General features: G+C 38.2%; 2 protein-coding genes across 16 annotated transcripts in view; both read right to left on the bottom strand.

Moving 5' to 3' along the window:
* NEK10 (NIMA related kinase 10) overlaps positions 1-24,848 on the bottom strand; it is a 133,211-nt gene extending 108,363 nt beyond the window's left edge. For both annotated transcript variants that reach the window (XM_084902987.1, XM_084902986.1), the window contains exons 1-5: positions 24,309-24,848; positions 9,611-9,721; positions 9,277-9,337; positions 4,267-4,397; positions 2,529-2,627 (exon numbers count right to left, since the gene is read on the bottom strand). In XM_084902987.1, the coding sequence (XP_084759113.1) occupies positions 2,529-2,627; positions 4,267-4,397; positions 9,277-9,337; positions 9,611-9,684 (365 nt within the window). In that variant the 5' untranslated portion in view covers positions 9,685-9,721; positions 24,309-24,848. The remainder of the gene's footprint in view (positions 1-2,528; positions 2,628-4,266; positions 4,398-9,276; positions 9,338-9,610; positions 9,722-24,308) is intronic.
* A 5,340-nt stretch (positions 24,849-30,188) lies between these two features.
* Positions 30,189-113,763, bottom strand: SLC4A7 (solute carrier family 4 member 7). 14 transcript variants are annotated; one of them, XM_084902444.1, is made up of 26 exons: positions 113,442-113,763; positions 81,566-81,647; positions 77,795-77,941; positions 74,631-74,769; positions 74,238-74,398; positions 73,324-73,473; positions 70,727-71,095; positions 64,286-64,401; positions 62,209-62,366; positions 59,930-60,017; positions 57,838-57,984; positions 54,386-54,492; positions 51,813-51,987; positions 48,178-48,311; positions 46,752-46,997; positions 46,252-46,357; positions 45,419-45,580; positions 44,966-45,079; positions 42,329-42,490; positions 41,908-42,159; positions 39,296-39,364; positions 37,818-37,991; positions 36,267-36,398; positions 35,411-35,508; positions 32,877-32,984; positions 30,189-30,408 (listed from the first exon to the last, which is right to left on the bottom strand). In XM_084902444.1, the coding sequence occupies exons 1-26, from the start codon at positions 113,487-113,489 to the stop codon at positions 30,327-30,329; spliced, it is 3,726 nt and encodes a 1,241-aa protein (XP_084758570.1). In that variant the 5' UTR covers positions 113,490-113,763; the 3' UTR covers positions 30,189-30,326. The 14 variants fall into 14 exon arrangements, with proteins under 14 accessions (XP_084758570.1, XP_084758568.1, XP_084758569.1 ...); XM_084902442.1 differs by having other exon boundaries at positions 73,285-73,473; XM_084902443.1 differs by having other exon boundaries at positions 113,430-113,623.
* Between the last annotated feature and the right edge of the window lie 30,416 nt (positions 113,764-144,179).

Consider the following 144,179-nt stretch of genomic DNA (forward strand, 5'->3'; position numbering starts at 1 on the left):
GTCAATCTTAGGAAAATAACCCAGAAGTGAGGTATCCAGAAGTGGGGGGTAAGGGTTGACTGAAGTTGCGGAGGATGGAATAGAGGAGGAACAACATCAATCGGGCATAAATAAGGGGAGGAGTTGGAGGAGCTCACACTCCACGGATGAGATTAAGTTCCCAATCAGCCATATTCTCAGGATAAAAGTGAATGGCATAACATCCTGAATGTGCCAATCATGTCTCCAACCAGAAATGGACCAAAGTCCAGACCCTGCAGCCTTTGGTGGTCTTCAAATACACATTTATATTTACCATATGTTCCCTTATAGGTGGTGGAAAATAACTATTTTGCTGGCCAAAGTAGACTCTGAGTCCCTAGAAAAAAAGGGACCACACATCTTATTCATCTTTGTATGTTCACCCCCTTTTCCTTCTCCACCATTTTCTCTATTTCTCTTCCTTGCACACAGTAGATGCTCAACAATTTGTTTACTGAATTGAACCCAAGCCTTCCAGTCAACATTAAGTCTGATGTTCACAAAGAAAGGGCATGGGAAGCCATACCAGAAAAGAATTACAACCCTGTGATTTAATTCTTCTGTAAGTCTAAAGTTAGAGAGAAAAGGACAAAAGGGTAGTCTTCCCAGCTTAGCAAGGTTATATGGTCCGAGAAACAATAGACCTTTAGACCTTTTACCCAACCCTGCTTTTAGAATAGAACGGAACATACCAATCTGTCAGCAGCCAAAGGGTGATGTAAAAGGATGTTCTTGATGTTTAACATTCCCAAATTCCTTCTCATACTATGAAAGCAAAGAGATCTATAATCATCCTTTCCTGGTTTGAAGATTTCCAGGGACTGCTCATATTGCAAACCAGTAACACTATCCAATAGAAGATGCCTCATTAATCACTAAGAAGTTGGAAAGGTCCTGACAAGAGATCTCTTGACTTCAGAATTGTTAAGATCTTTTTCAACTGCCCAGTCATTTTCCACAACAATATCTGCATCTAGTGCCTTCAGTGTAGGGACACAGAGAGGTCTCTACAGCTTTAATGCAGGAAATCTGTTTCCTTTCCCAAAGTGCCAACCTGACAAATAGCCTCCTAAACATACCTTGAAGAATTCATGATAGTTGCCTTCAAAACAAATTAAATAACTTCAATTTTTCTAATACCATTTCAGGTATAATTATTCTGCTATTAATCATTGTTCTACTCTGTTCAAGCTCAAGAAGAAATAACCCAGGACAACTTCAGATCCTTTGTAATGTTCATTAATCTTTCAATGATCTTTGCATATATTGTCAAGAACTGAGCACTGACCATCATCAAGATTCTAGGCTTCTGTGTTATCTGAGTCAGTCTAATAATCCTCTGTTTAAATCAAGTACAAAAGTATGACAGATGCTGTCCCAATCCTCAATTGCTTTATGCTAAATCAACATTCTTAGCAGTCACTGCCCAGTATTTAAATACTCAATACTAAGTAACCCCATCCAACAGATCCAAGAATTAGGCCACCACTTAGGCATGCATTTAGTAGCTGATTCACCATGGAGGACCCATTGGGATGATGTTTTACTTAAAGTCAGCTATTACACTGCACCAAGTCAGAGTTTTCTTTCAGTCAAGGCATTAAATTATTACTCTCTCTTCCATTTTCCAGAATAAGAGCAGTTTGTTTGTTTGTTTTTCTCATCTCACTGGGACAGAATCAGATAACTCAATCAAATCTCAAGTGGGGGGGAAGATGTATTTTTCATAGGTGTCTTTTCAGCCAGTGCTGCAGTGTGGGGGAGGGAGAGGTGCGGGTGGAAGGGGGAGAGGGTCTGGGCCTCCTGAGCAGAGTAGAAGACCAGGTCCTACCACAACCAAGTGTTGGGAGCCTCCTTCCAGCAGCCCAGAATGGGAACTTGGGATAAAACTCAATCCTGACTGCAATCCAGCAGCAGCAGTTCACCAAAACCCCATGAGACTCGAGAGAGAGGACCTAGAGAACTGGCTAACTGTTCCTTCTCTACAGTCCCACATTGCACCTGAGTGAAGACAAAGGGGATCAAAGGAAAGAGCATTTGATTTGGGCCTGGGATGACAGGTCGTCATCGGGCTGTGAGTAGATTTCACACATTCACCCTTTCGCCAAGGTCCAGGCTGGGCAGCCCACGTAATCAGTCCCTGTATGGACTACGGAAGTGCACAGTGAGGATGTTGTCCTGTGTTACCTGATGTCTCCCTCATAAGGACCCAGACCATAATATCTGCCTGAGTATCCAAACTCAAACTAAGGAAAACCGTGTAGCTTGCCTTTCTCACTTTACCGTATTTATCATTAAATTCAGCAAACTTCAGTACCTAACCAGAGTAGTCTCAATGAGATCATGTGCAATGCCTGTTTATTCATCTCCTTCTAAATGGCCTTTGCTCTGTCTTATCCTTTGTGTATGTTATATTCAATCTTGTAAACGACTCTAAACCATATGCTAGAGATATGTAAAATAAGCCATTCTTGGCTAAATGTCTATTTTTCCTGGGACAATCTTACCTGCATATGAGCCTATTTTTCACCAATGCTGTAAAGATCTCCTGAAACAGTTGATGCTGGGGATGTTTGCTGAAATTCCTCTCATTCTTGTAGTTTATACTGACATGAAACAAACAGAAAAGTATTTCATAACAAAAAATTATTTAGGATGCCACAAAGTTACCAAAGAATGATCACCTGTATTCATGCAAACATTCAAGGATTCTTGGATTTTAATATATTGCCAAAGGCAAGTATCAGTTTTTAAAAATAGGAAATAGAAATGCAGTTATAAAGTTAATATTAAAATCACAGGCAAGCATATATATTTCATTTTACCACATTAACTTATGGCCTATAAACACTTAACAGCTAAAATTGGTCAGAGGAATGAGATGAGAATGTGGAAAGAATGACTGGGGCGTATTATTTAGACAGCTGAGCAGTACTTAGAGAATTCCTCCCTTCACTTTTCTACCCACAGTGATCTCGATGGCTACTATAGCTATTAACCCCAGGGGTTGTCACACATATTTCCTTGTAGATAGTGAGAGTTTCTGGTTGCTGATTATGTGTGTGTGTGTGTGTGTGTGTGTGTGTGTGTGTGTTTAACAAAGTCCAGCTACAGCTTCTTTTTTCTGGTATTACAGCCATCAGAAATAAAAAAAAAAAAATATCCCACACATTACACTTTAGAACTAGGAGAAGATAAGCGAAAACTGTACAAAAGGGTCACATTGCTACAGAAGCTATAGTATATTTTTGTGCAATGTTAAAGTAGACCAGCTTTAAGATCTAGGCCTAATAAGCTGTGATCACATAAACATACCACCTCAAAGGCAATCTCTGGACCCTTAGATGGCCAACTCTACTGTCTGCCTTCGCAGATAACAGTGGACAATGTGTCCCTCCCCTGCCGAGTACCAGTGTCCATGTACTAAGTCACCGAGGGTTATAATGGTGTTTAGTACATGGACACTGATAGACTGAATATGTAACCATTTTTAAAGAATTTAGCGTCCCTCACTAAAACTATATTTTAAACATATGAACTTGTAACATCATGTGACTTTGTGAACTATTAAATTCATTGTCATAAAATGGCAGGGAAACAAAATCTAGGCTAAATAAATAAATGATCCTTCTATAATATTCATGTTGACATTTCATGTCACTCACTATTTACGTGGCACTTAGTGCCAAATGACTTTCGTGCACCCTAAGACTGACAGAACCAGCTCCTGGGAGGGGAGTGGCCATGGGAACATACAGCTTCTAGAAACTCTGCATGGCGACAGGAGAGACAAACCAGGGCTGACACGGTCAGGGTTAAAGGTGAGGTGCAAGCCCTTCATCTGAAAACCTCTGTTGGTTGGACAACCATAGTCTTCAGCCACCACCTCTGTCCATGGCCATGGGTTATTTTATTTCTCCTCATCGCTGGCGAGGTGTATCACACCACACTGAAGACAAAGCTTGGAATCGGCCTCAAAGGGTCAACACTTGCCAATTGTCACGAAGCAAATGCCAATTGCGTGTCACCAAAGTGTCCCAAAGCTCCCAGTTTCACCAGCAGCTAGTAAGCCTGTGATTCACGCCCTATTTCTGGGAATTGTTTAGACACTGACGAAAATGATTAAGAATCCTCATGGTAAATTTTGAAATGGGTTTTAAATGCAGCTAACTTGATAAACTCACATAAAGCTTTGGGCTAATTAGAATAGGTTGCTAAAGGCAAGGGACATCCTGGATTTCTTACCTAAAATTTTCAAGTTCAACAGCTTCGGTGGACTCGTGCCACTGACCTCGAGCTCTGTGTCCACCCTCCTTGATGGCGGGCTCAGACTTCGTCATGCTATTTTGGGCACTATCGAAGGTAATGGCTGGAAGCTACAGAAATAGAAGCACAAAGTATGTGAGGATAACAATTCAGCCCAGGATAACGAAAGGAACCAAAAGGGGGAGGGACGGGGGAAGGGAACGTGTCTTTCTTCAAACCAATAGTCAACATGGTAGCCATGCCCAATGGAGGCCTTTTCCGAGATTGAAGGCCATTGACTTAAACACCATTTACTCTTTCTATCTCAGACTGCTTCCTTTCCCTTCATAGCTCATCACACCTCCTGTCATATCTTAGTTATTTATGCATTTTCAGTCTCCTTTGATTCAAGTGTCAGCTGGAAGTCAGCAGGAACCGGCCTGTTGCAGTCCAATGCTGGATCCCCCCACCTCGAATAGTGCTGGGTCACTGGTCTGCACAAGGGCATTAGGATATTTTGGAGTTTCTCAGGTGATTCAAATGTGCAACCAGGATGGGGAGTTTCAGGATCTAGCTAGAATACTCTTGTATAGAGAGTGGAGCCCCAAGCTGAAAGTGATCATTTGTTCATTCCATCCATCCATCCATCCAACATTTACCAATCATACAACATTACTTGGCAGGTGCAATGGATATAAAGGAAAAGAAGATTCTATCACTTTTAATTAAGTCTTAACATCATGAAATTATCTATAATAATACTAAAAGGGTAATATGCTAATTAGACCAGATGTCTTCTAGAAGTCACTCCGGACTTTCTTCCTGATAAGCTGGGCCAAAGGAAAGCCAGCCCAGGTCCTGGGTGCCTGCTGATGGCCAGAGGAGGGAAGCCCGGTCCCGGGCATCTATCAAAACCTTTTATTTTAAAGGCATTTAATTGACCTGTCACTAATTAATTTATTTATTCTATTGTTTATTGAAAACCAATTTCTCAGCTCCCTATGGCTCTAAATGTGTGTGTGTATGGGTATGTGCAGGGGGGTGGGGGAGAGGGGGTACTGAAATTCCAACTCTAGGCAGATTATTTCAAGATTTGTGAAAAATGGCCTAGCCTAAGTAGCTCAGTGGTTAAGTGTCGACTTATGAACCAGGAGGTTACAGTTCAATTGCCAGTCAGGCCAAATGCCCAGGTTGGGGCTTGATCCCTAGTGTGGGGCGTACAGAAGGCAAATGATCAATGATTTTCTCTCATCATTAATGCTTCTATCTCTCTCTCCTTCTCCCTTCATCTCTAAAACCAACAGAAATTAGAAATTAAAAAAAAAAAAGATTTATGAAAACCTCTGGTGAAATCTCCAACCAATTTTGTAATTTCCCTTTGTTGCAACAAATCTGGAGCAACTATTTTCCTGGAATTATTTGGCGTCACTGGGTTACGATCATTCTAGCCCTGCTTATGAGGAAGGCAGGTGTACATCTGCCTCAGTGTGTGTCTGCCCCCACTTCTGTCACACTGGGGGACCCTCCTACGGAGCAGCAGACACTAATGTGGTGACTAGCAAACAGGACCGACAGCGAAGGCAGACACTGGAACACAGGAAGCAACGAGGTTAAGTGTCGGGCCTCATTAGACTCAGATGAAGGATACTCAGTTCTTGAAATTCTCTGCCCAAACCCACAAAGTATATTTCCTCTTCAGCTGGTTAGCTGGCCATCTTGGCCCATTTACAAATAACAGGCCAGGACTTGCTAGAACCTAAATTCAGGTGAGTGGGCCTTAACCCCAAGTTTCTGTTTTCAAACTGACTGCTACTCTAAGTCTCAGAACCAATATGTGGCCCACTTACATTTTTCCCCCCACTTTTTTTTAAATTAATTTCTTTATTGATTAAGGTATCACATGTTTGTCCTCAACCCCCCATTCTAATCCCCCACCCACTCCCCTTATGCTCCCACCCCCCCTATTGTCCTTGACCACTGGTTAGGCTCATATGTATGCACATAAGTCCTTTGATTGATCTCTCCCTTTTATCCCCACCCTCCCTCTGAGGTCCAACAGTCTGACCCATGGCTCCTTATCTCTGGGTCTGTTCTTGTTCATCAGTTTATGTTGTTCACCATTTCCCCTAGATGAGTGAGATCATGTCCTACTGGAAATACACTTAAAAGAATCAAAAATGAGACAAGCAATAATCGTTATGCTGAAAGGCATATGCATCAGTCTGTAGTGAGCTTCTTTCTGGGCCACCAGTTCTTTTGAGACCCAATTTCAATGTCAAACAGTTCCTTATGTGTACATGTCAGCAATGATATTTCAGTTCTGGATTGTGGGCAAATGGTGGTAATGCAGGTCTAACCCACTTACACATTGTGATGGGCATTTCTGCCTCTGACTCTACTTCTCTATGACCTTGTTTTCCTTCCTTCTTGGCCCTGGTTTAATTAATGATACCCTGTCATACTTGATGGATCTTTATAAGCCTCCTTACTGGAACAAGTAAGATATAAATAAATTCTTGATTGATTCCCTCCAATTTCTTTCTTCTCCTATAAATGCCTCTACACTATTTTATGGACAGGAGAATAGGGTGTTCAGAATAAGATTGATTATTTTAGAATTTAAAATGAATGAAAGTTTTATACACAGAAATAGGAATGGATTTCGTGAACCTCGGGGATCTTCACATAGCTAAGTGGTTATTTTTCATAGAATCATCTGCTTTCTGAGTAATTGAAACATTACAAACACATTTTTGTACATGTGAACTATTTCACAAAAAGATAAAGCCATATGAACTTGTCAAACAACAGATTGCAAATTCTAAAACTGGTTTTAAGAGGGGAGGGAAACTATTCAATTCCCTTTCATTGACAGCCAGGTGTTGAAAGGGGACACAATAGATCTAGTGCAGCATGAGCTTCAAAGGTGGCAAACTACTGCCAAAACCACCACTGGTGATTGTTTTACCCTGGCGAGAGGGTTGTCATACATACCCATGTGGTAACCTGATTCTTAAGACACAGTTCAATTTGGCAAAACCTGACCAAGAATTCACAGAATAGAGGATACAGCGGAGCAGAGGCATAAGTCAAAGTTGTTGTCATTGGGAAATCTATCATCTTGCCAGGAAATTAGACACGTAGACAAGAGTTTCCAAAACAATGGAGAAAATAATGCTCCAAGCATGAAAGATGGTTCACTAAGAGGAGAGAGGTGTAATTACTTCTAGAATGGAAGATGCAGGGAAAGCTTTTTGTGGAGGTGGCATCACTAGAGTTGAGTCTTGGAAATAGGTAAGAAATTCAGGAGAAAGGAATAGAAAGAAAAGGTAGAAGTCTGACAATATGGTAACATCCTGCAGTGAGAGAGAACGGGAACTACAACCAAAACTGCATGCTGAGTCATCCTGCTCACTTTACTCAGGAAGAATGGGCTGGGTTTGGGGCCATGATTCACACAGGTTGTGAGCGGTGAGCCACAAGGATACTAAGCTGTGTCAAGACAGACATAGGGTAACAATGACTGCTGAAATGGGTGGGTGAAAAGGAAGGAGTTACTGCGAGGGGAGCATTAGCAACAGAAGAAAGTGATAGGAGAAAAAATGTTTTTAGGGCACGTTTACTCCAAATCAGAGCTTACTCAACTACTTTTTTAATGGTACATGATTTAATTTCTTACGTCATTTAAAAGATACCTCAGTGGTTCGAGGCACACATTGCAGAGGTGGCATGTCTGAGTGCAGATCTGACTTCTACCATTAGCTGTCTGTGTGATCTTGGGAAAGTCAACTAACCTCTCCGTGCTTCTGGCTCTTTACCTGTGAAAGTGGGAGCTTTGGTTGTTAAGCAGGGTAAGGCAGGAAAAGTATCAGGTGCATAGTAAGTGTTCCCTAAAATGAACTATCATTATTTGGCCTTTATTTGCCATCAAGTCATTAGAAAGTCATTCTATGCTATAAATAATAGATAGAAATGCTGTAGTTCTCTGCAAAGTTCAGTTGATATAGCAAAGACCATAAATGTTGGGTTAATACCACATGAGCTCTTAAACAAGTGAAAGGAGAATAGCATAGCAGGCTTTGAAGCCATGCCACCACAGTCAAGTCCCATCCTGCTATTTACTAGTTAACAGTGCTAAGTGTCTTCTATTATTATTATTTTTTAAAATATATTTTATTGATTTTGTACAGAGAGGAAGAGAGAGAGATAGAGAGTTAGAAACATCAATGAGAGAGAGTCATCGATCAGCCCCCTCTTGCACACCCCCTACTGGGGATATGCCCACAACCAAGGTACATGCCCTTGACCGGAATCGAACCCAGGACCCTTCAGTCCCCAAGCCGACGCTCTATCCATTGAGCCAAACCGGTTTCGGCATTATTATTATTATTATTATTATTATTATTATTAGCATTGCTGGGTTGTTTCCCAAACCTCCAGGGATGGTGTTTAATCTCATGACTCTCCAAAGTCTTACAGAAGCAAAACAAACCAGAAATATGTCCAGATAAATTCCTTTTTCTGTCTAATAAAAATATAAAAATACTATTATAAAAATAGCCCAATTCACTCCTCTCCCCTCTTTTCAGTAAGAGACAATTGGCAGCAATCCTCAAGAGTGTTGCCGTAGCAGGTGGGCAGCAGGAAGGAGGTGAAGAGGAGAAGAAGAGAAATGTGGCGAAGAGTGCTTTGAAAAAATCACTTGCCCCATAGCTCTAAAGACTTGAACATTGGGCATTCAATAGAAGACATGCTGTTTCCAGACCAGAGAACTTTGGTAATGAGGACACATGGCAACAAGCATAGAATAGGGCAGGTCCGAGGTCTCAGAGGAGAAGAATGAAAAGACAGACTATCGATGCCAAGTCTTGGCAGGTATGAGAGACACAACCGGGTGAAGAAAGACAAAATATGCAAAAGAAAAAAAAAAGAGAAGTAGGCATATCATTCATAAAGCTGTTGAATGATCCCTTTGGGAACACGTGATTTCCTTTTTATTGGAAACCCTACCTGTTGTTTGCTTGACTGGACGTTCAAAAGGCACCGAAGTCTTTTAAGATCTGAATAGTCCCTAGGAGAGAGAATAACACAATGTCAGCCAGCAGAAGACTCCAGGTGAACTCACATGTCACCCACTGATGGCACTGCCACCTGGAGGCCTGCTTTTATGGACGGAAACGGGCACACTAAACACTTTCTTTAGAACTTTGCAAATCGTCACACATTACAGTCAACACCGCAACCCACAGTAGCAGTGGTCCAGGGTCCACGCTATTTCTCAGAAACCTATTAAATCCGGGTGCTGGCCACTGCCTGCGTTAATAATTAGCAAAGACTCCGTTACCTGGTGGTGGTGATTCCTTGCTGCTTTTTGTCGCTTGATTTTTCTGTCTTCACCTTTCTGTCTTGATCAGGCATTGTAAGATGTCAACGCCCCAGAATTAACATTGCATTCCTTTCAAAGTAAACCAGAGGGAAAAACTTTAGTTGGGTTGGATGCTCCAAAATATTCTCAGTTAATACAGCCCAAGTCACTTATAACATTTATTTAAATATGCAAAAAAACAAATGTTAATATGAATACCATTTACTATTGTCATCCGAAGGCCTCTGGGTACATTTAGAGAATGAAGGGTTTATAGCATTGGTCGGCAAACTCATTAGTCAACAGAGCTAAATATCAACAGTACAGCAATTGAAATTTCTTTTAATTGAGAGCCAAATTTTTTAAACTTAAACTTCTTCTAATGCCACTTCTTCAAAATAGACTCACCCAGGCCATGGTATTTTGTGGAAGAGCCACATTCAAGGGGCCAAAGAGCCGCAGTTTGCCGACCACAGGCTTATAGTACTCCAGAGCCCATATTTTCTAAGTTATCCTTGATTTCAAACATTCTGACCGATTGCTCCAATAAGAATTGTTCTGCATATCAGGAAAAATGTCATTTGGAATTTCTAAAATATGTATATCTTTAAGCAAATGCCTACATCCCAACTGATGATGCTATTATGCCTTCTTACTTGTCTTTCTTGACATTCTTGATACGTATCCTTGACGATAGCTGCTAGTTAGGGGTTTCTCCCTCATCACAGATCATGTCCATAAGAGTCCCAGAGAAAGCCTCATCCACTTGCAAATAAGCATTACAAAGTCTAGAGTAACAGAATGTCCTTGGATTTCCAGAATTCCTAACGTGTTTGAGTGCCACCTGAATCCCCACGTGGATCAAATCCAGTCATACGCTCTCCTGCAGCAGTTGGACAGGCCCTGGACTCACTCAACCGTCTTGTTAAAAACAACTCAACAGGCCCAACATGGAGTCACTTATGCTAAGCCCCACGTTACTGAACCAAGACTTAATTACATCTCAACTCTCCCGGAAGTGGGAACTTAAGCCAGCATCAGTTAGGTAATCTACCGGACAAACTCCTACCATCCCCTTTCGGTAAAGCAGTCTTACAATAGCCGACCTCCTTTCTGCCTAGCACAACTTCCTCATTCCTGCTCCGCTCTGCCTATGAAAGTCTTTCTATTCGCACAGAAACTTAGAGCTCCTGTCTGTCTGATAGATTGGATGCTGCTGCCCAATTTATAAACTGCTGAATAAAGCCAATAAAAAGTTTTAAAATTTACTCAGTTGAATTTTGTTCTTTTAACAAGTGGGAGAGTGTACCTCAAAATACAACCCAAAAGGTATTTCAGTCTTCTGAATAAATATTTGTGGTCATTGTCAACTTTCCAGGGTCAATTTTAGTACTATTTCCCACCCCCACTCAAAATATGAGTTCACAAATGGGCAGAACAATTTATTTGTTTGTTTTTTTTACCCTTAACAAACTTCTCATTCAATTGTTTTGGTTTCCAGAATAGAAACAAAAAGGAAGTTGGAGATACCCAGACTTTCAACTCTATAGCAAATATAAAATTAAGTATACTATCAGTTTAATTTGACTGGATGCACATGTTTCCACTGTGACTCAGTGCCATAGCTTGGCTTCACGGTGTGGTTTTTTAGGCATGAAAACGCATGCATTACTGTCTTATAACTGCATTCCTCGATGTATTATGAAATCAGTGGTCAGCATCCAAGAGTTTCAGAAGTATTTAGAGGCAAAAAGAATTGCCAGTGGATGTTCCACCACAACAGAACCTAGTAAAATTTAATTTTGTGAGATGTACAGACCATTAAGGAATTAAAAATTATTTTCCCAATATAGTTGTCATATTTGTGACAAAGAGTTGAGCTGAAATTAACTGGAGGCCAAGTCTCTCATCACAGATGCACACCAAGAAAAACGCATCACTGATATTTATGATTGTGCCTAGGACATAACATTATGGACTCATCCAATATTTATTTACTATGTCTAATCTCAGACAGAAAACTGTTAAAGGTAAAAGAGGCTATCACAATTTTGTGATTCTACTACAAGCAAAGAAAAACCTCCTTGGGAAGTTTGAAATATGGTTTGTATGATATTCAGCTAGACATTTGAATTAGCATCGGCTATACTCAGAAAGAAAGGAAGGCAGGGAGGAAGGAAAGAGGGTGGAAGAGAGGAAGAATGGATGATCTGTAAATTATTCCTTAAGCCTGGCCAGTGTTGCTCAATGGTTGAGCATCAACCTATGAACCAGGAGGTCATGGTTTGATTCCCAGAGCATATACCGGGTTGCAGGCTCGATCCCCAATGGGGGGCGTGCAGGAGGCAGCCGGTCAGTGATTCTCTCTCATCACTGATGTTTCTATATCTCTCCTCCTCTCCCTTCCTCAATGAAATCAAAAAAATATTTGTAAGTCATTCCTTAAAACCAGAAAATCCAAGTCCTTTTTATAGACAAATATTAAAATACCCCAAAAAGTTCTAAAATAAATGGAAATCCAGTCAAAATAAATAAAATCTAATTTTACTTTTCCCTCAATGACAGAGGGAAAATTCCACATAGACAATCGACCCTTTGGCTTCCCATTCCTGCCAGACCGTAGCTGCAGACTGTTTTACAAGTAGGGAGAGAGAGCTACAGAGATTAGCACGTGAAAATGGGTGGAAAAGCTCATAGCTTCTTCTGCCAGAGATCACATCCGCGGCAGCAAATCCTGCTAAACACCTATCTGACTCCCCTGCTTAATCTCTGTAATGTCATTGACCCGGTGTGTGAACAGGAAATAATCAGCTAATAGTTTGATCAGTTTAAGATTTGCATTTACCCTCTGAGCTGGAAGAGTGAAAATAACTCCTTGGAAATGTCTCACTTAATTGAACAGTAAACAAATCCATCAGAATCAGTAGAAACAGACAATTGACTTTATGATAAAAAAAAACAAAAACAAAATCCTTTCCACTTGATGGCTGTTAATATATAAACTGTTCCAAAAAAAAAATAATAATAATAACTTAGAGGATTTGGGAAAGCTTTAAAATATGTCCTCTGATTTTATTCTATTTTTTAAATGAGGACACTATCCCAGTGGTTATAATCTCAGAATGGGGCCGGGGACCAGGAGGCAGGCTTGGTGGCGGGGAGAGCAGTTCAGAGCTCCAGTCAAGCTGCCCAGAGGAGACAGCTTAGTGAAAAGTGTTACCAAGACAGGTCCAGCCAGGGTGCTCACTGCAGCAAGAGCTCTCCAGAGGGTAGCTTCAGCCTGGCTCCCAGGAGAACTCCGCAGGATACAGGCTCTGCCTCAGAGCTGTCTAAGGCCGAGGGAAGGGAGCCGGGCTTTTGTGCTCCTGTAGCCTTCAGTCACTGCTTAGGGGCCACCAAGAGAGGCCATCTCTCCCGGGCACTCCTGCCTGGGGACTGAGGACCCCTGATAGCTTGGGGGGTGTGGGGGGAAGGAGGGTGTCCTCCAAAACAGAGATACGGGAACTAGCTATTAGAAGCAAAAAGACATTGAAGCCAATGCCCAGGACAAACAGACAGGCATAGGGGATGGGAGAGGCTGTGTGTGGAATGCCCATGTGGTCCACTGAGATCACCGCCTCCAGTGGAAGAGCTGTGGGTGATAAGGGAACAAGAATCTTTTCTGTGACCACGGGCTGAGCCTGAGCCTCCTGCACTAATGAGTCCCATGTCCCTGCTCCTTGGCTTGGCCTCTCCAGATGCCAGCATGACCTTGTGGCCTAGCAGTCAGCTTGGTCTCCGGCCCTCTTCTCATCTCTATCTCCCCGCTTCTCCCTAAGGGATCTCTTGCAGCCCCATGGCTTTCTAATTCCAAATGTATACGGTCAGCCCGAACCCCATCTTGGGCTCCTCGATGCGCAGTCCTCACCTGGATGTCTAATGAGCATCCCAAATGTAACACACCCCAAACAAAACCCTTGAACCCCACCCCCGGACCATAGGGCCCTCATCCAGTCACTGGCACCGCCCAGCTAGTCTAGACAATGTTCTCCATCCCTCTCCTTCACTGCCCACATTGCAGCCACCACCAAGACCAGGCAGTCAGCTTTCCCTCATCTCCACTCCCACTGCTACTGCCCTGTACTCTGAGCCACTGCAGCTCTTGCCTGGACCACTGTCACCCCTCCTTACTAGTCTCTCTGTTCCCACCCTCGCTCCTCTATATCTGCAGGAGCCCATGGGGTTGGTTTAAAATGGGAATCAGCCTGGCTGGTGTGGCTCAGTGGTTGAGTGTTGACCCATGAACCAAGAGGTCCCCAATTGGATTCACAATTAGGGCACATGCCCAGGTTTCAGCTCCATCCTCAGTGGGAGGCATGCAGGAGGTCTCTCCCATTGATGTTTCTATCTCTTTATCCTTCTCCCCTCCTCTATCTCTAAAATCAATAAAATTATTTTTTAATACGAAATGAATAAAATGCAAAGCAGATCCTGCCACTCTGTAGTTTACGACTTGTGGCCGTCGCTGCTGCACTTGGCTTCGAACCATGACTTTCACCTCGGAGTTCTTCTAGCCTCTCCTTCCCTCTCGCTTACTCCACGGCAGCCCTGCTGGCTTCCCCCCAGCCTCATTCCTGCCTGAAAGCCTGGGCCCTTGCCACTCGCTGCTCCCCTCTCATGTCCTCCGGCAGGCTCCCGCGTGTCATTCAGCTCTCAGCTCAGATGTCCCCTCCTCGGTGAGGGGTACCCTGGCCAATCTCTACAACATATTCACCCCCACACACCCACTGGGACCACCTCTGGAGCTCATCAACATCAGAAACCCTCCTGTCCATCTATTGGTTTCCTTGCACAAGATCATAAGCCCCACGAGACAGAGGTTGTGTCTGTTTTATGCACAAATACATCCCCAGCACACAGAACAGCACTTAGAACAGGGCATGGCACAGTATAAAGACTCAAAAACTACTTGTCAGAATCTGTTAAAAAAAAAAAAAAAAGGGGGGGGGTGTTAAGGTATTTTTTTTTTTTGCCAGTTTGTGAGTTATTTGCTTTTTAATAATTATTTAATTTTAGAATCAGGGCCCCCCCAATCTGGTGCTCCTTCTCAAGGAAGACTGAGCTCCCCACACTGTAAAATGATGCATGAAATATTGCAATTGCCTGGTCACCCCATAAGGCCAGAGACGGGCCCTCCCTTAGTCACCAGACACCTGAGAAGCTCACAGTAAGCAGGGTGGGGCAAAAGAAGGTTTACAGTTGTGAGTACTTGAAACAGAGTTTATATTTGTATTATTATTTCTTAATTGTTGTGTTATTTTCCCTATAAACTTACTTTTCCCCACCCTGTATTAATTAAAAATTAATGAGTGGATAAAAAAATATTTTTTTAAAACCTGTGTCATTATTTTAGTTCAAAAATCTCTCCTGCCTGGTGTGGCTCCGTTGGTTGAAGTATCATCCTGGGCATATACAAGAGGCAACTGAACAATGTTTCTCTCTTATGTTGATGTTTTTCTCTCTCTCTAAAAATTCAAGAAAAGCCTATCCTTAGGTGAGTATTAAAAAAAAAAAAATCTCTCCTCAGAGGGAAGGCAGGAGAGGGTAGGTGGGTAGGAAGAGATCAACCAAAGAACTTGCATGCAAATATGCATAACCCATGGACACACAATAGTGTGGTGAAGGTCTGGGGGTAGAGGGTGGGGATGGACCAGATGAGGTCAATGAGGGGGGAAAATAGTTGTAGCAATGTGAACATCTCTAAACACTCTCCTCATGGACCAGTAACATACTGGTCATGGAGACCACCTAAATAGCAATGGCCTAGAATAGTGGTCTGAAAACTCATTAGTCAACAGAGCCAAATATCAACAGGACAACGATTGAGATTTCCTTTGAGAGCCAAATTTTTTAAACTTAAACTTCTTCTAACGCCACTTCTTCAAAATAGACTCGCCCAGGCTGTGGTATTTTATGGAAGAGCCACACTCAAGGGGCCAAAGAGCTGCATGTGGCTCTCGAACCTCAGTTTGCCGACCACAGGCCTAGACCACTGAAGTCTTTCTTTTCATATAGGAATACTGTCTTCATAGCAAACCTAGATGGTTCTCCTAGAACCACTACCCAAGTATGACACAGCCTGAGTAGTGTCAATTCCAGGACAACCATGAGAGGGCGAGAGTGAGCATGGGAGGGGAGAGGTGTGGTCAAGTAGGGCTGAGCATGTGCTCCCCACTTGCATGAACCCAAGCAAGTCCTGCTTCTCTGCGGATCTGTGTAGTTTCATTTGAGAAAATCATTCTTCTGCTAAAAATACGAACAGAAAACCACTCATTTTCTATCGTTTATTTTATAGATGAGATGAAACCAAAGAGATTACAATACTTGCTACACAAACACTGTGCTCACATGGACTTTTGTCTGATTCTAAATGGAAAAGCTGAAATGGGGCGTGTGTGTGTGTGTGTGTGTGTGTGTTTTCTGGAAAAAAAATGGGAGTACATTTTTATATGTAAATTTATATGTAAAATTTGTATATAAAATCCAAATGTATATTACTTTTAAATTTAATTTAATTTTATTGTTTAAAGTATTATAAATAGTAGCACATATGTCTCCTTTTTTTTTCCCATTGACCTTCCCCCGGCCATCCCTACCCCCAGCACATCCCTCACCACCACCCTCCACCCCTCAGTGTCTTGCATCCTTGGTTAAAAATGCATATTACTTTAACAACAGGAACTTTTGGTATCTTTCCTTGGTACCTCAGTCCTGGGACCCAAATCCTATCTCCTGTGGGAGAAAAAATTTCTTTCCATATACCACAGGACAGCCACATGGGTTTGGTGTTTATAACCCCAGTAAAGCAGAAATCATCACAATTTTGGTGAATTTTTTAATCCATTAAAAAAAAAAGAGAGAGAGAGACTCTCAAATGTATTTTCTATCTTCTATTGTCACCTGGAATTTGGGTTAATTCTAAAAGAGTCCCCAGAGACACACAGCTTATTTGCTTTCAATCACTTGGTGATTGCAGGATAAACACATCTGACAGAGAAAGATATCCAAGCCATGGTTAAATCACCTAACTGACTGTAATTCATCTAAATTGTACAATTTAAACCCACTACACTAAATGTCGTGATATTTGTGATACGGTTTTCAGACTTTCTACCTGGAAGTTGTTGGTTTTTTTTATCCCACAGTTGACTTGGCTGCTCCAAATATCCTCAAATGCCTCATCTTTACAAAGTCACTGGATTCATGATGGAAATACTTCAAATCCCACAATGCCTTCTTTTCCTTCTAATCACTTAGGCTGCACCTTATTTTATTTACTATATTTGCTAATGGTTGAAAAAGACAACACTTAGAAAGTAGTTATAGTAACAGAGTTTGGTATAACTAACAGTAATTGCCACTTTGGCCACGTCGGGTTTATTATTTTGAAAAAGAACTAAAATAAACTGCTATGGAACCTACCACAAAAGGAAGTGAAACTTCCTTGTACCAGCACCAGGGAGTCCTATTCCCGTCAATGAGTTATGGTTAACCTCCCACCAGATGACAAGCTGCAGTTCTGTCTGTGTTCAAGCAAACAGAAAAGAAATTTAGAGAACCTTCAGACCTGTGACTAGCTGGCATTGCAAAAGGAAAAATAATTTCTCCACTTCCTTTACTGCGGACATATTTTTCTTAAAATTCCTTTCATAGTGGTTCTTTGCAAAAAAAAAAAAAAAAAAAAAAAAAAAAAAAAAAGAAGAAAAAAAAAAAGAAAAGTGATAAAAATAAGATATAGCTCACATAAAGCAACCAGAAATAATATATATATATATATATATATATATATATATATATATATATATATATATATATTAAATGCATTGGTTAAACATTATTTCCTAAATTTTGATAATCGTACCATAGTGATGCAAGAAACTAACATTAGGGAAAGCTGAGTGAAAGGAATATGGAAAGTCACTGTACTACTTTTATAGTTTTCATGTATGTGTGAAATTATTTTTTAAAAAACACTTAAAAATGTGTTGGCCACTTGTGCAGCTTATTTAAGTAAAGTGCTCTGAGAATAGAGGAAGGGTTCTTTTTTCTTTTCTTTTCTTTTTTTTTACAAAGAATAATTACACTTAACCTCATAGATATAGGTACGTGGTCTTTTTCAAATTAGTTATATCCTGCACAGAAAGTGTCACATTAAAATGGATAACTTAATGGCAAATAAATACATACACACACACACACACACACACACACACACACACACACAGACTTCCTTTTATTTTTATTTTTGTTAATCCTCACTTGAGGATATGTTTTTATTAATTTTTAGAGAGAGAGGAAGGGCAAGGGAAAGTGAGAGAAACTTCAGTCGGTTGCTTCCTGTACACACCCTAACCAGGATCAAACACACAACCTTTTGGTGTACAGGACAATGCTCCAACCAACCTAGCCACTTGTCTGGGGCCACGTACACATTTTAAAAGTAAAGTGATAAAAAAAATAAATAAATAAAAATTAAGGCCAAAACCAGTTTAGCTCAGTGGATGGAGCCTCAGCCTGCGGACTGAAAGTTCCCTTGGTTGCAGGCACATCCCCAGGGGAGGAGTGCAGGAGGCAGCTGATCGATGTTCCTCTCTTATCAGTGTTTCTAACTCTCTATCCCTCTCTTCCTCTCTGTAAAAAATCAATAAAATACATTTTTTTTAATTAAGGAACTTCTATAAGAAACTTGACTTATTCATACTTACTATATCTCAAAGAGGGAGTCTGTTTCTCTAAACTGTAGGCTGGATTTTATCCTTTACATCTCATTGTTATTGTTCTTCAGTGAACTGTGTGTGGAGCCAGCAGAACAGAGCTAAGGAAGAACCTTACAGCACATCTAGTATCGGGGTCTAACACCTTCCATGCCCAGGAACAGAATGTAAATGAATGACAGGTGTAGAGTAGATGACAGAGAGTGGCAGGGAATCGGTCAAACCTGAGAAGACATACCTTTCCTACAGGGACTCAAAATCACATTAAAAATGAAGCTAAACAAATTGAAACACTTGCACGGGACATACAAAGCAGATCTACAGGTCACCAGTTGCAGGTCTTGATTCAACGTCCTTCATTTAACATACAATATAAACAAACTGAGACCCAAAGAGGTCAAATGTACCTGGGAGTAGAAGGAGAACAAAGCCCAGTTCACCTGCAAGGCCTAAATCTTAATGGCAAACTCTGGGGAAGAGATGGGAAAGAGGGGATTTGTTGACTTCGGCCTTCAGCCAAGGGCAAAGAGTGATATAATAAGAATTTATGCTTGCATAACCCCACCTCCCAGACCCTGGAGTGCTTACAAACATCCATTCATTCTTCCCGGCTCACTCCTGTGAAACGGGTAGGTGGTGTTCGGTAATATCACCATCAGAGCGGAAAACAAAGACCCAGTTGCTACAGAGCCTCCATCAGCAGACGTGCCTCGCCAGCCAAGGGCGAGTATCACCATGGCCTTGCTCCCGAGTCAACAGACTTGACACCTTCCTTGAGCAAATAGTTTTTACTATAAACAATTTTCTATTTTTCATTTAAATAAGCACTTGGAGGCTAAAAGAATCAAACATTCTGATGGCACAGTATTCTGATTGTCTCCCACTCATTCCCACAAATATTTACTGACCAGGGGCTATATGTTAGACACTCCTTTAAAAGTTTGCCTTCATTTCCCTCTGGCTAAGAGCTACCCAAGTTGGTCTGAGAATGCTGCTCCAACATCAAATAGAATATGCAGCAAAAAAAATACCATTACAATTTTCTTATGTTCAAGTTTTATTCCCATACAAACTCATATGTTTTTGTGAGAAAGGGAAATACTTGAAGATGTCAATGTGATTTCTATAAATCCCCATCAACAAGTCACTGCATAATGTTATTTGTGTTACGTTTGTGTTCAAGTTTGTGTGGCTGCTAACCCAAGTCTATTCGTGACAGAGTTTACCATGTGTCTGTGTTAGGACAAATGAACCCAAGGCTCATATATTAAGTAGTGATATTAAAAAGAAAAAAATAGATCCATTGCCCGACCAGTGTTGCTCAGTGGTTGAGCATCAAGCTACAAACCAGGAGATCATGGTTCAATTCCCGGTTAGGGTATATGCCTTGATTGTGGGCTCCTTCCCAAGTAAGGGGCATGCAGGAGGCAGCTGATCGATGTTTCTCTTTCATCATTGATGTTTCAATCTCTCCCCCTCCCTTCCTTTCTGAAATCAATAAAAATATATTAACATAAATAAATAAATGAGAGAAAAGGTGATATGAAGGAAGAATTTCTATTAGTCAATTAATGAAAATAACTAAAGCAGCATACCAAATTTCCCTTTTCTCATGAGTCCCAAATACAGTAAATTTACATTCAACTCCCTGTTTTTTCCTAAGAGAGAACTGTGAAAATGATATTTATTTGTTCTTTTAAGAAATAATTATTGATCTCCTCATATATGCCAGGTATTGAGGATGCTACACTGAATAAGACATGATCCCAAATGCCTTCCCCAAAAAGTTAACTATCATGGGAATAAGTCATGATAATAAGTGAGTCATGAATTAGTAATAAGTGAGTATGGACTCAGCCATAGACCTTCTAAGGGAACACTGGGTAAACACACTGATGTTCGTAACAATTGGCAGAACTGCAAGAAACTAGAAGTACTTTCTGAGCCATAAAATAAAACAATATTTCCCCTAATACCATTCCATTCTAAGTGCACTTTATTATTTACTCTGCTCAGTGCAGAAGAGACTTCTGAGCACTGCAAAAAAATCCACCCACAATTCAGTGTGTGGGAAATGGTAAATATGCAGTTAATACGAAAAATGTGTCTTTTTATTTTTACAGTTCAGCCAAAAACAAAGGATTCTATTAAAACACTACAACTGTCAGAGAGCAGAGGAAATGAATATCCATAGGAGATTACAAGCTGAATGAATTCATGGGAAAGAAAGATCACTGTGGGCTGAAGAGCTATGGAAAGGCTCATGAACCCTGGTGACCTGAAGGAGGTCCATAAGAATAGGTAGGGTGGGTGAAGAATACTCCAGGGGAGTGAAACCAAGGTTTGGAGGCTAGATCCTGGGAGTGGTTTAGGGATATGGTGAGTAGATGAATTGAACTGGAGCTGAGAAATCTGGAAAGAAGTGAATAGCGGGTACATGAATGAGTCTACAAGAAATTTGGTGTGCTGCTTTAGTTGTTTTCATTAACTAGCTAATAGAAATTCTTCTTTCATATCACCTTTTCTCTCATTTATTTATTTATGTTAATATATGTTTATTGATTTCAGAGAGGAAGGGAGGGGGAGAGACAGATAGAAACATTAATTATGAGAGAGAAGCATCGATCATTCATGTTTCATCACTACAAGACTACAGCCAACTTATGGGACAAAACAGTCAAACACAGCACAGCTCTTTGGCATGAACCTCAGAAAAATGACATCGCCTACCTCCTCACCCCCTTGCTCATTTGATCCCTAAATCCTGACTCTTGTCTTACTCAGCATGGCTCCGATCTGTTCACGTCTCTCCATGCTCACTACCAATGCCCTAGTCTACATCACCACCTGAACTACAGTAATCACTTAAATGGTCCCTCCACTTCCAACTTCTCCTTCCTCCCCAAAAGATCCACTCTCCACACAGCAACAAAAGCACCCCTTGTGTGATACAAATTTGACCAATTAAGCCTCCGTGAGCTTCCATGTCTCTTAGGATAGAAACAAAAATGATCAAGGCCTATGAGGTGTGTGATGAAATGATGCCTCTGACCCCCTAGCCACTCCACTCATCCCAGGCCCTGAATCCTTGTCCCAGATCTGCTTCTCCTTGATGCCTCAGGACTCTACTACTGGATACAAGGGTCAGATTGGTACAGAAAGGCCTGGAAGGCTCATCCATCATGTCTCAACTCAAGTATCCATTCTTTAAAGGAAATTTTCGCTGACCTCCTTGATACAGTCATAGCCCCACCCAGCACTGCCTTGCAGCTCTTAATAAAGGGAAGATTCAGGCAATAATTGAATAAATATGCATGTCTGTCTCCTTAGCCTAATGTAAACTAGAAATGACAGTAAGCTTGCTCATCCTCAGCATCTAGGACAGCACTACTAGTTAGAACAAACAAGAAATTCCATAAATGATTGCTGAATGAATTACTGAATGAACAAATCCCATGAAATATGATTTAGAAGCTCCAAGTATAACTGGAGTATCATTGTGTAGACAGGGGGTACATGAATGAGTCTACAAGACTCACTCATTTGAAAAAATGAGTCTACAAGACTCATTTTTTCATTATTGCGTAAACAATAATGAAAAAAACTATCACGAAATAAGTTTGCCCCAGTTGACCAGTATCGAGTTATTACAGAATGTTGGTTAGACAAAAATCTCTCTATACCTTATTTACAAAATTCATGTTACATATGGACTAGCTCAAGTATACATGAAAGGGACAATAACATTTCCTAAAGGAAAGAAGGATGTGCATATTTACATCAAGTGCAACATATACCTGAACTGTAAATGAATGCCGGGGTCTCCACTGATGAGAGGTTAGGTTTGGGAATGTGAATTCTTCCGGTGACACCGGGGGGATGAGGCCAAAAGCAGTGGAGACCTGGTTTCCACCTGCCCGCCGAGTGACCTCGGAAAGTCCCTGGATCTCCTTGATTATTTCCTCATTTACCAAAAATAGAATTAACAACATCTCCTTTATAAGGTGGTGCTTAGAACTAAATCAAGGGAAGCCCCTTTATTTATTTATTTATTTATTTATTTACTTATTTATTTATTTATTTTAAACATATTTTATTGATTTTTTGCAGAGAGGATCAGAGAGAATCATCGATCAGCTGCCTCTTGCACACCCCTTACTGGGGATGTGCCCGAAACCAAGGTACATGCCCTTGACCGGAATCAAACTTGGGACCTTTCAGTCCACAGGCCAACGCTCTATCCACTGAGATAAACCAGTTTCGGCAAAGGGAAGCCCCTTTAAAATGGGGGATGGCTATGGAAATGTAAGTTACTATTATGATAGCTGGTGTAAATATTATCATTGGCGATATTACTATTCAACTTGAAGAGCTTATCATGCTTATTTTAAATCATCTGACTATATTCACTGACTGAGATACATTGGTGACAAATACTACCTTGTTTCCCCGAAAATAAGACATCCTCTGAAAATAAGACCTAGCGCATGGAAAGATAAGAACATCCCCTGAAAATAAGACCTAGCGCAACTTTGGGAGAAAAAAATTAATATAAGACATTGTCTTATTTTCGGGGAAACAGGGTAGTATATATAAAATGGAAAAAAAAGTTTTATTTTCAATGTCAGTCTTCATTTTAATTTTTTAAAGCTAATATTATTTAGGATTCACTTTTAGAAGCACTTTGACATATTCATTTAATCCTCAAGGCAATCCCATGAGGTAGATAATGCTGTATCTCCCACTTAACAGATGAAGAAACCCAGGCAGTGAAAAGTTAAGTAGCTCTTGGTGTTGTACATTCTATGAGTTTGGACAAAGGTATAATGGATTCATCATTATAATATCACTAGAGGTCTGATGCATGAAATTCGTGCAAGAGTAGGCCTTTGCAGCCACAGGCTGCGGCCTGGGTCCCTCCCTCACAGCTTCCTCGAGCCCATAGCTGCAGCCACTCCTCTGCAGGCAGTGTGAGCTACAGGTGAAATTACGATGCACAGGAGAGCATGTGGCATGTTCTGGGAACAATATGGAGCTGCCAATAGAAGACCTAACTGGATTTGAATTTTTGCAGGCAGGGAAATGCCCGTATATGTTCCTTTAGAAGGATCAGTCTGACAGGGATGACAATGGATTTGATAGGGCCAGACTGGAATCAGGGGAGTTGGATGGGTGTTGAATTTAACCAAGGAATTGGTGGAAAATGCAATAGAGGGAGAATGGAGATGGTGCTGTGGGAATTGACTGGGCAGCCAGTAAGAAGGTACAGCCCTGGCAATTGCTGGAAATGCAGAAGAGGTGGTTAATGTCCAAGATGTTGCCCAGAAGGTGGTTTTGGTAACTGAATAGGTGATGCCAAGACAGGGAACCCAATGGTGAGGCAGTGAGGTGGGAGTGGGGGAAGGCGGGCGGGGGGAATGGGGTTTAGGGGAGCACATGTGTGGAGTACACTGGGAGCTGGATTCGGGGGCCTGCACTCAGTGAGGCTGGAAGCTTTCCGGTCCTCAGCAGACATCTGGGCCTGAGGCAGGAAGGTGCACAGGCTCATCCACGTGGAGCAGAAGCGCAGAGGGCCAGTCCCAGCAGCATCCCATCAGGGGAGCGCATAAAAAGCACGCGCCACAAGGGTTTTGTGCCCGAGTCTCCAGAGACGTGGGGGAAGACTGGAAGAGACACGCTCGGGCTCAGTGTAACCAGAATATAATTATTGCATGGAACAAACACCGTCGATGGCACTTCCCCGCCATCCACCCGCCCATCACCAACCCATCGGCTATGAGAACGGCTCCCAGGGACGCCCCTACCCACTGGCAGCCCCTGCCTCAGGCCGACTCCCGGGGCTTCGGGATGCTCCGCAGGGACCAGTGGGCACCTCCCTGGAGACCCTGCTCAAACCGCGCGCGGGCCCGGGGAGGGGGACTCACCGCGCTGGAGGGAGGTCCCTCCTTCAGGCCAGTCCCTAACGGGTCCTTCTCATCCTCTCTGCGGCGGCCCCCGCTGCTCCGGACAGGAGGGCTCGTCCGCCCTCCCCCAGCCCACTCCGGCCCCTGCAACTACGGGGCACCTATGCCAGCTGCACCGTTGAGATTTTTTTCAATCAAATACTCCTCTAGGCCAACTGGCGCCGGCTGGGCCAATGCCAACACCCCTTCTTCTGCCTCGCCCAGGCGCCGCAGCCAATCAGGAGCAGCAGTGCTGTCGCGCGCCCAGCGGCGGAGCCACAGGTGACGCTGCCTCGGCGTTGCCGTAGCAACCAAAGAACGCGCAGGATCCAGCCCCCGGTCTGCAAGCTGGGGCAGAGAGAGCTGGTGGTGCTGCAGCCTCTTGACTCCGCTCTAGAGCTGCTCACCTGGGTACATAGGGCTTCCTCAACACGGTGGATTTTTCTAGACTTGGTGGTCCCAGCCTTTAGCATTTGAAATGCAATGGGTGTGAAGAGCTTCATCTGCCGAGACCGGTTTGGCTCAGTGGATAGAGCTTCAGCCTGCGGACTGAAAGGTCCCGGGTTCGATTCTGGTCAAGGCCAGGTGCCTTGGTTGCGGGCACATCCCCAGTAGGGGTGGTGCAGGAGGCAGCTGATAGAGGATTCTCTCTCATCAATGTTTCTAACTCTCCCTCTCTCTTCCTCTTTGTAAAAAATCAATTTTTATATATATATATATATATATATATATATATATAAAGCTTCATCTTAGGGTGTTTTAAGAATTGCTGTGGCTGGTGCTGGGGAGCTTGTGGAGAAAAGGGAACCCTCTGCACTGCTGGTGGGAACGCATACTGGTGCGGCCATTATGGAAAACAGTATGGAGTTTTCTCAAACATTTTAAATATGGAACTGCCATTTGACCCAGTGATCCCACTTCTAGGAATATATCCTAAGAAGCCCAAAACACCAATCAGAAAGAATATATGCACTCCTATGTTCATAGCAACACAATTTACAATAGCTAAGTTCTGGAAACAGCCCAAGGGCCCATCAGTAGATGAATGGATAAAAAGGCTGTGGTACATTTACACCATGGAATACTATATGGCAGTAAAAAAGGATCTCTTACCTTTGGAGAGAGCATGGAGTGACCTGGAGAGTATTATGCTAAGTGAAATAAGCCAGTCAGAGAAAGACAAGTATCACATGATCTCACTCACATGTGAAAGCTAATGAACAAGATAGATCCAGAGACATAGAAGCATGGAACAGGCTATGGAATCTCAAGAGGGAAGGCAGTGTGTGTGAGTGGGTGGGAAGAGATCAACCAAGGAACTTGTATGCATATAGGCATAACCCATGGACAATAGTGTGGTGAAGGCCTGGGGTGGGGGAATGAGGGCGGGCTTTTCTATGTTGGGCAACTTGGGAAATTTTTTATGTCTTCATTTTACAACTCAACTGGCATGAAAATTAACTACCAGATGTTGATGTGAAGTGCAAACGAAATGAGGGTTTTGAATTCTGCCTGGCACACAATGAGCACCCAATAGTAACATGGTCATTACATATCATGTAATGTGATGTGTGCTCATCACATTGCAAATTCTACCCTAAACAGATGTCTTAAAATAGGAAAAATAATAAATCAGCCTATCTTACAGGGTTTTAATTTCTCAATTGTCAAAAAAAGTAATTATGAATACACACTACTTTGTTTCATCTTTTATCAGTGTTCTCTTTTCTCTCTTATTAAAGCATGTATCAGGAGGTAAGAAATAGAAATCACTTCCATTTCTTTATCTCCTAACCCTCCTCATGAGCATGATATGCAACTCTCCTAAATATCAAAGTACAAAATAAAGACTATCCAAACAACTAATTCAGTAGACTTTTATTGCTCTTTCAACTTCAATAACATCTCCAAAAAATAGTTTTCTTCTAACAATTATAAAACAAATTTAAAAGGCAGGGTCATTCACATTAGACTTGGAAGAGACTTGTACTTCATATAAATGAAAAATATCAGTTCTACGCTTTAAATGTTTAATTTACTTTGGATTTTATTACAAAAAAAATCATTGTAATTATAAAAGTCATAAAAATTAGAACTGTACTGTGAAATTATACCAAGCTATCAAATATTACATAAATGAACAATAAAATTCAATTTCTACTTATTTAAATATAGTAAACATTGGAAGATAACCCCCTCTACAGAAAAAATCAAAACAAAACAAACTTTCAATATTAAAGCAACAAAAGAAAAGCCAAAACGCAAAAATCAATCAATGCACAAAAATCTGATTTAAAAAACTGGGATTTAACAATTATTCTAAGTCAACTATAGAAGTCAATATGTGCTGATAAATTAAATTTTTAAAGTGATCTTTAGATGATTCCATTTCCAAATATATGTTTTCCTATTGATACTTATATTATTTTTTGAAAAGTTAAAAAAAAATCAACTTTACATTAAATTGTCAAATTTTTAATTCTGAGCACTATTTTAAATTTTGAATGTCCTTAAAGTCTTTAAGTTTACTTTCTAAAAAATAAATAATTGTCGGACTAAACCAAAAGACATTTCACATATTTGTACTGCATATGACAACAACAATGCGATCTATATAAATAAATTTAAAACATTAAATTAAACATTGTTTTAATTAAAATGTTGTATCAATGGCTGACATATCTGAAATCTGAGCACTTTAAAACAGGACTCGTATGTAAAATTCTTGAGCACATTCACAGAACTGATGTACATGATATAATCCCAACAAGACAGCAAGCTCTGGTGTCGTACCTCAGTTTCAGAAACCATTTTCTCTTTGTACAGAATTTTGAACCTGTCTTTGTAAAAGGAAAAAGAAAGCTATTATATACATACAATAAATTTTGAGTACGTGAAGAAAAAAGAAATGTTTTTGGATGAAAAAAATGAATCTTGAGTGGTAAAGAAATCTGCTTTATAAATACACACATTAGGACATTAAAAAAATTCTGTCCTACATGTTTTACAGAAGACTTGGCAAATGTGAACATTGATACGCCACAGCTTTGTTAAACAACTTGAGAGATTTAAGATTTGATAAATCACACACACACACACACACACACACACACGCGCGCGCACACACACACGCACACAAACACCCATTAGAAAGACTGTGTGCTTCACTCGGCATACCTAATATTATTAGAGAATATACAGAATCATCCTTTTATCATAAGGAAGTTAGTTCACTGTTTTTTCAAAAGCTGCTATTTTAGAACGAAGTAGCATTCAAAAAAAGTAAATTTCAGATGGTCAGCATCAGGATTCATTATAGTCTTTGTAAGCAGTGTCTATAAATAAATAAAATAGGGTGGAGAGAAGAATATCCTGAGGTGGCTCTGGAGCCAGGGTATTCAGTAGCACTAAGCTCCATCCTGGAAACCAAGGCATCTAAGAAAGTGCAGAGCTGTGTCTGTGAACTTATTTCGTAAATGGAATATGTACAGGTTGAATTATTTTGCACCTTGAGGTAAATCAGTACATAGCAATTACTAACTGCTCATTTCCACCTATTTAAGGCAACATTTAAGAATTCAATATATGTAGAAATTATATTTTTCACTCTCTGGCAATGAATGCTATCCACGATTGCTATTTTTTCAAAAATATTGGAATAATATAACCATATAAAACAAGCAGTTAATTTCTTAAACTTGAGTTACCTTTGCTTTTCAATGGAGTAGTCATATCAAATCATTTTATAAGTCAAGTAGTCAAAAGAAAGCAGAAACCATTATCAAATTTGAAACGTACTAAAAACGTTTTGAATGCAAAGTATTTTGCAAGTCATGGTTTTTCTGGCACTGGACAATCACTATACATAATTCAATAAAATCACAGAAACACTATGATCCCAGGTAGTTTTCAGTTTAAATTTTAAAATCACAACCTATAAAACAATGCACATTTGTTAACGCTATGATGTCCAGACTTAAGGAAATTATGTGAGGAAATCCTCCTATTCATGTACATCAGGGGAGTTTACAAAATATAGCAGCAAATTTAGGGGGTCTTTGGAAATGATTATGCTGCTATGAACAAAAAGGAATCACTTCAATGGAAGCGCAAGAACAATAACAAGCACCGTGGGTAATAAATACTCTATCATCAACTGTCAATAGAGTAGAACTCGTTTTTAGGCAGTACAAAATGATGCCAACTATGTTTAAGAGTGGCTACATTTGCAACCTCCCATCTGAGGCATAAGTTACATCTGTTATTTTAACTAGAATCTGATAATACAGTCTCAGCGGGTAAATTACATTAGTTATTAAGTATTTTAGAATAGATTTAAAAGCATTCCAAATTGCTAAAGTATCAGCTTTGGGCATTTCTCATGATCCTTTATAAGATCATTCTTCTTACTTTTGTACTTAATTACTAATGATTCAAGGGAGCATTATAATTTCAGTAATATTTTTGTCCTACTATTCATGTCACTATTTTAAATATTTCTGGGGCTTCTCTATATTCATTTAGCTGTCATTAAACTATCCTCTTGCCAAATTAGTTTCACAACCCCATTCATCCAGTCCTACAGGCTTAACAAGAACATTTATTTATTTCATGTGGAGCTAAGAGTAGGAAAAAGATGACTAAAAAGATTTGCTAGAAGTTAAAAGACAGCTCAGAAGATCAAAAACTAAGTAACAAATACTAACACAAAACAGAAAGAATGCCATCAATCTGAGCTATACATAAAATTTCCAAATTCCTTTTAAAATACAAATATGGCAGTGCTTTATATAAAGATGTAAAATCTATCAACTGCTTTCAGATAATAAACTGTAAATGCAATGAGCACCAACTATTTACATTAACAATTTTCTCTATATTTGTTACCTTTTCAAATGTTTGTTTATAATACATAGGCATCATATCAATTAAAATAAATAAAATATTTAAAAATGAAATCACATATAACAATCTATTAAATATCTATACAATAGAAAGAACAATGTAAACAGAAAATGAAAGGTAAATCCTACTAGAATAAAGTAATACTGATCATAAACCCATTTAAGAGAATTCTGACTCCTGATTATTTCATCGTACTACTTATAACAGAAAAATAATCAAAACCTTGAACCTGATACAAACTAAAACCACACCTAAGTAAAAGATAGCAAAGGCAGAGAATAGAGTGAACATTTTGGGCTCTAATAAAGTATTAGAAATCAGGGGGGGAGGGGGGGGGGGAATTTCTACAATGCTAACAAAATTTAACTACTGCAACTAGCATTCTAAAATTCATAAATGTATGACTGGGATGGGGATTAAATTATAAAATCATTTGCAATTTTACTCATCTGAATGAAACCTAGATGTGGAGGTCTTAAAGGTTTAAAATAAAAGGGTCAAAACTATAGCTCATATCTAGAAAGTTTCCATTGTTCTACCTCTATAGCGAAAAAATTCCACCGCTTATGAAACATGATGGGCATCTACATAAAGGAAACATACACGAAGAGAAGCAATGACATGTTAACATTCTGTTCCACAGCATTGGCATAACCATCCTCTATTCTTCCCATAAAGCACTAACACAAGTGAAATAATGTGTGTAACTCAAGTTAAAATTAGAAATATATGGACAAAGTACGTATCACTTAAGATTGGTATGAATCGTCACTGATAAACAAATTTAAATAAATGTACATTGAATGCATGTCCCCACATCTTTCTATTGCAAAACAGAACAATTTTTTTCATCAGAATAAATATTTGAATTGTAAGAACCACACACCTCACTTCTAAACGACTATTTCTTTATATACAAAGTCTCCATGGCACTCCTAACAAACTTCAGACACCACTTTTAAAAACCAAGTGGTCACGCATAAATAGCATGACATACAATATTGTTATAGTGACATGAAATACACACATTATATATATATATATATATATATGTATCTGTATATCTATATATATATAACTCCTCTTGGTTCAATTCTATAGTGAAGTTTCAGCATCCATGTATTTCTTTGTTGGTTCATCTTCAATATTTATTTTCACACTGGTAGGTTTTTCGGGGCTATTTAAAACAAAGAATGAGAATAAATGATTTTTAAATAAATAGATATTACATATGGCTAACAATAAGCATTCATAATAAGCCTTTCAGATGGCTATTAATAATATAAATGTCTTGCTACTATTATTTTACTGCTTTCTTTTCCTATCTGTAAACTTAATTGGAAAGACAAATATTAAATTTCTTAGTTCTTTTAATAGATAATTTTTCCCACTGAGGTTTATGTTTTTCTTACAGCTGAAGAACAGCTCTTTAAATTGCTCAGTATGTTACTATGTTTGATTTATTGCTTTTACTTTATATATGAACAGTGATAGCACTGGACTTTTGTTGCACTGACAAATCCATTAAAAATTAATCTTTATTAACATTTGTAAGCATCAAATAGATTTACTAAAAAAAAAAAAAGTAACACATTTATAAATCTTCTTTTTCAAATTTGGTTCACAAATCTAAGATTAAAATACATATTCTTATTTTCAAAGTTAATACAAAGTACAATAATTCCATGTATATGGATTTAAGTAACTGATTTAATTATACTATTTGAATATATCTGGGATCTGAATTACTTTCAAGAGCATAAAAACACACTTATGTTTTGCTGCCTTCTCCAGACAAAACTAAAGGTACCCCCCCAAATATTTTTTTGTTAAAACAATATAACCCATTCTCTTTCTTCCTATTTGATTTTAAATTGAGGGATAACGTAAAGAAAAGGCAGAAATATAAAAATACTATATTATTACTGTAAGGTAGATATTTATATACATACACGTATCATAACTATATTAAGAATCTGGGCCAGGAGTGCTGACAAGGGGTGAAAAATTAAGAGTATTGAGTGAAATTTTGGCTACATGAAATAACCCAAAATGACAGAGTTAAACTTAAAAATTTTTTAAAGACATAGTGAATAAGGAAATCACCAGTTTAGAAATTAGAACTCAAGAAATGATAACATTAAAAAAAAAAAAAAAGGAGAGATTATGTAGTAGTAACATTCTAAAAGGAGGTAGGGAAAGAATAAAGCAAAACAAAACATAAAATTAAAAAAAAAAACCCTAATCAAGTATCATCAAAAGATGGGGACCAGAAAGATAATAACTAAACAGAAATAACTATGTGACTGCTTGCCTGGAAAAAATTTACCCTGATGCCCAAAAAGAATATATTGACACACAATCTAGAGTCTGGTACAAAGTGTACACAAAATAAATATTTATTAAAAATGAATGAGGCCCCAGCCAGTGTGTTCAGTGGTTAGAGCATTGGCCTGCACACTGAAGGGTGAAGGGTTTGAATTCATTTTAGGTAAGGGCATGTACCTGGGTTGCAGGTTCACTCCCTGCCCCCTCTGGGGATGCATGCAAGGAGCCAACCAGTCAATGTATCTATTTCTCATTCTCTCTCTGTCTCTCTCTCTCTCTCTCTCTCTCCTGCCCCCCTCCCCTTTCTCTCTTCCTCCCCTGCTTCTACTTTGGGAAACAATGGGAAAAAATATCTCTGAGGGTTAACAAAAATAATAATAATGATAATAAATAAATGAGTATCCAGCAAGATTATACCTCATTTCTCCAGACACCTAAGGGATGAAAGTACTAATGATTATCAAAGTGGAATTCCTGAGGTTCAGGCCTTGAAACGAAGAAAAAAGGGTTACATAATAAGAAATATAAGAAAGGGGTTATAAAATGGTTATGTGATATATGGGACATTATAAAACTGAATGGATTTTATAAAAATTCCATGGATTACATTTCTTCCCAAGATCTCCAAAGACATCCCAGGCTAAAACAAAATTAAAAAAAAAATCTTTTATGTTTTCTTCCTGGAACATCAGCGAGCATGACTAAATGTGTTCAATCATAGAATTTATTATTCCCTACTAATTATATTTTTATAGGGTTTCTGATATTTTATATATATGTATTTTATACAATCAGAAAGATATATTCATCTTTATTATAAAATAGCTCAAATCGCCGAAACCGGTTTGGCTCAGTGGTAGAGCGTCGGTCTGCGGACTGAAAGGTCCCGGGTTCGATTCCGGTCAAGGGCATGTACCTTGGTTGCGGGCACATCCCCGGTAGGGGGTGTGCAAGAGGCAGCTGGTCGATGTTTCTCTCTCATTGACGTTTCTAGCTCTCTATCTCTCTCCTTTCCTCTCTGTAAAATATCAATAAAATCTATTTAAAAAAAAAAAAATAGCTCAAATTTTTTGAAATAGAAAACAAATTTTAAAAAACAAAATAATCACTATTTTTACCTGATTCCAGTATCCAGAAAAATGATGGGTTAATAGATGAAAGGAAAAAGGAAGGAAAAGAAGAAAAAAAGTTGGTTTTAGGTAAGGAAAATACAAATTATGTAAATTAAGTTAAACACAATGGTTTTACTGAACAGCTATCCATAAGCAAATTGAAAACTGGCTATTGATAGAAAAATGCGTAAATAGTTACAGCTACCTCGTGTTAGATCTGGTTACTTTGGCATTCTCAGTATTCATGGAAAGTGCCTTCCACTGTGCAGTTTTGGCCATTTCATCTGATATGTTAACAACTGAGGGATCAACACTGAAGAACAAATACACTTTTTTATTAGTATTCAGTACTTGCAAAAGCATTAATAATGTAATTATTATTAATATAATATTTGCTTTCATCAACTTAAAATTAAAAAAACTCTTTGCCATGCACACAAACCAAGGTCTAGCAAGATATCAGAATATTGGGAGTTCCATTATAAACGTCTCACGAGGAAATGCATCTTTCTTTATAGTCAAAACTAGAAGTAAGGCTAATTATATTGGCAATGATGCCCAAAGATGATCATTTTGGCTGTAAGTACACCATTGAAATAACATACAAGAATATATTATTGTGTTAATAAATATAAAAATAATATTGCCTCAAGTCAATTAGAAAACTTATAATTGGCACAAACATTAAGATTATGTTTTTTTAAAGCTCTTTAAACCATTAAAAGAATGCTGGGAAAGGTGACACTTTAAAACTGAAAACAGAGCTCTGAAAATATTTCAACAGGTAATACAAAAAAAACAGGCTTATAAGTACTGATTTTTGCTGGCATTCACATTTTTAGTATCAAAGTATTATATCAAATTAATCAAATGAAAATCAAAAGATCAAAATACAGTCTCATTATAAAAAACAAATGTCTATTTGAAATACTGTAAAAAATTACTTCCAAGCCCTAAGTCCAATATCGATGCTATCCATAATTCATTATGGGCTCACAGTTGTCAGTCACAAGTAATATGGAAGTACTAAAAACACATGAAGTTAACAGAACATATTTGCAAGCTTTTTTTTTTTTCAGCAAAAGAAAAACATTTCATGCAAAAAAACAACAAACACGAATGTCAAGTTAGATGTTAAATTAACAATGTGATGGCAGCTGGGTTGTAAATGACCTAATAACAGTCATTTAGAGGGCGCTAGCTTTGTTCATTCTTTAAATCCGAGTATCATTTTAAATTTAAGACTAGAAAAGTGGGACACGATCATTTTAGAGTCTCTAGAAATGGCTGCTTCATCAGGTCAACTTTTTAAAAGTGCACACAATTTGAATGCCCCAATTCACAATGGCACAGCAATACAACTTGGAACTCTGCCTGCTCTGAAAAAATGTTTCTTTGCTTGGTTGCCAACATCAAATAACTAAAGAGAAGAATTCTTGAAGCACGTTTTAGTTTCCAAATGTCCTCCTTTAAGTCAGGACTTTCCCATCAGTAGACATTAAGACTTTTTTGAAGAAAGTACACATTTTGTTTTCCTCCAAAATTAGATGGAGGAAAGTCTGTTCACATTAAATACATTACTTTCGCATTGTATAGGGCTAAACAGTTTCCAAATAGTGTTATAAATTATCTCGTTGATTTTCATGGCAAGTAATCCAAAAGCAATTAAAATTTTAAATTCTGGCAGATAAACAGGTCAGCCAATTCCTAGTATTCTTGATGTTCAAATTTGAAGGAAAGCATCACTGATCATGGTTTGTGTCATCACTTAAATAATAAAAGTGAATACACACCCATTCTTTTTGTTCAATATCACACAGTTTAAATACAAACTCAAATTCCATTCATCAAGGCCCATGTATAATCACGCTGCAAAAGTGCTAATGCAGGACCAACAGAAATTAAGTAGTAAATAATCTCCCCAAGTTGATGAGTGTCACTAATAACCATAGCAGTTCCCTAAACTCTTTTTAGAGGTACAACCAACAAAGTTATTATATTAATTCATTTAACAAACATTTACCGAATTGAGCAAAGCAGAGCTCTAACTAGCTAATCAGAAATGGGATAAATATTTAGAAATAGAAATCAGTAGTGTGCATAAATAATGTAGGTTTTTAATCTTTTTTAAGTTTACATTTTAATCTTTACGAAAAAAATGTTTACATTTCCCAACCTCTACCTTTAGTTCTTCTTAAATTTAAAATATAAATCACCCAAAGCGCACATGACAAATGAAATATGAAACTTCATTATTTTCCCATAATATGAGCCTTCGCTGCCAGTGGCCAAATCACACCTTTGGACACTAGGAGTTCCCGGGCCTCTAAACAGTTGTATATTGGAAGGTTATCAAAAAATGCATTGCAAAGGTTTACTGTCCAGCACACAATGACCCTAGCTGTACTACTGAGAGAATGAGAATATTCAGAGACTTGTGTGTTGACTTTCAACTTCTCTGAAACTGAAAAAGTGCTGAGACAAGAAAATCTTGTCTACTTGGCCCAGAAATCCAGAGCTCTGGTTCAAGTCCAGCTTCTTCTTCGCTCCTATCTATAACCTGGGAGGGGAAGGAGCAGGAGAATTGCATGAAGCCCTCTTTTAGCTGATATGCCAGACGCAGGCTCTTTTGCCTTTTTAAAAATAGGTACCAGCATTTTAAAGAAGCATTACATAGCTTATTCATGCAATTGACATGTATATATAAAACACATTTTACAAGGTACAGTTGTATCTCACCTGTATTTTAGGGCCTTAACCGGAATCTGCAAGAGACTTCCCCCTTCAAACGGAAGGTGCACAGTGTCGTCGTCAGCTTGAAGCATGCGTTCAGCCTCCTTTAGAGCACACACACACACACAGAGAGAGATTACTTCTCCCGGAAGATTTCAACTCAACTTCCATGTTACAAGTCAACATATGAAGACTAAAGTTTTTTTTTATTTTTTGTCAAAAGATGTTTACTTAAAAGTCTTTTTTGTCATTGTGTATGCCAGATTAAGTCGCTGTAAAAATTAAAGTATACCACCCAGCCAGTGTGGCTCAGTGGTTGAGCATCGACCTATGAACCAGGTTGCAGGCTCCATCCCCAGTAGGGGGCATGCAGAAGGCAGCCAATCAATGATTCTCTCTCATCACTGATGTTTCAATCTCTTTCTCCTCCAGTCCTCTCTGAAATCAATAAAAATATATATATTTTTTAAATTTAAGTGTACCCTAAAATATACTTCTGTATTTAAAGTTAAATTAGATTGTAGACTATGATGTAGAATTATTCTGTGCTACCTATGTTTGTATACTGCTAAATTCTTCTGAATGGTTATTAAATACCCGCATAATATGTAATTTTTTTAAAAGTATTTTTTGTGTCAGGACTATGGATGGGGCAAGTTGGTAAAATGGGTAAAAACCATATTTGGGATAAGTTACCTACTAACTAACCTCTCTCCAAGTTTCCTTACTTGTAAATTGGGGGTAATAAAGTACTTACACTTTATAATAATAAGGTTCTTAGGAGGTCTTAAAGGAGTTCATTCCCATAAAGTGACTGTAATAGTGGCTGCTACTATTTAAAATTTAAAATTTTTGTTTTTACCTCTTTTTCTTTTTTCTTTTTGTCATCTTCCTTCTTTTTCTTACTTTCTGGCATGAGATCATCAAGCCAACTAAGTTCTCTCTTCGTGAAACAAAGATCCATGAGCTTACGTACAAAGACTAATGCAAGAACCTATTAAAAAATGGGGGAGAGAACATTAAATTAAGTAACATTTAAAAATATATAAATTATATTAATTTATTATACATTACTTTATTATATTTAATTTATTAAACACAGAAAAAGTATTTTATAAATTTTATTTTAATATGACTTCATGTACCCTTTTACTTCAAAGGAACTGAGTCCCCTCTGTCTTTCTGCTCAAAGAAAAGATGTAAAGGCATTTTTAACCTTTTCTTATATAAATCCCTTACATTAAAGCAGTTTAAGCACAGCATCTTCACAGTTTAAAAAAGATTATTAACTTTTATGATGACTTTGTACTACATACATTATATAGGTAGAGATAATAACAAAAAAATCTTTGAGCAATGCATGAGAGAACCCATTTTTAGCATTAGGTTCCAATTATATTTGTAAAATATAACTTTCCAATTATATTTGTAAAAAAGACATGTTTTTACTCAGTCTGCTTTTCTTTAACTGTTAATAAGGTTAAAGATGTTTTCAAATGTTCACTGTTTGGATTCCCTTTTCTGTTTTTATTATTTCCTATCCTTTGCCTATTTGCAATTGGTTTTTATGACTTGGTCATGAATTCATAAGAGTTCTGAGTAGTTGAGCAGAGACCGGTTTGGCTCAATGGATAGAGCGTCAGCTTGGGGACTGAAGGGTCCCGGGTTCAATTCCGGTCAAGGGCATGTACCTTGGTTGCGGGCATATCCCCAGTAGGGGGTATGCAAGAGGCAGCTGATCGATGACTCTCTCTCATCGATGTTTCTAACTCTCTATCTCTCTCCCTTCCTCTCTGTACAAAATCAATAAAATATATTAAAAAAAGAAAAAGAAAAAAAAAAGAGTTCTGTGTAGTTGGACAAAAACATGTTATCTGCCTTATTTGTTACAAATGTTTTTTCCAAGTTCACAATCTGATTTTACCATGGACATATAAAACATTTAATTACCATGTTGTCGAATTTATCTTTTTCTTTTACGATTTGGTTTCCCTATCTTTGAAAAGCTACTCTCGAAGACTGAATTATAACAAATATTCTTCAAAAATTTTTACTACAATTTAATAAGTCCTAAATTCATCAAGTTGTTCTGGTTACTTTGCTTATTACACCTGGCTATCATATTTATTCCATAAAATATCCTAACATTGTTTAAAAGTTGTTTAAAAATACAAAATGGTATCTACAGCTCAAAGATTAAAAAACAAACAAGACAAAAGTATAGAAAGTAAAAAAATAGGATCTTGAAAATTATTAGTTTAATAGTAGAAAGGGCTCATTCCTATTTCAAATCACCGAAGTACTTAAAATGGGTTTACTTTGTTTCTTAAGGTCAATTATAAATATTAAAATAATTACTATAAAACATAAAGATGTTATTAATTAGTAACAAAGTGTGAAAAAGAAAACTTACCATCATAGGAAAAACTACTGCAGCAGCCGAAGCTTTGATTACCCACAAAAGAACCAGACAGGTAAGCTGAATGACCGTGAAAATGTGGACCTTCCAGAGAGGCACGTAGCGGAGGTATATCAGGTCAGGCTGATGCTTAGCAGGCATGCCAAATAATTTTATACGGTCGAAAAACTACGTGTGGAATGGAAAACAAAACAAGAAAACATTTTCAACAAAAATATCATTTCTTGTTCAGATAGTACAGGAAAATGTTTCAGGATACAGCATCTGAACCCAGGGGGGGAGAGAAGGGAGGGAGGAATCAGGGCAATGCAATTAATTTAATCTGAAAACTCAAGCCAAAATGCTTTACTTTAGGGAACTGAAATATTTATATAAATTTGTGTGCTATAATCAAATGCAGGAGTCACTTAATCTTTCAACTTGTTCCTAATATGTACAACAAAACAGTAACAACCTTATAAGTTTCTAATGTTACCGATTCTATAAAAATAACCTCAGGTAACAATTACTAATTTTCACCCACTGAAAAGGAAACTGTAAGCAAATTCCTTCGTCTTTTTGAGCTTTCATTTCCTCATTTATAAACTTGGAATAAGATCAGCCCTCTACCTACCTCACATAATTATTGTAAAAAAAAAAAAAAAAAAAAGTGAGTTAGTGAGATCATTTCTTGGCCAGTGGAGAGCAGATACTGGACAGTGTTTAAAAAAATCAAGATGCTGCCCTTGAGAAGTCTTGCCAGCAACTTTAGACAATATGCTTTTCATTACAGGAGGTGGTCATGTGGTACTAACCTTGCTTTATATGCTAAATATTTTACACTAAGGTTAGATTGATATAAATTTTAGTAAATTTCACTGGGTTGTTCTCCAGGAAGTACTATAAATAAGACAAAACAATAGCTAAATCACTGAGTTCCAGCCTTGGTTGGCTCCACTGCTTAGTTAAGAACCCTCATTGTGTCCCTCAATTTGTTTCCTGATTTACAAAATTAGTACTTCTTCCTTCCCTGCTTCCCAATGATGTTTCAAGGATCACAGAAAATAATTCCTGTACTAGCTTTTTAAACTGTATTGCACACATACCAATGGCAGGTATTACCATTTTAATGGAAAAACTAATATCTACCTTTCTTTGTAAACATAGAAATTATTGTTCAGCATATCAGAAACAGCCTTTTTCCCATCCCATCCTTTTTATTTCCCTTCATAATATACTAGTCTTCAATCATAGAGGCCTTTCAAAGATTTCAATTAAAAATAGTTAGGACCATATCAGTTCATAACCTCATTCTTGGGGGGGGAAATGTGCAGTAAGCCAATAGTCACAAGAAAATGTATATTTGAAATCACCAGTTAAGTTGAGAATAAATATTAGAGTTGAGAATAAATCACTACCATCATAAAAATAATCTTTGCAAATGAAGAATTTGTTAAGTTTTTCTACAAAATCATTAAATATTTATGACTTACCTGGATTCCTTTTAATGAGGAAACTCCCATGTAAAGGAAAACACCATAGAGCACAGGCATTGGAATAAACTGTAAGTGAAAGGATCATCATCAGAACCTATGTTACTAAAACAATTTCTCAGCAATTAAGTACACAAAGGCATAGTTGCCAAAAACCTACTGAGACAGAATTGCATGGCCTTCAGTAATGAGATCTAAATTTTCTATAAATAAGAGAAATGCTAGTAGGCAATAATCTCCTTGAAACTTGTTTATCTTCTCCATGTTCCTTCCTAAAAGGGGAGGGAGCATGTTCAGTGGTTAAGAGATTGAACATTACAATCCAACTACTTGACTTAAAGACTCAGCCTCTTTCTTATTGAGCCTTAACTACTCTGTGCTTTCCTGTATCAGAATGCCATGAAAATTAAAGGGTTTCAAATACATAAAATGATTAAAAAAGCAAGTGGTATATATAATATCACTCAAACAGCATTAGTCATTGTTATTTACCGTCACTACCCCTACAGTGTCTACCACTCAATAGCATTTACTGAATATAATAATTGAATCCATCCCTCCAAGAGAAAATTATTTCTTTGGCAGTTAGGAGGATCCCAAATCACGCCTACCTAGTCCATGCCTAGGCATGATACAGGACACTACCAACAGATCCCTTTCATTTCCTCAAAACCACAGTCATCACTCTCATCCAAGGGAGAGAGAGCTGTGAGGAAAAAGACCTAAGAGCTACTAACAACCTAGTATGTCTTTCCTAAGAAACCTGGAGAAAATCTAATCAATATACTCCAGAAATTTCAGGAAAATATTTTATCCATAAAGCAACATTAAAATGCTAAGAAAAGAGAAAAAACAAAAACAAAAACAAACAAAAAAAAAACAGAATGAAAAAAAGCCCCTAAAAATTAAAAGATATTGATGCATACAGTGTACACATATAGCTATGTGGGGAAATAGATAATTACTATATTGGGAATTAAAAGCAATTTTTAAATAGTTATTTTAAATTCATTTTAAAATAATAAACCCATTACAAATTAATATAAAGGACATTTTTATGGAAAAACTGTAATTTAAAAAAAAAATTAAGAAGAGTAGCATTGTTTTGTATTTCTGTAAAATCTCTGCAGTGGGTGGCTTAATAGAGACCAATAAGTTCTCATAGCTGTATGTACATTCAATCTGCTGCAATATGTCACTCTAGCTGAAGGAGATGAAGAAAATTCAGCCTCATACAGTTACATGATTGGAAAGAAAAGGATCTGGCAATCCCTGACAGGGTGTCAGGAACTCCCAGAGACCCTTGAGCTAGACTTTGGAAATCACGGTCTTTGATAAAGACATCCAGTCTAAAGATAATAAAGTGAAAAACAAGATTATGAAAGTATTAAAAACTATAATGGTGGTAATTGCCAAAATAACTCAAAAGACAAAAAAGTAAAATGAGTTTACCTCTGGATATTTCCTTTCAGAAAGAGAGGAAAAATAGCAGGACTAGCTTTTCATTTTAGAGCTTTCTTGATATTCTACTTGACTTACTCTGCCTATATGCAATTAATGCTTTAAAATTTTTTAACTTTAAGAAATTAAAGGGCACCTTCATCAATAGAGAATGGCATCCTCATAAGACCACATGTTTCTCCTTCTGTCCCAAGCACTTCTAACAATAATTCACCACTGCGCAGTAATGGCCCATTTACCTATCTGTTTCACCAACTAGACTGGCAAGTTCTTAAAAGGAGACAACAATGCATCCTCTTTATTATTATATTTGGCGAATTAATAGGCTATTAGAAAGTGCATGAAAAGAGGCCAAAGAATTCTAGTATTAACTATCAATTTTTTTCGTTACTATATAGCATGCACACACATTTATGTACTCTAAGCTTGTATCCTATTGTAGTTTATAAATGGTATGCAACTTTTTACTTAGTAATTTTATTTACAACGAAAATGACTACAGCGACCAAGGGAAAAATGAAGCTGAGCTCTTCCAGGATGGATAGAAAATTTCAGATTAGATATTTAGCTGTGTTTGCTATGGTTATCGTTATCTTTTTAAATCAACGAGATCCAATAGGATGTGTATGGCAACAAGTAGATGTGACTAAAGATGTTAGACAAAGTATAAATTCTTACATAATTCATTTATATTATTAACTGTTCATATTTTTCTATTAAGTGCTTGCTACTACTACTTTTTTTTCATTTATTTTATTAGGAAAATGTATTAATTTAATTAATAGCAATATTATTTTTATATTTTGATCAAATAACTCAGTTTCATTCATTTTTCAATATTTCTTTTTCTATTTATGCTTTTAACATCCTCTGATTGTACTCTTCTTTTAAATCATAAGTCATGGATTAATTCCTTCCAAAACTCTGTAATCTTTAATTTTAATTCTATCCTTTTAAAATTATTTTTTAAATGAATACATCTAATACTGAAATGCCTACTATTCTAAACACCATGCCAAAAGTATTACTTTCCAGGTAAAGTCTAGGAAATAAAATTAATTTTAGATACCTTAATGTTTCATTTTCATACTACCAGGCATAAATTTTACGATAAAGAATATCTTAAAACATTTGCCATAAAGGGATGTTACCTTTAGTACTGACGTCATAAACACAGACAGGCCCATTAGAATGAAAATCACCAGTCCTGTGACCCGCTGTTCGCGAATTCCCAAAAACTTGGGTTGTTCGCCTGGAGCAGAACATTCAGATTCAAGTTTTAAGCTGTTGACATGACTTATTGACAACACTGTTGCAGCCACAAACCATGGAAGTCCCATGACAGAACATACTCCCAACATAACTCCAACCACGAACAAGTCAAGGTGATAGCCAGCTCCTTTCTGGAAAGAGAAATGGACATGAATATTTATAAATCTACATTTTTCTTTCAGGTTAAAATTCTATACTACTCATAAAGAGAGAATGAATTCGTTTTCCCTTTACATCTTTTCAAAAACACTCCAAAGTCTTCAAGAAATTACAATACTTTGAGATAAAATTTAACGGTACCTTCAATTTGTGCTCCTTTCTGTTTATGATTACAGCTGTAATTTGTTGATCCATGAAGATGAGAATGGTGCAAAGCAGAGCCGGAACAGCGGCTATTAATAAGGTCCACCAAGGATTTTCTCCCAATGGGTCTATAATCCAGCCCCTATTTGGATCAGTAGGCTGTTAAAAATAAAAAAATAAATTTTAAAAGAAAAAAGTTTCCTTCTTCTACTGCACAAAATTCCCACAGCATAGACTGTGTCTTTTCCAAGAAAAATGCCCAAGGGATCAGAAAGAACTAGATTAAATCTTGGTATGTACAGTGAATTATTTGCAAAGATGGCCACAAGGACTTTTCCCACCCCTAGACTCGGGTCCCACGTCCGACTCTTTCCATGCAGAGGTGGAGTCTATTTCCCCCCCTTGAATCTGGGCTGAACCAACAGAATAAGGCCAGTGTGACAGAGTGTGGCGTCTTGAGTCTTGATCTGAAAGGACCTTTGCAGCTTCTTTTCTAACCCTCTCGGATCCCTGAGATTAAGCTGCTGGGTGCACCTGGATAAGCTTTCTTCAGGATGTGACACAATGTAGTGAGAGAGGGACAGGAGGCAACCACCCCAGCTGTTTCAGCCACCTGGTCCCAGGCATGTGGAGGTCACTCTGCCCCTCATCAAGACAACTGATTTCTGTGGCCATACAAAATATCACTAGTAAGAGACCAGACCACTACCCAGCTAACCTAGTCCCAGTGGCACAGATTTATGAACAAATAAAGGGCGATTGCTTAAAGGCATTATGCTTTGGGAAGTTTGCAATGCAGGAACAGATAAGTGAAGGGGTGTCATTTTGACATGCTCCTACCTATCTCAAAATGTATAATCAACCTACCTACTAAATCAACTCCTAAACTAAACTGCTTTGGAAATCCTGCAGACTAGTGATCTTGGCATAGTCAGTACTAAGAATTGGGCCTCAGGGACACTATTTTTCAAAGCATCTACTGACAAAAATCTGGCACTTTACTTTATCAGATGCTAATAATTTCAAGGCTATAATGGAAAATTTGTTTTATAGCAAAAAATTTTAAAAGATGGTAAGAGTTTAATATTCTTGAATGATATTAAAATCTACACATTGTTGTTACCTAGACTTCTTATTAAGCCTGTTTTTTCTTTTTGAAAACATTTGTCAACACAAAAAGGAAATTTAATATTTTCTAATTCAGGTATTCAAATGTTCCTACACTGCTATTTATTAAACTGCTTCATATACAATACTGCACATGTGTAAAATATTTTATCTATATATATTTTATCTATATATATTTTATCTATATGTTTACATTCTTAAGAGTTCCTTAAATTGTTTCCCCAAGTATATTTTATACCCCTGAAAATCAGTCTACTACTTGAAAGCTAGATCAATAAATGAATAACAAGTATATATTTAGGAATCTGAATCAGGAAATGGGGCTATGACTACAGGAAAATACATCAATATTTTGAACCAATATTAATTTAGAGTTTCATTTATTTGTACGATTTGGTAAAAATAGAATGACTTTCATATAGCCATCTCTTCCTGGCCTAAAATCTTTAGTGGCTCAAACATGTATGTTTTAAAATAAAGGTCTCCAAACTTTTAAAATTATACAAAACGTATCAAACATATCAAAAGTTTTTTATAAATAAAAGTGAGCACATATACCCAATGGTTCTATATTCATTTACCTGTTATGTTACTAATGTTTCATTATCCATAGAGTAAAAATCATGTAGTGAACAGTATAAGGCTTAATTTTTCTTATTTTTAGATAAAAATGTAAATTAAATTTCTAAATAATCTTGGTGGGTCATTTTCTACCCATGCCTTCTACTTTGGAGATTGCTGGTTTTAAAAATAATATTATTTCTTTTTATCCCAATGAAAGATAAAACAGACTAAAATTATCATTATATTCCTTATTCCTAATCACCTTTAAACCTTCTGCTTCTGAATGAAGTCAGCTAATCTGCTAAATGTAAATATAAGCAGTAACACAAATACTTGACTCTAAGAATAAATTTCAGAAATTATTCAAAAGCTGCCACCTCTTAGACGGGAAAATATTTTTAGGTGCTACATTATGCATACAGTATATTGTACACAAAAGAATTAAGTGTTTGCTATTGAAAATCAAGGGTTCATGGATGTTCACAAAGAGTATCCTTTTTCTTATGGGAAAATATTTGATTCTCTCCTGTCAGATATACTATCCTAAAAATTGAACAAGAATGTCCTTGCTACTCAAAAATTCAAGTTTGATTTAGTTCTTTAAAAGGGAATAAAGAAGGTTTATTTTGCCTGGAAAGAACATCATGAACTTCAGCTATGAGAACAAGGTCAAATTTTTTTAATGTCTCTCAACTCTTCACCATGGATATTTTCATTCATTCTCCAGAATGGACTAGCTTTGATACCTACTTGCTTATTTCCTAAACGGGTCCATTTGCAACTTTTCATCTTGTCATTCTTTTTATATATGTGGGAATAAATGTTTCCTTTCAAGGATCAGCTCTTTGGAGAGATTATGCACAGTTTAAAAATAACTGCCTGCACAGTTTAAAGTAGTTTGGTATGCCTAAGTAACAAATAGCCAAGTGTTTTAATCCTTACCTCGAATTTTTCAGGAACGTGAAGTTTAGGAGAAGGAACTCCTACAAGGTAGTCAATTAGGACCATTATTACTATTGTGAGAAATATAGCAAAGTCACTGATTGTCGATCGCACCTATGTTAAAAAAATTACTTTAATATAAATGCAGATATAGTATGTATCCTTTATAAATAATTCATATCATTCAGATTAAAATATGCCACTAGAAAGTGTGAAGGAGGTTTTAATTAGTGGCAATGTGTCAGTGAAATACATTTATATCTATTATTTTTTTCCAAATATAGAAAACACATTTCACAACTAACCTATCATCTCTCAAAGTACTGCTGTTTTCCTACTGCTAACTCAGACACATAATATACATTTTTACTATGAATATTTTAAGCTATTTGATAAAAAGTATTAACCCCCAAACATTATATTACCAGAACTCCAAAATTATACCCCAATTACCTTAGTAGGAAAGTAGCGCTTGGTCTTGAATTGCTTGAGGAATGAGGACAAAAAAAATGTTGTGAAAAACAAGATAACACACCAAAAGAGCACATCTGGAATATAAGGCCCATGATGACCACAAGCTGATCCTACAAATACACCGTGAAAGGTTTTACATTCCTGGGAAAAAACAGAAAAAGAAGGGATTGAAGGGGATTCTTAGATATCCAATAAAGTATTAATGAATTTCACAGAATCTAAGATGCTACTGATTGTAAGACACACCATCAATTTTATGTATCATTCAGAAAGGAAAAAAACACTTCCAATTCAACTTTAACACACCATCAATTGTTAAGACACATTCTGAGTTCAGAGATGTTACGGTTTGACATTCAGGACATTAGCAGAATATTTGTGGTCTTCTAACTAAGTTGTTAATAAAACAGATGAACCAAAAAAAAACAGAAGGCAGGACAAGTGGGTATGAGCTGTTATAACTGTCAACTCTATGTGTAACCACAGACCTAGTTATACTTCCTTTGAATTTATGAATGTAAGTGGAATTAGAAAAAAAAAAAAGTATATTAACATATTTTTAATAATTATAACTTGGAAGTCAAATATATTCTGTCTTTTTTTTTCCTATACCAACTTCATTTGTTTCAGCCTATACTTTTCCAGGGTATGATATATAAGAATGTGGTAACTCCTCCTTGGTCAACCTAACACTATGTTTTGAAAACACTATATACATCAATCTAGAAGAAAATGTATGTCTACTCAGAAAAAGCTAAAGAACTATCAATAGATTAATAGTTGCAAAATCCTTTAGTTTATAATATACTCACAGAAACAGTGAGATTCCCCCAGGAAATATCATGTGCTGTTATATTATTTTCCGTCCACACCTTCAGAGTTTCGTTGCTAGGGTTAGGAGGTTCAATACATACACATCTGAGAAATTAGAATAGGGTAAAATTTTTAGCATCCTGTATTTCATGTTTACATTTTATTAAATTGATCCCACAAAGTATAGCTTTTGACTTCCTAACTTTTCCATGTTGCAAAGCATGAATAAGAGGAAAACGAAAACACATCAGGAACAATAGAATGGAATGAGGTTTAGCTTACATAAATAAAGCATAACTTTATTCACATAAAGTACAAATAACAGTGAGATGTTACTTGATGAAACTAGTTAGACATATTTCTTTGGGAAAGGGTACTAATTTCTTTAAAAATCAGTTCAATACAGTGAGCATCACATCGCAAAAAAAGTCCATTCTTAGACTCAGACATCTCTGCAAAAAAATACATTTTAATATTAGAGGGAATCAGAGACACTTACGAGTAGCTGGTCAGTTCATCTAAATTGTTGTGCATATTAAATTCATATATTTCTCCTAAATGAAAGAGCTTCTCCAAAGCCTCGTAGATAAATATGATGCAAATGAGAGCTGCAAAAGCCTCCTCTGTAAACCGAGTTATATAACACACGAGGCTGCTTGCATCTGTGGCAACCAAAACAATGCACAAGAAAGAAGTCCACAGACCAATACTGGTTCTTAAAGACAAATAGGAAAGCTGGTAATCTCTGTTTAAAAAGAAAAATGTGAACACGATCAACACAAACTAATGGAACAGAATTTATACTTAAAATTGTCATCACAAGCAATAAGAACAGTAAAACAACCTAAGAGTCATAAATCATAGAACAACAAAATAATGACTAAAGGAAGCTGTGTGTTTTTTTCTGCTTCAAAGGAAGACTAGCTTCTTATTAACATACTTAATGGTCATATTTTACTTACATAAAAGATTTACAGTGAAAATCTGCTAGGCAATAAACATTTCAAAAAAACAAAGACCTCACTTCAGAAGTCAGTTATAAGGAATCAACGACAGACAAGCTGTCTGTAGAACGAAAAGTGACTCTCTCAGAAGACCCAATGCTCTAGTGTCAACATGGCGATCACATTGCTACCCCCCCCCATCACCACCACCATTTCCTCTACCACCAACATCTCCAGAAAAAGTGACTTCAATTTTTAATTCAATTTAATTGAGAAACTACTATAGGTAACTGCATCCTCTATTAGTCTATATCGTGTGCCAGATCAGGATCAGAATCAGTTTGTTCAGTGAATAAAGAAACAGAATTAAGAGGAGCTAGAGGATCAAATATTTAGTAGCATCAGGTTGCTCCAGGCTAAAATATTCAGTTGCATTTATCTCACAAAAGGAACAGGACCTGCAATATCGAATTCCAAGACTACCAGACACAGTACCCTGCACTGGTTCCCACACTGTCAGTCCTGCCAGTGGAACTGGGCATCTCCCTCAACTGTGCCAATTCCCTCTGTGGAACAGACCAAGGATAAAGTCAGCTTAAACCCTCAAGATCCACCTCCCTAAATTTCTTCCTAAAAGTCCAATATACCACCTAATAAACAATTCAAACTAACACATTCTTAACTGAGTTGAAATTTTCTAACACAAAGAATTTTTGTTGCCTTTAAGTGATTTGTTTATCAGTACTCAAATCCAGTGATTTTTCTACTCAAGGTGATTGGGATAGAGATGATGACAGAGGCCAGAGCAGGGTTAACCACATAGTAACAAAAAAATATTAAAAATATACATATTGATCAGATCTTCTTTTTCAGCTATATTAAATATATAATGTACTTAAACCTAAAGTTAAAAAATATAAATATAATATGCAATTATACACATACTCAAACACATGTGACAAATAGATAACTATTACGTACCTGCAGAATTTAAATAAAATTTTTTCAAACACTAAAACTGGACCTGTACTCCCCAATATTGTTAGAGGTTGCCCAGCAAACAACGAATAGGCAATCCCAGTTAATGATGCTCCAAAAAGAGACTCTATTGCACTCTAAGGGAGAAAAAAAAAACGAATAAAAGCAACACATCATAAATATATCTCTAATATACGGTAATACATATAATAAGACATCTAGAAAATTAAAAAATATGAATCAAATAAAAATATAAAGCAAACACAACTTGGAATTTCAAATTTGTATTTTAAATACAGAATATGAAAAATACACTTTAAATACAAAGGGAAAATTGCTTTGTTTTTGCATAATAAAAGTGAACATTTGCGATCAGCCTTAATTCAAAACTGTGAGAGTCAAGAAGGGAGGAATAAATGGAAGACAGAATGCTCAATTCTATCTACAGATGTTTTATTCTTAAGCCTGTGATGAGTACAAAGATATATATATATTATTTTGAATATTTTTGTATATCTGAAATAGTTCATTTTAAAAAAGAAAACATATTTATATACTTAATATCCTGTTAGAAAAAAAGACTCCTTCGAACAGATAAGAAATTAACATGTGATATTATTGTTCTCCCATTGATTTCTAAAGATCAATTTTCACACATTTTAAATAAAGTAATCTAATATGATAGACTTAAACAACAGATATCAAAAATGAAATGCTTAACCTAAATAAAATAGATGGGAAAACCTCTTTATAAAACTGATAGCAATCATAAATGAGAAAGTATTTTATTATATTATTATTAAAGTTTGGTAACAGAAAATAAAATGAAAAGACTCAAGAGAAATTTTAAATCAAAACTAAGGAGCCAATTTTAGACCACCACCAACATTACATTCTACCTTTACGTTATTAAGTAGTAAGGGGGTTAGGCTAGGCCACTAGAAAAAGGGAAGGGATCAGAAGGAAAAGGATCAAGATGGACTGGAGTGCACTATCAAGAAAGGAAAAGCCCATCATCGGTAAGACAAGGAGAAGCAGCTTATGAGAAACAACCCCCCAGGGACTGGAGACAGCATGACATCAGGCCAAGAGCAGGGCTTGAGAACCAGACTTAAAGCGTTAAGACTGGTTCCTACTAGGTGTTAAGCTATGGGCACACCTAAAACTTGCTGAGCCCAACTTCTCTCATTTTTGAATGGGGGTGATTTTAGCCAGGAGAACTTTGGGAAACACTTCACAGGTCTAGCATTTAGCCTTACAGAATGTACTCAACAAATGGTAGCAATTCTCATTGCCAGCAATAAACAGCACTTTCCAAAATTAAAATCATAAAATAATAATATGCGGTACAAGTATTACTTAACTCTTAGTAGAAAAACAAACTTGATTTTTGGCAAAATTTAAAAGTGTTCATATTAGGCATCTAGTTGTTAATTGTATAAAATGAATTTTTCTTGCCCTAGATGGAGTTTGTCCTAGAAGATACCGCTAAGCCATTATAAAATTCTTAGTTAAAATAGAATATGCATATTTATGTATTGTACTAAATGATATCTAGAAATAGAGTAAAAATTGAGAAGAAAAGCAAAGAGATGGCAAATAAAGCAATGCTAATAGGGACAGAGACGCACAAGATTACAGTGCCCCTCCCAACGTGATATTGAAAAAGCAGAGTGGCCACATGAAGGCCTTCCTTTTACCACTCCCAACCCCTTATTGCCACATTTACTAGGTCCTTTACCCAGATCTATTCTTAAAACTATTTCTATGCTCATGCCCAAACTGAACCAGGTCTTACCCTAAAGTAGTCACAGCCCTGCTACCTGCCGTCCTCACCCCACATTCAGAAGTTTCCCTTTTACCCACCCATAGACCTTCCCTTCTCTTCCTCACAGACCTCCCCACTGCATGACACGAAACACTCCCTGCTAGTCTGTCCTCCTCAAAAACCTGTTTCGGTTTTTGCAAAAATACTTCATCCTGAGCTCTGACTGCCCCTGTATCTGTTATGTTGGGCCATTTTCCTCCTGTTCGCATCCCTCCTCCATTCCTCAGCTGTAAATTACCTCCAGCTATTCTCAGTTTCAAGCCCCACTTGTCTGAACCACTCCCAATCTACTCATTCCTTCCTGACCACCACAAACTCTGGAACTCCTCCTCTTTCCGTCTCCTTTTAAACTTGAAGTTCCCGTAAAGCATCTGAAAACAAACACATTTTCAAACCACCTTCCTCCATAACTCACTCTGAGCTCTCCATTTCCATTACTTCCAACTCCCACGGCTCTTCCTCGATCTGACTCCTGCGTGGCCCAGGATCCAGGACAAGGTAACTACATGATACTACCTAGTCTTTTTCCCCTTAGGTTAGTGTCCTGGAGGACAGAAGACACATGCTGGCGTTACACTCATCTATATTCCTCCGGTGCCTAAAGCACTATCACACCCATAGCATTAGATGGCAGGATGAGATGAGCAGGATTAGATGGGCAGAGAGTAACAGTCACAGTCCAGAGGCAAAGCAGCATTTCCATAAGGGAACAGATGAGACACAATTCCATGGGGAACAGCAGAGTTACATGTGCAACTCATGTCAGCACATGAAGCAACTTACAAAAATTATATACCTTTAATGCAGTGATTACAGAGTAAGGGAATATTATCTTAAGTAATTGAAAATAAACTGAGCTGAAAGGAAATTTCAGGAAGTGTCAGGTTTATCTCCTGTTCAGCTCATGAAATATTTTAATTAAATAATATCACTACTTAGCTTTGGCTATTTCTTAACCTTTCATTTGTAAAAAATAAAATAAATAAATAAATATTCTCCCCAAGAGTAAACATAATAAAGTGCACTTAAGAATTACAAATCATCTCATTTAAAAGCCATTAAAATATATATAAACAAAAACTTGTCTTCAAGATTTTACAAAGCACTATTCAGTTATGCCTCCCATAGCTCCTAATATAATATTTATCAAAATTAAAAAAAAAAAAAAAAAAGACCATAAAAACAATCATGTCAAATTACAGATGCAGGTTTCAGGTATACTTTCCAATGACAAGCTTTACCTACTTTCACACAAATTTAGTTAATAGCAAAATTAAAGCAAGTACCACATCAAAAATCCATCATTTGTCCACAGTTATGTTCTCTTCTTCCAAGCAGTCTGGTCCGGGCTGATGAGTTAATATTGCTCATAGGGCTATACCTAACCCTATGATGACCTTACAGGATGTGATGTAGCTGCAGTGGTAAAATCCTCCACCCACAGCCCACCCGGACTCAGTTCAAGTGGACTCCCCACCACCAGACCCTTCTCCCCCAGACAGACAATACAAGCCTTTTACTCAAGTTTATAAAACAATTCATCCACCAGCAAGCCAGGATAAACTTTTCTTCTTCTTCTTCTTCTTTAAATTTTATTTTTATTTTTTACCTCAACTGTGCATCTTCTCCTGTTCACATGGCTTCCCCATGTTTTCCACAGCAATTACCTTTGGGGGAAGTCTGCTTTGGGACAGGTTAATCATGCTGTGGGTAGACTCTTCGGATAAAAGTAGGAATGGTGAGACAAATGCACACAGACACTTGCCTCTGAAGAGCTAAGAGCCTGGCCGCTACCAATCTTTGTACTCACTATTCTGCCTTCTGTAGCTTCTCCAAGCAGCCCTCCAAAAGTGATTACAGGAGACATACAGGCACAGTATAGGAAAAGAATCGAGGCCAGGCACTGCAGACTTAATGCATCCTTGAAGTCACTCAAGAAAAAAGGTGCTTTCCTTTTGATGTCAAGTATCAAACCACCAAAAAGCCTAAATAGGTGAGATGAAACTCGTCAAACTGTACACTAGAGGATTCTAGCTATTGCAAACTAAAACTATGGGCTACATAAAAACTGCTGGTGTCTAGTGTTTTGTCAACAAAAATTAATATCCTATTTGAAATCATGGTATAAATTACAAAAGATACATCATTTAATCTAACCCACTGGCAGAGGAAAGGTCGATCTCATTAGGTTAAGCGACATAAACATCTGTATTTCATGGACTACATACTGAAAAGACTGCAGGCAAATGATTTTATATGAGTAAATGTAATTTCAGACACAAATGGGCAAGTAAACGTACAATAAAAGTAAATAAAACCTAACAACCCATTCATGAAAATATGCAAAAGTAATTCTAATAATTATTATTCACACTATAAATCTTAAAGGCAAGATCAGAAATACCAGGAAGGCAATTATAATGTAAATTATAAACCCCCAAAATATAAATAGAGTATGCTGTACTTAGAGCCACTCAGTTGTAAGTAAAATAATTTCAATTACTTTTTAAATTAGCCCTTTAATAGTATAAATATTTCTGGTCCAGGAAAAATGCCTAAAAAGTACTTCAGTGTATACAATTTACTTTTGTAGTCAATGGCATTTGTAGTCAAACTAATGCACATAGTACTAAAAAGCTTTAATAAATATAAAAATCTATATTTGCACATCAAATCTGTGTGTGTCATTTCAATGTGTGGGGTGGGTTTTTTTTAAAATCAAACTTGGATACAGCTAACTTGAAAGCATTCCACTGAAATATAAGCTCTGTGAGGGGCAGACTTTTTCTTATTCAGTGTCATCATCTCGTATCTAGAACACTGCCTGGGACATAGTAAATACTCAATAAATACTTGTGACAAATCGATAATTCAAAAACATTTTGTGACTCAAAATATATATAATCATTTAAATCCCTACTGTAGAAAACACTCCAAAGAAATTAAATTAATCTTATGATTTCAAATGCTTTGGATGTTTCAAGCTTTTCCCTTCTAAAATTTTTTTAAAGTTAATAGTGAAATGGATCCTAAACACACATTGACAAGTGGAAGAAGTTACCCTATAGATAATCTGACAGCAAGGGGAATTAACTTGCAACAAAGGTGCCAATGATAATCTAAAAATAAAATAATACCATCAAATCAATAATTAATTATTTAACAGCTTATATAAGGATTTCAGATCACTGACCATGAGATCAATGGGGACCTTAGCACTTCTCAGTGACTAATCCTATCTCAACTTTTTTCCTTTATTGAATAAGGTATTACATATGTGTCAATCCTATCTCAATTTGAAGTTTGAGGAAATCATAGCAATAGCTAGTATCAGACCAGAACCTCTTGCATACATAGGGACAATCTTATTCCCTATTATATTCACAGAGACTAATACATTAGTCAATGGATTCATTATGAGTTTAAGCTTCTCTAAAGTTTATATTTAGTATACCATTTGTGTGTTTTTTTTCCTATGTAGTATTATTTAGGCATGTCATTACTGTCCCTAATAGTGTATCTGTATCAGATATCCAGCTTTCTAAACAAATATTCAAGATTCAATATTTACTTCTACAGAGACCACCAGTGGACAAAAGGTATCAATATCCCATGCTTTTCTACATAAAAAGTAAAATAACATTTCTCTACTTCTACAAAATATTTTAAGGCAATGTTTACACCTGGCAATATATTTTTTATTCCAAAAATGAACAACTTCAACAATTTTTCTAACTAGGTTTCCAGAGATCAATAACATAAATTATACTTGTCTAATTTTACATTACCACATGATATAATGCCCTTTTAAAAGTTTTAAAACTATGCACACACACAAAAAAACATTGGTTATGATTCCTTTCTGTTCCCGTAATTCTCTAATTTCATAAGGAGAATTATAATAGAACTTCACATTTTATATAAAAACCTTTTTGTAAATGAATGTAAGTTAACTTACTATGTAACTGTGCAACATTTTTAACATGGTGCATATTTTCATTATAAATTAAAGCTTGGTATACAGAACCCAAGTATATACTAGTAAAATTATCTTTAAATATATATTAATTTCCCTCAACATCACATACCTATACAATAAGGCATTACATATATATATTTGAATTGATGAAAAAGACATAAAAAGTCTTTTTCTTTGCAAATAGTTGAATATAAACTTAACTTGATTTTTATGCTTTTAATAACCCTTGTGCTATCTATATCTTAAGGAAAGTATTTTAATAAAAGAAAACTAGCATTATATATATATATACCAGATAAGTTTAGATTCAACTATTTGCAAAGAAAAAGACTTTTTATGTCTTTTTCATCAATTCAAACCCTAGTCTCAAAAGATACCCATATTATATCAGTATTTGTACCCACCGTCCAGTCCTCTGTAGCTCAGGCCCAGCATGATCAGCAGCCTCTTTATGAGTCTCACCCGAGCTGGGGGCAGATCCATTGGGAAATACAGGAATCTTTCTCTTTTCCTGCATTTCACAGACAAAAAAAAAAAAAAAAAAAAAAAAACTTTCAGAATTTTTTTTTTAAAGAAGGCTGAGATGGCATCTTCAATTCAGAGGGAGCATGGGATCTCTTACTGGATGTGTGTGTGTGTGTGTGTGTGTGTGTGTGTGTGTGTATTGTGCTCCTAGAAAAAAGATGCTTCCTAACATGAACTTCTACTTTAAATAAGCTCTACTTAAAACAGAAACCAATATTTGTCCATTAATATTTCTAAGTTCAAGCTCAGCTTGCTCCATTTTATACTCTAATATCAATTATACTATAAAACACATTCATACACACCATTTCAGCAACAGGAATATAGCCAATAAAGGCATTGCTCCAACCAGAATTTTTAAAATACTGCTTATGTTAACTACTAAAAATGTACTTAACAGTAAGAAAAGTGTTAAATGCTAGTTTTCTTTTATTAAAATACTTTCCTTAAGATATAGATAGCACAAGGGTTATTAAAAGCATAAAAATCAATATCCCATTACATTTTATTACAAATTCAAGAGTGCTCTTCTCATGATAAAGGATCTTGTCCCACTCACTTGAAAAGAAAGGAGTGAGTTTTTAATTGGTTACTTGGGCCTAAAAGAACAAGAAAGAAATAGAGAAAAAGGAGGAGAAGGAAGAGGAGGAAGAGAGAGGGCGGTAGAAGGAGCAGGGGGGAGAGAGAGGGAGAAAAAGGTGAGGTAGGTGAGGTCATCCCAAGAGATGTCCTGGTTCAAAGATTCTATCTAGATGATTTAAAACTACCTGGTTTATATGTTCAATAAGTATAGAGTATAAAGATTTATCTATAACCATAAAATTACCATTTGAAAATACAAAATCTAAATTACACCTTAGCTCAAGGAAAAAAACAAAGTCACAGAATTTCTGAAAAACAAACATAATTTTATTAAGAAAAATGAATTAAGCATTTAGCTCAGGAAATGTTAAAACCAAAAAAATAAATAAATAAAAAAGAAGAAAATAAAATATTTCCTGAAAGGAATAAAACAACTAAAATGCAGAAATTACATTGTCTGTTTGCTACTTTTATGTATATCAAGGCTATATTAGTGTATATTTCTTATATTGCTGTATATGCTACCATTTTTCTTAATTCTTTTATTGTATGTAGATTTTCAGTCATATCATCTGTAGTATTTTATTCTCTCCATTTAAAAATTGTATACCTCTGGTATGTTTTCTGCTGTCTAATTGTATTGACTAAAATCTCTAATAGTGTTAGTTGTAGTTGACTTGATAAGGGCATTTCTTAATTAGTTTCTAACTGTAGTCAGTGTCTCCAGTGTTTCTTTCAATAAGTTACTGATATTGGGACTAAAAATAAACATTTTTATCATGTTCAGAAAGTACCCTAATTTCTATTTCATGGAAAATTTTAATATAAATGGATGTTGAATTTTTAGCATCTCTGGAGACAATCATATGAACTTTATCAATTATGGTAAATCATATTAATAATTTTTTAATATGAATTCCAACTTTTGCATTGTTGAAATAAACCCAACCTAGACTCTAATGTGCTGGCAGTCTTTGTCTAGTACTTTATTTAAGTTGTTTGCTTCTCTTTAAGTAGAGGTCCATAGATTTTTGTGCAATCTTTAGGTTTTTGTATTATGTTTTTGTATTTTGTATTATGTTTTTGTATTATACTTGTTTTATAAGACTTCATTTGCAATATAAACATTTACAAGACTTCATTTGAAATATAAACAATAACGATAAAATATTAATGAATACACACAGCAAGAAGCTTGAAAAGTGTAGATAAGAACTTTAAAACATTCCTTAATGACACAAAAACTGACCTGAAATAGGAAAACAACTAAGGAAAGGTATACCATGTTCTTGAACAGAGTCAGTGTTATAAAGATGTCAATTTCCCTTAGTTCATTTACAAGTTTAACCACTATCATCATTTCTTTTAAATCGTTTTTTTCTATAAATAGGAAACTGATTTTAAAACTTACATTAAAAAATAAACCAAATATAGCCAAAGAAATTCAGAAAAGCAAGAGTAAGAAGAGTCAAGAATGAATGTAGATCTTCCTAATATTGATATATCCCAAAAAGCTTCAAAAATGTAAGTGTGGAATTGATTCATGAATAGATACACCAAGACCTGAATGCAAATGGAAATTTAGTAAATGAAAAAGACAGCATCACCAATCAAATGGGAGTAATTTAAAAAAAAATACATATCAACTTTTTATTAAATTGGGACAACCAGCCTGCAATTTAGAAAAAAAGATAAAGTTGGGTGCATACTCCACATAATATACCATGATTAATTCTAAAGGATCAATCAATGAACAATTCAAATGTTAACAAGTGGTGGAAGGCAATGGACAAAATATATTCAGATATATTCAACCTCACTAATTATAAAACGGCAAAGTAAAATCACATTAAAATACCCAATAGAGGAAGATAAAGATTTCTCTCAGACTAACAAATTTCCAAAAGTATGACAACATACTGTGTTGGTGAGGCTGCAGGGGCATAGGTACTTTTATACCTCACTGTGGGGGTCCCAAATAGTTCACTGATAAGAGATTCTGCTAATTAACTATTAAAATTATAACTTCCATGAGAGTCAGCAATCCTATTTCTGAAAATTTATCCCACAGCTCAATCTGCCCAAGACTAATATGGCATATCACTACCATGTTGTGGTTTGTAGCAAAAGACTGAAAACACCGTAAGCCTAGGGATAGGATAAACTCTGATATATCCAATAAACAGGATACAACAAAACAGTAAGAAAGGAACCAGGAATATTTCTAGTGATCAGATAACCAAAATATGTTGTTATATAAAAAGACGCAAGGTGCCAAAGAGTACACAGTACATTAACTTTTGGTAGAAAGAGGATAAAATAAAACTGTAGGTTCATATTTCTTTGTACTGAATAAAAACTAGAAGGATAAACAAAAACCTAGTAACAAATGGTGGCCCACAGAAGGTGGTACAGAGATAAGAACATCAAGGGGACATATTGGGATATAACTTCTCTGAGTGTTGTATATAGTTTTGATTTTTTTTGAATGTATAAAGTAGCCCTGGCTGGTTTGGCTCAGTGGATAGAGTGTCGGCGTGCGAACTGAAGGATCCCAAGTTCAATTCCGGTCAAGAGCACCTGCCTGGGGTGCAGGAGGCAGCTGATGATTCTCTCTCATCATTGATGTTTCTATCTCTCTCTCCCTCTCCCTTCCTCTCTGAAGCTAATAAAAAAAAATTTCTTTTAAATGTATAAAGTATATTTTTTAATGTTGTAAATGTACCTCAAATATTGTGTGGACTCTTACCTGAGAAGGAACACTTTTTGGTGGCTCTATGCGTATAGAAGGATCCCACTCTCCTGGAGGTAGGACAGTTACTTGATCTAAAAATTCATCAATTCCAGATAAGAGGTCATTTCTGTCTTTTGCTTTATAAGCTACATCATGAAAAATCTAAAGGAGGGGGGAAAAAACACTGAGTAAGAGAATTTTAAAGTTGAAAGAAAAGTTCTACACAAAGTAAACCCACTTCAGATAACATGAATAAGTATACAATAAAGATAATTACCTAACCTCTTATTCCACCCTGGGTAATAGCTATAAAAAAATAACCTATTATTAGTATTATTAGATGAATTACCAGTAACAATAAAACAAAATAAAATAGTGATGTGTTAAGGCAAAATAATTTTTAAAAAGAGTAATTTTTACATGGCAAATACTCAGCAATTCATTACTGAATAAAACAATACTGCAGCATGTCTTTCCACTTCTAAGATATTAAATGTCACTTATCCTAAACCAATAATCATGGATGTACAAACTACTTTACTTAAATACATAATTTATTTGATTGCTTATATTTATTTGGGTGCCTACTATTTGCCAGGCACAATTCTAAACACTTGGAGAGTGCAATGGACACAGATAAGGCAAGGTGCCTGTACTCAAGAGCCCTAGAAAGAAAAATAGTGAAAGAGGTGTATAACATAAATACATAATTACAGGTAAAAATGGATGCTGCGATAAAAATAAAACAGGTGAAGGAAAGTCTTACAGGAGGTAACTGTAGGAGAAATGTGAATGAAATGAGGGACAAACCCATGCAGAGAGAAGAGATGGTAGAAGAGAAATCAGGCCAAGGGAATAACCATTGTAAAGGACCAGAGGCATAAAAGAACATAACACATCTGAAGAACAAAAGGGAAACTAATGTGGCCAGGGCAAAATGGGGGAGGATATGAGTTTCAAGAAGTATGCAGAAGCCAGATCAGACAGACCCTATTCAGACAATGGCAACGATTTTAGGTTTAAACCTAAGTACATAACAAGATGGCACTGACATATCTGGATCAAGATAATGTCAGATTGAAATCTGCATGTAATTGGTAATGCAGAGGAGACTATCCTAAGATTCAGAAAGTCCACTTTAATCACCGAAGAGAAGAAGGTAGAGTGTAAACCAGAGAAGTGGCAATGGAGGTGGCAGATTAGATACAAAACATATTAAGGAGGTAAAATCAACAGAATCTGGTGACCAATTGTTTGAGACAGGACAGACAAAGAAGGTCAGATATTTGGGTTTTCAGACACCTTAGGGCAGTGGTTCTCAACCTTTCTAATGCCATGACCCTTTAATACAGCTCCTCATGTTGTGGTGACTCCCAACCATAAAATTATTTTCATTGCTACTTCAAAACTGTAATTTTGCTACTGTTATAAATCGTAATGTAAATGTCTGTGTTTTCCGATAGTCTTAGCCTCTACAGCAGCGGTTCTCAACCTGTTGGTTGCAACCACTGAGAACCACTGCCTTAGGGCTACACAGCAGAGATGGCTGGAGCCTCTCCAAAAGAGAGAGAAGTCCTGACCAATACAGGTCATGGTCAAAGGTGAAGTTCACAAATGGAAGAAAAAAACTAGAGAGAAAAAAGGAAGAAAGAGAAAAAGACAAAGCCCCGAGGAAACCCAAAAGAAATTATATCCTAAAATCCAGGATGAAGATAATTTCTAGAAGGTGATCAATAATTTCAAATGTGGGGGAGAAAATAAAGAAAACACTAAGAAATAACCACTGATCCTGACAGAATCGTCCCGAAGACCGTAACAAAGGCAAAATAGTTGAAGAGAGTGAATATGAGAGATTCCTGAAACCTATATAATTTTATCAATCATTATCACCCCAATAAATTCAATTAACAAAAAGAGTGAATATGAGATAAAATATTACATACAGCAAGGTCAATTTTTAAGCATCACTATAAAAGAGAACTATAATTTAATAAACATTATATGCTTCATTATTGATGTCCAAACGAATTTAAAATTCCACTTCAAAAGGGACTTTATATAGTATATGCTTCATAATCACTGTCCACTTCAAAGGGTATCTAATTACCTCATCCGTCATGAGAGTGGCTATTGATCTTCCAATTTCATGGTACTGTGGTGCCTTGCCTGCTGGACCCAGTAACAAAAACAAAAACCTAAGGAAACATTAAAATATAGACATTTAAACAACATACACACATAAATCTCAGCAATCATAAAAAAAAAAAAGTCATAGAGTATCAACACAAAAACACTTATCATCTTCCCACCCCAATCACTGAAAAAAGTTGGCAACTCTACTCAGACTAAAGCAAATCATAGAACTAAGAAAGGCATTCACAATTAGCTTCCTACTAAGTTATCACTTTCCATCTTCCTTAGGGTAAGACAGTAATTCAGGAATGGAGTGCTTTACATTAAAAATTCCCATCTTCTATATAGTTTTGAATCTGAGTAAACAATTTTCTCTGGTCTGTTTGACAGTAAATAAGTGAATACCAATTCCATTGAAGTACTTAAAAGGTTTGCCTAGTACAATAATTAAAGAGTGTACACAAAAAAACACAAATCCTCAAAATATAATCTGGATTAAGACTAATATTAGTATAGTAATAAATAAGGGTCTAATTCGGAAAAAGAATTTTTACCTACTGCTCCAAATTTATCAACAAATCAACTATTACTTGATGTTTTAATTTATTTATAGTGACTAAATAAAAAGTAACTAACTTCCTATATAATTTTGTCCTTTATTAACGACAGTAAAATTTAATATTTATACTTATCCAAACTAGAAGTACTCATCTTCCTATTTTGAGAATGTTAATATGAATCTATAGAATTATTTTTCTCATCTATTTTAATACTACACCATTAATGCAGCTCAGTAAAGCATATTGAAAATTGGCAGGTACATTTCAATCAAGTTGCAATTAATTCCTCAGATTTACTATTATAAAAATCATAATAATTTTTAAATTATTCTCATTTTGAATTAAGTTTATACAGTCAATAGCTAAGGAACTAATCACTCTTTATAGAACAACTTGATAATTATTCTTAAGGATATTACCCCTATTTTCATTTTTACTCATAATGTATTTTGAACAGAAGGTTTTGGTCAGATCAGAACAAAGCTCTTTATCAATTCATGGGCATTATCAATTTAATCAACTATAAGTTATTATTATCCTCATTTTACAAATGAAGCTTAGAAAATTTAAGTCAGGTCTGACCCTCCCACAAAAGTGGAAGTGCAAGGATTCAACTCCATTTTTTCTGACTCCAGTACCTGCACAGATCATATATTTAAAATGAACCATTTTTTAAACCAAAACTCCTGAGATGCCAAAATTCTTATAAAAGTATCAATGCAATATTTTTTCATGCTGCAATACTTTAATCTTTATTGTGGAAAAGTATTATAGATATGCCCTCGCTGGTTTGGCTCAGTGGATAGAACATCAGCCTGAGGACTGAAGGGTTCCAGGTTTGATTCCAGTCAAGGGCATGTACCTTGTTTGCGGGCACATCCCCAGTGGGGGGGTGTGTAGGAGGCAGCTGATCAACGTTTCTCTCTCTCATCAATGTTTCTAACTCTTTATCCCCCTTCCCTTCCTCTCTGTAAAAAATCAATAAAATATATATATATTTTTAAAAAGTATTATAGATATACTCTTCCCCCCCGGCCTCTTTGTTTTCTTTAGTTTCAGAAAGAGAGATTGGCCTTGGTTGGTGTGGCTCAGTTGGTTGAACTGTCATCCCAGAAAGGTTGTGGGTTCCATTCCTGGACAGGATACAAACCCAGGTTTTGGGTTCGGTCCCCAGTCCTGGCAACAGATGAATGTTTCTCTCCCTCACACCCTCTCTCATACTCCTTTCCTTCCTCTTTCTTTTTTTATTTTTATTTTTTTAATATATATTTCATTGATTTTTTCAGAGAGGAAGGGAGAGAAATAGAGAGCTAGAAACGTCGATGAGAGAGAAACATCGACCAGTTGCCTCTTACACACCCCCTAGCAGGGATGTGCCCGCAACCAATGTACATGCCCTTGACTGGAATCGAACCTGGGATCTTTCAGTCCACAGACCGACGCTCTACCACTGAGCCAAACCGGCTTTGGCTCCTTCCTCTTTCTAAAGTCAATTAAAAAAAAAAAAAATTATTCAAAAATAAAAAGAAAGATCATACTTTTATCCCCTAGTAGTCAAAGCCTTTGGCACAATGGCAACATCAATAATTAAAATGACCTTTTACTACATACATAATGGAACCTGTTCCTGCAGTAGGAAAATACTTAGATTCTGGACATGCTGAGAGCGTGTTCATTTGAGCCAACTCTTTACCTGGTTGGAACAGGGACTTCAGTCAGCCCTGAGAGGAGAACGGCAGGAGCCAGTCTCACAAACGCGATTATCGGTCTTTCCAAAAAGTCTACTTCTCCCACCAGGACATTGGATGCCTCAGCTCCCGAAGGAATTTTCCTCATGAAATTCATATCAACCTATAGACAAATAAATAATCATTTAAAATAAAATTTACATGGTATTTATAAGACTATTTAGAGGAAAACAGTAAAGAAAAGATGCCTGTAAGACTAAACTGGTGATCTAAAGAAGGTATAAATGTCAAAATTCTCACAAAGGATGGAATAGACAAATACAAAAAAAGCAAGCCAAATACATCTAGGAAAAAATATTCCCAATTGCTTCAACTGTCGTAATTTTTACTATTTCAGAGATCTAAATTACCAAACATAGAAACGAGAAAAAAATTTTCAATGAACACAGCACTATTCATTAAAAATTATTTAAAGACAAAAGTATAGTTCACAAACTAGCAATAGCTCATGAAATTATACACAGTGCTAAAGAATATTCACTTCATGATAATCTATAACTTCATCTTAGAAATGAGTTAGTCCCTTTGTCTTTTTTATATAAGTCCTTCTTATTTTAAAGAACTCTGAGCATTCCCCAGTATTTTCATTAAATAGGGGGAAGTTTCCACTTTTATTTTTTACTCAAAATGAAAATAGCCATTACTGATATAAATACAAGGTAGTGCCGTATAATCAAATTTGGATGCCTGTGTATAATTACCAAGGAAAGGTCACAAACAGGATATCAAAGCACAGGAGCTTCATCGTTTATACACAGTTTCACACAAGTCACTAAACAACCACTTACAGGGCTATCCATTAACAAAAAAGCAGCACTTACAGCGGGCCTCTTGAGTCCCACACCCAGTGTGCCACAACTACAGTGCCAGGAGGCAGACTCCTGCCCAACAGGAGACAAGGAGGAGCACACAAGAATAGGCCAATTAAAAAAAAAAAAAGCAAAACTGTGACAGAGGAACAAAAATAAATGGCAGCTGCCATGTCTAGAGGAGATCTATAATGTAAACTACACTCATGGACTCTTTTCATAATAACTTGAAATTTAGTTCCTGAACACTTTTCACTCATCTGAAATAAGAGGAGCATCAATAAAAATATAACCGAGTGAGCACAACAGCCTGTTGGTAGTCAGTGTCCCATATGCAAGGCTTCCTATGACTGTAGGGCACAAAATGCAGCAAAGTTGCATAGCACAGATCATCATCTAAACTCCTTCTCTACAAAATGTGATCTATGCTTTGCATCATGAAAGACTGAACAAATCTCACTTGGAATAATCATGTTTAATTGAATGTCTGACATTAGATACAAAAATATTAAAGCATTGAAAGTCCTCTAGCAAATTAAAGTAACAGCATTATATTAAAATGGCCTTTAGAATGAATTATGTGGAAGCAGTACTCATAAAGTACTCTTTACATTCTATTGTAACTGGAACTTGTAGTTTTTGCTCCTTTTAAAAAAAAAAAAAATACATTTTCTGTTTTTAAATCCATGCCTTTACCTACCCATGGGGAAGCGCCAATATGCTTCCCAGTGACATTCCAAAAAGTACTGACACCATCTGCAGCCTTGAACATGCCTAATTTCATCAGAAAATGCTGATGCCATAAGACAGTAATTTTGGAATCACATTACAGCCAGAAAAAGGCTGACTTCACTACCATTGCTGTAACATCATTCCCAGAATTAACCTTCCTAGTGGTGGTATCTCCAGAACAAATAATTAGAATTTAAAAGGTACTAAAGTTTCATGGTATCTATGGGTAGGTACGTATCATTCATATATTCTTTAGTCAGAATTTCTAAAACTAGTAAGATATAGTGATAGTCAAGTGCTCCTAGACAATTACCTTTCTTACAATTTCGGACCTTAAATTAACCTATCACAAGCATCACAGGCAGGTTTGTAATCACCAGTCTATTAAAAAATTATTATAATCAATGTTAATAAAAGATCACTGCTAGTGATTTTCTTAGTAAGAATGATTAGGAAAACGTACAGTGAATGACATAATTACCTTGCTGAAGTCAACAGTACTATTTTCTCTGCTTCCTCCACCTCCATTACCTTTCATCTCTGCACTTTTACTAGTGTCCAAGTTTCCAGGTGCAGACTGTGGAGAGGCCAAAATACCTGTATTTGAGAATAAATAAATTCCAAATTAGTAAGAAGAAAAATCACTGATTCTGCTCATCTCCTGAAAGTGATGGTTTATTAAAAGCAAATGTGCAAGGTAAAAAAAAAAAAAAAAAAAAAAAAAAAAGTGCCAAGTGTTAGTACCAAACCAGCAAGACCAAAATAACATTTTAAGCAATACTAAAGCTATATATTTTAACATTTTTAATAATACTATTACAAAAATGGTGACCTTTGCAAAAAGAAAAAGTGAGTAGGTGTGGAACCACAGAAGAGGGAAGACATGAGTCTGATTACTACTACAAATGTTTAGAGATTACACTTTCAATATAGCTAACATAAATGTGAACTGCAGAGGTTAATGATGCCTAACTAACTTCACATGCTTGCATTAATAACAATATAAGTTTTCTGATAAATCCTAAGTGTGGGAAAACTTAAGAGCTAGGTTAAATGTACCACAATGTTCCACAATCATAACAGTTTCCTCAATATAATAGCAATGTTTTTTATAATATAAATACAAAGAGGAAAGTGTGTGTGTGTGTGTGTGTGTGTGTGTGTGTGTGTGTGTGTTTGTTTTTGGGGTTTTTTTGTTCCTTTTTTGTTAATCCTCAACCGAGAAAATTTTTTGCCATTTATATTTTTAGAGAGAGTGGAAGGGAGAGGGAGAGACAGAACGAGAGAGAGAGAGAGAGAGAGAGAGAGAGAGAGAGAGAGAGAGAGAGAGAGAGAGAGGCATCAATGTGACCAGGGCCAGGGATTGAGCCTGCAACTAAGGCACATGCGTTTGACTGGAATCTAACACAGATCCCTTCCCTCCATGGGCAGACACTTTATCCACTGAGCCAAACCAGCTAGGGTGAAAGAGGAAGAGTTTTTTATTTAAACAGACCTGTGTTGAAATAAGCACTCTGCCATTTTGTAAGCCATGTGACTTTAACTCATGTAATCTCTAAGATGCAGGTAAACTTGTAAAATTAGTTTGTTTGGATTAGAAATGATATATGTCCTGCCAAAACCAGTTTGGCTCTGCCGATAGAGTGTCGGCCTGTGGACTGAAAGGTTCTGAGCTCAATTCCAGTCAGGGGCATGTGCCTTGGTTGCGGGCACATCCCCGGTGCAGGAGGCAGCTGATCGATGATTCTCTCTCATCGATGTTTCTAGCTCTCTAGCTCTCTGTCCCTCTCCCTTCCTCTCTGTGAAAAATCAATAAAATATATATATATTTTTAAATGATATATGTCCTATATAATAAAAGCCTAATATGTTAAGTGTCCAATTGTCTATTCAACCAATCAAGGCCTAATATGATAATGATATGCTAAGGCCGCTCAACCATCACTATGACATGCACTGACCATGAGGGGGGGGGGGGGGGGGCGGGAAGTAGATGCTCCAAACAGTAGGTTAGCTTACTGCTGGGGTCCCACCCAACAGGACTGAGTGAGACAGGCCGGAAAGGCCCTGGAGCTCTCCCACGGCCCCTCTCCCCAGCTGGCCAACTCCTGCATCCCTCCCTGGCCCCGATTGTGCACTGGTGGGATCCCTCAGCCTGGCCTGCAACCTCTCGCAATCCGAGACCCCTCAGGGGATGTCAGAGAGCTGATTTCAGCCAGGCCAAGGGACCTCACTGGTGCATGAATTCGTGCAACGGGCCTCTAGTATATTCTATAAAATGAGCTTGTCTAAGTAACACTAATGTCCCAGCATTAGTATGTTCATTTCAAGTGACAGCAGCAACATTTCACAACAATAAAATAACCTAACAATACCCTGTAACATAAGACCAATTGTTATCACTGTGACTTTTGCAAAAAGCTCAAATCTCAAAAAATTTTAAATACAATCCAGATTTCTACCATTAGGTATATTTCATTTTCTCAAAACACCTAAGATTTCTAGTTCAAGAATATAAAACACTTAGTACAGTACCACAGGAGAAAAGGCACAAGACTTATGACAGATTTTACCACTCACAGGGCAATCTAGTGACCCACAGGAACTCACACCACATATATTTGATGCATCTTAGAAGGTTTTCATTTTTCTAGAAGATAACATTCTATTACTAATAACTTATACTAAGTCATTCAAATTTACTGTTTAAACTCAATGAGAGATCTTTGTAATATCCACTTCTCTATTAAATAACTAAACTAAGATATCACTGTGGCTCCAAAATCTCAGTATGAAAAAGCATATCCAATCCATTTAGCAACATGCTCATTCTCTGGAAGTGTTAGAGAATTCTGAAATAAGTAAAATGTTTCCTAAAACTTAACTTATTTTTTTTTTTATCATTTTAGCTTAGTACAGAAAAGTCATTAAGATTCCTCTTCTTTAACCTTTGTCCCTAAATTACCAGAAGACAGTCTTTTTATTAAAATACATGCCCGAGAGGGGGAAAAAGTTAACTCGTTTTTTCAGTAGTTTCCACCAACTCCCACACAATTATGAATATCATTAAGGCCCTGGCAGCAAGTACAACAGAGCATCAATGCATCTATACTTGTAACTACTAAAAATATTCAATCTGTAGATACGTAATCAAAGAGTACATGTGCACAGTTTTCCGGAACAGTCCCGGCAAACACATTGGAGAGAAGAGTGGAATAAGAAGAAGGTTATGGGGCAAAGTAAGGATAGGGTAGGAATGGGAAGAAGAAATGATATGGAACTACTTGCTGGTAAAGCCAGAAGATGCAACCTGAAGTCTCTTAGCTAAGCTGGCCATCTTAAACCTGTAAAAACTGCCATGCCAGGTAAGTGTTAGTGTCCCACCATTATCTTCTCTAGGTAGCCTTTCTCAATCTCAGCTAAGCTAAAGCTGTTTTCTCCATCAGTAAAGGAAATCTCCCTGCTAGTACAATAAATCCCTAGAGCTCAGAGTTAAATGAGCAAAGTCCCCAAAGTTCAAACTACCATTAGCATAGATAACTCAGAAGGACATTTCTTTAAGAAAAATGAAAAAATGTGAGTATGTGTACATATGACATCAATAATGAGATTCAACAATCATACTAGAGAAAGATAAATCAAAGTTATCAAGAGTTTTCTGTCATTAAAAGTTTGCAAGAGAAGCAGTTGGAGCAATGGTTCACAATGTGGGAAGATTCTGTCCCCCAAGAGGCAATGTCTAGGGGCATTTTGGTTGTCACAGCTAGGGAGTGCTGCTGACAGCTGGTGAAGGAAGGCCTGGGATGCTGCTAAATATCCTACTGTACACAGCACAGGCCCCTGAAACAAAGAAAGGTCTAGCCCAAAATGTCAATAGTGCCAAGGCTGAGAAACCTTGAGTTAGAACAATGATTCTCAACTTTTCTCATTTCATGGAAAATTCTGTAACACAAAAAAATATATATTTGCTTAACTGACATAAAAAAAAAAAAAGTAGGTATAACTTTGATTTACTATAAAAAAATTATAATAGTTATTACCTATCCTTTTGCTCCAAAGTGACTTTTTAAAAAATCAGGTCCTATACTTTATAAGGACTTCTGGTACCAAGAATTAACCAATCAGATGCAACTTTACTATTATTATTATGTGACGTGACCAATAAGATACATACCTATTATATGACTTATATGTTTATGGTTCGAGACAGGGCATTCACACTGGAGAGCTACTGTTGTGGCAGCTGTTGTCATTTATTTATATATATATATATATATATATATATATATATATATATATATATATATTATTGACTTTTTACAGAGAGGAAGAGAGGGATAGAGAGTTAGAAACATCAATGAGAGAGAAACATCGATCAGCTGCCTACTGCACAACCCCTACCAGGGATGTGCCCGAAACCACGGTACATGCCTTGACTGGAATTGAACCTGGGACCTTTCAGTCCGCAGGCCGATGCTCTATCCACTGAGCCAAACCAGTTTCGGCTGTTCTCATTTTTTCATTTGACAATCCAAGGGAAAAAAGATCAGTGCCCCTGACTAAACAGTCAGGTATTGCATGTTTAAAAAATTCTTGTGCCACATCACACTAGTTGAAAAATCACTGAGTTAGAAGATAGTTACAAATACTAGAAATGAGTCTACCTCTTCTACATAATTATTCTCTGAAAGAACCACAAATGGGAGACACCACTTTCTATTCAACTATGGGTATGCACAAAGCATGACCCATGACACAAATATCTATGACATTAGTCTTTCCAAAATTATGCCGAGCCACCTACTTCCTTCTTAACATAGTATCAGACTCCAAGAAAACTAAACTATAGTTTCTAGGTGCTTTAAACACCAAATGTAATTAAACACAGAATAATATATAGCCGCTCCTATTATTTTAATTACATATCTTCTATAGCTATCTTCTTAAACATTAATTGTGAGCTTTTTCTTATCTTTAGAAATTCTCTGTCTTCCATTCTAATTTCTTTTCCTTTAGAAAGGCTGATAAATCTCCTGGCAAACTTAATGCAGAAGAGGAAAAGAACTGTGTTCCTCAATTCTCAGTTAATTGCTCCTTTTATCCCTTAATAGCATGGCCTAGTAAGCTGTTGAGACCCGTATGTCACTTCCTCCCTAGATAAAATTTGTAGTCCCTCATTATTAATAACATAGAAACTGGCAAAAAAAAAAAAAAAAGAAAAGAAAAGAAAAGAAATATTCAGTATTACTGAGATATCGGTATGAACAAGTATCAATTTTGTTCTAGGTAGATCTGAGTTCAAGTCCTGGCTCTGGTTATTTACAGTATGATTTTAACATCTCTAAGTCTTAATTTTCTTCACTTGTGAAATAGCACGAACCTTATCATATACAAAGAATTAGAAATATGGTATCTGAAAAGCAACTATACCTATGTGTGGAACAAACTATAAACAATGGTGGCTTTAACTACAATCATAACTGCCATAATTATTTAGCCATAAAACTTCTAATTTTTTTATTTCTAAAAGTATATCACTTTTTGACAACTACAATGAGCTTTCTTTTCCCTTCAATCCTCACCCGAGGATATGTTTATTGACTGTAGAGAAAAGAGAGAAATATCCAGGTGAGAGAGAAACATCAGTTGGTTTCCTCTTGTACAGACTCCAACCCGGACCAAACCCACGACCTAGGTATGTGCCATGACCTGGAGACTTTTCTGTATATGAGACAATGCTCCAACCAAATGAGCCACCCAGCCAGGGCAGTACAATGAGCTTTCATTAAATGCATTTGGCATGTTTGGATATAGCCAATAAAGAGGGTGTGAGGCTTGCATATAGAGATTTTTAGTCACGTATTAGCTAGTATGAACCAGGGGAAATTATTTAACTTTTCCGAGTTTGAGTTTCTGAAACTGGTTGTAACCACCTAACAAATTTTTATACCTATTAAATAGGCTAATTTAATAACTATAAACTACCATTGAAGTGTTACATATTATTGGTATTATAATAAGTGTGATAATACCATGTGGTTAAAAACAGTAGGTAGTATTTGCATATTAACACATTGATACTTGACTTTCAGTAGTCACTAAAGAATACTTCATATGAATTGGGCATAAATGGATGTATCAATGTACATATCGTTAGCATAAAAGAGCCAAGATTTTCACAATACATAAACCTTAAATAAGTTACAAAACTTTTATCCATTAAGAAATAATTTTTCTAATTCACATACAAAAATATACTCTAACCACAACTATTATACATAAACACTGGCCTTGAAAAGTTCCAGGTCAATTTGGATTAAAGATAGTTATGACATTAATTAAGTAATAGACAACTAAAATCTATTCCAAAATATAATACTAATCTTGAAATAATGATGAGTTGAGGCAGTCCTTAGGGAACATCAACCTTCTCAGACAAAATGAGAACAAGAACATTAGATCCTATTATTGTCAAAAAGGTTAAAACATACTGCATTCTTTGGACAAAAGCACCAAAGAGTAGATAAAAGGCACCTCACCTCATTATCATTCATGCACAATGCATTATTCACCTTAATGCATAAGAAAAGCCACCATTTTCTAAAAATCATGGCAAATTGAAAGATTATGTATCAAAACTTCTACATTTTCCTGAACCATTCAAATGCAGGTGGACCTGTAAATTTCAGTGAAAATTTTTGAAAGGGCTTATTAAGTCATGAGGTCTTCTTATAACTTAAAATTTTTAATAATGCTATTCTTTTCTAAAATATATTGTAAAGGGGGGGAAAAACATGCAGAAGTCAAAATAAATTAGAAGCATCATCTACAAATGCTGCTAAAGCTCGGTGCTAAAAGGCATTCCAAGTGCAAGTGACCCAGAGGCAGAAAGCACCACGCGGGGAGGATTGTAAATAGTTGCCTGGAGTTATGTCAACATTTTCCTCATTCTTCTGCTCCTGGCCTTTCAATGCTTCTAAGTCTTCCTCTGGCGGATGAATTACTACTGTGGGAATATCATCACTGGCAGGAGAAACCAGTAGTTCTGGGACCTGCAGCTGACTCTGTTGGGAACTTCTGGAGGTCAGGCGACTGATGCTAGGGCTAGAAGGAGGGCTGTTTGGAGGGGTGGGCACTGGGGTTGTACACCTCGAGCCTGCAGGGGTTCCAGCTCTCGAAGAAGGGAGAAGATGACTGAGAAGAAGAGATAAAGGTGATTCTCCTCTCAGGGAAAGGTTTGAGGCTGACAGGCCTGTTCGCAAAGAGTGGCGGGAGGCTGAAAGGCCTTCCCCTGAGGTAAAACAAATAAATGAAAAATGATGAAGTTCACTGCAGAAGACAAATAGAAACACACACCAAAAAAATCAATTCACACTGTAAATAGCAAGCTTTCCAGACCCAACACTGCAAACTCATGCTATCAGGCAATCAGACTTCTAAATATTAGAAAGTCACTGTAAAATTGTTTAACCTGTAATTAGTTCCCTGAAGGTGAATCCAAAAAAAATTTTGTAACAACAAAATTGTTAATGTAGAAGGTAGTGGACAATATTATTAATAATTAGAATGTCCAATAGTGGCTTTTAAAAAAAAAAAGAACAATATCAATGCAAAGTTGCTGCTTAAATAAATAATATTAAATAAGAACATAATACAAAAATCCAAGAAATAGAATCCAACACAAAACTTACCAGTAATAACAGCTTATACTACGAAGTATAGCTTCATAAAATTCCATTGTTTTTAAGAAAACAAGAAATGTAACTATCAATCCCATATGATCTATGTCTAAGTAATCAAAGCTACATGCTCCAAAGATCCCAGAATATTAAAAATAAAGATTAATCTTCAACCCATAAACAACTAATGTGTTTAGTTAAAAAATAAAGATACATGCAGGGAAACTGTTAAATTACAATACAAGCAATGAAACAACACAATTCCCTTATTAAAAACAAAAACAAAAACAAAAACAAAACACCCATTGTCTTATGATGAAAAGAAACCAAATGACAATTGGAGAATAATCTGGAACCACTGCATAAAGATTTCAGAGAGTCTCTCTGGGTAAATGAGCCCATCTCATGGAAGTAGAGAACATATAATACATGAAAGATGTAGATGAGAGGCAAAATGTGACATACAAGGCGTGCTTTTAAATTGTACTTAGGACCATAAAAAATTTATTTTATTCTTAAGCTTCCTTAACTGTACAAAGGCCCAATTTAAAACAGATTAAAAAGACTTTTGGGAGGTGGGAGCTGGGTGGGGTAGGTAAAGGAGTGGGGATGGGGGCACCTGTAATAGTGTCAACAATAAAAATAAAGTTTAAAAAGAAAGAAAAAAATACTTTTGTTTTAGTGGTCAAATGATCAGAAGAAAATTAACTCAAGTATTTTACCCTGAGGTAACAATGGTTACTGTCAACTTTAGATAAATTAAACCCTATCACTTATGCTGTTTGCCTGTAGAACACTTAAAAGCCTTATTATTTTAGGGATAGAAAGACATTGTGGCCCATCCTCCCACTCCTCTTCACTGTAATCCTCCTAAGCCTTGAGTAATAGCAACAGTGAGAGGAAACAGTGACCCTCATAAGCAACTCTAACCCTCTGCACCTGGGTTTTCAGAGTCGCTGTCATCAGCTCTCTTTGACAGCCAAAATAGAACCCCAGTGATGTAATCCTCCGCTTTAAAAAGAGGAAAGGCAAGGCCTCCATGTGTCCCAGCCTTAAGCTAGTGACAAAGGTAAATGGCTAAAACAACAAAACAAAACAAAACAAAGTCTCCCCACACCCCACATATAACCCCACTGCTAGACCATGAAGGAGAGTGGAGAAAGGAAATATATAGGTCTGTGGAAGACATCAATTAGGTTACTTCTAGCATAAGATAGGAGCAATCATAAAAACTTTTCACAAACTGTATAAAAAGCAGTGAAATCAGGAAACCAACCCCAAAACACTTGTTTATACCCAGAAATAAAGTATATTCAAGAGATCAAAAAAAAAATTTTTAATCACTAGCAAAAATCTAATATAGATAATAAAGTTCAAACCCAAGATTTAGAATTTTAAAAAGATTATACTAAATTTATAGATCATAATCTAAGCCTCTTCAATCAATTATACAAGAATTCTCAGACACAAAAAAGCAGAAAGGAAAAGGAATTCAGGGTTAGATATAGTGACAGTATTTAAATATTACTGATACTTAAGTTGCCATATTAATAGAGTGAATGCTTCATTTTTATCTAAATGATTTCTACAGATAATTCTGTCTTGTTGAAAAAACATTTTAGAAATTACATCTTCAAAATAAACAAATAACACTCTTTTTAAAAAATAACCAAAAAGAAAATGGCCTGTGTAATTATCTGGGGAAAAAATACTTTTCTTTTCCCAAATGCTAATTGTAACATACTAAAATGCTGTTAGAATAGAAGTGTTAGAAAAAATTGGATGCCATAACTTATCTCACCATTCCTTTCAAGCAAGTGAGGATCAGAATGTTTCTTGCCTATATCTGCAAAAGATCGCACAAGGGGAATCCGACTGGCGAATCTTTTCTCATTCTGATGATGATGTCTCTTCAGAAGAGCTTCTCTGACATTCTCTCTAATGGATTCATCCAACTGGCCAGAGGCTATCATGTTGTCCAATACCAAATCTATTCCAAGAAAAAATAAACAAATAAATAAATAAACTAACACTTGAATGATTATAGCATGGAATAAACTGTAAGTGAAACTGCACTAAGAAAATGAGATTCTTACATAGCTCTGGAAAGCATTATTCTTTTCTTGTACTAAATAATGTATGCATCAAGATAAATATGAACATTATCCAACAAAAATGAACAAATTACATAAAGAGCCTTATTTTAATAAGTACTATTATTTATAAAGAAGCCACTGTTACACACTAATAGCCTCCCTATAGTTGAAAGTGCTTTCCTGATAAGAATATAATAAATTCTATTAAACTGAATATTCAATCATATTGGCTTCCTAAGAAGTGATGGTATTTAATTGTGTTGCCTCATACTTTTCCCCAAAACTGTAGAGGAATATCTTAAATCATTCATTTAATCATTTAACTATTTACTGATTACCTATTATATATTGGAAATACAGCAGTTAAGCAAAACAGATTAAGTTTTTGCTCTCATTCTTCCAGAGGTATAGCAATAATGAGCAAATAGATAAAATATCATGAAGTAATAAGTTCTAGGAAGATGAATATATTAGTCTATAAGGAGGGTATAGGGGTTGGGGAGATGGATGGGGATGCCATTTATAAATTACTGTGGTGATTGGACTATTTTTAATTTGGATGGCTATAGCAAGGTCTAAAAATTATACTTTATTTCCCTTACTTAAGAACCTCTAATTTCAGTACAACCTAAACATAAAAGCATCAATTTGCTATAACCTGCTATTTCATCTAGAGTGCCTGCTCGCATATCCAGCATGACTGTTCCATTTAGGATGCAACTTCTTAGTTCAAAAAGACTGTGCAAAGAGAGAGTTGCCACATAGGGTTTACTCCACCGGTCACCACCATCTTCAACATCCTCTTCAAATTTCAGCCATCTGAAATGGATAATGTATAAAAATATTTTATGTATAAATAATAATGATTCCATTGGTCTATTTTAATATGGTAAACGTAAACTTGTTCCTTTAAAGAGAAACAAGGATCACCGCCACCAAAACACAATTTGGTTAAGAAACGCATTTCTACCAATTAGGCCAGTGGTCTACAATATCTATTAGTCACAAGTTATCGTTGCAGTTCTTCTTACGGAGACCTAGTGCTGATTACCTGGCAGTTTCTTTCCACTCGCACTCTTCGCCATCTCTGTAGTACAGCTCGTCCATCTCCGTGAAGAGGTCATGCGGAATGTGCTCCTCATCATCATCCTCAGTCCCCAGGATGAACTGAACCCTCTGGGATGGTGTGTCTTAACAAAATAAGAATTGAAATACATTCAATACTGTTCTCCATCCAAAGATAATTAAGTTTCGAAAGGGAAATCCTTTGGTTATACATAAATAAGCTCAAAAAAGAAAAAGGAAAAAAAAAATACACAGAAAGATCATGTCACAGATGAAAAAGAAAATTTATATGTTAAAAATAAATAAGACTAATCTGGTAATTAACTGATGTAAAAACAAACAAATGAAAATAAGCAACATCTAAAACCATAGAAAATACTATGCTCAAAGATAGGACTTTCCCCTCAATAAAAATATGTGGAAATGTTAAATAAAATAGAACATTAAAAAATATGTAATTTATATGTAGCTAAGTTCAAGAGTGAAAAAAAGAAAATTTCCAAGTTCCAAAAAATATGAAAAACCCCAAACTATAGGTATATAGAAACCAACTTTTCCTAATATCATGGAGGAGCCAAACTCTGTCAGCTGAGGTTAGGGAGACAGGGCAGTCATGATAAGAAACGAATACCCCATGCATGGCATCCGAATTTAAACTAACTATGCAGTATGGTATCTCCAAACAGAGAAACGTGCATAAATCCTAGTCTAGGACAGTTGAAACAAACTATCAAACAACAGTAAGCAATAATTAAAAAACAAATTCAAATTCTGCTGAACATGAGAGATAACCTCAAACTCAAATTACACACTGAAGTAAACAAACGTTCATGCACTTGTAGATGCAACAAACAGGTATCAGAACTAGTTAAAGAGAAAATGGGAGGGAATTATTAAAGGAAAAGGCAGATCTGAGGAAGTCAGACAGAATGCATTGATGACAAATAAGATGAAAAGCACAAAAGGTTAAGAGATGCAGAGAACAGAATAAGAAAGTTGAACAGAAAAAACTCCAGAAAGAGTGCGATATAAACAATAGGGGGAAAGGCAACCATAGAGCTCATCTAACTTGCTTATCCTCTCACAGAGACCTGTGCTGCCTGTTACCCAATGTCTAAAAATTACCATTTCGTATAGTTTACCCATTTTGCTGTTTAAAATGGGAGGGCAAATCCAATTAGTCCTGTTATTCCATCATGTCAGAAGCCAAAGTCCTGTATAATCTCTTTTTAGAGAGTGGGGAAAAGAATGAAGGGACTTCATTCATAGCAATTTCTAGGATACATATTGGCAGTTGAAACCAAAATAAACCAAACTCAGCAGCATAAAACTTTTCTAGGGATAGTTATTCCATTAAAAAGTCATAAATATGACCTATGCCAAATTTATTTTCAAGCCACTGAATTAAGACTTCAAAATCATAACTTAGCTTGAACCATCAAATCACCCACCCAAGTGAACAGATAAACATTACTCACAGTTAAGTCAACAGCATTTCTATAAAAATATTGTGTGCCTTTTTATTCAGTACGAATTACAGACACATACTGATCCACTCACAGAACAGCCTAAGATATCCTAAACTGGATGGATACACGACATGAAACAGCAAAATTCTTCTAAATTGCTTTACATCATCGAAGTTCACTAGTGATCTTTTTCCATGGCTAGCCAGGTGACCTTTGTTAGCTATATGACCACTAAAATATTTTATTATTATCTTTTAATGCAGGCTGTTAAGGCCACTTTTTTGCCTCTCTAAGCTGAAGTTTCTCCATCTGTACAATGAAAACAATAATACCCATCTCCTAAAAGATACAGAGAAGAGTAAATAAAAAAGTATATGTCTAGGGCTTGGTGCAATGCTTGGCACACAACTGGCATTTAATATTACTAAGCCATCAGTATTTTCTTCCTTACATTCATACTGTAGCTATATTATACACAGTAATTCTTTCCCTCTTCACAAAAACGTTCCTTTACTATAGCACACAAGTGTAGAAAGGGACACAACTCACAGAGCTTTGCTGGAAGGCACACACACTAGTGTAAAGAGGGCCATGTGGGCCCATCTTGCCCTAAAAAACTACTACCAACTAAGGGCAACTGACCATTCCCACCTCTCAGGACCATTTAAATCATCACCAACGATATTTATTATCAGATAACACTCTCTTTCCTCTACTATATGCCTTTTTCTTCTTATTTTCTCTTGTCTTTTGGTACTTCTATGTTTCTCTACTTTCAAACAAAACCCCATCCTTCCATAAACCATATTATCAAATCAGAGCACTCTTTTTTGCTTAAATAATCAAGTAATCCAGCTTGGTAGATAAGATCTTCTGGCCAAAATGTTTAAAAATGAAATAAAATATTCAATTTCTTTCCAGATCCTGAAAATTCCAGATATTTGGTCATTGCTCATGTAAATAATAAAATATATTAATAGAAAAAGATAAATAAAACCCTACTAAATTGAAGTGTGAGTGCCAAACTCAACTTGTACAATTCCAAGACTGGAATACAATGAAAACAAAGCCCCCTACTTTTCGCATTTACCCCAAGTAGACTTTAACCTATAGACTAAATGCACTGAGTGGCCAGATTATTATGATCTCTGAATACATAATAATCTGGCCACTCAGAGTGTGTGTGTGTGTGTGTGTGTGTGTGTGTGTGTGTGTGTATATTAGAGGGGCCCGGTGCATGAATTCGTGCATGGGTGGGGTCCAGCCAGCCTGGCCAGGAGGAAAGGACATGGGCAGTTGGGCTGGCCTGCCTGCTGGTCTAACTCCTGGTCAAGGGGAAAATTTGCATATTAGCCTCTTATTATATAGGATATACACTGAGTGGCCAGATTACCCCGTTTCCCCAAAAATAAGACAGTGTCATATATTAATTTTTTCTCCCAAAGTTGCGCTAGGTCTTATTTTCGAAGAATGTCTTATTTTCGGGGAAACACAGGTATTATGCATTCAGAGATCATAATAATCTGGCCACTCACTGTATTTTTATGTAGAAAATAATATTCTTACTTCAATTAATATCCTTCAATGCATACAATGTGTCCAAATTATTGCAGACATACAATTTTAAAAAGAAAACATTCAATTAAAAAAATCTTTTTAAAAAAGAACTGTTTTCTTTTACCATAAGAAGGCGATTCCCGTCCATCTTCTTTATCTGACTCTTTATCTTTTCTTCTCCGGTGGTGATGCTTGTGTCCACGATGCTTATGACGTCGACGACTCTCTTTACTAAATGGGACATGAACACCAATATATACAGCTCGGTGACCTAGCAAATGGTTCAAAAACATATTACTGGTTTTTCAAGAAAAAAAGTGATATGCACAAAAATATACCAAATTTACTATGATAGAAAAGAATTACATAGAAGTTCACATAAATTAAAAAGCTAGTCTGTTACTTCTCTTATTTTACAGAGCACTACACATTTATGGCCAACCCTAGTTAGTAGAGGTCCTTAAGATATGCTTTAACTATAATTAAATACTTTATAAAAATGTATTTACAAATAGATATTCATAAATATTTACTAATTTCTTAAAAGTTTTGAAAATCTCAAGTCAGCAAGGTCCAAATTACTGAGGGCTACATTAAAAGTAAATTGTCCAAATACTCTAATTAAAGGGTAGAAATTATCTGACTGGGAAAACAAAGCAATACAATTGTATGGTTATCATCTACTTTTGGAATAGAAAAAACTGCTGTTGATGTTGCAATATCCTGAGTTTGTATTCTGAACCACAGATTGATTATGAAAGGCAATCTCTGCTCTTGTCTACTAAATAAACCTGAATTGTGGTGCTAGACAGCTAGCAGCACTAGTGTCAATTACTAAGAAGCATTAATTTTATTTCTTACATAGTTTTCATGAGGTTCCTACCAAAGTTGTGTTGAGGAATAGGGGTCATGGACTACAAGTGTGCAACAAGGCAAAATCATCGGCAGAGTGCTGCTTTTTGCTTTCACATACAAAAAATAATATAAACAAGTAATATGCTGAAATATGAAATGTCATTCCTTTCCTAAGAATTCCATAAGATGATCAGAAAATAAATACCTCAAGAAATTCAAGATCTCATCTTTAGAGTCAATCCTGATTGTTCATGAATTCTGTATTTGCAAATCTACCAATTCGATAAAATTTATTTGTAGCCCCAAACTGATGGAGAGTTCGCAGTCATTTACAAACATGGACAGGGCAGCAAAAAAACTGACTTGTCTGACACTCATTCCCAGCTCAGGCTGAAAAAAGGAGACACTCTGACTTCTTGTTTTAGTTGCCAATATGATAATGTCAATAAAGTAAATAATCACCTTTTAATAAAAGATACCAGACCTACAGCTATGTATTATGCTGAAATACATAAATAAAACTGCTTAGCCCTAGTTGGTTTTGCTCAGTGGGTAGAGTATTAGCCTGTGAACTGAAGAGTCCCAGGTTCAATTGCAGCCAAGGGCACATGCCTGGGTCCTGGGCTTGATCCCCAATAGGGGGAATACAGAAGACAGCCAGTCAATGATTTTGTCTCATCATTGATTGATGTTTCTATCTCTCCCTCTCTCATCCTCTCTGAAATCAATAAAAACATATAAACAAACATCTCCCAGTACCCATTACTCTACCACATTTTCGGTAAGTACTAAAGAACTGTAGAAATTAATTATCAATTATTTGAAAACATTTCACCAGAAAATTCCAAACTTAAAAACCAATTATAAAGTGCTTCTTTTTGGAATGTTGGGCAACTTCAGGAATTAAAAAGCTGTGATGGTTGCACAACACAGTAAATATACTAAAGAAACAATGAATTATCCACTTTAAAATGGTTGATCTTGAGTGAATTATAGCTCAAGAGAAGGGATTTAAAAAAAAAAAAAACACGACAGCTATAACAAAATTTAGTAATTTTATCTTAACAAAACTATCTTCTTCTGAATACCAAAAAAAAAAAAAAGTGAAAATTAAAGGGTCAGATTCTCATTTCTATGCATTGAGAATTACAAAGTTTTTACCCCAATTAGTACTAACAGGTTTTTGTACACAAGCCCTGATGCACCAAGCCAAAAATAAATTTTATGAGTTAGCAATTTAACAATAAATAGATGACTTATTTATGAGTTTGCAATTTAGATAAAATAGAAACATGCTAGAATCCAGATTTAAAACTAAAGCTTTATGATTTTTGTTTTTGTTTTTGTTATTGCCCCCGAGTGTTCTGTTATAATTTTCTTTCTGTTTTCTTTCACCCTTACTTCTCATCAAAGCCCTATTTAGTCAAACTCTGAGATAAACCTAATCTCTCCCTCAAACATGATACTGAAATCTAAATATATACAAAGTTAAGGGTCCTTGGGATAACCGAGGGAGGCCAAGGAACATAATAAAATGCCTCTCTTCATATTCTAGGTCACATTTAGATGACAACTAATATTTGAGGTGTGACATTAAATGGTAAATGATGGAATAAATTTTAAATACATTTAAAATAGTAAAATTACTACTAAAAGTCTTAATGTCTGTAGTCCCTGTAATTCACAGAATCTAACTAGTAAGCCCTTGTAAGTCTAGACTTTAAAAGTTGAATTTAAGAGACAGGGTGTGTTTTTCTCCATTTCAGAAGGTAAATGTGGAGAACACTTGTGTCTCTTTCCATGTCCTTAATGACCCCAAGTGACACCAGTTTTCACAGAAGAATTTAACTTAACAATGTGTCCTCAAAAAGACCCAAAGATAAGTCTACCAAAACATTTGCCATGAACACCACCTTATCCAAGGGTTCAAGGTTAACATCACCAATAAGAAGTCATACTGATATCCTATGTCCACAGATATGATACACTGAGAAGAGTTTATCACTTCTGTGGTATGTTTCCCAAACATCCGTAATCTTGGTCTATTCATATGATAACATTAGACAAGCCCAAACTGCCATACATTCTACAAAGTATCTACTAACCACTACTCTCCAAAAGGGTCAAGGTCATGAAAAACAAGGAAGACGGAGAACTGTTGCAGATTAGATGAGACTAAGGAGACACAACAACTAAATGTATTATTGGATCCTAAACTGTTCAAATGGATCCTGGGACAGAAAGATGACATCAGTGGAAAAACTGGCGAAATCTGAATAAAATCTATAATTTAGTTAGTAGACTTATACCAGTGTTAATTCTTTCATTCTCATAAACTTGTTCTGGTTACGTAAAATGCTAACAGAAAAAGCTGGGCGAAGGGTACACAGGAACACTCTGTACTGTCTTTGCAACTTTTCCGTAAATCTAAATTTATTTCAAAAGAAAATTCTAAAAAAAGGAAAGAAACCACTTCTTTCTGCTTGGGGAAGAAAGATTGGCCAAGAATTCATTTGCTCCATAATTCTACGCTGAAGTTATTATAGCATTTTAAAAGGCTGATGTAACAGACCTATAAAATGAACATTTAGATGACAACTGATGATGATTGTGGCTTTTATTAGGCTGGTATTCTAGTTTGCTCTTAATACAAATTACCCAACCTGCTAGAAATGAATGAATGAATGAATGAATGAATGAGTAAATAAATAAATGTATTAACTGATTTTGTAGCTGGTATTCCAGTTTTCCAAGTTAAATCATGCTAACCATTAATGAAGTTTGTGTTATAAATCTATGTTATGCCAATACTTTCAACAAGGAGTATATAATCATGGAATGTTCTATTTGCAGATATAGGTAGCGTTTACATGAGTGTTTTATTAATCTTTAAATTATGTTAAGAAAATATAATTGAACACCCCTCTCAATGTATGCTCCTCACAACAACAAATACTTCAACAAACAGTAGGTAAAACCCAAAGGACATAAACATTTGTTAGTAGTTTATCCTGCTAAGAGTGTTGGTAAACAGCCTTACTTTCTAGTTCTTCTTTTTCAAACTTGGTGTTCACAGTTGAGCTGGTTTTGCCAAGATCCACAACAGCTTCTTCATCAGGACCCTAAAAAGAAATTATTTTCATTGACTCATGAATCAATATATAGTAAGGACCTACTATTGGGTGCATTATAGAAGATAGCCAAAAAGTATGTAAGACTGCCTTCCTATCAAAGGACTGAATTCTAATTACAGCTAAGTTCATTCTTTGTAAAGTGTGCTTAAAGGCTTTTCTTTGTAATCCACAGAAGACAATTCAAAAATTTCATGATAAGAACCGAGGCAACAAAGATTTTTAATTGGTATTTTATGGAAGTTACTAAGTAACTGGTACATATATTCACTTCCACAGAAAGACCCTCCAGATCAGAAATTAAAGTCTGGGATGAGAGGGACCCTTAGATAGCAATACAGAATGCTTTATTTTTGTTCTTTGTACTTTGGCCGTATGATTAAAGGGAAACACTTAACTGAGCTAAAATAGATTGGATAATAAACATAAAATTGTCAAAAACAAGTATACGAACTTAGCCTACAGTACCACTAACAAATTAACCAAGAGCCAATCAAAGTTATAAGCACTTTTTATTGATAGAAAGGAAAAACCAGGCCAAAATTAAATACCCTAGGACATTCTAGCTTTACACTTGTGAAAAGTCTACCTTCATAATTTTGTTCCCTTCTCCAGCTCAACAAAGACTAAATATATTTATTATGAAATATTGCATAAGATTATTTTTAAAAATAATGAAATTTCAGGTTTAACTTCCCTTTCTAACTTCTAACTTAACTTTCAAAGGAGCATTATAATCACCAGCAACCATTATGTAATTATTATGCAGAAGATTCTGTGTCACAGATAGAGACAGATACACAAATTCCCTTCCCTCAAGGTCTTCGACTTAAGCTATATAGTTCACTCTGGACCCTTGCCCAGCATGGGTCTGCTGGAGCCAGGCAAGAAAAAATTCAACTTGCTGACCTTTAACCTTGAAGTTATGAAGCCCAAACCTTCTCCACATGGTGTCCCAACATATGAACCCAAAATGGGAGGGCAAGGCTGACGAGGAGGGCACATGACCACTGCCGGTTCCATTTTATGTGACAAAGACTAGAGGGCAGTGTTCCAAAAGCAGAGAACAGGGGACAAGGACTGGGAGACATATTGGAGGAGGACATCCAGGCTTTTAAAAGATACACAAAGGTTCTGATGAAGAGCTGGCTGATATTATACAGGCCAGTGTGAACTTCACGGGGGCATGGATCAACACACTAAGTTTGTGCTGGGTGTGCAGTACACAGAGGACCCCAGAATGTGGAACCTCATTCAGCAAGCCATTCTCACCAGAGAGGCCCATCCCATAACACCTCTGTCAAAGAATCACAGCGAAGAGGAATGCAGGAAAAGGATGGCCCGGGAAGAGGCTGAAGAACTAGAAATGAGTTGCAAGAGGCTGGGGCTACGGAAGGAATAGGGGACCTGAAACCAGTCACTCCCAGTGGGCAAAAGGATGGGCAACAGGAAATGGGCAGGGCAATGTTCTGGCTCAGATGGAAGCTAAGTCCAATAAACCTTCCAAAGCCGGAAACGGGAAAATAACAGCCTTCAAGAAGGGAAAGAAATAGTCTAATTTTTTTCTCTTAGAAGGTCCTTATGCTTCTATTGGTACTTTAGAAGCAACTGGAGATGAGAGAATTAAATAATATTAACATTAATTACAACACTGTTAATTCTCCATTGAACACCATTCTTCAATGAAGCTACTTTTTCGCCCATCCAATTATAGTATTTCTTTAATTTAGCAAGACAAACTTTCAACCATTCCCATTTTCTTTGTGGTTCCTCTTATTGTCCAGCTTCTCCTTAGCACTTAGAAGAGACAAAAGTGATACATAGCATAGTCTGCTTCTTACCTCTCTCAATGTCCACACACTGGAGAACCAGTTTGTTTTAGAAAGAATCAAAAAAGGAGGCTGAATAAATGATCTTTTAAGGTCTCTTCCAATTTTGGGTCTAAAGTATTGTACTTTTGTGTATAGCTTTTTTCAGTGTATACAAACTAGATTCATATACAATTGTTCCTTGCTATCTAAACTCTCAGTATCCATTCTCCTATCTTTAAACTCAGGAACTGAATCATTTTGATTACTTTAAATAAATTCCCTGCTATCCAAACTCTCACTATTTGCTACCCGAAACTCAGAATCAGACTCAGTATGTTAGGGAATGCAAATCTCTTGATATCCACACTTAATTTTTGAAAGTTACATATCCAAACTATAGAATCAAATACATTTGGATATCAAGTGGTACTTGTATATGACTCAAAAGGATTGGTACTCAACATAGGAAACACAGAGAAGGAAAAGGACTTACTATGTCTCCATGGAAGTAGGAAGCAGACTGTGTAGACCATGTGTCACTTTTATATAAAGACAAAGGTATGTGGGTTAATCAAATTGCCTTATAGCAATCGTAAGCCCATAGGAAGGAGTAAAGGCTAAGACAGGAAACAAAAAAACCCACAGAAAAGTACAAGAAAGGATAATTAATAATTACCATTGACTAAATGTGCCATATTCTAAAAACTTTCCTTAGCGTTTCTCTAAATACATAATACCATTTAGCCCCTAAACATGCACAGGTACAAAAGGTTCTGCAGAGGTTGTATTGTCCCAAGAGGCAGCATGCTGTGTATTTTAAAAGGGATTAACTGCTCCCATTCTAAATTTTCAACTAAAGAACAATTGCCAAGATAGGATGCAAAACAATGCACTTAATCTCTGATCCCTAAACAACAACAAAACCTTTTATTTCTGTGCATATATACTTACAAGCTTAGATGTACAGACAACACTGATCAGTTAACACTCAAAAAATAGCTTAAATTGAGCCATCTCACAATATTTACATATTTACAATAAACACTCTAAACATCTATCATTAAAAAAAAAATATTTCTAATACAAATAAGAAGTGGAATGTTAAAATAAAAAGGAAACACATCCTCTCATGGCCTTCCAGCCTGCTCCCACTAGACACTGTCTGTAAAGTCTTAAGTAAGTCATTCAACTGAAAGCCAAGTGAGAATACCACTATACTGTTATTCGGTTTTCAGTAAGAATGCTTCCATGGGTAATGTGTAGAACAAACAAAATTGAACCAGGAAAAAATATCTCCATTCTAAGTGAAACAAGCCAAACAGAGAAAGACAAGTACCACATGATTTCACTCATATGTGGAATTTAATGAACTTAGCTACCAAGCAAAATAGAGACAGACTCCTAGAGAGTAGGCAGATAGCTCTGGTGGGGATTGGAGGTGGGGAAATTTTCAAAAAGAGAATTCATGGACATGGATAAAAGTGTGGTGATTGCAGGCAGGGGGTGGAGGTAGAAGAGGGAATAGAAGGGATAAATGATGGGGGGGGGGGGAAATAAAATGGAAAATTATATATATATGTATACATACACACACATATACATACACTGAGTGGCCAGATTATTATGACCTCTGAATACATAATAATCTGGCCACTCAGTGTATATCCTATATAATAAAAGGCTATTATGCAAATTGTCTCCTCGACCAGGAGTTCAATCAGCAGGCAGGCCAGCCAACCACCCATGTCCCCCTGCCCTCGCCAGGCTGGCTGGACCCCACCCATGCACGAATTCACGCACCAGGCCCCTCTAATACACACACACACACACACACACTGAGTGGCCAGATTATTATGTGTTCAGAGATAATAATCTGGCCACTTAGTGTATATAAAATTTTAGCCCTAGCCAGCTTGGCTCAGTGGCTAGAGCATCAGCCTGCGGACTGAAGGGTCCCAGGTTCAATTCTGGTCAAGGGCACATGCCCAGGTTGCAGGCTTGATCCCCAGTATGGGGCATGCAGGAGGCAGCAGATCAGTGATTCTCTCTCATCATTTCTCTTTCTCTCCCTCTCCTTTCCTCTCTGAAATTTGTATGTATATATATATATATATATATATATATATATATATATATATATATATATATATATATATCTCCTGTAAAAAAGGGGAAAAGGGAGAAGCATCTGCATTTCTCCCTTCTCTTAAGCATTTACCCCGCTCTTCCATGACTGTCAAATATGAATCAGAAAGGCAGTCTGCTATAAATGCAAATACTAAGTAGGCCACACAAATTGGGTATCTTGACATTTTACAATATTAACATTAATTACAACACTGTTAATTCTTTTAATTTTAATTCTTGTAATTATTTTACAAGTAATCCAACAAAGCATGCAGGGTACATAACACTTTATATTGAAGATCTCTTAGAATGAAACCACGGATATTTCAAGGGGGCAAGACATTTCTGAAACAAATATACTGCAGGTTAAATATTATAATTTAGTAGAATGCTTTGAGCCATTATTTCTAAATATAGAGTATGTTCATACACTACATAGAGTATATTTTTGGTTTTTAAAAGTATTATAAACAAAGTTATATAGGTAATATAAAACACTTGAAAGGCTTAAATATCACTGCTGTCACTCTGATGATTAGGAAAGCAGTAGGAAATATCAGATAGGCAATCATGTAGTATTTAATTGTTTTTGTAACATGTTTTTACTTTTAATATTTTTAAAATAATAAATTCAAACTTAACCTAATAGGCCAGTTATTTTTAAATATCTAGGGGAAAAAATCTACCTCATTTTTTAACTCCAGGAATATAGTGGAAAACTAAAAATAGCAACAGCAAAGAGCAACCCTTGACATCAAAATAGTTTGACCCAGTCAGTGGTTATAAAGTAAAACAAAGCCAAGGCACTGGGAAAACTTAAATGCATGAAAGAATGAAAAGGCACCTAAAGTATATCAATGCAAGATTGCTCACTCTTATCTTAACCAAATTATGTTATCCTTGGTTTTAAATTTCTACTTTAAAAAATCAGGTAATTATTCAGATACAACTGCTCTATAACAAAGAAGGCAACAGTTAGAGAATTATCCAGAGGTGATCATAAATAAAGTTTAAATTCTCTGTATGTGAAACAGCACACGTACAAGATTATTTATTGCAGCTGTACCAGGGAAAAACTGGGAACAATCCAAGGACCCCCTAATAGAGGAAATGACTACCCAATGGAATACCAAGCTACTGAACAAAACAAGGACACTACGCATGAACTGGCATAAAAAAAAAAAAAATCTGTAAACTATTACAAAATGAAACACACACAATGTAGAGAACCACAAATACAAATGCATGCTACTTTTTATGGAAGAAAGTCCCCAGAATAGGGATATTTCAATTATATAATGCAACAATGGAAGGGCATTAAAAAAAACAGTAAAACTAGACTTATGGCAGCAGAGGTAGACTCCTGATTTGTTATTTTTTTATAGAGCTTTGATTTCTTTTAACCAAGTAAATACAGAGGTAGACTTAGAGTATGAAATCTTTTAAAGCCACCTCACCCATCTCTCTTGGTCTCAACTACAAATAAGAGTATATAACACCACCTGAAAGAACTGTGGGATGAGATGCTATGTGGAAGTGTCAAGTACTAAGCACAGAACTCACAAAGGATGCCCACACTTTTATTGACTCTGGATAAAAAAGTTACTCCATGTTTCTATAAGAATGTTTTCTCATCAACCATATAACTTTAAATCTAGATCAGAAAAGTCTTGTAAGTATATAAAAAAAAAAAAACACCCATTAATTACCTAATTAAAACTGATATGAAGAACTTAAAATGTATCCCAAATGAGCATTATGATTGTATAAGAGAATTATGCATAGGAAATACACACATAATCATCTAAGATGGAATGCCAAGATGCTGCAACTAACTTTCATAAGGACCTAAAACTGTATTACTTTAAGAGATTTTATGATTTATTAAATTTAGACACACTTAGAGCAATTGTTAAAACTCAATTTCCGTTGTCTGGCACAAGACATGCTGATTTAGGGGTTAAGGCGGAACCCTACCATCTGCATTTCTAATAACCGTTCTATGTGACTTTGGTGCACACAAGAGTTTGAACATATCCTTGGATTATGTTACAGACTTAAGTCCCACCTACTTAAATTTCTCTTTGAGGCTGCTTCATGGTTTTCTTGGGACCACTCCCACCTATTTACACTGCTTCAACCCTTCAGAAAATAAAACGTACATTCTACTAATTCACAAAAAATACTGTAAAGTTATGACACACTTTCACTAATACAAAAAAAACCAAGTTTGTAATTAATGCTCTAAAAGTTGATTTGTAGGTTAGCATATTTTACCCAAGATTCCTAAGGGCAGTGTATCGAAGTATATACACATAACAATGTAGTCTCCCCCAAATACAAGTTTTCTCCAAATAACCCCAATTCCCAACCCAGTCCCCACCCACCACCAAGAGTTGAACTTAAATATTAGAAAGCTTTAAATTGAGTGGGTAAAAAGATTAAGAGTAAGGCAAATAAATACTCTTTTCTAATCCAGTTAGTGGGAGAAATCATCGGTGACTATTGTTTCCTGAAATGAAAAGCCAAAGATAGATATTCATAGCTTCTAAAGAATTCGCTTGGATTTTTGGATCCACACATTAACTCTAAAATAAGCTGAAGAGATGTAAAAGGTACATGGGAAATTACTGCAACTTTTACATTTAGGCAATCAGGTGATTCCCAGAGAAAAAACATTAAAAGCCTCGTGGAAAAGTTTGTCACCAGACAGAGTGGGATCTAGATCAATTCAGACATTGGGACAAAAAGCTTTCGAAAAAAATTTTAAATGCCATGGTCAAAGTTAAAAACGTTTCAAAGGTAAAAGATGAAGGAAATGAAGAATGGAAGAGCAGATAATTCAAAGGCATAAGAACTGGCAAGTAACAGCCAGTTTTGTCAGTGGCACGCTTTACTGCCACATGCTTCATCACAAGACACAACGAAAAGCCTCAGCAGGGTTCTTACCTGAAACTATATATCACAAAGATCTACTGCACTATTTCTCCGAGGAGATGCATATATCCAAGTTCTAACTCAGTACACACACACACACACACACACACACACACACACACTAAAAAAAAAAAAATACAGGAATACTTACATTAAGGTTATCAAGTATGTATGTTAGTTAACAAAAATGAAGATAATCTATTTCCAAGATGGGCTTTCTTATAAAACCGTCTCAAGTTTATTAGTAATTAAAATGTATAAAAAAGCCCAGGCATTCCACACAAAAGGGAAAAAACACACACAAAGACCTAGTACATGTTTTTCAGGGGGGGGGGGGGGGGGGAAGGTCCAATAGGCGTCCTGTCAAGATTCCTCGTCTTCAGCCAGCACGGGGTTACTGGTAGCTTGGGGTTTTTAGGGTTCTGCTGCATTTTTCTACTGAAATCCAAGAGGAAACAACCAGGAAATCCCTGGGCAACATGGTCTGTTTGCCTATTCTTCCCCTGGATAATAACCCTGCTCCCCAGGAGTTCGATGGATTATGAAAAGTGAAAAGAAGTCTCATTTCCTTGAAGACTAGCTATTAAGGAAGTCATCCATTCAGTCCACAAATATTTACTGAGTGCATACTATGTACCAAGCATTATTCCAGGTATTGAGAATACATCTGTGAATGAAAAACTCTGAGATAAACAAATGTCCAGCTTATAATTTAATTTGCAGGTAAGATGTGGCTCCCCATGGTATAAGAAATCCAGATAGAAATGAATTCTCCTTTCCATTCCTAATAAATAAATGAGACCTCACTAACTCTAAGTGTAGACAGGTTCTACTTTTCCAGTTCAGCTTTCTCATTTTATATAGTATAAGAGATCTCTCTATATAGACAGATATGCACAGATACCTAAGTGGGCCCATGCACACGTGCGCGTGTACACACACACACACACACACACACACGCGCGCGCGCGCGCGCGCGCGCGCGCACGCGCGCACAGCTCAAGTGACTTGCTTAAGACCACACTGTTTAGTTGGTCAAAGAACTAAAATTAAAACCCAAGTCTCTAGAGTCCCAGTAACATGGGTTCTTTAACACTACACAATAAACCAAGGTCACCATAATACATGCTGAGAACACACAGTAACTTTATTACAGTATTCATTAAAATTTGTAATTACCTATCTATGTAAGCACTTCCTTAACTGCATCTCAGCCTGAACAGTAAGTTCCAAGAAAGGAAGTATGTCTGTTTTGTTCACCACTGAATCTTCAGCATCAAGGAGACCCTGGCCCTTAGGAAGGTCTCTAATAAATACTGTTCAATATGATTCAAAAGACAAAACACTCAGCTAAAAATTTCTACTGGATCCACTTAAGGACTCCTTATAAATAACATTAAAGCCCAAACATAGGAAGGTACTATTTTTAAATTTAATAAAGTCAGTTTATTTTTTACAAAAGCGCAGCATCAGCAAATAATAAAATCAAAATTCAATTCACAAGTGAGAATTCCTAGCAAAATCAAACAAATTTTGTTCTATTCCTGAATCAAATTTTGTATCAACATAGTGCATTTTACTAATTCTTCACACAGTCATTTATACCTGCCTGAAAAGCAAAGTTTACAATTTGTATTTTCTTAGTAAAATGTACAAAAAATGATACGTTAGCATTCTAAAGGAATATTTGGCGCGGGGGAGGGGGACTGTCTAAAGAGTGTTTAATGATATACTCATAAACCTAGTCTAATATCCTTTAAGACATTGTAAGGTTTTTAAAAATCTATTAAAACAGCAGCAGAAGGTCCCTATCAATTAATTTCTTCATTATGTAAGACATATAGCTATAGCTCAAAAGTAACACCTCCCATAAATAAACATGAAGAACAATTTTAGTTACAGAATACTTCAATTTAGTTTCAAAACACACTTAGCCATTAAGACAGATTTATTTCCTAGTATCTTAGTCAAATAGGATTTTTTTTAAAACCTCCCTCAAATAATATTAATTAATCAAAAACCTAATTTTATAGCATAATAAAGATGCTACAAACTTTGCTAACTTTATACGAGGATTTACTCTTCTCAGCAGATGACTTCCACAGCCAAGGACACAGAGGATGATACTATTCTAAGCCAGTGCTAATAAGCCTGACATTTCTTCAAGCTTCACTATTAAACTTTGAAATCCAGAGTCAAACTTGTTTGTAAATAAAACACAAGATCATAACTAGGTACATACAGGTAACTTCTCCAGGCGAAATTTTTCCATAGTAATATATAAATGCCTTGTTTTTGATAATGTAACTCAGTAAGTCCCTTGGAGATTCCACGGACGGTGAGTCCGTATCTGATTTAGGTCACTGTGCTTTGCACAGATGAACTCTTCTAAGTTGCTTTTATGGTCCAGCCAATCGCTGACTTCTAAATTACCTAATCTTCCAAGCTAATAACTACAACTTAAATGGAGTCACAGTGTAAGAGAATTGGAAAGCAGCATACACATAAACCTTTCTGAACCATCAGTTCAAAAGACAGCACACCCTAAGGATGTGTGGATGAATGGGCTAGTGTGCATGAATACGTGTATATAAGTTTATATTTTCAACAACATGGACCACTAAAGCTGGCCCTTTCACTTAATTTCAATTTCAGGAAAGATCAAAAGATGTTTAAATATGAAGAGTGTTGTCTCTTTTATCATTACTAAAATTATACCAACTTATTGTAATTATATTAATAACAGAACTAATAAATTGTATTATGGTTTATAATAATCATTTTAACCAAAAGTTTAAGTATTCAGATGAATAGAAGCTGAAAGGGAAAAAGGAAATGAGCAGCACCCCTCCAACTTTTTAACTCAATATCTCTATACACTTTTTAAGATAATTATTGAAGAATTTCAAAGGGCCTTTGTTTATACTAGTTTAACACCTATATTTACCCTATTGGGGGGAAAAAACTGAGAAAATTTCAGAATATTTAAATTCATTTTTTAAATAATATAGCCATTACATAATAACATAAATAACATTGTAATTAAAATAACCATTTTTCAAAAACAAAAACATTTAGTGAGAAGAATGACTTAAACATTTTTCCAAATTTCTAATATTTGACTTAATAGAAGACAATTGCATTCTTATATCTACTTCTCTAACCAATCTCATGTGATTTGTTATTTGAATGAGTTAAACTTTTTTAAAAAATCTAGGTTCACACAAATACTCTGTTGAAAAAAGGGAAGTATGTTTTAATACTCTTTTCAGATAACTGTGACTATTATTCTTTGAAATTTCACCAAATTCAACAAGTAGTCATTTCTTAAATGTCAGTTTGCAAGATGGAATCTGAAACCATTTCAAATGAATGTTTTATACATTGTTATACTGAAACCCACTGGTCTAAAACTATTTCAACTAATTCAAGAGGAAACAATTTCCAACTATAATTAAAACAAAAACTTAACTCAACATGAATGAATAAAATGTCTACCAAATTCATATAATCTAAGTTAAACTAAAAATGTACCTTTGAATATAGAAATTTGCTTCCTGAAACCATTATAGTCTATATTTTAACAAAGCAAGTCAATATACTTTCTACAGAAATTACCTATATCCCAAAAATAAAGTCTTACTACCAGCTAATCCTGTAGAATTCACTGATGAAATGCAAGAAAAAAATAACAACATAAGAAATTTAAAACTGAAATAATGTATTAAACAGAAAAAAATACTTTGTGTTAATCTTCCACTGCTTTATGAGACAGTAGATACCAGGTCAAAGACATGCCACAGCCTTCAAATTCGAATTAGAAACCCCAATGATATCAACAGTTACAATAAAACATATAATTATTGATATTTTTAAGCCTTCAGACTTTCTATGAATTATACTTGGCAAATAAACATAAATCTGAAGAAACAAATAGAAAAGACATATTTTTCACTGATTTTAAAAATTATTAATGCATCAAGCCCAGAATAAAGAACATCTGCAAATAATCAAGTTTAATGCCAATTTCTACAATGACCTCCTGACATTTACCTCCCGTGGAAAATCTTAGGTCCCCCTCCCCCCCACTAGAATTTAAGAGCGTAACGTCCTGGTCATGCATATGTCTCACTCACACTGGATTATAAAAGCCCTGAGAAGAGGGATTTGGATAGAAAAAAAAGGAAGGGAAAGAAAAAAGGGAAAAAAGAGGGAAAGAAGGTTGAATCCCAGGAGAAAAAAAAAAAAATTAGGTGCATACAAATTTTTAATTTCCCAAATGGGAAAAAAAAAGAAATGTTATTCTTCATCAAAATACAAAACATCCATTTCTCCAAAATTTTATCTGTTGACATTATCCTAGGCATTACTAAGCCAATCCTATCTAATAAAGAGAGTATATGCTAATTGACCCTGATACCATTGCAAAGAGGGTGGTGCCCACAGCCAATAAGGAAGGAATATGCTAATTAGCTGTCCCACCCTCAAAAATAGACATACCCACAGCCAATAAGGAGGTAATATGCTAATTAACTGTCCCACCCTCAAAGATGGTGGCATCCAGTCCCCTCAGCTCCGCTGGGGTGGCAGGCATGCAGCCGCTCCACCCACCTTCCTCCAGAGTCCCCCAGTCCCCTCAACCCTCAGTCCCCCAGGGCCAGCTCAAGGTGAAGGCAAGCCTCAGATGGCGGCTGCCCAGCCGCCCAGGCCACCCGTGGCTCAGGTAGCCTGGGCCCTTGCACTGCCGGAAATGGCAGCAGCAAAGATGTGATGGGGCATCACCTTCCCCTGATTGCCGGGTCGCCTCCCACCCCTGATGGCTCCCAGACTGTGAGAGGGGGCAGGCCTGGCAGAGGGACCCCACCCCCTCCAGTGCATGAGTTTTCATGCACTGGGCCACTAGTATTCAAATAAAATTCTAAAAATCAAGTTTTATAATTTATAATCACATTTTTATGCTTTACAAAAGATAAAACATTATTTGAAAATATGTTTATATAAACATAACAAAGTACAGAAGAATATATAGGTCAATCTATGTTTCAACAAAGATCATGCTTCTCCAAAGATATTAAAGACCAACTGTTAATTTTGATCAGCCAAAGGGAGGGGTGATCTAAAAATGTAAGTTAGGTGGAAAATTGTACAAGTATTAAAATTATTAAGAAAGCATATGAATGGACCTTGAGCATATCATGCTAAATGAAGTAAGACAGAAAAAGTAAAGAACCATATAATTTCACTCATATGTGGGATATAAAACCGAAAGCAACAAATGTGAGAAGAACAATGTCCTTTAATAATGATGGGCAAAGAAATTAGTTCTATTTCTTACTACACATAAACATGCATTGCTATGTGAAGAAACACAATACCTGACTATAGTGTTCAGATATTCCATTACGATGAAAACTGAATTTGAAAACCAATTTAGTTTTCACTACCTACTACTAATCTTCAACGTTTAAGATCGCCACCTGGTGGCCACCATTAGGCGTGCGGAACTGATCTCATGCAGTGCTGATGGCAAGAGGATACCCCTAAGTATCTATTCTAGGCAAGAAAAATTCAGGGTTTGAAAACACTTTCTGGCAGGTGCTTTGCCAAACCTGGGCATTTAATTAGATTCAGAAACATTTAAATATTAAGAAGATAAATAACTATTATATAAATATTTCATTTATATATTAGTTAGGATAGTAGAGCTATAGTTTTCATATAGGAATTTTGTATATACCCATGAATAATTAATGCGTTACAATTAAATAGATGAAAAATCATTTTCTAAAGTCGTTTCAAGTTGTCCCTGTATGCATTTCACCACAATGCACTTATTTGATTAATCTACTTAACTTCATAGACCAGCCTTGTTTAGAAGGATCCAGACTATGGACTCTTGTCAGATTGGCAGAAAAAGAAAAAAAAATTGAAGCAAATGCAGACAGAAAATATGAGTGACTTCAAGTGCCACCTGCCAAAGAAGTCATACGTCAGAGATGAGGAAGATGATTAGAGATCGCTGTTCTCTGAGCTAGCTTTCCTCTTTCTGGGTGGCTTTTCCTAGATGCCAGCAAAAACAAACAAACAAACAAACAAAACAAAAACAACCTGTATGGTTACAATATATCTCTAACTATAGTGAATTTAATTATATCTCTGACTCTAGGTAACCAAAAGAACCCTGCATGGAACATGCTCAAATCTTATTCCATTTGTTTTTACTTCCTGGAGTAAAAACTGTCGATTATGAAATAGAAATAGTTGAAGGATTTAAGATTAAGATATTGTCAAATTGGCCTTGGCCAGTTTGGCCCAGTGGATAGAGCATTGGCCTGAGGACTCAAGGGTCCCAGGTTCGATTCCAGTCAAGACCATGTACCTTTGGTTGCAGGCACATCCCCAGTCAGGGGTGTGCAGGAGACAGCTGATAGATGTTTTTTTCTCATTGATGTTTCTAACTCTCTCTCCCTCTCCCTTCCTCTCTGTAAAAAAATCAATAAAATACATTAACAAAAAAAAGTACTGTCAAATTTATCCATTATGCAGATAAACTGGTAGGACTTTACCAATTACAACAAATGCTGTTGCCATTTACTCTTTGATACTAGTTCCTTTTAAAAGATTCAATATTAACATTTATCTTTTCAATAACCCAGATGTTAAATGAAAAAAAAATTCATCAGACAATTATCCTCATGCCCAATAGCATATAATCTAACTTTAAATACTTTTAGTAACTAATTCAATTGAATTCAAATGAACACTCCAATAAGATATCCTATTTCACATTCTCCCAATATTTTCCATATTTGCTCACAGGAGACATGTTTTTATGTGAATAAAAATAAAGTTTCCTAACAATAGTAACTCACTTTATGCTTACAGAATGTAAGGGGCAGGGGAGTAAAGAAAATGGCTTGGAGATCATCAAGGAACACAAAAGATCAAAGACTTGGGTTTGGGTTTACGTCTCCTTTTTCACAATATTCACTAACATCACAGTAATTTTTTAAAGGATAAACAGAAGAAGCTATAACAAATCAGAGATAGCATAAAATGTTAGGACTCTATAAAGTGAATGTAGGAACGGTTATCTTATTTTGAAAATAAACAGCAATCTTTTAAAATAGATGGGTATGGAAGAGAGAGGGTAGCTCGCAGAAACCAAATCATGTATAAATAAGCAAACAGTGCCCAGAATTTTATGTAGTAATTAAGGTAATTTACATATACTTGAAAAACAGCTTCTAATTAAGGACCTTATCCAAGAAATTATCTCCATAAATTATATGAGCATAAAATTAAGACTAGATACTACTGAAAAGTGTACCTGTACATATATCATGCAATTTGTCAACAAGTTTATTCTGGCTACAGATGAAACATTAGTGAGTATAGGTGCTAGAGTCAGATAGCCTGAATTCAAACCCCAGCTCTGCTACTCACTAACTAGGCAAGTTACTTAATCTCACTAGATCTGTGTCCTCACCTGTAGAAATCGGATAACAGTAGTTACAACTGATAGGCTGTAAAATTAAACAAGATAATGAATGTAATGAGCTTAGAAAAGTTCATGGTACAAAATAAACAATTAAATATTAGTTATTAGTACCACCCTACCACATGATCATCTTTACTGGTCATACTATGTGAATTTTACATTTTGTATTCAAGTTAAATTAAATTTATTCTGTACATATTCACTACTATCTCCCAACTCATTTCAGGCTCCTTGAAGATATAATTTTTATGCACAATTTTATTAACTCTGCATGTATATAACAGATTTCTTAGTGGTAAAAACAAAATACAATATTCCATGCTAGACAGATTCAGAGCAAGTCAGATATAGCTTTTATCTATATATACATATACATATACATACACACACACACACACACACACACACACACACAAGCAACTGTTCGACCTTTCAACCAGTAGCTATGATGCACACTGACCACCAGGGGGCAGACACTCAACGCACAGGCATGGAAACATGGAACAGACTGATGAATCTCAGAAATAAGGGTGGAGGGTGGAGGATAGGAAGAGATTAACCAAAGATCTTATATGCATACTAGAGGCTTGTTGCAGGGATTGGGCCTGCAGGGATCAGGCTGAAACTGGCAGTCAAGAGGGTGCAGGCCAGGCCAAGATACCCAGGCCTCTAGTTTGCTTATAAAATACAAACATTTTGAAAGGAGACAGATAGATGAGAGAGAGGAAGAGAGGAGAGGGGAGGGGAGGGGAGGAGAGGAGAGGGAAGGAGAGGGGAAGGGAGAGGAGAGGGGAGGGGAGAGGTCCTAGCATGGGTATTGATCCTAGCATTATCCAGTTGTGATGATGGTTTCATACTCACTTATTAGAAAAGTCACCACCTCATGAATTCTAGGAGACAGAGTAAACAATCAAGATTGCATACATGAAATAGTATCAAACCTGAATCTAAGGATATTTAGTACCAACCTTTATGTTAAAGGCTTCTTCCATACAAATGATTTTCCATTCATTTTATGCAAATCTGAAACTAAGAATGTCCTATAAAATACAGTAGGTGTTATTCTAAGTCTAAGTTACCCTTTGCATTATCAACTATTTAATAGAATAAAAAAACTTAAGTATCTTTTTTCACTAAGTAAATTATTTGGATATATAATTCAGAGATTTTTATGCCTAGCCTTCTACTATTGTACAAAATATGTTAATTTGTTCCTTTAGTCCCTTAGTCATCAAACAAGTGCTTACTATGTGTTAGGCACTGGGCTAGAAGTGCCCAGATCCAGAGATGAGAATAATTCTAGCATATTTAAATAACTAAAATCAGTTGGATATGGTTGAAATGTAGACTAGACGGAAAGAATAAAGACACACAAAGAGGGATAAAAATGAGTCAGACCTTCCAGGGCCTACGTTAAGTTTCTGACGCAAACTGAGAGCATTGGAGAGTATAATCAGTGGTGCAAAATCCCTCTATCAAGGCAACACTAAAGAATAACACTCAGGAGCTCTTCAGTTCCTACAAAGACTCTCTCCTTTGACCAAACTTGAATGAGGCTCAGAGCTGACCTTTGAGTTCCCTCTCTGTCCTTGTAGAATCCAGTCTGAGTAAGAATCCTGTTAAGTCATTTTAAGGAAAATCCCTAATCATCGCTATCTGACCCAGCCTGGAGTTTATGTCCTGTCTGCCTTCAGCAATTCTACTGAGTTGGTCTAACAAGAATCCCCCTTACCCGTGCTGTTTCCTGAGTAACTTTCCATCCCCTGACCTCTACCCACTTCCTGTAAGCGCCCACTGGTCCTTTAAGAGACAGAGTTGAGTCCAATCTCCCCCCAACCCCCACCATGGAAGTGCTCCCTGCACCCATCAGAATGTCCTCTCTTAAAATAAGGTCTGCTTTGCCATTCTTGAACAAGTGTCACTGAATAATTTTTTCTTCAACAGTTGGAATACTATTTTTTCCTCTAACACTGGAAAGGTACTGCATCATTATTTTTTAATATATTTTTATTGATTTTTTTTACAGAGAGGAAGGGAGAGAGATAGAGAGCTAGAAACGTTGATGAGAGAGAAACACCGACCAGCTGCCTCTTGCACACCCCCTATCGGGGAATGGAACCTGGGACTCTTCAGTCCACAGACCACTATAAGCCAAAAGGGCTTCAGCAGGTACTGCATCATTTTAAGCAAAAGAAGACAGAGGCAAGATCCATGGCAGTCAAAGGAAATATGGAGAAAGGTCAACTGATTAAAGAGATAAGGAAGCTGAAGCCCCTGGATTTGGGTTTGGGGTATAGAGAAGGAAAAGTCACGGATAATGCTCACACTTTCAAATTTGAGTCAGACAGTGATGCCATTCACTGAGATAAGAAATTCAGAAAGAGGTTTAATAAGACCGACTTAAGACATGTCAAGGGGGAAGAACAGTGGGTAGAACTCCCTTTCTGGTATCTTCTGCTAACCCTAGGAAGAAAGTAGAGCTACCTGTGCTGGGGCTGAGGGGAGAAATGATATGATCTGAAGAGGGCCGAGAATATTTAAGGCACCCATTGTCGAGAATGGGAGATAATTTGAAATACATACGAGTACTTTCTGCATTTGCAAACTAGGGGGAAGCATGAATGTGTAGGGGTGCCAATCTATTAGACTATGTAACAATTTTTCCAGCGGTTCTGAGCACCCCCAGCAGTTAAACTGACCGAGAATTGGGGATTTGCTGACATATTTAAGAGCAACGAACGTGATAAATGTACTCAAACAAAAACAGAGAGGCTGAACATATGGGCCATGGATTCTACACTGTGTAAGGAAGTGGATGAAGAAGGACAAAAACAAAAACAAAACAACAAAAAGTGAGTTAAGTGACTAAAGAGCTTCAAAGTTCAAAGAATCAGAAGAGTAAGAGAGCTGGGGATAGATGGGGGATTATGGTCAGACTTATCCAAATTTAGGAATTGGTACCTAGAGACACTCCAGCACACGAGGCCATCCATGTGCATTTACAGAATGGGAGTGGGGAGTCCCAGTCAAGGAGAAAATTCAACAAACTAAAAGGAGAAAATTCAACCAACTATTGTAAAACAGATCGCCCCATTTTGCACTCTCCAACAACCCATAATGACAAGGCCTTTACCTGGGGGACCTACAGGAAGACTGAGTCAGGTGCCAAATTTTTAAATACAAGATGTGGAGTGAACATTAGTCTATAACAGGGAAGACAGATACAGGGTAATTCAGCTAGACAGCATATGCTTCCAAAGAGCAGGGTTTCATATGTTCAACATATATACTAAGATAATAAAATTCTCTTTTTTAATCAGTCTTCTCAGCAAGGAGAGAGGAAAAACTGGCTAAATAACAAGGAAAATCATGATCTTCTAACTTTTAGAACCCATGAGCCATATCCAGTACACAGTCAAATAAGTGTTTACATTCATATTAACAAAAAGATACTATATCAACCACAAAATAAGAGCTATTCTAGGTTGCTTTGTGAGCACTGTCCCCAGCAAGGTTACTAATAACCTTGGTCAAGGGCATTCAGTGCCCCGCTCTGGGTCTGAACTCAGACTCCTCCACTCACTAGCTTTGTGACTCTGAGCAGAGGCCTAATCTTCCTATTCCTCACGTGTACAATAGGAACAATGTTATTGTACTATTATTACACCTTACTTACTGACAGGGTTATGTTCTGACCTGTTATGTTCTCAACTTCATGCACAACACGAGTAAATAGTTAAACTATTAGCAAATATCAGAAATGTTAACATCACCCTCATTTATAATAAATTTGAAAATTAGTTTTTAAATCAATGTATTTTATGAAGTGACTAACACTTGCAGATACCTCCTCTATGGTACAAATATTATTTTTTAACTTTTTACAAATATGATGTCCTTTGAACTTACTGAACCCTGAAAAGAGTAAATCTTTACGGGATGTTCGTCTCAATTTCTCGTGCAACACTGAGCAGCAGTGAGTGTTTAAATGCAAAGGATGAGAGAGGCAGTGGCTATTGTTCACAGTGGGCAAGTCTAGGTGAGGTACCAAGGCAAGAGATCTCAGGGGCTCCAAGCGGGCAGGTAAGAACACAGGAAGAAAAAGAAAAAACATCTACTTAATGATTTTATTCTTAAAAGCCTTGACAAGTCTCTGCATAAATACCTTTAAAAAAAAAAAAAAGATTTTGAAAAAATTGGTGTAGGTATTTAAATAAAATATACATGGGTGATGAATGGTAACTCAATATGGTAAAAAGTACAAATAGTGGAAAAGAAAAAAAGGGGGGGGGGCGGGGAGACAAGCAACTAGAAAGCCTCGAAATTTAATGCATAAGAATGATGGGCGAATACTGGTTACTGAGCCCCATGAATAACACTAAAATATAAAGAAACATAAATTCCTATAAGGCTTCCACTGAGGACCTAACAGTCATCAAAACTTCAAACACTGACCATGCTTGAAAAGGGACCCAGTTCTAGAATTGGAGTAATTTAGAGAACTTCTGGTAAGATGATAGCAATGCCCAAACACATTTAAATTCATCAAGAACCTAAATCTCAATCATGTGGAAATAATTTTCCCTGCAACCATCTTCACAGTTAAAAAACCAAACACCAAACACCGAGGGCACTAATTGAAGCCGTTGCTATCCACTTGATAGTCTCAGAAAAACAATGAGATGTTGTCCAATTCCTGCAAAATAATTTAACTCTTTTAGGGATAACCATTCTACCGATCTGTGTAAGAAGTGGCTATAAAAGGATAAATTCGGACACTTAAAAATACTTTTATTACAAAAATAATGCAGGCTCTTTGTGACTATTTACCCTTAAATTCCACCTCCAAGAGACATTCAATACTAACTTTTGTCTATTTCAACATTCAATATAAATAATATTTAATATTAAATTTCCTTCCATTGAATACACAAGAAAAAAATAGAATCATATAGGAACTTATTCTGCTTCTTTCGCTTTCAGATACTTAAACTGCAAATACAGAGTTTTAAATTATAGCTTATCAAATAGAATCTCTCATTCCTTCCTACATTAGAAACTGCTGAACCTAATAGAATGTACTTCAGACATCTCTTAAAAAAAAAAAACACAAAAAAAAACTCTCTAGCATTATCCTACACAAACAATACTTGTCTTTCAAGTTTGTTCTATTTTTTACTTACACATAAAGTATTAGAATTATAGTTCAGCGTCATTAAGCATTCCATGCTTATCATCTTGCCTCTCCCAAAATCTCAAAGCAGTTCAGGTACAGTAACAGAGTACTGATTCAATTGCTACATTCCTAAAGATAAGATTTTATCAATAGAGTTTTCCATAAGGCCTTTAATGATCTCATTCAATATATTGATCTATTCCTGGTACTTCTGGGTCAAACGGATTAAACAAAGTCTTCCTAATTGTAGATATTCCCATTTTTATTTTTGTCCATGAGTCTAAATGCTAAAACAGTACTCTTTTACCTTTCTTTTAGTCTTTAAATACTTGTGATAATCCAATGGTTTTGTCCAAATCATTAGAAAGTCACAACCTACAGCTTTGGAAACAGTGAAGTATGTTCAGAGAATGAACATTTGGGAAAATTCTCCCTAAATTCTATTTAACAACTACTTTAAAAGCTGAGCAAGCAGAGGTTGGTCAGAGTTTTAGCTCCATAGCTACTCTGAGTAATGGAGGACAAGCAGGCGGGTGGGGTGAGCCAAGTTAAAACTTTTAATTCACAATCAACACAGTGAGTAAAAAGTTCTGATTAAAGGCCCCAGTCCTGCACTCTGTAAACCACAGGTCAAGTTCACTTATATCAGATGACAAACTGAAGCAGAAGCTGTACTCTAAAGTGATTTAAGGCTTTGAACAGTAAACAACCCTACCCAACAGACCCAAACAAAATTAGTCTACCAATGCTCACTCATTATAATACTTGAAGCCCGGTGCACATTAGTGTGGGGGACGGGGGGAAAGGGGAAAAAGGGGGTCCTTCAGCCCGGCCTTTGCCCTCTCACAGTCCAGGACTCCTCGGGGGATGTCCACCTGCCAGCTTAGGCCTGCTCCCAGCCATAGGACATCCCCCTAGGGGTCCTTAGTGGAGGTGGGAGAGTTTCCCGCCACCTCCACTGTGCTTGCCCAGCTGTGAGCCCAGCTTCTGTCTGAGCAGCTCTCCCCCTGTGGTAATGCACTGACTACCAGGGGCAGCTCCTATACTGGGCATCTGCCCCCTGGTGGTCAGTGCACATCATAGCGACCGGTTCTGCCATTCAGTCACCTTGCATATTAGCCTTTTATTATATAGGATTATATAGGATACTCTGTTTTGATTGCTAATCAATAAAATTACTTTTATTTATATCTTATCTCTATCAAAATTGGGGTTTTTTTTTTTTTTTTGGGGGGGGGGGGTTGGTTAATCCTCACCAGAGAATATTTTTTCCATTGATTTTTAGGGAGAGTGGAAGGGAGGCAGGGAGTGGGGAAGAGAGACATCAATGTGAGGTCAGAACATGCATGGATTGCCCGAAATACAGACATGAGCCCTGACCAGGAATCAAACCAGCAACCTTTTGATGCATGGGATGACACTCAACCAACTGAGCCACACCAGCCAAGACAGTTTTCTACTTTTAAAAGGAGAGACCTATTTCATATATTAAATCTTTTGTCAAATGGTTAAAATTAAATGAAAACATTATGCTTCAAACTTCTAAACAATTTGTCAAAATGTAATGATATTCTTTTAAATTGAATACTTAGGCAAATAACTGCTATCTAACCTGTGACATAATGTAAAAAATAAATGTTGGTTTCTGTCCCCAGTTTCACGCAGAGCTCCTAAATCCCTTGGAAGTTCCTAGGTGACAGAGGGGTCTTTTGTTTTCAGGAGGTGACTCTGGGTAGGCTCCTGGATGGGGCTGGTCAGCAGAAAGGCCAAACAGTGATTAATTAGAAGCTTGGAACTTTCAGCCCACCCTTCATTCTCCAGGCAGGGGGGAGGGGCTTGAAATGGAATTGATGATTGTCATGCCTACAGATGAAGCCTCATGGCAAATCCCAAAAGGGTTCAAAGAGCGTCCAGGCTAGTGGAGGCAATGGGAGAGTGGCCCACCTAGAAGGCAGGATGGAAGCTCTGTGCCCATTCCCTTACCTTCCCCGACACATCTCTTCCATCTGGATGTTCATCTGTATCCTTGAACACACCCTTTCGGAATAAACTGGTAAACTGTCTTTCTGAGTTCTGTGAGAAGCTCTAGCAAATCAACCGAATCCAAGGAGGTGGTAGGAACCTCTGATTTATAGCTGATCAGGCAGAAGCATGGGGGAAACCTGGACTTGTAATTGGTATCTGAAGAGGGGAGGGAGGTAAGCCTAGTGAGACTGAGGGGTTGACCTTTGGGATCTAGTAGGCACTGTCAGATTGAGCTGAATTGTAGGACACCAGCTGGTGTCCCAGAATTGCTTGGTGCGGGGAAAACCCCCACACCTCTGGTGTCTGAAGGGTTGAGTGTGGGGCGGTAGTGTGAGAGCAAAGGAGAAACACAGGAGGAGGAAGACCGTTTTACATAATGCATGACCCTTTGCCACAGAGCTATCCAGAACACCTCAAGATTTAAGGATAGTCAAGACTTTTCTATATTCTATTTCTTCAATCAATATGTACAGTAACTCTTAGAACTTTGTTACATGAGATATTTCACAAGAACCACAGGATGATTATGAATAACAAGTTTCCGAGGAAACATTTATCATTTTATACAGTATATATATTTTCCCTCGTCCTGAAGAAGCCCTGTAGATATTATAATTTCAACTTTATTGATAAGGAAAAAAAAGAAACTCAAAGATGTTAGCTGCCCAAGGTCACCAGGTGGCAGATTAGGGACAGGGAACTCAGGTGTATCTGATACCCAAGCATGTACCTGCTACACCGGAAGCAAAGGTTGTTAGGTTACCTCCAAATTTTATCTTGTTTTTAACATGAGGGTCACGGCTTGAGGATGTTTAGTGAATTTCCTATTACCGAAAAAAAACAGTCCAATATAATAAAATGAGAGACCAAATGAAGGCCAATTTTAATCTGAATGTATCCCTTATTCCTAACAGAAAGGAGACCAACTTGCCCAGATATAAACAAGCTCATAAGAGAACATTATCCTGATGATACTGCTAATGGCATGTGCAAGAATAGATGAGGAAATTCTTCCCGAACATATTAGGAGGTCATTTGGGAACAATTATAAGCAAAACAAAAATAAGTACAGAATACTACTGAAAGGACTGAGTCAGTGCACCGGCCAGTTATATCACCTGTGCAAACACTGGTGCATGGACTGGGAAGTTAGGGACTCAGAGACCAGGAACGAAGGAAGTCCATGAACTTCAAAAACCATAAAAGACAAACAGGAAAAAAAAAAAAATTATATGTGGCAGTTCTAAGGAATTAATAAAATAGCACAATTTCAAACTGATATACATAACAGCTGGCATAGCATCTGGCATTTGAAATCCCTTGTCTTGCTATTGGTCCTTTAGTCATATACATTAAAAGTAATGGATTTTCTTAAAGCAAATATTACACAAGTATTAATATATAATTAAACCACCCTCTGCTTTCCAACAATCAATTTAAATGTATTTAAAACTTGTGAAAATATCTTAAGTCAGAAAATTTTCATTTTAACGTGTTTATTATTCACTTCGCCTAAAACCCTAACTCAGGCTAAAAAAAAAAAAAAAAAGTTAAGTACTCTTATTTCAGAATCAATCCAAGCTCTATTTATCCAATGCCCCCTGCCCCAATAGAGCCAAGGCAAGAAACATTCTTTCAATTGACAGTTATATTAAGCAAAGTAGTAGTTTTTGTGGTAACCACAAAAACACTATATATTAACTGACTGATTAAGCAGTTAACTAAAAGCATATTCAAATTCAATCTTACCATTTCATGTTATGCTAGCACTCATCCACTGAACAAATAAATATTCATTGAATACTTTCTATGTGTTAAACCCTGGAACAGACTAATTGAGGATTTAGCAATGATCCATAAAAATTCTATCCCCAGCCCCCCACGGAATCTGGAGGCAGAGGCAAATTTCACTGAAATATTTGCAATAATATTAGCAACAAATTCACCAAAATTATAATGAAAGCTCTTAGAGAAGTAAAGTACGGTCAACTCAATTATCTGATACATATAAAATTATCTGATATCCTTAATTTTAAGCTGTATTGACAAAACAGGGATCTTTGACTGATCACTCCAGCCTACAGATGAGGGGCTGAGCAGTGATTTGGCATCCGCCATGGGTTCAAATCTCAGCTTAGCCTCTTACTAACTGTATGGCCTGAGGAATTCTCGAAAGCCTCTCTGCCCAGGACTTCACATTTGTAACAGATGATAAGTGATTCACAGATGCTTAATGAAATGCATAACTCAAAGCAGGCTTTCTCTAAAAAGCCAGTTCTTCACTGTGGGCCCAGAGACATGGAAGCATGGAACAGAGCGCAGAATCTCGGAGGGAAGGCAGCGGGTAATCATATATCCATAACCCATGGACGCAGACAGTGGGGTAGTGAAGGCCTGGGGTGGAAGCTGGTGGGGGGTGGGGGGGGGCAGCGCATGAGGGTGGCCTGGAGGAGGTTGATGGAGGGGGGGGAGGGGGGAAGTATGCAATACTTGCAACAACAAATTTATTTTTTTAAAGTCAGTTCTTCACTAATTTGCCCACAGCAAAGGACAAAGCCATAAATTCTAGATTAGTGATTCGCATGGTGAGAAACATGATGTACCTCCCCCAACCCAGATCAGAGGAGAAGTGCGGGAAGCTTTAGGGGAGACTATTTCATGGGAGGTACTGCGGTTTGCAGCCAAATGAAAACAGAAAAATACTTGCGAGAGAGGAACAAATGGTTTTCCAAATATTGACTTCTAAAGACTGGAAATCATTTATTTGGCCTTATTTTTACCTAACTTTTTAAAGTACAGGGAAAGACACTGCACATGGAATACTAGTAACAACGTGAGGAACCTATGGGTACAGTGATGTCTTCCCGCAGTACTTGGTAGTAACCAAGTCACACAACTCAAGGAGTGACCAGTTACACTGTAATCAAGTTTCCTCCTGGAGCAAAAACAGAGAAATTTGCAAATACTGAGTGCCCCCTGCAACTGTGCCACTGTATCTCAACAATTAATTGTAGTTAATCTGGGTCATTTTAAAAATATTTATCATCCTGTCAGTGGTAAGTATAAAAATCACAAAGTATAACTTCTAAGTTTAAAATCACATATGTAAGCAAGCAGTTATTTCCTTATGCCTAAGGCACTTCATTCATTACAGCAACCTCAGTCTCCTCCCCCATCCTGCCATCTATTTACTCCTCAACTAGGCTAAATCCCTGATTAGAAAGGAGTTGCAAGTGAGAGGAGGATCAACGTGATAATTCAAAATTTCCAAAGGACTTGAGCATTCAGTATCATTAGGCATGTAGTATGTGGTTTTACTGAGCCATGCATTAACAACTTTGGTATGTATGTAATACCTTATTAACATAAAGAGTGAAGCAGTTCATAGTATATTAAAACTATACCAACAGTCACATCTCTCTCATGAAAGCATTGGATATGCTAGCCCATGGTAGGCAAACTCATTAGCCAACAGAGCCAAAATACCAACAGTACAACGATTGGAATTTATTTTGAGAGCCAAATTTTTTAAACATAAGCTTCTTCTAATGCCACTTCTTCAAAATAGACTCGCCCAGGCCGTGGTATTTTGTGGAAGAGCCACACTCAAGGGGCCCACGTGGCTCGAGAGCCGCAGTTTGCCAACCATGGTGCTAACCCCTAATATAAAGCAATAATCCTATTTTACTGAATAGATAATGCACTTGAATGGTTTGAAAATTGATACTGTATAGAAAGGTATGCCCTGATATTTTATTCCCGCTCCTGTTTCAATTCCTGTCCCCTCACACCCTCTGTGGCAACCATTTCTTTAAAAATATATTTTATTGATTTTTTTACAGAGAGGAAGGGAGAGGGACAGAGAGCCAGAAACATCGATCAGCTGCCTCCTGCAGACAGACTCCCTACTGGTGATGTGCCTGCAACCAAGGCACATGCCCTTGACTGGAATCGCACCTGGGACCCTTGAGTCTACAGGCCAATGCTCAAGCCAAACGGGTTAGGGCTGTGGCAACCATTTTTATTAGTTCTTTATCTTTCCAGTACATTTTTATAAATACTGTCCTGGCCAGCATTACCCAGTGGTTAGAGCATCAGCTCCAGCACCAAAGGGTCTCAGGTTTAAGTCCTGGTCAAGGGCATGTACCTGGGTTTCGGGTTCCATGCCTGGCTCGGTGATTGGGGCGCATGCATGGGGGGCAACCGGTCAATGTCAGTCACTGTGTCTCTCTCAAATCAGTGTTTCTCTTTCCCTCTCCCTCCCTCCTTTGCACTCTCTCAGAAAAGCAATGGAAAGAGCATCATGCTGAGTGAAATAAGCCAATCAACGAAAGAGAAACACCACATGACCTCACACATCGGTGGATGATAAAGATCTTTATAAACTGATGAACCAAGAGACAGATATAGAGAAAGTAAAGCAACAGGCAGACTGTCAAATTACAGCGGGGAGGGTAGGGATATCAGGGGGAGATAAGAGATCAACCGAAGGACTTGTATAAATGCATGTAAGTGCAACCAATGGACATAAAACTATGGGGAGGGAGGGGATGTGTGGGAGGGAGGGAGGGGGGGCAATAAAAAAAAAATCAAGAAAATATGTAAAAAATAAATAAATAAATAAATAAATAAATTTAAAAAAAAAAAAAAAAAAAAGAAAAAATATCCTCAAGTGAGGATTAACAACAACAACAAAAAAAAAACCCCCACAAACAAATACCAGTAAATACAATTATACTTTCTTATCCCCCACTTAGAATAAAGCACTATATAGGGTTCTCTGTCCCACACCTTGCCTTTTTAAATCCATTTATCCTAGAGATCTTGCCACTTCAGTATAAAAGGATCATCCATCCTCATTCTTTTTTTTATACCTGTAGTATCGTAGTATCCCATGGTGTGAATATACCATAATTTATTCAACTAGTGCCCTATCAGGTTGCTTCCAAAGCACCTTCTTACATGATGCATTTTCCAAATCTCTCCTGTTGCTTTTAAACAAAGCGAATTATCAATTATCACGGGACTTGCCTTCTTAAACTTATAATACAACTTATTAGTGACCTACTGTTCATATTGGATAAGAACCATTAGAAAGTCCCACCTCACATGGCTGCATTCTCCCCCCCTCCCCCAAAGTTTAAGTTATTTATTACAGGATTTCTCATATACCATTATACATTGTAACATACTGTTATACATTGTAAATCTCCAAAAAGTATTGCAGGTAGCATTCCCCAAACTTATTTGGCTTTAGGAAGATTCTATGGCAAAACCTTCTGTGGATGTTGTACACTACAAAACAAACGTGAGCAAACACTGGGGTGGATGTAATAAGCACTGTCTTCTGTTCAAGCAAAATATGAGAGTGTGAACTTTTCAAGGAAGGCACAAAAGCAAGCTGAGCTCATTTTTGGAGAAGGAATTCCTTAGCTGGTTTTTTAATTAAAAAGAAACCTTTGAGATCTGAGTGTAAAGTTATTTGACCCTTCCTTGGAAAGAATGCATACAAGCATACAATTTTTCAGTTTCTGGAGCTTCATGGACCATTGGGATTAATCCATAGGCACCATGGTCACATCTGTTTTTAAAGCAATTTTAAATAGACAGTGCTATATTACCTATGGCACCATTAATACTCCAAACACTAAGAGGAAACCCAGAACACTTTCCATGCAAAACTAATGGATAAACAGCAGAGAATTCAACATGAAGAATACTTGGTGCAAAGAAAGCATATTCACATGGATCATGTTTAGCAATTAATGATATCAAGCAAAGCAAATCCTATCGGATAACTGGGAGAAAGCATATTTAAAACAGTAAAGCATCTTTTCTATTTCATTGTGAAATGTGCTTTACCATTGACTTAAATACTGTAAAAAAAATAAAAAAAAAAAAAAAGAAAGCACAAAAAAAAACTCCTGCTTAAATGAACTTATTAAAATCCAAACTATAGGTTAAGAAAAACTGAAGTATTTTACAATGTCCTTTTTAAAAGGAAATTTTAAAATCTTCTTAAAATAGCCATTCTAGGACCTTTCTGTACTGGCATATTAGTTACAGATAAAATTGCAAATCTATCACATAACCATATTTATCTTCTTAAACAGCACTGAAAAAGTGTTTGGCCACCCTCATCTCTTAGCATTTAGTTAAAAATGCCTGCCCTAGCCCATGGAAGCAAAAAGCCCCTCTTTAGAAACCCAGCACCACTCCAGTCTGCTAGCCCTCTGCCCTGGGGAATGTAGCACTGCTGGATACTATCCTAACAATATTCCAACCACAGACCCCTGCATGGTCTGTTATCATTATCATTCCAATAATCCTAAATTTCCCCAAGCTGCAAAATCCCACACGTGTCACTCCACAAAATACCCCAAGTTGTCTGCTAAACAAAAATAGAAGCAAACTTCATTGTAAGCTAGAATGTTGGAATGGCTACCTGCTTTCCAACAGAAATCAAAACTTCTCATTCAAAAGAGGAGCCAAGGAAAGGGGGGACTAACTGTGCTTTTTATATGTAAACACAGGTCTTTATTACTGATACATTCTTACTGCAAAACTAAAAATACTGTACATCTAAAAAGTGACACCTAGAGAAAGGAAGATATAATATGGCAAGTCAAAAGCCAGAGACTGACTAATCTGAAACATTAATCCTATGAATCACCTGCATGCTTTTTTTTTTTTTTTTTTTTTTTTTAATACATGGCCCATTTTTGTCAGTTGCAGTTCCCATCAAAGATCATATTTGTGGTTAAAATACAGTAAGACAGAAGGGGAAATAAAGAGGAAGAAAAACAACCCACCACAGGATGTTGACAAGTGTTAACTACCAAGGTTTTAGAATATATTGGTTAGTACACCACATACCACTAAAATAATATACCCGGTTCCTTCCTCCAACACCAGGTTACTTTGGCTTTCGATTTTAACCTACTCAAGTAACAGGAGTCTAGTGTTACAAAACACTCTTAATTTTCATAGCCTAAACTCTCTTAGAAGAAAACCTGTGTACTTCCCAGCCTCAATTGTCACACAAAACAATTCTTCAATCCAACTCAATTAATTGTTATACAGTTTCATTTGCACAGCTTTGCTGTCTCGCCCTTATTACAAAGCCATGAATTGTGGCCCTAGATATACCAGCTAGAAGGCAAAAAGGTAACTTAAAATCCTGATATTATGCCTGGGATACACATTACCTCCAAAACTATCGATAGCTAACCACAGATGCCGAAAGAGATACTTACAGACCTATCAAAAACCTCCTACTTGACAATCACTGCTGAACTCACACTGAGTTGTTAATGCCTTTCACTTATTCCAATGACTACTTTTTAGAAATGTATTTCTAGCAGACTCATGAAAGTGTTTTAACTGGTGCTCACAAATGAAATTAGCAAGAATGCAAGCACTATCCCTGTATTCACTACACTTGCCAATTCAGTAAGGTTTGTCTGCCTCTAACCCCAGTGCCTGGCATGTAGTAGATAATATTCATAAAATGAATGAAATATTACAATAAAATTCATGGAACAGCCCCACAATTTCAGTGGTAACAGAACTGTATTAAATCATGTACTGCTTAAAAGACCATTTGCTAAGACTTGAGAACCAAACAATGCTACTTGTTCTAACAGGATTTAATCTCTACCAAAAAATAAGACTGAGAGTTCAATCAATTCTAAGGGAGGCCTACAACGATAAGTTTTTGTAACAAAGCAAACAAAAGTTGTATTTCTACAAGATATGACGTCCCTCTCTATCCCAAAACTATGATCAATGAGAATTACAGAATTGTAGGAGGAAAAATAATCTTTGAGCCTGTATTATGAAATAGATGAGCTCAAATTTCAGACTATAAACTGCCACCAATTTATTCAAAAATGTTTGCATAATTACATACCTAAGGTAGCATTTTATGAATTTTATACTCCTTTTTTTATGCTAAGCAGTTGGCATGAGTTGGAGGAGTTATGACTGATGAATATAATTATCTTCCCTTTTTATAACTTTCATTTACTAAGGGGGGGAAAAATCAGTGATGAAAGATTTAACTCTGTCAATGTAAATAGTTCCTCTTGTCCGTTTTCAAGTTACAGTGTTCTCTACTATTAAAACCAGTCTTCCTGTTCTCCCATCCTATTTTGTGACTGTATAATAGCCTTTTGTATTTTATTTGTATTACTGATTTGTATGTTTACTTCCCTGTCTTATTTCCCCCAAAGATTTAGAAGGCAGATCCTTTCCAAAGGGCTCCCCTGCCATACCATTAATAGTGTTTGATCACCAAAGGACTTCTATGCATGCATCTGAGCATAATCAATGGACACAGACAGTGTGTGTGTGTGTGGGGGGGGGGGGGGGGGGCGTGCCGCCGGGGAGAGGTCAATGGGGAAAAGGGAGACTTATGCAATACTTTAAACAATAAAGAATTTAAATTAAAAAAATATACATTGGTCATTCCTGAGTCGCTTGAAAGTGTAATTTAACTTAAGTTCTGTCTTGCTGGATACTACACAACAGGTTCCAAATGTTGTTACAATGAATGAATGAATGAATGAATGAATGAATGAATGAATGATTTGTATACTTCTCTGCTCGCTAAGCAGGCACTATTTGAGAAGACATCACAGACTCTACCCAGCTTTATGAAAACTCGGGTGCTCTTTTCAGGTCCGAACTGAAAATTTTGCAAATCACCAATTTCAGACCAAACAACACTATGCGACACGCACAATTAGAGGAGGTGCTTAGACAGTTTACTCAAAAAAAGGGCACACCATTACAGAAGATTCCATTACCGTCACTACGAATGATCTCAAGAACCACGGCTAAATAATGACTTCACTGTCTAGAGATTCAGTTTTTCTCCCTCCGAGTTTTGAAAATTCGTAAGTGAACAGACTAACATGATGAATGGCTCCTCTCCCTGCCCGGGCCTTACAACCATCCTTCAAAAGATGCGGGGCGCGGGGGGGAAGAGTGTTAAGGAAAATCATTAACACAAACACGTGGAAAGCAATTTTCCTGCTAGCTGTGAAAGCCTGGAAAATTTCCACGGCAAAAATCTCCCTTTTGGTGCTGGGCAGGGAGCAAGAACTGGAAATCGGAAAATGTGTGACACCTCCATGCGCCTTGAAGTCAGGAACCACGAAGGGAGAGAGAGAACCCCAACAGTTGCGGGGGGACACATGTATTCCACATGAGAACAGGAAGTCCGTGTCTGGAGCGTGGTTTGCCTGCCGGGGGTGGCCAGCATCCCAAAGGGGCACCCCGATCCTTGGAAAGCCCACCCCCCAGTGCCCTCGGATGCTGAGCCCGGAGCCAAAAGCCAGCCTCTCCTCCGGGAAAGGCGCTGTGGCCGGGCGGATGGAAGGGGGCGCAGCGCGGAGGCTGCGGGCACCTTCCTCTTTCCCCTTGGCCTGCGGCGGGAGGAGACTCCTCCGGTTTTCGCCAAAAGAGGAGGAGGAGGAGGCGGGCCGGGCACCGTCGGCAGCGACCAGAAGCCGTGGCCGCGGAGGAAGGCAGGCGGGCGGCCGTCCACGCGGCCGGAGAACTCCCCGAACAAAGCGCAGAGCGGGACCGGCTTGGGGGGGACGAGGACAGACCGGAAAAGAAAAGAAAGATTCCCCAGAGCTCGTCCCCACGACCTGGGGCCAGGGACAGGTGGAGCCGGCTCCCCCTGAGAGGCAGGAGGAGAAGGATGAGCTTTCGAGGGGGCTCCTGTGAACTCCCGCGCCCAGGCCACCGGGACGGAGACCCCGGCAGGGGAGGACGCACGGGGATTTAGAGGACGAGCACGAGAAAGAGAAAGGAGAGGGATCCGGGGTCCCGGGAGGGAAGGGAGGCCGGGCCCGGCGGGGGTGCCCGGGGTCGCGCCCCAGCTGCGCCGGGGATACGGGCGGCGAGGATGCGCGCGGCGCGCTGCCGGCCGCCCCGACTCGGGCCTCCTCGGCTCGCCGCCGCCGCCCGCCGCTCGCACCCGCGCCCGGGGCCGCCACACAAAGGGGATGGAGAGCCGCGCCGGCCGCGGGGCGCTAAGAGGGGGCGCCGGGGCCCGGACCGGGTGGCCAGACCGCGACGTCCGCCGCGCCCCCCGCCTTTGTCTGCCTCGCTCCGCGCGTCCCCCCGCAAACTCCCCCTCCCACTCCCCGGCCAAGGATCCCCGCCGCCCGCGGCGCCCTCACCCTGCTGGTTACCCGGGTGAGTAGCGGTCTCATCTGCTCGCCAGCCCCATCTGCCTCCATGGCCCGCCGGCCAGCCCGCGGCGGCCGCTACCGTGTGTGGCCCCGCGCAGTCCGCCCGCCGCCGCCGCCGCCGCCGCCGCCGAGAGCCGGAGGCGCGAGGGGAAACGAACGTGTGTCCGTGCGCGAGGCGCGCGCGTGGGGACGAGCCGGGCGAGCGGGCGCGCGAGGTGCGAGGCGCGCGGGCGCACGCAGCGAGCGCGGGGCTGCCTCTCGCGGGGCTGCGGCGCGGCCGCGGCGTGGAACGTGGAGGGAGGACTGAGCGAGCGGCCGGACCGGGCGGGGGTGGAGGAGAGAGCCGCGTAGGGACCCGGGGGCGGGGCCGCAGCCCGTGACGCGCGCAACGCTCTGACCCCGCCCCCCGGCGCCCTGGCCCCGCCCCCTGCGCCCGGCGCCACGCCCCCTGCCAGTTTGGCACCGCCGGCCTCCCCCGCGCACCCGCGGGCCCGCCGCGAGGCCACCCGGAGGTGGGTCGGGAGGAGGCGGGACGGGCATCGGCCCCAGCCAATCGGCGGCTCGCGAGTTGCGCACGAGTCCCTCCACACACCACACACACACACCCATGCCACCTCCTCTGGAGGCCCCGCCCCTCTTTGTAAAATCCGAAATGACTGTTACTAAATGACTAACTCGTTTTCCCAGTCGTAGGTTCCCCTGAAGTTTAGAAGTGGGGAGGGGTCACCACCGCCGCCCCTAGCTCCTCACCAATTTCTTTAAAGGCAGGAGGGAAGGAGGATGCCACCCTTTTCAAGGGGGCCCCCACCGGAACCCAAAAGCCACTAACGGGTCTCCAGGCTTCCTGCAAGTTTTTTCCCCCCTCGGTTCAGTAGGCATGAACCCCAACTCCGGGCCTGTCAAAGAGGGAGTACTCCTGACCCGGTAGGCTCGTGTGCTTGCCGCTTGACCGGGCGGGCCCCCATTCAGTTCGCCTCCAGATACCTTCTAACAGGGGATGGATGATGAAGGGACCTGCCACACAGGGTCATTGAAGAGCTAGGTAAATTTCAAGCCATACATGGGCCTGACACATACCATGCTTGTTATAAGCATTATTGTTAACAGAGCTATCTTGCGTGTTTTTTAAAAAAAAAAGATAAAAAGGTTTTGTTGAGAAGAGCTAAATCAGTGCTATGGAAGGAAACTATTACAGCGGGTCTGGAGCTCACATCCTAGTTGTCTGCAATAGGATATTAGCAAATAGGCTTTGTGGGAAATAGTTGAGGATGCTGGATGACTCTACCTGGTTGGAGTCCTAGTCCCCTTTTGTTCTCATTTCCCGGAGTTCCCTCGAGGCTGGCACACATTCTTCTCTTAATCATATTAGAGCAAATGTGCTTCTATTGTCATGGCTACCGTTTTAAGAGGCCTGCAATGAGAGACTGTGACATTTTGCAAACATGCTCATCTCTAATCGTCACAACACTACAAAATGCTATGTTTTATTATCTCCACTTCACAGGTGAGGAAGCTGAGGCTCACAACAATTAGGTCCCAGTCGTTGGGACTGCTCTTTCTATTGCACCATTCTAATGCTTCACTAAGCAAAGATGGAAAACAATAAAGAAAAGAGAAGAACAGATGAAACAAGAGTGAAAGGAAAGAATGTGGAGTAAGAGGGGTCAAACACATTTTAAGCCTCCAAAATTTGTCTGAGGTGCCAATCACTTGTCCTCATATCAAGTCTCTAAGGTGAATATGATTAATATTGAAAAATTATGTCTGGGTTGTCTTAAAATGCAGGTCCCCTGCTATAAAACTAATTAGTAAATACAGAACATACTCTAGTTCTCTGGTTTATATATCTTTACAGTATTTATCCACTTGTAACATCCTATATATTTTATGCTTTATTATGCTTTCTGTTTGTATACACACACACACACTCATTTAAGTATCATTCAAGCAGCAAGTTTTTTTGTGTTTACTGCCCTAACTGGTTTGGCTCAGTGGCTAGAGCATCGGCTTGCGGACTGAAGGGTCCCAGGTTTGATTCTGGTCAAGGGCATGTACCTTGGTTGCAGGCACATCCCCAGTAGGGGGTGTGCAAGAGGCAGCTGATAGGTGTTTCCTCTCTCATTTATGTTTCTAACTCTCTATCTCTATCCCTCTCCCATCCTCTCTGTAAAAAAAAAAATCAATAAAAAATGTTAAAACTAGTAAAAAAAAAAAATAGCAAAAAATGTTTTGTGTTTGCTGTTATATTTCTAGCAACCCTAGAAGAGTGTTCAGCCCTAGTATCCCCTACATGTTTGGGGAGAAAGAGAGGAAGCCAACATCTTTCAAGACAGGAACAAAGTAGGAGCTAAACCTTTGAAAGAACTAGGTAGCCGATTTCAAGAAGGATTTCTAAATATATGCTTGCCTGACCATGCTACAAAATAGGTTTCTCTTATCCGTTTTTGCAAAAATAAAAAATAAGCCCTTTTTTTTTTTTACCTCTGTGTTGTCATGCACTTCTACTCCTCACTTCATCCTAACAGCCAGAAAAATAATGTGGTAACGGTCTGAATTACAGAATTTGTTATTCTCAATTGCCCACTTAATTCATTCTCAGCCAGAGTTCATCCCGAGGTAATGGTTGTGAATGAAAAAGATAATGTGTTAAAATTGCTTTCATGCAAATGGAGAAGACTATAAAATGTTCCAAGGTGCTGAAAGGCAAATTGTTCTTGCAAGTATTTTAACTATCCGTCCAAAATATAGCACAAGGGAACGTTTGCTAAACAAAGGAGAAAATGAACCTCTAAGGTTGTCACCAACAATGAACTTGTACCACCTAAATTAATGACAGTTAGCTGAATCCCAAAATGCAGGATACTTCCTGGGTTTCTGGAACAGCAGGTAATACTAGCAGGACTTGGATACAACCTCTTGGCAAGATCTTTATCTTGAGAAAGGAATAATCTTCCCCCAGCCAGCCATTCTCTTGAGCCAGGGCATAGTTTGTCAAGACAAATAGCAGCTTGTCATTTTGAAAAGCCATCTTTAACCTTTAGCAGAGGATCCTCTGACAATTATGTATCTCTTCCTGGCCTCTTCTTGGTCATGGCTGAAATGTAAATGTTCCCAATTATATGCCCCTACAAGGAAAACTAAAATCCTTGGCATAGTGTTTGCAAGAACCCCAGGGCAGCCTCCATGGGAAAAACAAAAGGAAAAGAATTGAAAAAAGTATTGTTCTTTATATCTGGGGCTAGGCCTACAGAAAACTTTGGGGGGTTGGGGAAGGGAGAGACCAATTCTTAGGAAGTTTTGTGTATATCAATATATAGATGCACAAATGTATATTACATACACACACACACACACACACACACACACACACACACACGCATACACACATGCATGCACCAACTATGAAATGTGTACCGCTCTCACACAAGTCAGGGAATCACAATGAAAGAGAATGGGACGCCTTTTGCTAGAGGTGGAAGGGGAAAGGGGCTGCCACCTGTGGGGAAAAGGTGTTTGAAAAGGCTATGGAGAAATAGACTGGATTTCATCTGAGTCATGAATGGGAATGATGCGATTTCATCAATGGGAGAAGGATGGGGAAGAAGGGCATTCCTGGGAGAAGTAACAGCAAGATCGGTGGCATTGATCTGAAGAAGCAGGGTGGTCCGGCAATGAAACATCTCCCCATCCAGCCTCCTTGCCAGCCTCCTTTTGGAACCTGTAAATTCAGGGTAATGGTGCTCTCCTGGTGGGTCAGCAAATGAAGATTAAATAAAGCATCTAGCATACTACCTGACATCTAAGAGATACTCACTACATGTTTATTATTATTATTATTATTATCTGGTTAAGAAACCATGAGGTGGGGAAAAGGGTAGGCTCAAGTTCATGCAATGGGAAGAGCCTGATTTACCGGGCTCTTACAGAGCTTACATTCCCAGTACAGTGAAAACTCAGGTGCAGGGACCAGATCTGGCTGGTCACTGGAAACATCCTGGACTTCCTGGCTTGTGGTGGTCTCTTTAAAGACACTGAATGAATGAGGGAACATTAAGAAAGTTGGACTTTTTGTACATCTATTGCAGACCCGACATTGGAGAGTATTAGAGGGGTGGGAGTGGTGTGGTTACGTTATAGACACAACCACATTAAAAATTGAATGGAAGGGAGAAATGCCACAAGCAAGGAGGTACATTCGAACTGCCCTGCTCAATGCAGTGGCTATGGAGTACTTGAAATGTGGTTAATTTTCATTGAGACAAATTCCAGGTTTCGGCACACACAAAAGGATGTAATCATGTTAATCTTCTATTGATTACATGTTGAAATTATAAAATTTTAGATACCATGGGTTAAAAAAACTTTATTAAAATTAATTTAACTTATTTCTTTTTTACTCTTTTTAATGTGGCAGTGAAAATACTCTGTATACCGTAATGATGGATACATGTCATACATTTGTCTACATGCATTCTGTGTATTACACCAAGAGTGAATGTAAAGCTATGGACTTTGGGTAATTATAAAGTGTCATTATAGGTTCAGCAATTGTAACAATGTACCACTCTGGTAGGAGATAATACTAATGGGAGAGGCCATGAATGCCTGTGGGCACTTTCTCCCCAATTTTGCTATGAACCTAAAACTGCTTTAAAAATGAAATCTTGTCCAGCTGGTGTGGCTCAATGGTTGAGCGACAACCTATAAACCAGGAAGTCACGTTTCTTTCTTTTTTTTAATTGATTTCGGAGAGGAAGGGAGAGGGGGAGAGATATACAAACATCAATTATAACAGAGAATTATTGATTGGCTGTCTCCTGCATGCCCCTCATAGGGGGATCAAGCTCACAACCCGAGCATGTGCTCTGACCAGGAATTGAACTGTGACCTCCTGGTTCATAGGTTGACAGTCAACCACTGAACCACGCCGGCCAGGCTATCTCTTGATCACGATGGTAGTTATACAACTGTATGTATGCATTTGTCAAATATCATAGTACTGCACCCTAAAAAGGATGAATGTTATGTACTATGTACGTAAATGCCTCAATAAACCTGACATAAAACAAAAAGAAACATACCGTATTAACTAGCACGTGTGCGCACACACATGTACATACATTTTGCAATCTGGGATTATTGGATAGTTTTTTCATCAACTTTAATTGACACAGTTATGATTATGCAGTATGTCTGTTGTGCTTTAAATAGTTTATATCAGCATCCTTAATAAAATATTATTTTTAGAGCTTCAATGGACCTTGTTCAATTATTTTGGTTTCTCACTGACACAAACAAAACTATGTGCATTTCTGAGTTCTTTTATGCACATCTATATTCAGAAGGAATTACAATTACTGACACTAAAGTCATAGTGAATACAGCAAGGGAGGAAGGGTGCTGGAACTGAAGGGTGCTGATTTTCTCCACGTCAGTGCCAAGTCACCGGTCACCACCTCCTTCATTTGCTCAGGCATTGGCTGGAATACTGCGATCTGCCATTGAGTAACAGATGTCAGGTGAGTACAGAAGAGTGTACATTGGCACTTCGGGATGTGCCAGCAAACTTAGTTTAGAGGTTGTTACGCATTTTCATTTTGGCCCTGCTCTCTAAAAGTCAGAGTCCACTGCGGTCACACCTAGGTACACTACCTAGGAACACCTGGGTGGTGGCTTACATGTTAGCTGCTTTCAGAAGACTGTTCTTAGTACCGAAGCTAGGGAAACATGAAAGATCCTTCTTGACCATTATTTTAATTTCAGGGCCACTCTTTATATATAGTTACATTTCAAGCCCACCTGGCGTGGCTCAGTGGTTGAGCGTTGACCTATGAACCAGGAGGATACAGTTCAATTCCTGGTCAGGGAACATGCCGAGGTGGTGGGCTCATTCCCCAGTGTGGGGCATGCAAGAGGCAGCCGATCAGTGATTCTCTCTCATTATTGGTGTTTCAATCTCTCTCTTTCCCTTCCTCTCTGAAATCAATAAAAACATCTATTTAAAAAGTTTTTTTCAATAAGCACTTGCTCCTCTTATGAAAGTGATCCCTTCCATCAGGTGTATGACTAAAACTACAATGAATTTTGGATAAGAACTCACCTGAACCAAAGGGGAAATCTAAACTTCCAAGGTCCCATTGTGAGAAGCACAGAAATAGAATAGACTTTTAGGGAAGTAGAGATGGAGGAAAACAGTTCTCGCCATGGAATCAAAACCCTCAAAAGAGAGTTATCGTGAGCCAAAACCAGTTTGGCTCAGTGGATAGAGCGTCAGTCTGTGGACTGGAGGGTCCCAGGTTCGATTCTGGTCAAGGGCATGTACCTTGGTTGCGGGCACATCCCCGGTGGGGGGCGTGCAGGAGGCGGCTGGTTGATGTTTCTCTCTCATCGATGTTTCTCCCTCTCTCTTCCTCTCTGTAAAAAATCAATAAAATATTTTTTTTTTAAAAAAGAGAGAGTTATCGTGCATTGATATTAAAATAAATAATAGGATTGGTTTAGATTATCTTGGGGTGTTCATAATTGTCCCATTTTAAGATCATCTAAAACTGATAGCAAGACGGAGACTTAGGTTCTGCATGACGTTGGATATCTCACTTAAACACCTATGGACTTTGTTTTCTCATCTGTGAAATGGGGATAATTGAGGCCATAACCCCTTATCCTGAATCACAAACTCCAGAAACCTCTGAAAAATAAATGGTTTTTCATAATTTTTTGAACTGCAAAAAACCACCTAAATTGACATGAGGCTGTTTTATAGTCTTGATCTCCTTATTGTGACTGTCCATACATCAAAATCAAAATACTAATGTGTCTGACAACAAGATGTTGTCTCACCTGCTGCAGGTATAACAAAACATACATTATATCACTTGCCTACCTTCGGAAAAGCTCTAAACTACCTTTCCTTGAGGGTTTTAAATAAAGGATTGCAGACCTACAATACTTACTCTGCTTATTTCAAAGATGTCCTGTGCTGTCCAATAAGGAAACGGATAGGAAACTACTTGACAATGTGGGTGCTGCCCCTTTGAGCATAGGCAGCCCTGGGGATTCTATTTGCTAGAACTCCTTCAGCTTCAGCTCAGAACAGGGCCTCCAGCTTCTGCCTGTCTCTCAGTTCCTGTTCCTGTCCCACACCCATGCCGTCCCTCTCCATAAAGACAGCTCCTGTGATTAGGGGTGTGTTCCCACCCAGGGCCAGTCTGGGGTCTCTTGTTCTGTAGCTTTGTTAAACTCGGACTGGTAATGAATTGCCAACAGAGAGTGGAGAGAAATCAGATCAAGTGAAAACTTAAGCCCTCAGGGTGCTCCCAAATGCTCTTCTGCATCCTGAAGACTTCTGTCATCTCAGTGCTTAAAGCCAGAAGCTATGGTACATACAGCCTGTACTTGCCTATGAGACAGTCTCTCCTCTCCTCTCCTCTCCTCTCCTCTCCTCTCCTCTCCTCTCCTCTCCTCTCCTCTCCTCTCCTCTCCTCTCCTCTCTTCTCTTTTTCTCTCCTCTCCTCTATCTCTAACTGATTCATTTCATAGCAATAGTAAGTTGTCACTGTGTGATTGACCCACATGATCACTGCACTTACATGTAATAAGGGTGTCCTCGTAACTTGAGATCAACTAGGATTGAGAAGTGGTAACTTCCCTTTTACTTTCTTAGCTGAGGTCCACTGAGACATTATGTTCACTTGAAAGTTGGAAGTGGGGAAGGGGAAATGAAACAGCTATTTTACAAAGTATGAAGCTCTGAGCACCCCAGCATTTCATCTTTCCTTAAAGACAAATAGCCAGAAACAGCACTGGGAATTTGGAAAGGTTTCCATTTGAGGATTAAGATGGTATCCCCTGCGATTGGGAATACTAGTATTACTATTTGGCAATAACTCACTAGCTGTATCTCCCCCTTTAAATGCCAATTAACAATAGTGCTTATTATACGGACCATGCATTTCAACTGCCCTTTGCATATAAAGATGGCAAGACCACTCATCATCAGTACCACGTGTTCTTTTAGACTTTGGTACAATAGCTAGGATAGATTGATATGGCTCTTCCAATGTCATACCTATGATATTCAGTCTTAAAAATACTTTGTCAATGTTAGGAATACAAGTCTGGGACCACAGAACACAAGGAGGCTAATTGGTACATCTATAAATCACACCCATTTCCTAGTGGTTATTGGTCCCAGTGGAACCATTTAGTCAAGAATAATTTCTAGCGTGTCCCTCTAAAGACACTCTCTGGGCCTAAATCGGTACAATCTTCCTGGAAAACAATTTGGCAACATGTATTAACAATCTCAAAAAGGAACATGTCCTTCCACCCAGCGACTTCATGGCTAGGACTATTTTTATAAGATGATTCATAGAAAAGATGATTCATAGATAAGTACATAGATGTATATACAAAGGGGTTTATGCCAATTTAAAAGTGAGAAATTAAAAACCATTGAAGCATTGAAAATTTATTAAATAAATGTTTGCATGTACATATAATGCTATATATAATGTAATCATCAAAAAGATATTCTAAACTTTAATGTAAAAATGCTCATGGTATCAAGTTTTAGTAAAAGATCTGGATACAAATTTGATATAGACTACAATTGCAGTTATAACTATAGGTCAATTGAAAGAAATATACTAAAAATTAACAATAAAATGATCAAAAGCCTCTAAAACCAGGGCCTGCTCGGAAGACCAATACTAACAGTTCTTATTTCTGGGCAGTAGGATTACAGTTATTTTAAAATTTCACTCTTCATAGGTTGCTACAAATATCTACAATGAATAAATTACGTTTGCATTGAGAATAAAAAAAGCTCTAAGCATCATTTTTAAGGCAAAATAGTCTAAAATGCTAATGGAAATTTTTACCTAGTTTTACATTAGTAATATTCTAAGTTAACTTCACTTAAAAAAAAAAAAAAAAAAAAGCCAAACACATGAATAGTAAACTAAAACTAAACAGGTAATTACAGTATAAGGATGTTCATAAGCTGTTAAGGTACCACTTCTCTCATTGAGGCCAAGTCAAAAACTGAATGGATTAAACTCTACAGCCTGCCGTGAAGTCTGCTGAGTATTGCAGGGGTCCTCAAACTTTTTAAAGTGGAGGCCAGATCACGGTCCCTCAGAGAGCTGGAGGGCCGGACTATATGAACTACTAATTCCTACTGTAACACCTCGGCTGTGCTCACTGCCCAAAAAACCTGGCGGGCCGGATCAGACTCCTCTGCGGGCAGCATGTGGCCCGCGGGCCATAGTTTGAAGACCCCTGGAGGGTCCAAAGGAGGGGAATGTTAAGTTGTTGCTAAATATTCTCAACGGCATCTTTTCTGGATTAGAAAAAAAACAAACATTTTTTTAAATAAAAAGAAAGAAAACCACAGGAGTTTCTGAAGGTCTCATGTCTAGAAAACTAAACCCAGTTGGTAGAGCAGCCCATTGCCTAGCAACCCAATGAGGGTTTCACAAAGGTGGCCTCGAAGTCCATAGGTCATCAGCATCAGCAAACACAAATTGGAATTGGAAGCTTTCTGCCAATTATGATAACAAATCTTCAAAGAGCTGCCAAATAGCACTTCTTTAACATAAAAGCCTCTAAAACCATGGCCTGCTCGGAAGGCACAGTGTTGGTCTTTGTTTGAAATTCCCAAATTCGCTTGTTCATAAGCATTATCTGGGATACTTGTGAAATGTATGGATTTCTCCACAGACTGTGATTCAGTAGGTCTGGATGGGGGCCAGGGAATCCCTGATTTTAACAAAAGCCCCGGAGGATTCCTATGACAGGCAAGTTGGAGAAACATGGTTACAGACTTCCATTTCCTTTCTAGCACTTCCTATTAGTTCTAGTTCCACGCTGTCCTTACCTGCCTGACAACCTGATTACCGTCTGCCTGTAGCACCAAATAGTTAAGTTCCATGAGATAGAGCTGGTGTTTATTGGTGTCTCTACCTCCAGGGACCCGTATGGTGTCTGGCACCTGCAACTGGAGGCTGAGTAGTAAATATTTCTTGAACCAATCAGTGAATCAAAGTCTGTTTTGCCGCAGGTAAGTGAAGCCCAGCTTCTGTCTGGGTCATCCTCAGGACCCTAGGCAAAGCCCCACCTCTGGAGAGCACGGTGTGCCTGTACTCTGGCAGGGCCCTTTGCCTACCTTCAGGAGAGTGTGCCTGTGAACCTGGAACAGGGTTGCAAAAGAGGAGGTGCCGACTGCCAGGCGCATTAAGACATCAAATTCACAGAGAAAATAAACATCCTGTCCATATCTCCTAATCTAGCTAGATAATATCTATTGCTCAGGCAAGCTTATTGCAGGCTGACCTGATATGGAACAAAAGAAAAAAATAACTTCCTGGCTCCTTTGAGGTCATTAGGGGGGGAAACTGATTGCCAAGCAAGTGAAGGGCCAGTGGAACCGAATAGGGTTCCACTTTCCTGAATACTTAGGCTCACAAAGAACTTCAAGGGCAAAGAATGTTCTAGAAATCTGAGGCCTGCAAACACCACCACCAACAACAACAAAAACACACACACACACACACACACACACAAAAAAAAAAACTTTTACCCTAACTGGTTTTGCTCCGTGGATGGAGCACTGGTCTACAGACAGAAGGATCCTGGGTTCAATTCCAGTCCAGGGCACAGACCTCAGCTGCAGGATCGATCCCCAGCCCTGGTTAGGGCCAGTGTGGGAGGCAACCAATAATGTGCTTTCTCACACTGATGTTTCTCTCTCTCGCTGTCTCTCCCTCTCACTTTCACTCTCTCTAAAAAAAAATCAGTGTAAAAATACCTCGGGTGAGGATTAACAAAAAACACACACAAAACTTTTCTCTAGTTTTTAAAAGATTAAATTAGAGATGGCTACTGAATATTAACTGGTTGCAATAAGGCATTGACTACACAATAGCCCTCCTGTGAAACTGCAGTAAACCTCTGCCTAGATAGGCACTGAACAGATATTTCTAAAAAGCTCCTGGATCAACTTGTCGGGACAAAATTAATTCTGGAGAGTGGAATACATGGGGTTCTCCAGTTGTAGCCTATCTACTGTCTCCACCAGCTCTGGCTACCCTGTCCATGGAGACGCCACCTCTGCCCTCACTGTGGGCTGTCGTATCTACAGAAGCCTGCTACTACTGTGACCTCAGCTTCAGGTGAACTGAGGTTGCTGGTGGCCCCAACTCTTGATTCCTGGCTGAGTCTTCACTAGCCATTCACACTTAGTCCCAAAAGAAAGGCAGAAGTGAGTGTCAGCCAGTGTACTGCCCATGAGCCAAATCTGACCAGGTACCTGTTTTTGTTAATAAAGTCTTATTGGAACCAGTCATTCCTATTCATTTATATATGGTCTAACACTGATTTTGGCATCACAACAACAAACTTGGAAAATTATGACAGAGATCGCCTGACCATTTAAGGTTGGCCTTAAATATCTACTGCCTGGCCCATTAGAGAAAACGTTTGCCCACCCCTGGCCTGGACGCATAGGGCCAAATAATAATAATTATTGTAATAAAATTCTTCTGTGGCATTTACTAAATGCCAGGTAGTATTCTAATGTCTCTGGTTATGTTACTTCATTTAGTCCTTTCTACAATACTATGAGAAAATTAAGGCACAAAGAAATTTAGATGATGCAGCAAACAAAGGCCAACCTAGATAGGAAAGGCATTAAAAATACATGACTATAGAAGTATCCATAAGGGGTGTATTATAAAACAAACTAGAGGCCTAGTGCATGAATCGTGCATGGGTGGGGTCCCTTGGCCTGGCTGGTGATCAGGTCCAATCAAGGCCTTCTCACTCATTCAAGGGGGAGGGACCGTGAGAGGCTGGCCGACCCCGACCATGGGAGGTTGGCTATGAGCGCACTGACCATCAGAAGGAAGTTCCTGCATTGAGCGTCTGCCCCCTGGTGGTCAGTGTGCATCATAGTGACCGGTCAACCAGTTGTTTGGTCAACCAGTCATAACAATCACTTAGGCTTTTATATAGTATATAGATCGGTTATCACAGAGTCCCAGGAATGATGAACACAATCATAATTTGGGAGTTCTCATAGAGCAAAAACAAATCATGGTGGGGACTATAAAAACAGTGTGTTATGGAAGCAGGTTATTACTAATGTGCTGAGCAGCTGCAGATCCCTCTGTGTATGAAATGTATGATGAAAAAGTGATGCTTAAGTAAAACAAAAAAGGAAATTGAAATTACAAAAAAAAAAAAAAAAAAAAAAACTTTCTTAAAAAAATGCATTTATCCAGAGCTTCTACATTTAATTTGAAGGTTCTGCTTCAAGGCAGTCACCTTGGAATACTCTTCATTTATTTAAAGTAATTAGCCCAACCAGTGTTGTTTAGTGGTTGAGCATCGACCTGTGAATCAGGAAGTCACTGTTTGATTCCTGGTCAGGGCATATGCCTGGGTTGTGGGTTTGATTCCCAATGTGGGGCATGCAGGAGGCAGCCAATTAATGATTCTCGCTCATCATTGATGTTTCTAGCTCTCTCCCTCTTTTCCTTTCTCTCTGAAGTCAATAAAAATATTTTTTATAATATATTTGAAACTTATATTTGGAAATTATCTTCAGGACCAGTTTACTCACATAAGGAACCCAATATTTTTATTCTTTTGATTCTCACCCGAGGATATGATTTTTATTAATTGCGAGTGAAAGAGAGAGAGACAGAAAGAGAAATATCGATGTGAGAAAGAAACACTGATAGGTTGCCTCCCGCACTCACCTAGACCAGATATCGAACCGAAACCTAGGTATGTGCCCCCACCAACCAGCAATCGAACCCACAACCTTTTGGAATACAAGATGGCACTCTGACACAGCCACCCAGCCAGGGTAAGAACCCAATGTTTTTAATTTCTGGTTCCATAGTTATAAAGTGTTTTTAGTCCTAAGTGGCATTATTCATATTATTTTATAACCCACGTTATTCACCACATGTGGCCCACAGAGATTTTTGGCTTCTTTAAGAATGTAAGTCCACCCGAAGGCCATTCTAAGGATAAGTATGACCCACAGCCTTATCCAAATAGTTCCCTAGAAGTAAGTGCTCAAAAACATTTATTGAACAAATGAGCGACTTTGTCTATAAAAAGTTCCAAAACTGTTTTTAGGAAATGACAACACTCTCTAAGTGACTGCTTTGAAGAAACATACATTTGATTAATCAACTTTCTTTGATTCATCTATCAAATATTCATGGAGAGCCATGGGTAGCTGCATCATTTGTGGGAAGCAGTGCAAAATGAAAAGGCAGGGTCCCTGGTTCAAAAAGCAGGAGACGAGTATTTTCCTTTCTTCTGCAGGCTCCTCGGCCTGTCAGTGTGCTTTTTATTTGCTGCTCAGGGCTATGCTCCCCTGGGCGTATGGGTACTAGAAGAGAGTCCCCAGCCTCAGAGGCGTGTGGGCAAGGGCACCCATCCCTCCCTGCAGGACCAGTCCTTTCCCTGCTCCATCTCCTAGTGGGGTGGGCAGTGGTGGTGGTGGTGGTAGATGGGAATGGGGGACAAAGGGTGACCATGGTTACTGGGTAAATGTGAGAAAACAACCCAGGGAAGGTTGCTCTCACATCAATGTTTCTCTCTGCCTTTCCCTTTCTCTTCCACTATCTTTAAAAATCATTAGAAAAATATCCTCAGGTGAGGATTTTAAAAGAAACCAAGAAAGAAAGAAAGAAAGAAAGAAAGAAAGAAAGAAAGAAAGAAAGAAAGAAAGAAAGAAAGAAAGGAAGGAAGGAAGGAAGGAAGGAAGGAAGGAAGGAAGGAAGGAAGGAAGGAAGGAAGGAAGGAAGGAAGAAAAGTGATAGTTTGCTGAACAGTATGACACTTGCTGTCGGGGATACAAGAGCTGGTCAGAGCAGCTTGTTGGACAAAGAGAGTCCTGGGCATTTGTACACAATTAAAGTTTACGGTTCTTCAGCTCTCCTTTCTGACTTAAAGAAGGTTATCCTTTGGATTGAGAAAGCCATAGGAAGCCACTGAGGGCAGACTTTTTAGAAACGGCTTAAAAGGTGTGGCATGAAATATGAGGGCTCTAAGGTATTAATGAGAGAAGAGCTCTCGGCTCCATCAATGTCCTCGTAATCAGAGCACTAGATCATTTCACATTAGGTGGACATCCATGGCTTCCCTGTCTCCTGATTGAACACCGATAAGTTCCATAAGGACTGGGAGCAGGGCCTATGCCTGCCCCGCCTCCCTCTCAGCTATTTGTACCTTGTGCATAAAATACATGAAGATTTGTTAAGTAAATGAACTTGTTCAACATCTTCCTCTTTAGTAATATGATCCTGGCTGGTATTTTTCCAGAGTCATTTTTTTAGGGGAATTTTCTTAGCCAACACAGGACATTCAGGGTCTGGACATTCCTTGTTCCGGTCTCTAAGGTAATGTACACGGGCAGGCAAAAGTAGGTTTACAGTGGTGAGGGCAGGAAACAGAGTTTCTGTAGCGATTGCAATCGTCATCATCACCTGCCTGTCCTTTTCCAGACCAACAACTGTCAACCTACTTTTGCCCGCCCGTGGGAGGCGTGAGGAAAGCTGGGCCGATCACATAACAGTAATCTGAGTCAAGGACAAGAAATAAGCCCTCAGGAAGTGAGCCAATTACATGTTATTTTCTCAGATTTTTGAGGTTAATAAAGAAAATTTGGTTAAAGAATTGAAACATGCCCTAGCGGCTAGCCTATTAGGGTCAGTGGATAGAGCATCGGCCTGACAATGGAAGGATCCCAGGTTCGATTCAAGGACACATGCCTGGGTTGTGGGCTCAGTCCTACATGCAGGAGGGAGCCAATCAATGATTCCCTCTCATCATTGATGTTTCTCTCTCTCTCTCTCTCTCTCTTCACCTCCCTTCCTCTCTGAAATCAATAAGAATATATTAATTTAAAAAAAAAAAAAGAATTGAAACACTTAGGATTCTTAAATTCCCTAAATATAAAGGGGTAGGCATCATGGATGTCCTGTGATAAAAATTTTAGAAAAGGACCCTGGGGAAAAGGTCCCATCCCTATCATGGTGGCTCAGCTTTCGTGCCTTGCACATGACGTGAAAGCCAGCGGAGAGCATTTCTCTTTTCTTTCCCCTTCTGTTGGGTGGTAAATCCCAGCTGGAGCTTTGTGAGCCGTGAGTAATACCCCTGGCATGGGGCCAAGGGAACTGCCACCTGAAAACTTTCCACTCTGCTCATATTCTCAGCTCGGGAGTCTTATGGTCCAAATGCATGAATGGGGGAACCTGCGCCCATGGGCTCTCCTTCCCGGGACTTTTCCTACAGCAGCCAGTGCCTGGTTCAGCTACTCTCAACTCTCAGTGGTGCTCCTGGTGCCTGTCTCACAGAGGTTTCCTCTTGTTTCCCAGCACACATCTGGGTGGTCTCTTCGCTGGCTACACGAGGCTCATTTTTTAAAAAACTTATTTCAGAGAGGAAGGGAGAGGGAGAAAGAGAAACATGAATAATGAGAGAGAATCACTGATCGGCTGCCTCCTGCACAATCAAGCCCGCAACCTGGGCATGTGCCTTGACAGAGAATTGAACTGTGACCTCCTGGTGCATAGATGGACGCTCAACTACTGAGCCACTGCAGCCAGGCATGAGGCTCATTCTTGAAGATGAAAACCCACTTCAGTGCCATCACAAGAGAAATACACTGAGTAGCCAGATTATGATGATCTCTGAACGCATAATAATCTGGCCACTCAGTGTATATCCTATTTAATAAAAGGCTAATATGCAAATTGTCCCCTCAACCAGGAGTTCGACCAGCAGGCAGGCTGGCCAACTCCCCATGTCTCCCCCTGGCCAGGCTGGCCGGTCCCCACCCATGCACGAATTCATGCACGGGGCCTCTAACACACACACACACACACACACACACACACACACACTGAATGACCAGATTATTATGTGTTCAGAGATCATAATAATCTGGCCACTCAGTGTATATTTAGGACTGTCAATATAGCAGAGGCCACACTGACAGTTCCCTGCATGTAGCCCTCAAGCTTTATTTTCAGGCTTCCAAGGATCAGTAGCTGCCTCTCTGTCCCTGTGGTCACTCGCTAAGCCCAGGGAGGCTGCTCTACCTGTGTACAGAGCGAGCCTGAAGTTTAGGAGCTGTCATTACCAATGACCAATAAGCACTGGTGATTCATTCATACCCCAGCTTCCTCGCCCCTCAGTTCAGAACATTCCAAAGTGTCAATAGTATGTTTCACAGAGGGGTTAAGCTCCTAACACACCTGGATTAGCTAGTTGCATTCTCAATCCCTCTATCCGGATACTATCTTTAACATTTCCTACAACTCCAGAATAAACAGCTAGCTCTTGAATCTTTGTCCCAGGGTCAGCTTCTGGGAAAACACAAAATAAGATGGTCAGCAGGCTCCTCCCAAATTCTTACAGTGGATTCCAAAGCCAAATATTTGTCTTTTTAAAAATCACCCATAAAAAAAATCGCCCATAAAAACGATTAAGAGTTGACAATTCAACCCTGGCTGGTGTGGCTCAATTGGATGGGTGTCACCCTTTCTCTCTCTCCCTCTCTCTCTCACTTCCTCTCTTTAAATATCAATAAAAAATATATTTTTAAAGTTGACAATTCATAGCTAGGCCAAGACTCAAATTTGCTAGATTTTAAGTTCCTCACTCAAAACATCACTATTCCTTAAACTTGCTCCTTCGAGCACTGAAAGTATTCTTCTGACTGAATGACCTCTGCCGGTAAATGGTGTAACAGAATGCATTTCCAATCATTTTAATGTGCTTTGAAGGTTATGGCACAAGCCTCTGAATCATGATTCACAGGTGTTTTCCACCTGTGATGTACCAAGGACCTTGGCCCTTCTGATGCCTATATTCAACTAGAATGGGCTATGTTGTGAAATCATAGTCAGTGGCTGTCCACATAAATATTACTTTATTTACTTAGGTAATCCTTTCTCACTGCTTTTTGATTTCCCACTTGCCCCGAGTACTGGTTTATTATTTTTCTTCTCTTTTGACTCACATTTCTCACTCTATTTATATCCTGTCATCGTTCTTTTTATGACAAAAGGATACAATCCCACATAACAGGCATACAGTGGATGCTATGTGCCCCTCACATCCCTCTTGGATCAAGGAACTCACTTGTGGCTGCTGATGGCTCACAACTCAGTTGCTCTTGAGGAATTGTCCTCAGCTGGAGGAAGCTACCTTGCCCAAGGTTATCCCTCCCTGGGGACAGCCAGCATCCAACAAGGCTCAGACCCTTTGTCTCAACTTGGAACAACTCCGGAGAAACATCCCAGCTGCAAAGCTCCGTGTACAATCAGCGGAGGCCTCTTCGTAATTGCATCCTGGCTTACCTTCTCCCTTTGCCCAATCCTGCTTTCCTTACTCTTCACAGGTACTGTTCCGGAAAGAACCCCCTAGTTAAACATCTGTGCAAAAATCTCAGGAACCCAGAGACTGTTCCCCTGTAACCTGACCTGTGACGGTTTCAGATAAAATTAGAAAATCTAGGGGAATAAAAATGTGTTCATTTAAATTTACTGCCATGTGGGCACCCCACCTGGTATATGTAAAATGGTGTCATAAAAACTTGAATATATATTTGTATAGCCTACTACTAAAAATGTGTGGAAAATAAAGTGCATAGTTTTGGTTGAATCCTAGAAAACAAGTATAACAGCACCTGACATATGGAAGGAGCTCAACAAATATTTCCTGAAATATGATTTACACTTGTCTCATAATTCAATGCTTCAAAAATTGTGTACTTTTCATTGTAAATGATTGTGTGTTCTTTAAGAGAAATGTTTCCATTTTAATCCGTATCCAGGGAAATAAAATAATTTAAAATAAATTATTTCTTTAATCCTAGCTGGTTTGGCTCAGGGGATGGAGCATCAGTTTGCAGACTGAAGAGTCCTAGGTTAAATTCTGGTCAAGGACACATGCCTGGGTTGCAGGCTTGATCCCTGGTAGCGGATGTGTAGGAGGTAGCCAATCAATGATTCTCTCTCATCATTGATATTTTCTCCCTCTCACTTCCTCTCTGATATCAATTTAAAAGTATTTTAAAAGTTATTTCTTTAACTGCAGACATTAGCGATTTCATCAAGTAGGCCCTCTGGGTCAGTTTCTTTACCTGAACTAAGTTACTACCATTATCATATCATAAAATCAAAATCCCCAAGAATTGTCCAGAAAAAAGACTTTATAAATAGCATGGCTCAGGCTTTCTAGCTGCTATTCATGCTGTACCTACCTCTACTTTTCAACAATTGAAAAGGCAGATGGAATGTAAACAATGTTTATTCCCTTGAATGAGAAGTTCAAAGTTCAGCATACCTGAAAATAATCCACCATTGTTCCTAATAGGTAGCCATTCCTTTCCCACAATCAACATGAACACTCATTAGGCCCTCCCACCAATCGCCATGCCTCTCTTCAGTAAGCTCCACCATTCCATTTTCTCCTCTTGGGGAATTTATGAAAATCTTTCCTGGTCACTTTTTCCAAACCCAGTCAGATTTGGTGTAAGGGGGTGGAAGGACAAGTTTTAAAAGAGAAGTATCACTCCCCATTAATGAGCTGACTAAAACATAAAAACAGAAAGTGAGCCAATGCTAACCTAAAAAGATGAGAAACAGAAGGAAGAAGAGGATTATGTTTCTGAAACGGTATTTCCCACGCCTTCGGCATAGGCACATCTGTTGGTGTTGTTTCCTTTAAATGCAGCCCTTCAATTGCTAGCTACTCAAATTCCTTATTAGTCAGGATCATGTGGTAAATAGACCTCAAAGTGTACAATGCTCAAGCCTAATAAAAGTTTATTTCTGGTGCTCATCAGTTACTTCTGGGTGGTGGGTGTCTCTTCATACTCAGGCCCTTTTGTATTACTTTATGTTTTATCATGTAGCTCCCACTTCCCCGAGGCCTCCCTTTCATCAGCATCCAACCAGTCAAGGAAGAAACAAAGCAAGGATGAGACATCCCTATTTCATAAAAGGCTTGGCTCAGATCAGACATGGCTTAAATCACTCCTGCACATGCTCCATGGGTTAGAATCCAGTCTACTAACTGCAAGGGAGACTGGGAAATGTAGTCTAGTTGTGTGCCTAAGGAGAAGTGGAAACTCATTTTTGCTGAACAGCTAGGAGATCCAGACACAGAGTCTTTGTGCAGCTTAAGGAGACAAGCAAATGCCAAGTTTCTCGAACCCTATTAGAAGGGTCTTAAAGGCGACAGACGGCTGACTGCTAGAGCCAGGCAAACGGGAAACCACCTTCTTCAACTCTCCTCAGTGTGCCTAAAACTCAATACCTGAAAATAATGCTAATCTTTCAGACATCCTTCTATCCATACACCAAAGGAGGCCCCACAGTAAAGCACTATTTCTCTCCAAGACAGGATAGATGGCTCTGAGGGCCTGAATGAAGAATTAATTTGGTCTTTCCCCCCTTTCCCTTCTAATGAAACAGTCGCATTGTTTGAAAAGGTTTTCTGAGATCATTATCCGGATGCCTCATCACTCTGACACCACTACTCTGTGGGCACTAGAATTTCAATCATGAAACCCTGTGAAACTTAACCCGTTCGTTTTCCTTAACATCTTTAACCAACAGAATAAGCTCTTTATATATAAAATGACAGTTAAGAAAAAGATCACATCTCTTGACCAATTGCTACAAGAAAACAGTGAACCTTTCATTTCAACATTCAAGCTGCAGATCAGAATTTTCTTTGCAGAGGACAATTTTGTGGTTAATGGTATTTTTTTTCTTTTTTTGTACTTACTCGCTCTTCCAGATGAACGACAGAGAATAACTGCTCATTCTGAAGATGGCTTCATGGGGGAAGAGCTTGCAACCCTACTGTATTTTATGTTTATACTGCAAAAAAGACATTCCTGAGGGGAAATGTGATCAGATTGATAGGAGTCAAATGAAACTGTCTGTGTAGGAGGGTTTTGCTTTGTAGCCTCAATGGTTAATTCAGGCGTGTCCATACATTGAAGAGCCGAACAATAATTAAGTGAACATCACTGTACCAGATAGTATCAGTGTTTACCAGTGCTGTCTGCTCATATTTACAAATCACTTTATAATGTTCAGGAGAATATCTTACCCCAATTATTTATTTGTAAACTAGTCATACTGCATGGGTGGATAATCTGTTTTTTTTAATTGCTGGCTTATCCTCTCAAACAAAACCAACCTTGTAATTAATTTAGAGTTGATTTTTTTGAAAGACATATTAGGCATCAAAATGACTTCTTTTTTCACCTACCAAAAGAAAGAAAAAATGTGCATTATGTTTACAAAATACTTTAGAATATCTTTAGTAATAAAGGCATAATATGCTAATTAGACCAGATGTCCTTCCAGATGAAGTCAGGGCTGTGAGGGAAGCCCAGGTCCCAGATGCCAGAGGGAAGCCAGTGTCAGCAGCCAGGGGAAGAGAGGCCTACTCTTGCATGAATTTCGTGCATTGGGCCTCTAGTACTTTTTAATGCCCTAGCCAGTTTGGCTCAGTAGACAGAACATTGGCCTGTGGATCAAAAGGTCCCAGATTTGATTCTGGTCAAGGTCATATACCTCAGTTGCAGGCTTCTCCCCAGTCTGGGCCCTGGTAGGGGCTCATGCAGGAGGCAACCAATTGATGTGTTTCTCTCACATCAATGTTTCTCTCTGTCTTTCCCTCTCTCTTCCACTTTATCTAAAATCAAGGGGAAAATATTCTCAAGTGAGGATTAAATATATATATATAATTCTTTATTTCCACACTATGGACAGTTAAGAGAGAAGGGAACAAATAGGAAGAGGTGGGAGCAAAGGATAGAAAGTAGAGACATAAAAAGGAAAAGGAAAACATGAATGACAAAGGAAGGACATGAGAGAAAAAGTAGGGGACATTTGGACAAACTGAAGAACAAAGTCTACCTAGCAGGGAAGGAAATTGGGGAAAGATTTTCTCCCATATTGTTGCTGTTATAACCAGTGCCAACACTAAGGCTGAATGAGATCAGTCCAAAGTAGCTCTAGCTATGGGTAGAGGTTTCCTAGCTTGCTGTAAACTCTAAGAAGAGTCATATCTCAAAAAACAAAAACAAAAAGGGTCATATCTCTCCAGTCAGAAAGATATTCTCACTTAAGTGATTTCTCATTATTTACTTCTTTAGAATTTCATAGATTCTTTTTTTTTAATTGACATAATTTACACACCATCAAATTCACTATTTAAAAGTGTACTGTTCAGAGCTTTTGTGAAATTCAAGGTTATGCAATTATGATCATTATTTAATTCAAGAATATTTTTATCATCCCCCCTAAAAGAAACTAAATACTCATTAGCAGTTACTCCCCATCCCCTCCTCCTATCAGCCTCTGGAAATCAAAATTTCCTTTATGTCTGTATTGGTTTATATATTCTGAAAATTTCATATGGATAGAAACTCACAATACTTGGCCCTTTGTGTATGTCTTCTTTCACTTAGCATGCTCTAAGATTCATAATTTTATAGCATATAGAGCACTTCATTTCTTTTTTATCTATATATATAAAAGCCTAAGCAACCGTTATGACCAGTAGACCGAATGACTGGTCAACTGGTCATCGCTATGATGCGCACTGACCACCAGAGGACAGATGCTCAATGCAGGAGCTGCCCCCTGGTGGTCAGTGTACTCCCATAGCCAACCTCCCGTGGTCCCTATGCCCACTGGTGCACGAATTCGTGCATTGGGCCTAGTAGTTCAATAATATTGCATTGTATGGACATGTCTCACATTTTCTTTATCCATTTATCAGTTGGTGGACAATTACATTGTTTCTAAACTATTATGAATAACATTGCTTTGAACATTCCTGTACACATTATTGTGTGGACTATGTTTTCAATTTTCTTGAGTGTATGTATGTCTCAGAGTGGAACTGCTGGATGATATGGTAAGTCTCTGCTTAACCTTTTGAGGAACTACTAGACTGTTTTCCAAAGTGGTTTTGCCATTTTACTCACATGAGCGATCTATGAGTGCTCCACATTTTTCCTAGGTCTACCTAAGGAGCAACATCAAACAACTCTGTAGACATCCTAAGGTTACAGTTCTTCATTATAGAAGGACAGCTCTACTTTAAATTCTCCCCTCTGTGTCCTAATTGTCAGTCCCACTGGATACCATTAATGATTTAATGGGGATTTTCTGCTTCGCTTTGACCTTTTGAGGAGCCATAAAGATTCCCATGTGGCTGAATAGGAATGAGCAGGGGGAAGACTGATGAAAAATGAAGCAAGTGAGGTAGTCAGTGGCCCTATGTGCAAGATCTTACAGGCCTTCTCCTAAGAAGACTGTGAGCAAGAAAATGACATTGTTAGTTTTACATTTTAGAAAGATTACTCTGCCTGCTATATGGAGAACAAAGTGTAGGAGGGCATGAGTGGAAGTTGGAAGACTTATGTACTATACACACCTTAAGTTGAGCTCTAATGAGTCATGCCCTGGTATAGTACTCGCCCTTGGATGCAGGCGGATCCTGTGACTTGCTTCTAATGAACAGAATGTGGAAAGGTGATGGGAGTCACTCGCATGATTATGTTACATTACATAAGACTTCATCTTAGCAGACTGAAATGTGAGAAATTCTCCTGATTGTGTTTTTTGTTGTTGTTGTTGTTGTTGTTGTTGTTTGCTTATTTTCTGGGTGCTTTTTTTTAGAAGTTAAAATATGTATTTGTTTTTAATTACAGTCTACTTTTAATATTCATTTGAATTGTTTTAGGTGTCCATGCAAAGTCATAATGGTGACTTGAACCTGGAGAGTAGCCATGGAGATGGGGAGAAGTAGTTTGATTTGGGATGTGTTTAAAACATAGAGTCTATACATTTTGCCAATAACATTTGCCAGTAGCTTAGATATTGCATATGTGAGAAAAAGAGGAGTCCAAGATGACTCCAAGAATGGCTCCATAAGTACAAATACTTATAAAAATCAATTGATTTATATTTTTTCTATCTTATGTATCAAATCTGGTCAATCCCTGTTGACATGCTACATATAGCACCTCTTCCAAGAATGTACTAGACTCCCTTCTAAGCCAGGAAATACTACCCATCCTTCAAGGTTCAGTAGAAATCTGTCCCTTCTGTGAGGCCTCCCTCATGCAGTCTACTTGCTTAGCTTTTTTTGCTCCTTGTCTTAGTCAGTTTGGGTTGCTGTAACAGTCTTACACAGGCTGGTGGCTTGTAAACAACAGAAATTTATTTCTCACAGTTCTAAAGATCAGGGAATCCAAGGTCAATGCACCAGGAGATTTGATGTTTGATTCAGATAACGACCTTCTGATTTTGTCCTCCTATGAGGAAAGGAGCAAAGGACCTTTGTGGGGTCTCTTTTATAAGGTCACTAGTCTCATTCATGAGGACTCCACATTCATGATCTAACCATCAGGATTTCACATTTATGATCTAACCATCTACCAAACATCCCAGCTCCAAACACCAACACTCTGGGGATTAGACTGCAACATTGGAATTTGTGACAGACACAAACATTCATTCTGCAGCACTCTCCCAGAACATGGCTCAAAAATGCCTACAGCATGTGTCTCATGAAATCTAACATGTTTCTACCTCTGTCTCCTACACCAGGTAGACATTCCATATTTTTTATCTTTATATGCCAAAAGCCTGAGAAAACTCAGGAAATGTTCAAAAGTTTGATAAATAAATAACTGCAGTTATTCTGAAATATTTGAATCATCAGGTTAATTGTATTTTATCTGATTCTGTCCTTTCACATCAACGAAGTTCATCGTACTATAGTATCAGCTAAAGCAGAAAAGGCACATACTAATAAGTGTAATCATAACAGCATTAACTTCATAATATTACTTAGACTACATATACTGTGCATATGTGTGCATATGCTTGTGTGTGAGAGAAAGATATATAGATAGATAGATACATTGATAGAGAGGATTCTGTAAGCTCACATTTTTTCATGCAATTGCAGATTCAGCATTTGCCTTCTTGATTTATTGTTTTCCAGCCTTGTAGAAGGATAAAAGTAAAGTTTTTAAAAAGACTTTTGAGACTGATTCTTCAACTACTCATGTATGTGAACAAGGGATGAGCAAGGGATGGTTCCCTTTAGAAGAGGAAAGGAATGTTCCAATGTAAAATTATGGCATTCATGGGCTATGGTTTGTTCAAACACATGGGCATGACTTTCCTGGCTTCAGCCCAATCGTATGATACATTCAGAAGCCCTGTGCCTACTCATAAAATGTCTCAGATCAAAGACTTTGAAAATTGTTTAGGAGCTTTAACTGTCTTAAGCACAGCAATGTCCATTTATTTTGGGACCAGAGGTTCAATATTGAACCTGATAGGCCAGTGATTACAGTTCCTCCAATTCTAGAAAGCACGTGCACAGACACACACACACACACACCCACACACACACACACACACATGAGGGCAAGTAATGTGAAAGAGCCTGAGTCAGTTTACCATTTGCCCTAAAGTGTTCATTTTCTTTCTTCTTTCCTTATCTGACACCCAAATTCTCCAGTAAATCACAAATATGTAATTGCTGTCACTCGGGAAACCTTTTGGCAGTAAGACTTGGGACCTGAAGCATGATGGAATTTCTGTCTCTTCCATTAAAAACGATGCTCAAAGCAGCCCATTCCTTTGGTTGGAGTTATTCACAGATTGGAACCAAATCTGCAATGCCAAACCCAGAAGAAAACCAGACCTAAAAACAACGGAAAGGGTTTTTCATGGACAAAATCAAGAAGCAGAACACAAGTAGGCTACTAAAAAGCTAACTTAATCTAAACGTGGTACTTAGCCAAGGATGGGATACCAATTGACAATCACTGCTAAGCCTTGACCAGTGTGGCTTAAAGCCATCCATGAAAGTAAGTCTCAAAAGTTGACCTATGGTACTTTATAGATATTCAAACAACTCTCATTGCTGACTACAGGTAAGAATTAGAATCTGTTTTTTGAAAACACATGTCGTAAATTCACTAGGCCCCTCATGTGCTAAGGGAGCATCCCATTTAGAGGCAGAAAGAATGCTCCTTAAAACACACAGGCTTGTCCTGGCCAGTGTTGCTCAGTGGTTAGAGTGCTGGCCTGTATTCTGCAGGATTGTGGGTTTGATTCCCTGTTAGGGCACATACTCAGGTTGCAGGTTTGAGTGGTTATGGAAGGCAACTATTCAATGTTCCTCTCTCTCTCCCTTTCCTTTTCTCTAGCTCTAAAATCAATGAAAAACATACCGGTATCCTTAAGTGAGGATTAAAACAAACAAACAAATAAATTTTTAAAATGCAATACACACCCAGCCACTGAGCCATGCAGGACAGGCAGGAGTATTTCAACATATTAACAACACGCATGGCAATACCAGTGGGTCCCAGCTAAATAATAGCCTTGCCCCAAAGGGCTTCTGAGTGCTTGGCCACGGCTGCATCAGTGGGTTCAGAAGGGCAATGAAGAATGCAAAATGTATGGGAACAGAGGCATACCGAGCCTCCCGCCCCTCACCCCTCCCTTGCCCGTTTCTTTACTGAACCTCGGATGCCTCTCCCTGGGGAGGCCCAGCCACGGAGGGGTGCCATGCCCAGAGGCAGTGCCCAGCGCCAGCCATCGGCCTGAATCTGCCTGGCCTGGGAAACAGAGAAGTGAAAGAAAGAAAAAAGAGGTCCTTCAATTCAGCCGGAGCCAGGGAGAGTCACCGCAGAGTGCAGAGGAGGCTCTTCCCTCACGTTGCCTCAAATTACATCTGTCCACACATGCATGCAAAATGCCGCTTAAAAAATAAATGAGGTTAATTTCTCTTTACGGGTTCCCTTTCATCTCGGGGTTTCAAAGCACTTGGCCACAAAAGATCCCCATCGTCACTCATTTTGGATTGTGTGTGTGTGTGTGTGTGTGTGTGTGTGTGTGTGTGTTTAATCTAAATATAAACTGAGGACCCGACGGGTTCAAGTTAGGTAAAGCCCTTTGAAATTTTGAAAGAAAGACGTACTGAGGGGGAAAAAAAAAAAAAAAGAATATCATTATAAGATCCAAGGGCCCCACCGAGGGAGGACCACACAGCCAGAGCACTCCCGTTCCCTGCAAAGGCCACGCCTCCACTCCACTCGGATGACAGGCTGGCTAATTAAAATCACAAAACCAGCCGGGGAGATGGAGAGTGGTGACTACAACGCCCTAGCCCCAGAAACGGCAACACGCAGGCCTGACTCACACAGGCTGCATCAGATTGTCTCCCACAGGCACTGGGGGAAAAATGAGAAGAAATTCGAGTCCAGGCCGCCCTCCATCTCCTGACCCAGTAAACTCCACATCTGGTTAGGTGACACATCCCTGACTCCTGCCACCTCCGCAGAGACCCAGCGCAGGGAGGGCCAGCCAGCGTGGCCTCCCTCCCGGGAATGGGAGGACTCAGAGTCTCCAGGTTCCAGCACGTGACTCACTAGTGAGTGTTTGTTTTTTGGATTCTGGGTTTGAGTCACCACTCTTCCTGCTGTTGGTCTTCTCAACCGAGGGGTAACCACGGAAAAGGGAGGATGAGAAAAGTCTGTGATGCTTAAAGAACCTGAAAGCTGGTCGGTTGGCAGTTGTATCCGCCAGGCTAATTTTCAAGATGGGTCTTTCCTCTGTAAACAAGAATACAGCACTTATAAATAACAGCGGGAAAAGGGAAGGAGGGGAGAGGAAGAGAAGTGAGTCTACAAAGGATGTGATTGAGGTAAACGGAAGCAGAGTGTAGTCAAAGTAAAAATAGACAACTGCCTGTTTGTCAGCTAGCCGAGGGATGGGGCTGCTGAAGCTGACCACACCCTATGCGTGCTGCCGGCTGGCTCTTTCCCCCTTGGCCTGGGCTTGTGGGCGGGGCGGGGAAGTGGGGCAGGCAATAGCATTGAACAATTCTGGAATCGGAAAGGCCATCGTGGCCTTGAAAGGACATCTTCCTGATGTCCTCCCCATCAGTGCTGTGCCTGCAAAAAACCTCCCAACAGGGGATACTCTATAAGGGTCCCCCTGCCGTGCTGAGACCAGGTGCTAAAAAACACCAGCTTGAAAAAGTGATCATGTTACCGGAATGGGGACCTGGTGTTGAACAGGTCTGCCTAGGGCCAGCCGGAAGTGTGTGGGTTTTTGACTTTGTGCAGGAAAAATTTCACTGGGGCCAGGGAAACTGGGAAAGTCTGGGGAAATGAGCCGAGGCTGGGCTGGGCTGGCTGGCTAAGAAGTCAGAGCAAAGAGGGCCTTGGAGACAGGTTCAGAGGGTTTGTCTGGGACGAACTGCTGCTGCCCACTGCTGCCCTGGTTGTAAGCCTCTTGAGGAAGAGGGGGTCCCTTAGAGTTCAGGAGTTCCATGCCTGGGGGGAGGAAGAGGGTGGAGAGCTGGGTGTGCTCCTGGGTAGGAGAGCCAGCACTGGGTCCTTTGTCTTTAGGCTTTGATCTCTCTCTTGCGGGTGGGAATCTTAGGAGAGAGCTCAGGGGAGGTTGCAACTAAATAGTCACCAGTTTTCTAGGTGTGCTCCTCCAGGGTCCTGGTCTCCACTGATGGGTCAGTGTCAGGCCAAAGGGTCTCTAGTCATTGCAGCTGGTCCTGGTGTCGCCTACCTCGTTTTGTTGCTATTCTGAGTCTGGAGCTGAAATATAACTGAGGCCTAGATGTCCTCTCTAGGGAGGCGGCCGGCTGTCGCTGCTGTAAATTGCTGTCAGTTTGTTCAGCGGTCTCAGTTTCCCTATTCTACTTGTCTTGGCTTACTGGCCTGTCTCATTCTGACAGTTTGGGGCACTCCCACAGCTAGTTTTTCTTTCAGTGCATTGGCCACAACATCAAGCCACTTAAGATGGTTGACAAAAAAGAAAAAAAGGTGATGCCCAGCCAGCATGGCTCAGTGGTTGAGTATCAACCTATGAACTAAAAGGTCATGGTTCAATTCCCACTCAGGGCACATGCCTGGGTTCAGGGCTCAATCCCCAGTGCAGGAGGGGTAGGAGGGAGGTTGGGGGGGCAGTGCAGGAGGCAGCCAATCAGTGATTCTCTCTCATCATTGATATTTCTACATCTCACTTCCTCTTCCTTCTCCCTTTCTCTCTGAAATCAATAAAAATACTTATTTTTTTTAAAGGTGAACACAAAACAAATAAGTTTTGATCTTATGGATAGCTCACCTGGAACTGACCCAGGGAAACTAGTTAGCTGCAGGCATTCCAGTTTCCCTTTCAGAAAGCAGAGTGATTACAAATGAATAGAGCTTTAACTTTTCAGCTGGTTTGAATGTAGATTCAAAGCTGGACCTCTTGTAAGCAGTTGGAGGCTGGATACTATGCCTATTCTCTGGCATATATAATTAAAAGGTATCTGGCTGCCCACACGTTGTCCCTGCATTAGGGACTTCACAAAGCTCAGAACAACAGAGCCCCTGCCCTACCACTCCAAATCTTAGTCAGCCTCCATAATCTTGGCAGAAACGCGATAATAATGAAAACTAACCCTGCTGTCCCTCTAGGTTGAGTCACAACGGAAGGAAGAAGTATTATTTAATTCAAAACATTCTCATTTGGGGCAGAAAAAATTATAATGTGCATCACCACCAAATGGAAAACAAAGATTATCAACAGGGCTATTTTCCTGGGACTTGATGTCTTAAAACAAAAGGCTTCATTGTTTGCAGAATATAGTTTACATTAATGCCTCAGTTTATTGTCTTACAGGGAATTATCTGAAGATATTATAGAACTTCCTGAACTGCTCATTTGCTGTAGACACATAGGTTTAAAAGATGCCTGAGGCCTATTCCAAAGCAAAACAAAACAATTAACATGCACCCCTGATTGTGACTTTATGCTTAACAAACTTGTTGTTTATGACACAGCTTTAAAAATACCCTTGAAAACGTGAAGACCTGAGATTTGACTCTGGCAGATGGAGTTATGAAACTTTTTCAGAATAATTCTCTTCTTAACCTGCTCAGTCTTGGGTACACTTCCTGGAAAGGGCATTGATGAGATGTTCTCAGAACTGATAACTACCCATCAGTTTGCTTCTGTGTAAAAACAGAGCTGACTGCTCAGTTGAGAATACCCAAGAAGTAATGTCTTTTCTGTTATCCTCCTTCTTTAACCTTAGAGCAGTGGTTGGTAAACTGTGGCTCTGTTGTCTAAGGAGTTTGCCAACCACTGCATTAGAGCATCAGTATAAGGTTAGACACCTGACTCAAACCAGGCCAAATAAGAGTACTGCCTTGGAATTTTTCACATTGAAGTACGGCCAAGAATCCCATATTCTCTTGTATGATAGCATGTGGTCTGAAATTTAAAGGTATGGTGTTCCTTACCATATAGAGGAAGCCAATCTTCAGTGGTAAAAATAAATAAATACATAAAATAAAACAAAAATAAAAAGCTGACACTTAAAGAGATAAGTCAGAGAAGTATAGAAGTGCTAGCTGCATTTGAGTTTTTGGTTCCAGTTGTCCCTAAGATCACTCAGCTGTCTTAAAGTATAAGATATCACAGAATCACCCTGACTGGTTTGGCTCAGAGGATAGAGTGTCGGACTGTGGATCCAAGGGTCCCGGGTTCAATTCCGGTCAAGGGCACGTACCTCGGTTGCAGGCTTCTCCCAGGCTGGGCCCTGGTTGGGGCACATGCAGGAGGCAACCCATTGATATGTCTCTCTCACACCAATGTTTCTTTCTGTCTTTCCCTAAAAATCAATGGAAAAATATCCTTGGGTGTGGAATATATATATATATATATTATCATCACCACCATCCCTTTTTGGCCTAAGATACTTTAGGTTTCTAACACACCAAAAAGTAGTTCTACTAAATCCATTGATTGGGTTGGTTGTGAAAAAATCTGAATCAAAGTTGCCAATATATTTTTATCAAAGAAATTTTGATCCAAGGGACTATAGAGAGATATTTATTTACAATGTTAAGAATCTTTCAACAAATGTCTGGTCAGCACACATGTATGGTGTGCCATCCTTATGGGACCATGAAACTAGGAGAGGACATGTCTACCATTTTAGTAGCTTAAAGTTTTATCTGAGATATAATTAGCTTTGTTTCCTTGGGAAATAGTGTTTCTTATTTACCCACTACAAGAACAGGAGCTTACACAGGCAGGGATATTGCTTTTGTTAATTAACCAACAGTGCTTTGCATATACTAGGCCCTCAAGAAAACTGTACTAAATGAATAAACTAACCTTTGTCTATGTTCTAATCCTGTTAGGTGTGTTAGCTCTTCAAGAGTGCTAAATTTACAGACAGAAGATGACAATAAAATTGAAAAAAGAGAGGATAGATACTAAGGTACTTGGGACAAAAAGCAGGCTAACAGGTCAAAGAGAACTAGTTTTCAATTTAACAGTTTGGAAAGCCTTTGGTAACGCTTCTGCTTCAGCAACAAATCAACAGATGAAGCAGCTGTATCTCTCTTCATTTCACCTTTACTTAATCTCTAATTTACATACTGCTGATTATACAAATATGCATTCTTTCCTTCTTTTACTAATAGCACCCTTTTCGTTTTAGCTCAGCAAATGGCAGCCTAACCAAGAAATCACATTTTCCAGCCTCTCTTGCAGCTCGGTAAGATCATGTGACTAAGTTTTGACCAATAGGATGTCCAATAAGGTTATTATATGCCCTCAAGTAGGT

This window comes from Pipistrellus hanaki (genome assembly GCF_964339955.1).
Source record: "Pipistrellus hanaki genome assembly, chromosome: 13".
Taxonomy (NCBI): domain Eukaryota; kingdom Metazoa; phylum Chordata; class Mammalia; order Chiroptera; family Vespertilionidae; genus Pipistrellus; species Pipistrellus hanaki.

Bases quoted from the DNA above. Each gene is read 5' to 3' on its own strand.
- SLC4A7 (XM_084902436.1), bottom strand. From the start codon at position 113,489: ATGGAGGCAGATGGGGCTGGCGAGCAGATGAGACCGCTACTCACCCGG. The intron at 73,474-74,237 runs GTTATAGCAAAT...TTCTTGGAATAG, and splicing joins CACTCTAGATGAAATAGCAG to ATTTGGTATTGGACAACATG. The intron at 45,080-45,418 runs GTAATTGGGGTA...TTTTTAACATAG, and splicing joins AGCGCTACTTTCCTACTAAG to GTGCGATCGACAATCAGTGA.